General features: G+C 45.2%; 5 protein-coding genes and 5 non-coding genes across 20 annotated transcripts in view; 8 read left to right on the top strand and 2 right to left on the bottom strand.

Annotated features, from left to right (window-relative positions):
• micu3a (mitochondrial calcium uptake family, member 3a) overlaps positions 1-10,764 on the top strand; it is a 48,308-nt gene extending 37,544 nt beyond the window's left edge. For 3 of the 5 annotated variants that reach the window (XM_064926710.1, XM_064926709.1, XM_064926706.1), the window contains 5 exons: positions 831-1,002; positions 7,484-7,592; positions 7,839-7,996; positions 8,799-8,863; positions 9,450-10,764. In XM_064926710.1, coding sequence (XP_064782782.1) covers positions 831-1,002; positions 7,484-7,592; positions 7,839-7,996; positions 8,799-8,863; positions 9,450-9,456 — 511 coding nt within the window. In that variant the 3' untranslated portion in view covers positions 9,457-10,764. Of the gene's footprint in view, positions 1-830; positions 1,003-7,483; positions 7,593-7,674; positions 7,997-8,798; positions 8,868-9,449 lie in introns of those variants that run through there. The other 2 variants (XM_064926707.1, XM_064926708.1) reach the window with 2 other exon arrangements.
• A 1,358-nt stretch (positions 10,765-12,122) lies between these two features.
• On the top strand, positions 12,123-12,338 carry LOC135507271 (small nucleolar RNA U3). Its single transcript, XR_010450633.1, has one exon. It is a non-coding gene; the product is annotated as a small nucleolar RNA U3 (small nucleolar RNA).
• Positions 12,339-12,946: 608 nt separating this feature from the next.
• LOC135507270 (small nucleolar RNA U3) lies at positions 12,947-13,162 on the top strand. The gene has a single exon (XR_010450632.1). It is a non-coding gene; the product is annotated as a small nucleolar RNA U3 (small nucleolar RNA).
• Positions 13,163-14,588: 1,426 nt separating this feature from the next.
• Positions 14,589-14,804, top strand: LOC135507278 (small nucleolar RNA U3). The gene has a single exon (XR_010450640.1). It is a non-coding gene; the product is annotated as a small nucleolar RNA U3 (small nucleolar RNA).
• Positions 14,805-16,174: 1,370 nt separating this feature from the next.
• On the top strand, positions 16,175-16,390 carry LOC135507276 (small nucleolar RNA U3). The gene has a single exon (XR_010450638.1). It is a non-coding gene; the product is annotated as a small nucleolar RNA U3 (small nucleolar RNA).
• Positions 16,391-16,919: 529 nt separating this feature from the next.
• LOC135507277 (small nucleolar RNA U3) lies at positions 16,920-17,135 on the top strand. The gene has a single exon (XR_010450639.1). It is a non-coding gene; the product is annotated as a small nucleolar RNA U3 (small nucleolar RNA).
• Positions 17,136-17,726: 591 nt separating this feature from the next.
• On the top strand, positions 17,727-28,545 carry vps37a (VPS37A subunit of ESCRT-I). The gene is made up of 12 exons (XM_064926705.1): positions 17,727-18,210; positions 18,656-18,730; positions 19,031-19,148; positions 19,385-19,485; positions 19,794-19,995; positions 21,740-21,810; positions 25,738-25,865; positions 26,389-26,447; positions 26,918-26,986; positions 27,251-27,394; positions 27,832-27,940; positions 28,167-28,545. The coding sequence occupies exons 1-11, from the start codon at positions 18,101-18,103 to the stop codon at positions 27,910-27,912; spliced, it is 1,158 nt and encodes a 385-aa protein (XP_064782777.1). The 5' UTR covers positions 17,727-18,100; the 3' UTR covers positions 27,913-27,940; positions 28,167-28,545.
• Positions 28,546-28,713: 168 nt separating this feature from the next.
• mtmr7b (myotubularin related protein 7b) lies at positions 28,714-44,476 on the bottom strand. Of its 3 annotated transcripts, XM_064926703.1 has the most exons (15): positions 44,176-44,476; positions 43,411-43,533; positions 42,212-42,374; positions 38,644-38,801; positions 36,249-36,377; positions 35,813-35,947; positions 35,398-35,530; positions 35,088-35,197; positions 34,846-34,971; positions 34,553-34,602; positions 31,923-32,123; positions 31,549-31,683; positions 31,151-31,277; positions 30,639-30,790; positions 28,714-30,591 (listed from the first exon to the last, which is right to left on the bottom strand). In XM_064926703.1, the coding sequence occupies exons 1-15, from the start codon at positions 44,200-44,202 to the stop codon at positions 30,570-30,572; spliced, it is 1,791 nt and encodes a 596-aa protein (XP_064782775.1). In that variant the 5' UTR covers positions 44,203-44,476; the 3' UTR covers positions 28,714-30,569. The 3 variants fall into 3 exon arrangements, with proteins under 3 accessions (XP_064782775.1, XP_064782774.1, XP_064782776.1); XM_064926702.1 differs by having other exon boundaries at positions 28,714-30,790; positions 44,176-44,475; XM_064926704.1 differs by lacking the exon at positions 28,714-30,591 and having other exon boundaries at positions 30,657-30,790; positions 31,111-31,277; positions 44,176-44,475.
• A 15,531-nt stretch (positions 44,477-60,007) lies between these two features.
• On the top strand, positions 60,008-133,979 carry mtus1b (microtubule associated tumor suppressor 1b). Of its 5 annotated transcripts, none has more exons than XM_064926698.1 (15): positions 60,008-60,108; positions 71,650-73,580; positions 74,881-75,115; positions 86,712-86,942; positions 88,957-89,115; positions 94,393-94,500; positions 115,230-115,558; positions 121,700-121,766; positions 125,928-126,142; positions 127,073-127,178; positions 128,372-128,445; positions 128,633-128,728; positions 129,657-129,773; positions 130,663-130,760; positions 131,680-133,979. In XM_064926698.1, the coding sequence occupies exons 2-15, from the start codon at positions 71,994-71,996 to the stop codon at positions 131,894-131,896; spliced, it is 3,639 nt and encodes a 1,212-aa protein (XP_064782770.1). In that variant the 5' UTR covers positions 60,008-60,108; positions 71,650-71,993; the 3' UTR covers positions 131,897-133,979. The 5 variants fall into 5 exon arrangements, with proteins under 5 accessions (XP_064782770.1, XP_064782769.1, XP_064782771.1 ...); XM_064926697.1 differs by lacking the exon at positions 60,008-60,108 and adding an exon at positions 60,135-60,497; XM_064926699.1 differs by lacking the exon at positions 60,008-60,108 and adding an exon at positions 61,962-62,036.
• Positions 133,980-135,304: 1,325 nt separating this feature from the next.
• LOC135506570 (fibrinogen-like protein 1) lies at positions 135,305-142,514 on the bottom strand. The gene is made up of 10 exons (XM_064925910.1): positions 142,402-142,514; positions 141,813-141,981; positions 141,408-141,567; positions 140,835-140,929; positions 140,202-140,290; positions 139,450-139,618; positions 138,996-139,162; positions 138,833-138,937; positions 137,681-137,781; positions 135,305-135,464 (listed from the first exon to the last, which is right to left on the bottom strand). The coding sequence occupies exons 1-10, from the start codon at positions 142,459-142,461 to the stop codon at positions 135,305-135,307; spliced, it is 1,275 nt and encodes a 424-aa protein (XP_064781982.1). The 5' UTR covers positions 142,462-142,514.
• Between the last annotated feature and the right edge of the window lie 1,323 nt (positions 142,515-143,837).

The following is a 143,837-nucleotide window of genomic DNA, read 5'->3' as shown; positions in this document are numbered from 1 at the left end:
ATACTGCACTACCATAGACACGTACTACACTACCATAGACACGTACTGCACTACCATAGACACGTACTGCACTACCATAGGTACGTACTGCACTACCATAGGTACGCACTGCACTACCATAGGTACGCACTGCACTACCATAGGTACGCACTGCACTACCACAGACATATTGCACTACCATAGACACATACTGCACTACCATAGACATACTGCACTACCATAGACACGTATTGCACTACCATAGACACGTACTGCACTACCATAGACACGTACTGCACTACCATAGACACGTACTGCACTACCATAGGTACGTACTGCACTACCATAGGTACGCACTGCACTGCACTACCATAGGTACGCACTGCACTACCATAGGTACGTACTGCACTACCATAGACACGTACTGCACTACCACAGACATACTGCACTACCATAGACACATACTGCACTACCATAGGTACGCACTGCACTACCATAGGTACGCACTGCACTACCATAGGTACGTACTGCACTACCATAGACACGTACTGCACTACCACAGACATACTGCACTACCATAGACATACTGCACTACCATAGACATACTGCACTACCATAGGTACGTACTGCACTACCATAGGTACGCACTGCACTACCATAGGTACGCACTGCACTACCATAGGTACGTACTGCACTACCATAGGTACGCACTGCACTACCATAGGTACGTACTGCACTACCATAGACACGTACTGCACTACCACAGACATACTGCACTACCATAGACACATACTGCACTACCATAGACATGTACCTTCTCTCTGTCACTTGGTCCTCTCTCTCTCCCCCAGGTTCATGGATAACCTCCAGACAGAGGTTTTGGAGATAGAGTTCCTGACCTATTCTAAAGGCATGACCACCATCAGTGAGGAGGACTTTGCCCGCATCCTGCTGCGTTACACCAACGTAGAGAACATCAGCAGTTACCTGGACAACGTCCGCCAGAGCATCCCTGACGAGAAGGTAGAGGAACACACGCACACATGAGAAGGTAGAGGAACACACACACACATGAGAAGGTAGAGGAACACACACACATGAGAAGGTAGAGGAACACACACACACACATGAGAAGGTAGAGGAACACACACACACATGAGAAGGTAGAGGAACACACACACACACATGAGAAGGTAGAGGAACACACACACACACACATGAGAAGGTAGAGGAACACACACACACATGAGAAGGTAGAGGAACACACACACACACATGAGAAGGTAGAGGAACACACAAACATCAGAAGGTAGAGGAACACACACACACATGAGAAGGTAGAGGAACACACACACATGAGAAGGTAGAGGAACACACACACATGAGAAGGTAGAGGAACACACACACATGGGAAGGTAGAGGAACACACACACACATGAGAAGGTAGAGGAACACACACACATGAGAAGGTAGAGGAACACACACACACATGAGAAGGTAGAGGAACACACATGAGAAGGTAGAGGAACACACACATGAGAAGGTAGAGGAACACACATACACATGAGAAGGAGGAGGAACACACACACACATGAGAAGGTAGAGGAACACACACATGAGAAGGTAGAGGAACACACACACATCAGAAGGTAGAGGAACACACACACACATGAGAAGGTAGAGGAACACACACACACACATGAGAAGGTAGAGGAACACACACACATGAGAAGGTAGAGGAACACACACACATGAGAAGGTAGAGGAACACACACACACATGAGAAGGTAGAGGTACACACACACATGAGAAGGTAGAGGAACACACACACACATGAGAAGGTAGAGGAACACACAAACATCAGAAGGTAGAGGAACACACACACATGATAAGGTAGAGGAACACACACACATGAGAAGGTAGACTACATCTAGAACCTTGAACCATAGCATGACACGACTGTGGTCAAGCACTCTATCCTCTACTTTCCCCTCCCTCCCTCCCTGAGAAGGTAGAGGAACACAAACACACACACATGAGAAGGTAGAGGAACACACACACACATGAGAAGGTAGAGGAACACACACACACACACATGAGAAGGTAGAGGAACACACACACATCAGAAGGTAGAGGAACACACACACACATGAGAAGGTAGAGGAACACACACACACACATGAGAAGGTAGAGGAACACACACACACACACATGAGAAGGTAGAGGAACACACACACATCAGAAGGTAGAGGAACACACACACACATGAGAAGGTAGAGGAACACACACACATGAGAAGGTAGAGGAACACACACACATGAGAAAGTAGAGGAACACACACACATGGGAAGGTAGAGGAACACACACACACATGAGAAGGTAGAGGAACACACACACATGAGAAGGTAGAGGAACACACACACACATGAGAAGGTAGAGGAACACACATGAGAAGGTAGAGGAACACACACATGAGAAGGTAGAGGAACACACATACACATGAGAAGGAGGAGGAACACACACACACATGAGAAGGTAGAGGAACACACACATGAGAAGGTAGAGGAACACACACACATCAGAAGGTAGAGGAACACACACACACATGAGAAGGTAGAGGAACACACACACACACACATGAGAAGGTAGAGGAACACACACACATGAGAAGGTATAGGAACACACACACATGAGAAGGTAGAGGAACACACACACACATGAGAAGGTAGAGGAACACACAAACATCAGAAGGTAGAGGAACACACACACACATGAGAAGGTAGAGGAACACACACACACACAAACACATGAGAAGGTAGAGGAACACACACACATGAGAAGGTAGAGGAACACACACACATGAGAAGGTAGAGGAACACACACACACATGAGAAGGTAGAGGTACACACACACATGAGAAGGTAGAGGAACACACACACACATGAGAAGGTAGAGGAACACACAAACATCAGAAGGTAGAGGAACACACACACATGATAAGGTAGAGGAACACACACACATGAGAAGGTAGACTACATCTAGAACCTTGAACCATAGCATGACACGACTGTGGTCAAGCACTCCATCCTCTACTTTCCCCTCCCTCCCTCCCTCCTCCTTCTCTTCCTCCCGCCCTCTCCTACTCTTCCTCCCTCTCTCCCTCTCCCCCTCTCTCTCCTTCTCTTCCTCCCTCTCTCCCTCTCTCTCCCTCTTCTACTTCCACATTTCACAAAGTGTCTCTGGGTAGGAATGTTGAACTACGATCAATATAACCTTTTAGCTCATAATGAGTGAGGTTATTGGGCCAGGTGGGGTCCTGATCCTAGATCAGAACTTCTACTCTGAGATTCTTTGAGGAAACAGGCCCTGTACTGGTCTGTCTCTCTCTTTCTTCCACAACCCACACTTTCTGTTCACCTCCCTTTACTCTCTCACTCCTTTAACCTCCTCGGTGTCTCTCCCATCACCCCACTCCCCCTCTCAGCCCTTCCTGCCCCACCTGACCCCCTGACCCCTATTCCCCCCTCCTACCCTCTGTATTTGTGTTCCCACCTTGTCATGGTCCTCCGGGCACTGTGTCTTCTTCTCTCTACACCTGAACGCACCACTGGCCCATCAGTTAGATCAACTAGAGATAGTGAATCCGTTACATCTGACACTTACACCTGACAGCCAGTTGTAAGGACCAGTGTAATGTGACGGGCCAACACCTGAAGGCCAGTTGTAATCTGATGGGCCAACACCTGGAGGCCAGTTGTAAGGACCAGTGTAATGTGACGGGCCAACACCTGAAGGCCAGTTGTAAGGACCAGTGTAATCTGACGGGCCAACACCTGAAGGTCAGTTGTAAGGACCAGTGTAATCTGACGGGCCAACACCTGACAGCCAGTTGTAAGGACCAGTGTAATCTGACGGGCCAACACCTGACAGCCAGTTGTAAGGACCAGTGTAATCTGACGGGCCAACACCTGAAGGCAAGTTGTAAGGACCAGTGTAATCTGACGGGCCAACACCTGACAGCCAGTTGTAAGGACCAGTGTAATCTGACGGGCCAACACCTGAAGGCCAGTTGTAAGGACCAGTGTAATCTGACGGGCCAACACCTGAAGGTCAGTTGTAAGGACCAGTGTAATCTGACGGGCCAATACCTGAAGGCCAGTTGTAAGGACCAGTGTAATCTGACGGGCCAACACCTGAAGGCCAGTTGTAAGGACCAGTGTAATCTGACGGGCCAACACCTGAAGGCCAGTTGTAAGGACCAGTGTAATCTGACGGGCCAGCTCTGACTCACTCACTGACTGACTGACTGGCTCTCAATGGCACTGACCCCATTGCCCTACTCCTAGGTGTGATAACTGTTGATTGATCGACAAGCCAGTGTGTTGTGCTCTGTGTCATATACAAAGTCTTTGAGTTATCTGGCTCTCGCTAGCTAACGCTTTGTTGTGTTCATGTAGAGTTGGAGTTGGATCCAGTGTAAAGTGACGTTTTTAAGTAAAGTGTGTATACTGGCACTTTCTGCTCCTACATTTTTTTTTCTCTGATCGATTGTTATTATATTTTGCAACACTTTCCGTCCCTTAATGGCAAATCAATGTGTGTAATGTACAGTAGAGCCTTGATCTGCATGAACAGCACGTTGTGAATCTATCGGTTTGGATACGCATCAACACGCCCCACAGCCAAGACGGATTTTCTGCCTACACTGCACTTTGCTTCGAAAACTTCCCAAGTTATTTAACCAACCGTAGGCTGCATGAAGATGGACAATGAAGTTCTGCAGTGTTTTGTTCTCGTGTTCATGCAACATTCTTCTTGTGTTTTATCTTTCCACGCTCTGGAAGAGACAACAGGTTTGTCCCTATTCCCTAATGATGAGACCAATCATCTTCTTAGCACGTCCTGTCTGCTCTGCCTCACTGTTGTCTTGAGTCATTTTGAACGGACCCCTGGTTCTTCACCCACCCACCCACGCCTGATCAAATCAAATCAAATGGTATTTAAGCAGGTGTCGACCTTACCGTGAAATGCTTACTTACCAACAATACCGTTTTGAGAAGATAGTGTTAAGAACATTTTGAAATAATTAATCAACTAAAGCAAAAAAAAAAAAAGTAACACAATAAAAATGATAATAATGAGGTCATATACAGGAGGTACCGGTACAGAGTCAATGTGCCGGGGTACAGGTTAGTCCAGGTCATTTGTACATGTAGGTAGGGTTAAAGTGACTTTGCATAGATGATTAACACTGAGTAGCAGCAGTGTAGAAACAAAGTCCGGGTGTGTATTTGATGAATTGTTTAGCAGTCTTATGGCTTAGGGGTAGAAGCTGATACATACCTAAACACCATGTCAAAATATTTACAAGTCAGCTCAGTCAATTAGCCCACTCAAGATGAGTTTCTCATTCTGTTGGTGGGTCGTACAGTTTTAACTGAGGAAATTAGTGGACCTGCATCTTATAGGTCTACTTCTAATGCAGGTGTTTTCCTGAATACGCCTCGTTAGGTAACCCACTCAGTTCTACAAGTCCACTGTCAGCCAGGCATTCTGCCGTACTCATCCATTCATCAGAAGTCTCAGTAAGAAACGTGGACGCCCGTTGCTTTGCGGTGTCGTACATGTAGACATCCATTAGTTAGCGGTGGTCGTTCCATTGAGCTAGCAGGCTGGAGCCCAAGGTTCCACAGGAGGTGAAGGCATGCTCCAGTGACCACCAATAGTCTTTTCTAGATTACTCTATGGCCCAGTCTGTCTGTAGGTATCACTGGGGTGGCTGACTCCTGTCTGTTTGTATGGAGGCTATCGGGTTCACAGGGCATCAAAGGAGAACCAGGCAGGTAAGGGCCACTCGCCCGGAATGGCTTTGTTGACCGCGCAGACAGATACACACTGGCACACAGACTCTGTTTGTCTAAGGCATTTTCCACATCGTTACATATCTCCCACTTTAAGTTCCAACAGGTCCTAGTTAGTCAGACGGTTAAACACTTCCCTGTCTGTCCACACACACTGTGCTGATTTAGAGAGCATTGTTCGCTACTGGTCTGTGTTTGCTAGCCTCAGCAGCAGGCTACCTGTGTTAGCTAACTGGTTTTGTGAAGGAGTTTACTTGTGGAGGTTTAACCTCAGCAGCAGGCTACCTGTGTTAGCTAACTGGTTTTGTGAAGGAGATTACATGGGGAGGTTTAACCTCAGCCAAGGGTGTTTAAAATGAGGAAACTTGGGGAAAAGGAAGAAGGAAGTTCCACAGGTCGGGCTTGTAGAGAACCCCCACCAGGATGTTTCCATAGCAAAATTGTGTATGTGAAATAGACTGGTGTTGGTCACCACTTCAGAATGCCTCTCTGTGTTGTCATCACTAGGCCACGTTTACAGTCTCTCATCCCAGTGGAGGCTGCTGAGGGGAGAACGGCTCTAAATAATGTCTGGAACGGAGCAAATGGAATGGCATCAAACACCTAGAAACCATGGAAACCATATGTTTGATACCATTCCACTGATTCTTCTCCAGTCATTACCACGAGGCTGTCCTCCCCAATTAAGGTGTGACCAGCCTCCTGCGTCTCATACCTTTCTTTTATTCTTTGTTTTAGTGTGATGCAGACCTACAGACAGACTATTGGTGGTCACTAGAGCACGCCTTCACCTCTTGTGGAACCTTGGGCTCCAGCCATCAAAGCCAATAGCTCTGCTAGATCAATGGAACGACCACCACAAACTAATATAGGTCTTCTTTAATTACCCCTTTTTCTCCCAAATTTCCTGGTATCCAATTGGTAGTTACAGTCTTGTCGCATCGCTGCAACTCCCGTACGGAGTCGGGAGAGGCGAAGGTCGAGAGCCGTGCGTACTCCCTGAAACACAACACAGCCGCACTGCTTCTTGACACAACGCCCGCTTAACCCGGAAGCCAGCCACACCAATGTGTCGGGGAAACACTGTACACCTGGCGACCTGGTCAGCGTGCACTGCGCCTGGCCCGCCACAGGAGTCGCTAGTGCGCGATGGGACAAGAACATCCCTGCCGGGCCAAACCCTCCCCTAACCCGATGACGCTGGGCCAATTGCGTGCCGCCCCATGACTCTTCTGGTTGATTTTCAAGGATGAAATCCTAGAAAGCCTTGTGTTGTGAAACTTGTGAAACCTGTGAACCTCTATTTTTGCAGTGGCGCTGCACAGATGATCAGCTCTCACAACGTCTGCAGAAGGAACCACTCAGGAAAGACATTCATAGCTGATACACAAACGTATTAAATGTGTAGCATGGTTGTGTCATTCCCAGGCCTAGTCCCTACAGTCAAAGGGGTCAAAGTTGCATGGGTCAAAGGTCACATGATCATACCATCGTCACCAATTTGACCATCATCACCAATGGGTTTGAGCTTGAAGCATCCCACCTATTCCGAGAACTGCAAGAGCTGTCTGTCACTCTGTGTCCGTTAAAGATTGCTCTGTGTGTCACACTTATATGGGATCCCCTGTCTTTTTACTTCACAGGGCATCACCTTCGATGAGTTCCGCTCCTTCTTCCAATTCCTCAACAACCTGGAGGACTTTGCCATCGCCATGCAGATGTACAACTTTGCCAGTCGCTCCATTGGCCAAGGTATAAGCCTCCATTTTAGGATTTCATATCTGTGGAGATATTTCCCTTTCGCTCAATAGTCTCTTGTGAATAATGGCTGTAGGTTACTTTTCTCCTCCGTCTTGTTCTCTTTTTTGTATCCCCCTCTCTTCCTGTCTCTCCCATCTGTATCTTGTCTCTGTCTTCCTCTATTGCTTTCCCACCCCTTCTCCCTCTCTCTCCCCTCTATATATCCCCCACCCTGCTCTCTCTCTCTCTCTCTCTCAGATGAGTTTGGGCGGGCTGTGTACGTGGCCACGGGCCTGAAGCTGACACGTCACCTGGTCCACACCATCTTCAAGATCTTTGACGTGGACCACGACGACCAGCTGAGCTACAAGGAGTTCATCGGCATTATGAAGGACCGGCTGCACCGCGGAGGGAGGGTAGGGACAGAGAGAGGGGGGAGGACTGAGGTAGAGAGAAAGGGGAAGGGAGAATTTGAGTGAGAGAGAGGGGGTGGTGGGAGGGAAAGGCGAGAGAAGAAAGATGGATAGAGAGAGGGAGAGAGAGAAGGATGAAGAGAGAGAGAGGGGGGGTGGAGGAGAGGTATGAAGAGTGAGAGATAGGGAGAAAGTGAGAATGATCTAGTTTGGTTTTCCATCACTAGAAATTTGACATGCTCTCATTTTATTTTATGTTACACTTGGACAATGTAATTTGATTCTAGCTTTTGACTGTTAACTTTAGTCGACAGCCATAAAAGTGGTGACAGTTTTAAGATCTTTATCTAGAGCAAATCTAGTTACACAGTTATATGGAGGTCTGTAGTGTTGTAAATGACTACCTTCCCTGCACTTCCAAAGTATTTTACTGCCCCCTAGTGGTATGTGAAGTTAAACAGTTACAATTGTCATCATGTCTAGGGCCCAGAGTTTTTCCTAGTCAGATAAGGCATGTGGTCAGAGAAAACTCCTAGGCCCTACACATGACAGTTGCATAATCAGGAAATAGGTATGAATTAATTCTAATACTACGCCAATCAATCGCCCTTGAACGAGTCCTACGTTGATGTCCTATGCATGGGGTCTTGAGTCTGAAATATTACTGTTCAATTTCTCTTGGCCTCGTCGTCCTGGCTTCCCTTTTGACTAACAGCATCCCAATACCCCTTCCTTCTATCTCCTCTCTCCTTATCGCTTTTCCCACCCTATCTGTTTCTTCCACTCTGCTGCTCACAAACCCCAGGGCTACAAAACCGCAGAGCGATTCACTTCCTTCAAGTCCTGTATGAAGAAGGAGCTAGCTGGCAGCTAAGTATTACCCACAATCCACTCATCTCTTATCTCATCTATGACCTATAACCTCTGACCTAATCAAATCTGATTTTCATTTGATTTATAACCTCTGACCTCTTCTCAATGGATCTGCGAACCGCAGCTCTGTCTGTCTCGATGACCTATAACCTCTGACCTATTCTCAATGGACCTGCGAAACGCAGCTCTGTCTGTCTCGATGACCTATGACCTCTGACCTATTCCCTTTATACTTAAAAGATCTGGATAGATTGACACAATATCACTTTAAGACCAATCAAGTCCTTTCAGATCACCTACAGAAGCATATCAGGACTATGGTCCATCTATGCAAGTATCCAATGATAATAACTTAAAATACCCTACAATCTCTTCCAGTATTGTTACAAGAAATATAGTCTGGCCCCAGATCTGTTCGTGCTGCCTTGACAACTAACACCAAACAATGACCATAGGAGTTGGAAAGACAGCATAAAACAGATCTGGGACCAGGCTATAAGAAATAAGCACAGTCCTGTGTATTAGTCTATATCCTGCATCCCGGCTAAATTCCCTGTTTAATGGTACCATTGTCATTGTTTACCAGGTGAACAGGAAACAACATGCCTCCTTCCCCATCTGCCTGCGTGCCGAGGCCAGGAAACAGGTCCGCCAACTCTAGAGGAGGTTCCAGGCTAGGGTTTAAAGAAGGAGGAAGAGGATGATGAGAAGAGGAAGAGGAGGATGAAGATGAGGAGGAAGATGAGGAGAATAGGATGATGAAGGTGGGGATGAAGACAAGGAAAAGAGATGGAGGGGGACAGGAGGTGAAGGATTCAATGAACAATCTGCAGGGGAACATTGTGGTTTTAAGTCTACGTTCTCAGCCACCAGCCCCTCCACTAGCATGCAGAGAAGCTGACGTTTTGCAACAGACATGTCATTGGTTTCAGTTCTCCAGTTTATCCAATCGTGGATCAATTCCGCAATCCATTTTCCTCCCATTGCAAGTAGGCCAGTGATGTATAGCCTACATTACTGCTCCTAGTATTTAAGCAGTACTCACCAAACATTTGAAAAGCACAGAAAAATGACAGGTTTGTAATATAATAATATATAATCATGGTCAAATAAAGACTGTGACTTACATTACAGTAAGAGCCTGCATGGTCAAGTGTAGTATCTGTATCAAATGCCTTTACCAGTGAAAGGTATGGGAGAAGGAAGAGAATCTGAAATCTTAATGTCTTAATCCTGTATTTTTCTAGTCATGTTTTTTCCCAGTTTACACAGGCCTACTTGCATATATTCAGCAGCAGGTTTGGTCATCTGACTAGATAATAAAGATCAATACATAGCCTACAAATGCAATGAATTCTACAATGAAGCAATAGTAGTATGTTTTTGAAATGCTTGCAATTGATGATCTTCCAAATGAGAGAGAGAAAGAGAGAGCAAGATCATGATATTCCTTTAAGACTCCTTGTCTTCTGTCTGTTGTGTGTGTTACGCTTGTAATGATTAGGCGGGGAAGAGGTCTAACTTTTTTTCATGTGTGCCTTGTTTTCTACATGTCTTCCTGTCAAAACGAATTCCATTCCAGCAACAAATTTCGTTGAAAATGTACCTTTTCGGAAAGCAAATTGCTGACCTGCCCTCCTCCCAGTGTACTGTGAAACCTAGGTTTCCTTGATTCACTATGTAATTGACCAACATTTCACCTCAATTGGTAATGATAATATTTATTTATTGAATTATTAATCTGTTTGTAATATAAATCTACCGAACAGCAATATTATGAGCAGACGTTTTGATTTTAAGTTTTGACCAGTAAGTAAGCATGATAGTGATTTAATTTTGTTCAAGGATTCAAGGTGTATCTCTGTATTTAGTTTGAATATTAAATAACTTAAATGGTTTGACTTAACTGGTTTATAGTTACTCTGCGTATTTGCATTATATTAGACGCTATTGAACATATAAAAACATTTCTAGACCATTCCCTCAACCAAGCGGTGAAGTGTATTGTTGGTGTGAAAAGACCTTGACAGAATGCAAGTGAAAAGTGTGATGAATGCACGAATAAAGACTTTTGAATGAAACAGAGGCTGTTTAGCATAATAGCATACTGTATTTGTTTTTTTCAGCCAACAACATAGAATGGACATGCGCACGCGGGCATTTTTTCACCGCAAAAGTTGTATTATCAGCTGACATGCACCTGCGACATAAACGATATAACTTTATTTGGCAGCGCTGGGTAGCTACATTTTCAATCATCAAATTGTATGTTTTTTTTTAAAGACTGCAGTTTGTTTATTTTCATTTCATCAACTGAGCACTGCGAATGCTAGCTATGAGCTGCTGGCATCTGAATTGGGGAGGACGGGCTTGTGGTAGTAATTGAGCGGAGTGAGTGGACTCACACGGTTCCCATGGGGTTGCTGTCATTCAATTCGTCGTTCTAGATATTATTATGAGCGTCCTTAGCAGTTTCCTGTGGCTGCTGGTAAGTTCAGCGAAAAATTAGATGTAGCTGTTAGTTGGCTAGCTAACGCAAATTCCTTGCCTCTCACTGTGTCAGATAACGTAACTCAAGTTTTGCCAGGTTGACACATTAAAACGTATTTATATAATTACGGCCGTGACACCAGCTTGTGTAGCCAGCTACGTTTAACAATTCTTTAATGAATGCGTTTTTACTTATTTTATCATATCTTTACATTAATGTTATTGTGCTGTTATTTCGCAAAGCAGATCAATTTGTGGCGTAGCGCGCCATTCTTTTGAAAAGTGGAACTAGAAATGCGTTCTTATGATTTCGTCAGGACACTTCTCCCCAACGCACCAGTACGCTCATCAATCGATTCCACCATGTAAATATAATGTCTTCGAAACTTCTCGTGCAGATTTCACTATAATAACGCGAAAAAAATACACATATGTAAACACATTTTTCAATATGGTCATGTTTTAAATTTACAAAGAACAAGTACATCATTGTATAAAGTTGACCTCCAGCTCAGCTCTGCCGCCACAGTCAACAGTGCTTGTTACCAGCAATGTATTGTGGGTACTGACATTCACAGAATATTAATCCATTTTTAGATCTAATTATAGTATTTGGCGTACATTTTATCAAGAATATTGTGTGTCCAAGAACGAGTGTATATTTACCTCTGTAAATCTCGCAGACAATGACAATTTATATGAATTAAACCGTTAGTTGAAATGCTTGTCGCAACATAGACTTCCCTTGCTCGCCCACAGTTAAATTAAGACTATACTTTCAGGGATCATTTCTATAGTTCTTGACTTGAGAAATGTGTTTCTAAAGTGTTCGACTTCGCAACCCACGATGATGAGATGCGATATTCCCTTCTGAGCGCGAAGCGGGCTTTGAGTAATGATTCAGTTCATCTGCTTTCTGCCATTGATGACCGTTCTTTGCTTCCTTGTGGAGCATTGAGGGAGGGAATATGATCAGAGTGGTTAGTCTAATTATTGTTAAATGTCGAATGAATCGTAAGGTTTACACTATTACCAAACATCTGGATGGCAGTAATTATTTCATGAAAATAGTTCAACTGGGTTCAATGCTGTTAAATGTCAAATGTGGTAATGCTTTTTAAGCCTACCCGGACAAACCCTTCCCTAACCCGGACGAAGTTGAGCGCTTAGCACTTAGATAGCGTGCCTTAGACTGCTGCGCCACTCGGGAGCCCAAGGAAATATAAATAAGAAATGTATTACAAAGCAATCTCCATTCATCATACCAATCCAGTCAGAACTCAAATTGTTCAATTACATGTTATATCTAAATTATATTTTCTCTATTGTGGGCCACTGATGTTCTCAGCCAATAGCAGTCCCCTAAAAACTGCATCATTTCCCTCTGGCACCTCCCTCATCTGCCAAGTTCTATTTTGGGCAACTTGAACATGTATTTTGTGACATTTTCATGGGTATAACAACTGTTATAGCCCAATAAGCATGATTTCAGCCACGTGGTACTATATAGTGTGCTCTTTGTAGGTGGGAAACCGTTAGTGAGAATAACAGCTCCAACAGAGGCTACCCTCGCTCGCCCTCAATTTATTTAAGACTATACTTTCAGGGATCATTTCTATAGTTCTTGACTTGAGAAATGTGTTTCTAAAGTGTTCGACTTCGCAACCCACGATGATGAGATGCGATATTCCCTTCTGAGCGCGAAGCGGGCTTTGAGTAATGATTCAGTTCATCCGCTCTCTGCCATTGATGACCGTTCTTTGCTTCCTTGTGGAGCATTGAGGGAGGGAATATGATCAGAGTGGTTTGCTTTTCATATTGTTAATATTAACTTATTTGGTACATGGATTCTAGTTCAGGTAATTAAATAGTTTATCACCATTACACAACACAGTTGGTTTCAATACTGTTTAATGTTCCTGAAAGATTAGTGGAATCTGTGTGGGTAGCTGGACAGGTAGGATGACTGACAGTGAAGGTGAACAGGTGGTCACGTGTCAGGTGACAGGAATGGATGAGACTGAGGCAGGAATTCCTTTAACCATAAAGTGGTATATTCACTGAGTAGTCTGTGCTGCATCACAAAGGAAACAGATAACATGTATCCAATCAAATTCATAATCAAAGATCAAAATATCATTCATTATTAACATAATTTGGAATTCAACAGTCCAGTTCATTAAGTCAATAGTAATCATTGCGAGTCATTTAGGCTCGTAACTATTTATCATAAATCATGAAAGAATACAAACAGTGAATACAATACAATCTATAATCCCTATTATCAAAGTCAATCAGTTATAAACAATGACGTTTCTCATTTCACTACTTTCAATTGTCTTCATGTGTCCATATAATTAATTTCCATACACATGAACCATATCGATTGCATAATTGGCCTATGAGGATCCGTAGGGACGCGATATTCCCTTCTGAGCGCGAAGCGGGCTTTGAGTAATCATTGACAATTCACATTACACAATATGTTTGAAGCGTGCGCTCCAAGCCGCGCTCCACGGTGATGACTATAAACAATAACTGAATGGCCCACTCTCCTGATCGCGACAGATAATTCAGATGAAAGGTAAGAGTCGGTGGATTTATCGTGATTCATGGACGCACAGAACTTCTGGATCAGATGGTGTTAAGCACTGAGAAAGCAGCGAATAGATCAGGCGATGGCAATTTCCTCCTTTTATGGATTGTTGAATATGTCGGACATTTCCATTGGCGCCCCTGGCCCATTCTGAGTAAATGGTTATTGAACTAAAGTTTTATTCCACCATTAACTCCATGGGCAATACTTTTCACAGTTCCTGTTAGCCTTGCTATGACGTTGTATAGAGATATGTGATTTTAATCCAGTCAGAACTCTTACCTTTTCAATTACATTTGATTTCTAAAAATGTTTTTTTCTTGTATTTGCTCTACTGTAGGCCATTGACTTTTTCAGCCAATGCCAGTCCCATAAAAACTGCAACGACTACCTTCTGGCACCTCCCTCATTTGCAAAGTTCTATTGTGGAGCAACTTGAACATGTATTTTATGAATCTTTCTTGGGCATAAAACACGACAATAACGGATTCCTTATGTGACCTATTGATGAAAAGTAGCCCGATAAGCATGATTTCGGCCACATGGTACTATATAGTGTGCTCGTTGTACGTGGGAAACCGTTAGTGAGAATAACAGCTCCAACAGAGGCTACCCTCGCTCGCCCTCAATTTATTTAAGACTATACTTTCAGGGATCATTTCTATAGTTCTTGACTTGAGAAATGTGTTTCTAAAGTGTTCGACTTCGCAACCCACGATGATGAGATGCGATATTCCCTTCTGAGCGCGAAGCGGGCTTTGAGTAATGATTCAGTTCATCCGCTCTCTGCCATTGATGACCGTTCTTTGCTTCCTTGTGGAGCATTGAGGGAGGGAATATGATCAGAGTGGTTTGCTTTTCATATTGTTAATATTAACTTATTTGGTAAATCGATTCTAGTTCAGGTAATTAAATAGTTTATCACCATTACACAACACAGTTGGTTTCAATACTGTTTAATGTTCCTGAAAGATTAGTGGAATATGTGTGGGTAGCTGGACAGGTAGGATGACTTGACAGTGAAGGTGAACAGGTGGTCACGTGTCAGGTGACAGGAATGGATGAGACTAAAAATGTTTTTCTTTAACCATAAAGTGGTATATTCACTTTTTAGTCTGTGCTGCATCACAAAAAACAGATAACATGTATCCAATCAAATTCATAATCAAAGATCAAATCATATCATTCATTATTAACATTTTAGGGAATTCAACAGTCCAGTTCATTAAGTCAATAGTAATCATCCGGAGTCATTTAGGCTGAACTATTTATCATAAATCATGAAAGAATACAAACAGTGAATACAATACAATCTATAATCCCCGTTATCAAAGTCAATCAGTTAGCAACAATGACGTTTCTCATTTCACTCTTTCAATTGTCTTCATGTGTCCATATACTTAATTTTACACATGAACCATATCGATTGCATAATTGGCCTATGAGGATCCGTAGGGACGTAATCATTGACAATTCACATTACACAATATGTTTTGAAGCGTGCGACTTCGCAACCCGGTGATAACTATAAACAATAACTGAATGGCCCACTCTCCCGATCGCCACAGATAATTCAGATGAAAGGTAGTTCATCGGTGGATTTACGTGGATTCATGGACGCACAGAACTTCTGGATCAGATGGTGTTAAGAAAGAGAAAGCAGCGAGATCAGGCGATGGCAATTTCCTCCTTTTATGGAGTTGAGATCTGTCGGACATTTCCACCTGGCGCCCCTGGCCCAGCTGAGTAAATGGCAATGAACTAAAGGATTATTCCACCAACTCCATGGGCCTTTTCTACAGTTCCTGTTAGCCTTGCTATGACGTTGTATAGGAGATATGTGATTTTAATCCAGTCAGAACTCTTACCTTTTCAATTACATTTGATTTCTAAAAATGTTTTTTTCTTGTATTTGCTCTACTGTAGGCCATTGACTTTTTCAGCCAATGCCAGTACCATAAAAACTGCAACGACTACCTTCTGGCACCTCCCTCATTTGCAAAGTTCTATTGTGGAGCAATTTGAACATGTATTTTATGAATCTTTCTTGGGCATAAAACACGACAATAACGGATTCCTTATGTGACCTATTGATGAAAAGTAGCCCGATAAGCATGATTTCGGCCACATGGTACTATATAGTGTGCTCGTTGTACGTGGGAAACCGTTAGTGAGAATAACAGCTCCAACAGAGGCTACCCTCGCTCGCCCTCAATTTATTTAAGACTATACTTTCAGGGATCATTTCTATAGTTCTTGACTTGAGAAATGTGTTTCTAAAGTGTTCGACTTCGCAACCCACGATGATGAGATGCGATATTCCCTTCTGAGCGCGAAGCGGGCTTTGAGTAATGATTCAGTTCATCTGCTCTCTGCCATTGATGACCGTTCTTTGCTTCCTTGTGGAGCATTGAGGGAGGGAATATGATCAGAGTGGTTTGGTCTTTATATTGTTAATATTAACTTATTTGGTACATGGATTCTAGTTCAGGTTATTGAATAGTTTTATCACCATTACACAACACAGTTGGTTTCAATACTGTTTCATGTTCCTGTTAGCCTTGCTATGACGTTGTATGAGAGATATGTGATTTTAATCCAGTCAGAACTCTTACCTTTTCAATTACATTTGATTTCTAAAAATGTTTTTCTTGTATTTGCTCTACTGTAGGCCATTGACTTTTTCAGCCAATGCCAGTCCCATAAAAACTGCAATGACTACCTTCTGGCACCTCCCTCATTTGCAAAGTTCTATTGTGGAGCAACTTGAACATGTATTTTATGAATCTTTCTTGGGCATAAAACACGACAATAACGGATTCCTTATGTGACCTATTGATGAAAAGTAGCCCGATAAGCATGATTTCGGCCACATGGTACTATATAGTGTGCTCGTTGTACGTGGGAAACCGTTAGTGAGAATAACAGCTCCAACAGAGGCTACCCTCGCTCGCCCTCAACTTATTTAAGACTATACTTTCAGGGATCATTTCTATAGTTCTTGACTTGAGAAATGTGTTTCTAAAGTGTTCGACTTCGCAACCCACGATGATGAGATGCGATATTCCCTTCTGAGCGCGAAGCGGGCTTTGAGTAATGATTTAGTTCATCCGCTTTCTGCCATTGATGACCGTTCTTTGCTTCCTTGTGGAGCATAGAGGGAGGGAATATGATCAGAGTGGTTTGCTCTTCATATTGTTAATATTAACTTATTTGGTACATGGATGTTCATGTTATTAACTGGTTTCTCACCGTTACACAGAGTGGTTAGATTTAGTTTGTGTAAATCAAACAAGAATACTGATCATGACTGGTATGTGTGGACTACATGTAATGGCAATAGTAGGTGGTATCGTAACGTTTATGTGCCGGCTGTTATCATGGTATTTACTTTATCATTAGGCTTATATAAGAGTGAAAACATGCAATATATTCTTTCACCAGGTCATGATAAAGTAACGTTAATTTAATTAGAGGTGCAGTTCTTAAATCTTCTAGAATATTTTTTCCCATATTGCCCAATCGATGTTATTTGTAGTGACAGTAGAAACCATAGGAATGCTGTGGTACAAACTGTAAAACAAATGGTGACGTCATTGAAGTATGCGCATTGACCTCTCAACTCCTGATGCGGAGAATGTAAAAAAAAAACATTACAATTATGTTACATTTGTCACAACAGTATTGAGAACAATTTCATTCCTTTTAAACATATGTTTCAGTATAGTTAGTTATTTTCCCCAAAAAATACTTGTACATTTGCCTTCCTGGTTTCTTTGTGTACAGTGAGGTAGTACGCAAACTACTTAATCATGCTCGTACACAACGAGGGTTGTTGTCTTCCTATTATCCGTTTATGTGCTCGGTAGCTACTAAGCTTACCAAGAATGACAGTGCCAATTTTGGATAAATGCTTCAAGCGGAGAAATTGAATAGTTATTTTTTACGACCATCTAAGATATGCCATACCGAAAGTTATCGCTGTGCAAGTAGCTCGAAGGTACAGGCTAGCGAATATTGGCTACATCTCGACGGGGTTTTCTCCTTCCCTTGTCTCTCTCGTCTGTTCTTGTTGAGGCTGGATAGTGATTTATTCATTCATTAGCTAGCTAGTCATTAAGTTCAAGCTCGTGCCCAGCCAGAATAGGATGAACTGGCTTTTCCCCTCATCCAAGGGTTCCGGACCTCTCCCACCTCTTAATAGCTTGCAGCAACAAAGACAACGGCAGATCGAGTCTCTCAAAGCTGCCCACTCCAGGTAAATCAACATCAAGTACTATCAATGCTAACTAGCTAGTTATGGCTAATCCGTGGCTTGTCAGCCTTGATAGCTAGCTAAAGTATTTGCTACTATTTAAAGCGTTGTCACAAGGTGTAATTAGTGTGTATCGTGCGATGTCTAGCTAGCTAACGTTAGTGCCCCTATCGCAACCCCGACAGTTGATGGGACTAGATCAGATTAAAGTATTATATATTGTTTACAAGTAACATTAGAGAGAGGTGCCCCTCAGCGCTCTTCTAGATAGTCAGCCTAACTTTATAGGTGATATGAACAATATGTCTAATGTATACGTGTGTCACTATATTTTTCAATATTCTAGCTAGCTAAATACGTTTTGGATTGACGTGTCAAAGTATTGTGTGTAAGGTGGATAAACTGGTTTGTATCTAACGTTATATGTTTCGGTTTTCTTCTCCTACAGCTTAGCCGAGATCCAGAAAGATGTGGAGTACAGAATCCCTTTCACAGTCAACAACTCAACCATCAGCGTCAACATGTGAGTGAGCTGCACGTTTACAGAGTTAGCATTAACAGATGAATACATGTTTACGTTTTAGCATCAACAAATGAGCATGTTGTCCCCTCAGTGTCAACATGTGTGTAAACCCCAATAGCTCATCCTGCCATTGGTTTACAGTACAGCTGGGTTAATCTTCCATTTACTTGGCTATGTCTGACTTGTTGATTTATTTCTTGCAGGATCAATAGGACTCAAACCCTCAGAACTCATAGGCTACTATCACTTTCAATGACCTTTCTCCCCCCATCTCCCTCTTCTCTTCCTCGTCCTCTCCAGCTTGCTTCCGCCTCAGTTTCCCCAGGAGAAACCAGTAGTCAGTGTGTACCCTCCAGTAGGACATCACCTGGTAGACAGCAACAATGGCACCATGGTTACCAGCCCCCTCATTACCAATGTAAGTCCTTCTCAACTAGATATGTTATTTAGGTCTATGTCAACCATACAAGTGACAAGGGAAGCTAAATCTGTGGTGATCTGAATGGTAGCCATTTGATGTTTTTCTCTAGGTATTTATACTTGTTTTGTTACTAGTTCATTGTCTGTATAAGGGCAGGTGTTGACATGGATGCAAACATCTGGTATTCATGTGCTTGTCATGAAGCTAACAGGCCTATGTTAATTTGTTCTCAGTTTGGAATGCACTCAGACCTGGGCAAAGTCATCCAGAGTCTCCTGGATGAGTTCTGGAAGAGTCCACCGGTCCTGACGTCTGGCCCCACCGGCTTCCCTTAGTCAGTAACACACACACACATAACATGTCATCATGTAATCCTTTGTTGGCCGTTGAAGGCAAATTCTTTGGGTTGCGTGTAATACGCAATGAAAGGACGATCAAAAGGTGTACAAAGTCACATGAGACAGCCATAATAACTGCCATAGCTTTACAGTAAAGGATACAAGGAGGCAGAAAGACTAGCTCAGTGACTAGTGTCATTTAACTGAGTACAGTTTCTTCACAAAGGGAGCCCATTCTCATCAGCTTTCTGTTTCTGTTTCTCCCATCTTTCCTCCCTGCCATCTCTCTCTCTCTCTGGTGCAGTAACATGTACAAGCCGTCGGGGATGCCTCCCTACCCCACACAGAGCTTCCACTACGGGCTGCGCCCCGTGGGCCCCACCCTGCCCCCCATGCCCCACGCGGGTGTAGAGGGAGCTCACGGTCACTGCCCTCCCTGGGCAGCAGCCCCTGTCTACAGCCTCATCACCGACCTGCCTCTCCCCGTACCCACCGCAGACTCCCAGGTAAACGCACTACCACAGCTTCATTGAAGTGTTGTTTACCCAGTAGATATCTGGCTAATACTGACTCACATAATACCTAAATGTATAAGTTAAGGAGACTACTTGGCATGCAGTTTAGACACCCCAAGAGGTTTAATGTAGCAATGTTTCATCAGGACAGACAAATACCCACAGACTTGAGGTCGACCGATTAATCGGAATGGCCGATTTAATTAGGGCCGATTTCAAGTTTTCATAACAATCGGAAATCAGTATTTTTGGGCGCCGATTAAAAAAAATATATAAATAAAAATAATGTTGTTTTTTTATATACCATTATTTAACTAGGCAAGTCAGTTAAGAACACATTCTTATTTTCAATGACGGCCTAGGAACGGTGGGTTAACTGCCTTGTTCAGGGGCAGAACGACAGATTTTCACCTTGTCAGCTCGGGGGATTCAATCTTGCAACCTTACAGTTAACTAATCATACGCAATAACGACCTGCCTCTCTCTCGTTGCACTCCACAAGGAGACTGCCTGTTACACAAATGTAGTAAGCCAAGGTAAGTTGCTAGCTAGCATTAAACTTATCTTATAAAAAACAATCAATCATAACCACTAGTTAACTACACATGGTTGATGATATTACTAGATATTATCTAGCGTGTCCTGCGTTGCATATAATCTGACTGAGCATACAAGTATCTAAGTATCTGACTGAGCGGTGGTAGGCAGAAGCAGCATTTTCGTGCGTTTTGCCAGCAGCTCTTCGTTGTGCGTCAAGCATTGCGCTGTTTATGACTTCAAACCTATCAACTCTCGAGATGAGGCTGGTGTAACCGAAGTGAAATGGCTAGCTAGTTAGCGTGCGCTAATAGCGTTTCAAACGTCACTCGCTCTGAGCCTTCTAGCATTTGTTCCCCTTGCTCTGCATGGGTAACGCTGCTTCGATGGTGGCTGTTGTCGTTGTGTTGCTGGTTCGAGCCCAGGGAGTAGCGAGGAGAGGGACAGAAGCTATACTGTTATACTGGCAATACTAGGGTGCCTATATGAACATCCAATAGTCAAAGGTTAATGAAATACAAATGGTATAGAGGGAAATTGTCCTATAATTCCTATAATAAATACAACTTAAAACTTCTTACCTGGGAATATTGAAGACTCTTGTTAAAAGGAACCACCAGCTTTCATATGTTCTCATGTTCTGAGCAAGGAACTGAAACGTTAGCTTTCTTACATAGCGCATATTGCACTTTTACTTTCTTCTCCAACACTTTGTTTTTGCATTATTTAAACCAAATTGAACATGTTTCATTATTTACTTGAGGCTAAATTGATTTTATTGATGTATTATATTAAGTTAAAATAAGTGTTCATTCAGTATTGTTGTAATTGTCATTATTACAAATAAATAAATACAAATCGTCCGATTAATCTGTATCGGCTTTTTTGGTCCTCCAATAATCGGTATCGGTATCGGCGTTGAAAAATCATAATCGGTCGACCTCTACCACAGACTGACCTATTCTTCTAGTTAGAATCATTGGGGGCATCTATTATATTATACTTTATTTTCAAAACACCTCACCACCATTCTTAAGCACACAATACCTTAACAACTGTTGCCAGGCACTGAGGCCTGTCAGTCACCTGCGGACTAGAGCTTCTGTACTGGAGTACTGCTGTGATGGTCAAGTGCTTAGCTACTTGTTTTGTGTGTTGGTTAGCTACATAAGACGTGATATCACTCTGTCTGCAACAGGCTGGGTTGAACGGCCACATGTACAAGATGCCTGAGATTCCTGACACATTTCCTGAGCTGTCTGAAATGAGGTATGTGCATTCTGCCACTGGAGTTTAATACGTCAACCACGTTTTGGGCCGTTGAGTCCAAATGTAACGTATGAGGACAGGACTCAAAGAAACGTTTAGATATAATGATGTGTATATAGGTTTCAGTGGAGGCTGGTGGGAGGAGCTATAGGAGGACAGGCTCATTGTAATGGCTGGAATGCTATCAAACATATGGAAACCACATGTTTGACTTTGTTCCATGAATTCCATTTCATCCATTTCAATGAGCCAGTCCTCCTATACCTTGACAGCCAATGATCAATCAGGGATATTCCATCTTGTTTGGACAATAAAGTTATATTGTCTTCCAATTCTGAACCTTCACGTTTGGGTTCCAATCACTTAATCCCACATCAACCTAATATTAGCGCTTTCCTCTCTCTCCCATGTTTGTTAGTTATTTTTATTTTTACAGGGACAACGTTTCAGTAAAAGTGCCAGTTTAGCCAGCCGGCTAATTTTCAACCGCAGTCCCTGGGCAGGATATTAAAAGCAATGACAATATCAATACAGACAAACGATGAGAATTAAGCACATTCAGAGCAACATATGACAAGCAACACCTAGCATGCAGAAAGAGCAACATAGAACAAGCAACACGTAGCACGCAGACAGAGAAACATATAACAAGCAACAGGCAGACAGAGCAACAGAACAAGTAGCATGCAGACAGAGAAACATAGAATAAGCAACACGTAGCACACAGACAGAGGAACAGAACAAGTAGCATGCAGACAAAGAAACATAGAACAAGCAACACGTAGCACGCACACAGATAAACATATAACAAGCAACAGGCAGACAGAGCAACAGAACAAGTAGCATGCAGACAGAGAAACATAGAATAAGCAACACGTAGCATGCAGAAAGAGAAACATATAACAAGCAACACGTAGCACGCAGACAGAGAAATATATACCAAGCAACAAGCAGACAGAGCAACGATAGGACAAGCAAACATTTAGCACGCAGACAGAGAAACATAGAACAAGCAACACGTAGCACGCAGACAGAGAAACATAGAACAAGCAACATGTACCACGCAGACAGAGAACAGAACAAGTAGCATGCAGACAGAGAAACATAGAACAAGCAACACGTAGCACGCAGACAGAGAAATGTATTGACAAGCAACACGTAGCACGCAGACAGAGAAACAGAACAAGTAGCATGCAGACAGAGAAACATAGAACAAGCAACACAGTACGTAGACAGAGAAATGTATTAACAAGCAACACATAGCATGCGGACAAACAGAACAAGTAGCATGCAGGCAGAGAAAAATAGAACAATCACCACGTAGCACGCAGACAGAGACCTATAACAAACAACACGTAGCACGCAGACAAAGCAACATAGGACAAGCAACACGTAGCACGCAGACAAAGCAACATAGGACAAGCAACACGTAGCACGCAGACAGAGAAACATAGAACAAGCAACACGTAGCACGCAGACAAAGCAACATAGGACAAGCAACACGTAGCACGCAGACAAAGCAACATAGGACAAGCAACACGTAGCACGCAGACAAAGCAACATAGGACAAGCAACACGTAGCACGCAGGCAGAAAAACATATGACAAGCAACACGTAGCACACAGGCAGAGAAACATATAACAAACAACACGTAGCACGCAGACAAAGCAACATAGGACAAGCAACACGTAGCACGCAGACAAAGCAACATAGGACAAGCAACACGTAGCACGCAGACAGAAAAATGTATAACAAGCAACACGTAGCACGCAGACAGAGACCTATAACAAACAACACGTAGCACGCAGACAAAGCAACATAGGACAAGCAACACGTAGCACGCAGACAAAGCAACATAGGACAAGCAACACGTAGCACGCAGACAGAGAAACATAGAACAAGCAACACGTAGCACGCAGACAAAGCAACATAGGACAAGCAACACGTAGCACGCAGACAAAGCAACATAGGACAAGCAACACGTAGCACGCAGACAAAGCAACATAGGACAAGCAACACGTAGCACGCAGACAAAGCAACATAGGACAAGCAACACGTAGCACGCAGACAGAGAAACATAGGACAAGCAACACGTAGCACGCAGACAAAGCAACATAGGACAAGCAACAAAGTAGCACGCAGACAAAGCAACATAGGACAAGCAACACGTAGCACGCAGACAAAGCAACACATCACAGAAAGCAACTAAACAAAATATGTAAAAGCAACAGTGTTTCCACACCTCACAAGCTACAGACAACATGGAAAAGGCAATACAAAGATGGTGATTATGTTCACGTCTGATTGGCCTTTAGCCATGTCTTCATGTTTTTTGTGAAGGTGTGATCGGGTGGTGCAGTTGTTTGTGTCTGATGGCAGTGTATTCCAGACATGGGAAGCTCTCACAGAGAAAGTGGATTTACTAAAGGTGCTTTTCCTTATAGGAACTATACAGTCACCTCTCATGGCAGACCTTGTGGATCTGCTGCCATGGGTTTGGGTTTTCTGTTTAATAAAAGTACTGAGTGGAGGAGGAGCCAGGCCATTTAGGATCTTGAATACAAGACATGGATCAGTTCATTGCACAAGATTTTCCCAACTCAGGAGCTCATGCTTTTTTTGTTGTTGTTGAATTTTACCCCATTTTTCTCCCCAATTTCGTGGTATCCAATTGTTTAGTAGCTACTATCTTGTCTCATCGCTACAACTCCCATACGGGCTCGGGAGAGACGAAGGTTGAAAGTCATGCGTCCTCCGATACGGGCTCAATACGGGCTCGGGAGAGACGAAGGTTGAAAGTCATGTGTCCTCCGATACGGGCTCAGGAGACACAAAGGTTGAAAGTCATGTGTCCTCCAATACACAACCCAACCAAGCCACACTGCTTCTTAACACAGCGCGGATCCAACCCGGAGGCCAGCCGGAGGAAACACCGTGCACCTGGTTAGCGTGCAATGCCCCCGGCCCGCCACAGGAGTCGCTGGTGCGCGATGAGTCAAGGATATCCCTACCGACCAAGCCCTCCCTAACCCGGACGACGCTGGGCCAATTGTGCGTCGCCCCACGGACCTCCCGGTCGCGGCCGGTTGCGACGGTGCCTGGGCGCGAACCCAGAGTCTCTGGTGGCACAGCTGGCGCTGCAGTACAACGCCCTTAACCACTGCGCCACCCGGGAGGCTGAGCTCATGCTTTTTGAGGATGTAACAGTGATCATGGCTATTCGGCTTCCTATCAAGCACTTTGAGAGCCTGTTTGTAGACAGACTGAATAGGTTTTAATGTTGTACATCAAGCTTGGGCCCAACTAGTCAAGCAGTATGTTAAGTGGGGGAGTATCATAGATTTGAAGTACAGTTTTGCTACCTCCGTAGTCAAACAATTTCGCATGAATCGCGAATTCGCTAAGTTGAATTTGGTTATTTGAGTTACCTTGTTCACCTACTTTTTATAAGAGAGGTTGGAATCAAGTATGATGCCAAGGTACTTCAAATCAGATACCACCCGGAGCTTCTCCCCTGACACATAGACATCTGGCTCAGTAGCATCTGTTGCCCTCTTTGTGAAGAACATGCAGACTTTTTTTTCCCACATTGAGATGCAAACATGAGTCACTGAGCCACTTTGTCACCTGGACCATTACAGTAGTGAGTTCTTGTGTAGCTTGTTGTTTGCTCTTTGCATGCACATATAGCACTGTATCATCTGCATACATTTGAACTTCAGACCCAGTACAGGCAGATCATTAATTTACAGGCTGAACAGGAGGGGCCCTAGTATTGACCCTTGGGGCACTCCCACATCATAGCTGAGAGTGGGCGACAGCTCATTGCTCACTCTGACACACTGGGTTCTGCCTTCAAGGTATGATTTCATCCATCTGTCCCACCATATCCCTCTCTGACTGACTGCCTGTGTGTGTTGTCCCCAGTGTATCCCAGCTGAAGGACATGAGTGAGCAGGAGGACGTGCTGCTGGAGTTGTTTGTGTGTCTGCCCCAGCTCAAACAGGTCACCACTGACAAGGAGGAGCTGGTCAACAGCATTGTGGACATGGCCAGTGAGTCTCCCTACACACTAGTGGTGGTTGCTAAACTTGACTGGGCAGTGGGTGACACTGTATAGCCAAAGCCCACCATGTACACACAAACAAATGCTAGAGCAAGGACCATGGTTATTATGAGCTTCCAGTCATGCTAATGCTAGTTAGCAATGGCGCCAGAAATAACCTACAACTCCCTTCATACTGCACACAGAGACATAACATTTTTATCCATGAGTTCATCTGACTCAGTAAGGAGATGAAGCGCTTCTACTATCCCAGGAGCCCAAAATCACAAACTATCCCCAGAGAGCCCAAAATCACAAACGGTCCCCAGAGAGCCCAAATAGAAAGCCCAAAAGCTCAAACTGTCCCGAGAGAGACACTTTTGGTGTCAAGCTCATAATCGCTATGGTTACACAGATCCTCAGTCAGTTCATATGGGCAGGTAGTGAAATGAGTGTGTGCTAGAAAGTGGTGAAGCTGAGATCAATGCTACCCTGGGACACACACTGACATGTCTTGGTAATCTCTCTCCCAGAGAAGAACCTGCAGCTGGAACCTCAGCTGGAGGGGACGAGACAAGAAATGCTGTTCAAGGTGAGAATTTGTAAAAAAAAATATATATATTTAACCTTTATTTAACTAGGCAAGTCAGTTAAGAACAAATTCTAATTTACAATGACGGCCTACCGGGGGACAGTGGGTTTAACTGCCTTCTTCAGGGGCAGAACGTCATGTTTACCTTGTCAGCTCGGGGATTCGATCTAGCAACCTTTTGGTTACTGGCCCAGCGCTCCAACCACTAGGCTATCTGCTGTTGAATAATACACATTCACTGGCTAATGAATGCAGAAGGTCTGTCTGTCAATATACGTTAGCAATCACACTCTACCTGTATGAATGTCTCATGACAACTGTCAGTTTGTTACTAATGTTATAGCTGATACCACCATGCACCATTGAGCCAAGTTGAAATGTTGGTCGAGATCAGTCCTACTGCTATAGACTGCTATAGATGGTATATTGTGTTGTGAGCGCTAGTTGTTTCTTACTTGTTGTGTTGACAGTACGAGCAGCTAACCCAGAACAAATCGGCCTTTGAGACCAAGATGCAGAGACAGCATGACATCAGTGAGGTGAGGTGTTCCCTGCACCAAACACACACGTGATGATCAAGTTTTCTAACCTCAAAAGTACATCAATGTTGTCCATGACCCAGGCAATGAGTTGTTTTATTCGCTGCTCATCTTGTCCATGTTTTTGGGGTTGAAACATGTACAGATTATTCACAACACAACTGATGTTGTAGGGTGTGGATTTGGCTTGACGTCTGAGTCCATTTTGAGGTTTGAAAACCCCCCAAAAAACGTGTCATTCTATGAACTTGTGTTGTTCTCCAGAGCTGCAGTCTGAGTGCCCTGCAGGCTCGTCTGAAGGTGGCAGCCCACCAGGCGGAGGAGGAGTCAGAGGAGACGGCCGAGAGCTTCCTGGAGGGCAAGACGGACATCGACGACTTCCTGGCCAACTTCATGGAGAAGAGGACGGTAAACTGAACTATCAAAAAGTCAAGTCAACAAGCTGACATGAAGTAATGAAAGACTGATACCAGCACACTACAGAATTCCACCTCAGATGTATTTTTCAACATTTCAACACGTCTGTGTTGTCAAAACAATATCAGCATTTTATATTGTGGGGATGGATATGTCTGTCTTTCATCAGTCACTGAACTAGCAGAGTTAGAAGGATCATAACATAGTCCACGAAGAGAGAGCCGGGAAGCATTGAGCTGTTGTGTAGACAGTATTTACACTCTGTATAAACATCTCTGTGGTAATATGAACAAGGTGAACTGCAACAAGTCAACAACCAGGAAATGGGATTCTATGTAAATACTGTCTATTACACAGTAGTCAATGTTTGATTTCATATTTGGACGTGTGTGTGTGTGTGTGTGTGTGTGTGTGTTCTCGCTGTACAGCTCTGCCACAGCAGAAGGGCCAAAGAGGAGAAGCTGCAACAGTCCATCAACACACACGGACAGTTCCCCAGCAGCCACTGAGCCCCTTCCCCTCACACGTTTATAAAAGGTAAACACACTAACGCCACTCTGTTGGATGAAGTACACACTGTACGAAGGGTTTATGTAATCTGACCTTAAAGGGGCAATCTGAGATTCAAACAACTACAAAGCTTTTTTTTTTGGTAAACAACTGGAGAAGTGTAACCTCTCAAATTCATAGATGTAAGGAATGACTATACTTGAGAGCAATGATGGGTTTAACAATGTTACATTTTTGTCTTACTTGATCATAGGCTACATTTCTTTTCTTCTCAAGTATGGAGATGTATCTACCAGCAACACACCCCTAAAGAGAGGAGAAGCACATCTTGGTGTTGATAGAGGCTAAGAAGCAACCATTGTGGTATGAATTGTAATCCTGAACTAGGCTTTTGAACTCATTTCAGTATACAGTTTCCAGTGATGATGATGATGATGGTATGACTTGTCTCGTACATACATACCTACTTGAATTTGGATGATGAGTTTGCTAATGCTGCTGAACACCCAACTACAACTGATACTGTATTTAAATAATGTTAATAATAGGCTTTATTATAATCAGACACCTTGTACTATGTTATTTAATTTCTTTCGGTTAATAAACCATTCAGAACATTTGTTTACTAAGAATTCCTGATTATTCTTTTTTTTCTAACATTAACATCTGACCTGTGTGTGTGTGTGTGTGTGTGTGTGTACTGCATTTTAGTGTGACTGAAATGCACAGTCATGTTCATTAACCTCATGTACACTATCCCGTTCTGTAAAATGCGTTTTAAACCAGCACATCACATGTAGTTTCCCTTTGACAGTGAACAGTTTATTTCAGGTCATTTACAACAACATATACAGTAAACACTAAATACAACAGTGGAAAGGAGATCCATTGGATTCAGCCATGTTTTCCCAGGTTGACCATACAAGTGGTTTCTCAACAGTTTAATACTTAACCTGGTCCCAGATCTGTTTGTGCTCTTACCAACTCCATTGCTCATTGTCAAGCCATGACCATTCCATAGACTGGTTGGTTGTTTAGCAACAAAACCGACACGTGCGCAACTATGGGGCAAAACGGACGTGGTTGGCTTAGATTGTTGACAACATGTAAACTATATTTAGTCTCCAATGTTTATTGAAACATAAATAAAGTTCCACAATGACTATTTGTCTCTCAAATACATTGTTACAGTTGTTGGTTAGCTAGCTAGCAAATGCTAGCCATATTAGCATAGATCAAAACAAGACATGGTATCAAGAACCAGATGAAACGAGCCACCTGTGATCCCCCCACATGGCAGTTTGTCATTGTTGCTAGTGATCTGTCCATCCAGAACCATAACAACACGGCTTTCTGCCCCTTTGAAGCGCACGCACATCTTTTCGTGCTGTTGTCTGCTAACCCGTCTGTAGGCCGTTGGCACGAGGACAGAAACAGAATGGCACACAGGCTAGCTAATGCTACCTATCACAAAGAGATTTGAGGTCCAATATCCACACCCACATCCCATTCAGATTGAACCAATGTGTTGGCCATGCATTCTAAGTGGTGCGCTCGTGTTGATATTGGAACGTTTCTAATGTGTCCTAAGTGTTCATACTACAGCGCTAGTGACTGCACTCGTATACACAGTTAAATATACACAGCAATGGGAATAACCATCTGGAAAGGTGACCGCAGTTCAATGGGCTTTCCAAAGGAAAGAGTGTCTCTCCATTCATTACTAATAAGCAGCAACGTTCACTTCATTTCAAGACCAAATAAAAGCCTAGTCATGGCAACGCGGACATTTCTGTTCATCCAGGCTAGTTGAGAAGTGCGGTGTTTCTTCATTTGTGTGAGAAGGCAGGTTATTGGAACGAGACAGTAAACATAACTAGACTGGGTGGTGATAAATGTACCAAGAACATGTGCCGTGTTTGACAGTGTTATCTGGGTCGTGTTCATAAGTGCCGAACGTAGTGAAACGTTCAATGGTTTTCTGATTTTTTTTTTAGCCTCCTGATCACGACAATGATATACCACTGGGAAACATTGTAGCCTCTATGCTTGTTCAGACTTCAGAATGGACAAATAGATTTCGGAGGGGTAGTCCTACTTGGTGCGACCAATGTAATGCATTGGTCTGAAGGAAAGTACAAACAAATGTACATTGTTTTTTTCCTGTTTTAAAATGTAGTACAGTAGTACATTGTAACTCAACATAATAACTTAAGACAAAATATTGCACACCAGTATTTTGCCTTTGCTGTAAACGTTTGGTCCTGGAATATTTTTGTTCACATTTTACACTAGTATGGGGTTCAAACATCCACTACGGCTGCCCAGTGTTACCACAATACCCGGCAGGTGCTCATGTTGTGCACCGATACTAACTACACAGAAAACAAAACAAAAGAATCACAAGTAAAATCCAGTCCAATTGGCCCCGTCAAAACAGAGACCTCTGTGATATTCAATTGTCAATGCAAAGTGCCTTCGTCAACAAGGCAACCCACCTCCGACAAGCCCCTCATTGATCGCCATTTTCACTCAGGCCGTGCAGTAGACGGCCTCGTCGGGGTCCTTGTTGTCGTCGCCGCCGCTGGAGGAGCGGCTGCTGAGGTCGGCCACGCCCGATTCCATGTCGCTGCAAGCCGAGGAGAGGTCGTCGGAGTCAGGGCCAGGACCCTTGGGGGGCCCCAAGGGCAGGGTCATAGCCGAGCCCGGGGGCCCCCCCTGGGAGGGAGAATAGCCCTGAGGGGGGCTAGTGAAGTGGCCATCTCCAGTGGGAGGAGCCAGTCCGCCTGGCCTGCATTCTTCCTCACACACTTTGCTGATCTTCCTCTGACCCGCATTACCCTTAGTTTGATCTGCTTTTGTCAGGACTGCAATCCTCTGGAAGATGGACAGATGAAAAAATGAAAAGACAAGTGTTACTGGTAAGTCTGGGATAGAATATGAATGAATCACTATGTCTATAGACTACTAGCAGACTACTGTACATGTAACAGAAACCCTCCTGTTGAACGCCCCTCTGAGACACATTTTCTTTGACTTGATGGTGTTTGCCCCCTCCCCTGTAAAAACCCAACGATATAGTTGTTAAAACAGCATAAACTAGTTAATAGTCATTAATAATGATACATTGATAAACTTGTAAATTGGCCTTAAAGAGCAGCGTTCATTGGGAGCGTTACGCGAGCGTGTCTGTATGCCTTGTTTGGTGCCCGGTTGGGCCGTCCCTCCCGGTGCTACCTCCTGGTGATTGGTCAGCTCCTCCTCCAGCTGCTGAGTCTCCTCCCTGACGGCTGTCAGTAAGTCGGTGGGCGTCTGGCGTGGGGGAGAGCTCTTCTCCACACGGTTATACATGCCCTTCCACATCCTTGGAGACAAGATACACTGTACTACAACTATTGAACAAACACTCTGGATCTAAACCGTAATACAACTATTGAACAAACCCTCCAGATCTAAACTGTACTACAAAGTAAAGTGCTTTCTACAACAGGCTTCCATCTGATGGGTTTTAACCCACAACCCTTCATCTCAGATGTACCCAAAGACACAAAGTAAATAAAAACCATTCAGTGTCCCAGTCCTAGCTTTTTCACTCGTTTTCGCAGTGAGTCTACTGAGAGGGTGCAGTAACTCACTTGAAGCAGTAGGGGGTGGTGTTTGGCCGTAGCATCCCCTGAGTCTGGGTGTGGTCAGCCCTGTACAAGGGGTTGGCGTACTGTGCCCTGTCCTTCCACAGCTGGGGCCACAGGGAGTGAGTCCTCTCACGCAACCTGACCAACGTTGGAGAAAACCACACCAGATGTGATACATGAGAGGGGTTACAGTACAGAGGAGCTTTCTGTAAGAAAGGCAGAGACCTGCATGGAATGGGATTGTAGCGGCCTTATGAACCACAAGGTTGTTAGCCTGCTGAGCTAACACAAGAATTCACGCCTCAGGCAAGGTTATTCATGTAACACCAGCACGGTTCACTGAACTACCTCCGTCACATTGGCGCCCTCAGTCTCACCCCATGTCCCTCCGCTCCTTCTGGCTGTTGCCCAGGAAGTTGCCGTACTGGCAGGAGTAGACGTGTCTGTGCAGCTGAACCAGGAAGCGCTCGTTGAACTCAAAGGCACAGGGGAACTGCTCTGACAGCTGCCACACACACTCCAGGAACTGGTCTATCACCGGGGACACCTCCTTAGGATCACCTTCCAGGTGGTTGTACCTGCAGAGAAGGAAAGACTGTGGATTCAAACACTTTCATAAAGGGGTTTAAAGTGGCAATCAGCAGTAGAAACAATAACAAAGTGTTCTCCCTGCCTCTGGTTTGGGGAAAAGCTGAGGGATGTAACCCCTCTCAAATTCATAGACAGAGCTATGGATGCGAGGAATGACCGTCTTTGATAACAAAATTATAGTTTTAACCATGTTTGGAGGCTACATAGTGTTTGTTTACATTTTCTTTGTTTACAAACGTTGGAGAAAAAGAAGCTTACATTTTTTAAACTGCTGATTGCCCCTTTTAATCAGATTTAAAGAACTGTGAGGGAAGTGTTATGTATCGACTCAATGCTACTTTCTAATAACTAATTAGAAAGGTTCATGCATGTGACTGACTGATTGTGTATGGAGGAATCCTCACTATCACTGTTCCTCAACTTGGCAGTATGCACAGAATATTGCTATGGGAACAACCGAGGTATCGCAGAGACAGAGAGCCTCGTGAGGTATTGCTCAGCTCAATCACTGGTAGTGATGAATTAATTATGCTAAATCATGCAAATATAACTTGTCTGTGTATAGCCGTTTATTAGACAGCAGCTGGGACCCCCCCATCTGATAGACCTGACGGTGTGCAGTTTCTGATGGAGCAGAGCTTCTGATAGACCTGATGCAGAGACCTGAACGGTGTGCAGAGCTTCTGATAGACCTGAACGGTGTGCAGAGTTTCTGATAGACCTGAACGGTGTGCAGAGTTTCTGATAGACCTGAACGGTGTGCAGAGCTTCTGATAGACCTGAACGGTGTGCAGGTTTCTGATAGACCGGTGTGAACGGTGTAGAGCGGTGTGCAGAGTTTCTGATAGACCTGAACGGTGTGCAGAGTTTCTGATAGACCTGAACGGTGTGCAGAGTTTCTGATAGACCTGAACGGTGTGCCTGATAGACCTGAACGGTGTGCAGAGCTAGACCTGACGGTGTGCAGACCTAGACCTGAACGGTGTGCAGAGCTAGACCTCGGTGTGATAGACCTGAACGGTGTGCAGAGCTTCTGATAGACCTGAACGGTGTGCAGAGCTTCTGATAGACCTGAACGGTGTGCAGAGCTTCTGATAGACCTGAACGGTGTGCAGAGTTTCTGATAGACCTGAACGGTGTGCAGAGTTTCTGATAGACCTGAACGGTGTGCAGAGCTCGGTGTGCAGAGTTTCTGATAGACCTGACGGTGTGCAGAGACCTGATAGACCTGAACGGTGTGCAGAGCTTCTGATAGACCTGAACGGTGTGCAGAGCTCCTGATAGACCTGAACGGTGTGCAGAGCTTCAAATAGACCTGAACGGTGTGCAGGTGTGCAGAGCTTAGACCTGACGGTGTGCAGACCTGATAGACCTGAACGGTGTGCAGAGCTTCTGATAGACCTGAACGGTGTAGACCTGAACGGTGTGCAGAGCTTCTGATAGACCTGCTTAGACCTGACGGTGTGCTGATAGACCTGAACGGTGTGCAGAGCTTCTGATAGACCTGAACGGTGTGCAGAGCTTCTGATAGACCTGAACGGTGTGCAGAGCTTCTGATAGACCTGAACGGTGTGCAGAGCTTCTGATAGACCTGAACGGTGTGCAGAGCTTCTCTGATAGACCTGGTGTGCAGAGCTTCTGATAGACCTGAACGGTGTGCAGAGCTTCTGATAGACCTGAACGGTGTGCAGAGCTTCTGATAGACCTGAACGGTGTGCAGAGCTTCTGATAGACCTGAACGGTGTGCAGAGCTTCTGATAGACCTGAACGGTGTGCAGAGCTTCTGATAGACCTGAACGGTGTGCAGAGCTTCTGATAGACCTGAACGGTGTGCAGAGTGTTGTAACCTCTCCAGCTTGCTGATAATAAAGAGGGATTCATTTTAAGATCGGCTTCAGGTGTCCCTGGTGTTGAATTTCCACCACAGAACAAATAGGTCATCCTGGGGCGTTGTCGTAGCAATTTTATACCCCACTGGTTAAACAGTAATGCCTCTTGGCAACTGTATCAAGGTCAGGTGCCTTTTTAATCTAGCCAATGACTTCAGCTGATAAGAGAACATGCACAGACTGGAGTGGAACACCTCAAAGATGTGGAATAGCTCTACTTCACCAATCCTAACTGACACCCGAGACGGACAGTCGCTGCTAAAGCGGCTGAATTTCACAGGGGTTATGATCTGACCTGAGCGCAGCACACATGGCGGGAACACGTGGCGAGAGGCTCTGACAGCGCTGGCGGCGGACACGGTTCGTAGGTCGGACATGCTGTATGTTGTCTGTGACAAATGCACTTCTCCTTCTGATGAAGGACTCTACTCGAGAAGGTAAAATGCATGGCACTGCAGGGACCTTCATTCTACCAAACGGTAGAGTTAGGAGTTGGGTTCTTAGACAAATGTGTGGGACGGACTGACCTGTGTGAAAACTTGTGACCGAACGACACCCAGTCCCTCTCGATTAGCAGCTGAAAGATAGAAGACAGGAAGAAGAGATGAAGTCTTTCTTTCACCCGACGGGCCAGTTTCCCAGACCAAGACCATGTCTCGTCCTGGACTAGAGCACATACTTCATGGAGACGCCGCGGTCCGGACAACTGGCCCCACGTGTGCTAACTATATCTCTGGATTGGATCACAGTAGAAGAGGCTCTGTACGTGCCATGACGTAGACTGTAGATAGTGTGTGATGAACGGAAGCTAAAGCCTTACCATGAGTCCCTTTATAGTCCTGTAGTAAGGCTCCAGGAGAACACTGGCTACAGAGCAGGCCTGGGCCGTCCTGTCCCAACCGTCCGAACAGTGGACCACCACACTGATACCCTCCTCCGCAACCGCCTACACACACATCGCAGTATGACATTATTGAAATTTATACCCATTGTGTGTGTGTGTGTGTGTGTGTGTGTGTGTGTGTGTGTGTGTGCTCGCGCGCCCTGCCCAGTGCGTATCACCTTGGCGATGAAGACGCCTGCGTCCAGCACGGCTTTGATATGCTTCAGCCAACCGGAGCTCTCCAGCCCCCACAGAAAGTCGCCCATGGAGGGAGTCTTGAGCTCACCCACTATAGGGTCAACACAGGAAGAGAGGTCAGTCATGCATACACACATACAATGTGGGACATTCACAAGCCAACCCAAAGGAATGCATGAACCTGAAAACTATGTGCGTGAACTGAGTAGGACTAGTACCGGGTCAGACCCCCCCTGACTGACGTTCAGTAGAACGTCGGCAATGGTTGGAAGGGAAAGAGGAACTCATTACCGTCAATGATCTTCTGCTGGCTGTTCCTCATCACGTGGATGTTCTCGATGCCGATGAACTGCAGTTTGATGTTGGCGTAGTGGTCCTCGTTCTCATAGCCTTTTCCAGCCGCCCGGTTGGCCATCGCATTCAACTGGAGAGAGATGATCATCATTATAACACAATACAGTCAAATACGTACTGTTGACGACATCATTACATGTTACATTTTAGTCTATGAACAGACGCTCTTATCCAGAGCGACTTACAGGAGCCATTAGGGTTAAGTGTCTCGCTCAAGGGCACATCAACAGACTTTTCACCTAGTTGGCTTCACACCAGTGGCCTTTCGGTTGCTGGACCAACGCTCTTGACCTCTAGGTTACAGTATATCAACACTTCCTGACCCCAGGGTCTATCTATGGTGACCTCTGACCTTTGGCCTGGTGTCCACCACGTAGATGTAGTCGCTGCCCGGGTTGGACTTCATGATGGCCTCCAGCATTTGTTCATCCTCCTGGGAGCGAGCGCTGAAGCCGGACAGGGGCTGACTACAGCGGCAGATAGCAGCCTGGGAGAAGAAGGGGTCAGACGCTGACGTGACTGGTGATGACATCCAGCTCAGATTTTAACACTACTCATACAGGGCTAGTATCCTGCGTGTTTCTTGGCATGCCAAGCGAAAGACCACATTTAAACAGTCATGGAAGTCATTTGACATTTTTAAACAGAAAACACAATATTCCGACCCGTGACTGGTTCAGGTATAAGAATTAAACATGACGAATCACCTAAATGAAAGAAACATAAAACAACTGTTCTCCAGAGTCAACCCACACCATTGACCCAGATAGTATGCCCCATCCACTCACTAGGGTATCCTGGTGGAAGTACGTCAGGACAGGTAAACGCCCTCGGCTCCGGAACTTAGAGCTCCCCACGATGACTGGAGGTGTGGCCGACTTTGGCACAAACAGCTCTGATGGGTACGTATCACACACCTGCAGGCAGAGAGAGAAAGTCTTTCGAAGAGGAGGACTATACTACTAACCAGTGGTTGGAACAGGTTCACAGAACAGAAAACCGGAAAAGAGCAAAAAATGTCAAGGAACAGAAACAGAACCTAGAACAAAAATGAACCCAACTGTTCCCGGAACAGAACCGGTTAATAATGTTCGTCTACGTTTCCAGGCATTTTTTTTATTTCTAGTCCCACACCAAAACGCCTATGCAAAGCCCTTACTCTGTCACTGAAACGTAGTGTCTGCCTACAAACTGAAAATCTTTGCCTGTGCGTGTGCTTGTTTGGCTCACTCCACCCTACAAAGCATAGGCTACTGTATTGACGTTACAAGCTTGATTCAGAAGATGGGGAGAGAGATTTTTAATTGGCTAGAGAAGAATGGATGAACTTTTTCAATGCTGATAATTTAGGGTTAGTTATCACGTGTCACGTTGGACTTATTAACTGCAACATAGTAAGATGTTTATAATTCTGGTGCCGCTCTGCACACACAAGCTTGTTAGCTAGCTAGCTCAAAGAACATTCAAAGTTCCTCCATAGAAGCTGCTCCTCCTAGGTATAATTCTGTGGATAATTCAGATAATGCAAGTCATAACTTAGCTTCAAGCTGCCTCCTCCTCAACCCTCTCTCCCCACCCACAAAATTTCAGTAGCATGTTGCGCCATAGGCTACACTTGTCTGTCCATCATGCATGTAAACAACTAGCTTGCCTGCTCTATCCACACTGATTGACAAAGTAATTTTATGAGCTAACTGTTAAAAACGGTTGATTTCACAGGTTAAAAAAGGAACACAAAGGAACGATATAAACTGGTTCTTTATTTGGCTTGGAACCGGTTCAGAACTTTATTTTGCTGGCCGGAACAGATGAATAAACAAAACAAAATGTATTCTGTTCAGAACGAAACGATTGGAAGATGATTTCAGTTCCAACCCCTGCTACTAACCCAATAGTCAATATCAGACCCAGACTGAACAAACCCAGTAGTCAACATCAGATCAGGACTATAACTACCTCAATACTCTATCAAAACCAGAAAAATCAACAGAGGACTGTACTAACCCTGTACTAACCATCTGATTAGGACTATAGTGGTTAAAATCAGAGGAGGACTGTACTAACCCTGTACTAACCATCTGATTAGGACTATAGTGGTTAAAATCAGAGGAGGACTGTACTAACCCTGTACTAACCATCTGATTAGGACTATAGTGGTTAAAATCAGAGGAGGACTGTACTAACCCTGCACTAACCATCTGATTAGGACTATAGTGGTTAAAATCAGAGGAGGACTGTACTAACCCTGCACTAACCATCTGATTAGGACTATAGTGGTTAAAATCAGAGGAGGACTGTACTAACCCTGCACTAACCATCTGATTAGGACTATAGTGGTTAAAATCAGAGGAGGACTGTACTAACCCTGTACTAACCATCTGATTAGGACTATAGTGGTTAAAATCAGAGGAGGACTGTACTAACCCTGTACTAACCATCTGATTAGGACTATAGTGGTTAAAATCAGAGGAGGACTGTACTAACCCTGCACTAACCATCTGATTAGGACTATAGTGGTTAAAATCAGAAGAGGACTGTACTAACCCTGTACTAACCATCTGATTAGGACTATAGTGGTTAAAATCAGAGGAGGACTGTACTAACCCTGCACTAACCATCTGATTAGGACTATAGTGGTTAAAATCAGAGGAGGACTGTACTAACCCTGTGCTCACTATCTGATTAGGACTATAGTGGTTAAAATCAGAGGAGGACTGTACTAACCCTGTGCTCACTATCTGATTAGGACTATAGTGGTTAAAATCAGAAGAGGACTGTACTAACCCTGTACTAACCATCTGATTAGGACTATAGTGGTTAAAATCAGAGGAGGACTGTACTAACCCTGTGCTCACTATCTGATTAGGACTATAGTGGTTAAAAGAGAGGACTGTACTAACCCTGGACTATAGTGGTTAAAATCAGAGGAGGACTAACCCTGTGCTAACCATCTGATTAGGACTATAGTGGTTAAAATCAGAGGAGGACTGTACTAACCCTGTACTAACCATCTGATTAGGACTATAGTGGTTAAAATCAGAGGAGGACTGTACTAACCCTGTGCTCACTATCTGATTAGGACTATAGTGGTTAAAATCAGAGGAGGACTGTACTAACCCTGTACTCACCATCTGATTAGGACTATAGTGGTTAAAACCAGAAGAGGACTGTAATACTACTAACCCTGTACTCGCTGTTGGCTGGCGTGCTGACCCAGAGGTTGTTGGGCACGCCCATGCGTCTGTAGTCCGCCTGCAGGTCTAGGAAACTCCAGGACTCCTCCCTCTCTTCCTTGTTGGAGTTGGGATTGATGGACAAGCAGTAGAGCTCGCTATATTTCTCTGGGCAAAACAGATAGAAACAAATGATCATATTTGATCATGAATCATGTTAAAATCATCTAAAATCATTTTGGGATCGTATTGAAGGACAAGCAGTAGAGCTCACAGTAAATCTCTGGTGGACAACAGTGAAACAATACAGCAGTCTATCATATGATCATACGATGATTCATATTAATTTAACCACGACACAATAAATGATTCAGATTCATTTAACCACGACACAATAAATGATACAGATTCATTTAACCACTATACAATAAATGATACAGATTCATTTAACCACTATACAATAAATGATAGATTCATTTAACCACGACACAATAAATGATTCAGATTCATTTAACCACGACACAATAAATGATAGATTCATTTAACCACGACACAATAAATGATGATTCAGATTCATTTAACCACGACACAATAAATGATTCAGATTCATTTAACCACTATACAATAAATGTGTTTGGCGGCCTGGGCTGTTTCAGTAAAGTTTAACTGAAGTCACAGAAACAGGTCACTGCCATCCACATCCATTGAACAAGTGAGTCATTCAAACAGAAGGACAGAAACCCATTTCATCAACTTTACTATCCCACTGGGGAAAGGTTTACTTGAAGTACCGCAGACATAGACAACAAACAGCTGTTACTGCTGTTACTAGACCACTGGTCCAACTAACCCTCCCCTCATGCCCATAACCTTTGAGAGGCGACCCTAACCCTGAAAACGTACAGTACACCCTCCTGAACACACTAAGCCCAGGGTCATGGTCAGCAGGGCAAACTGATCCAAGAGCATCCTGACCGCTGCACTCTTCTGTACCAATCTACAGTCTCTGCTGTTAAAACAACAATTCAGGTAGTATGTTTTTTTATTTTACCAGGTAAGTTGACTGAGAAGAACAGCAACGACCTGGGGGATAATTACAGGGGATGAATGAGCCAATTGGAAGCTGGGAATGTTTAGGTGGCCATGATGGTATTTTTTAATATTTTTTTAACCTTTATTTAACTAGGCAAGTCAGTTAAGAACAAATTCTTATTTTCAATGACGGCCTATGAACAGTGGGTTGTTCAGGAGCAGAACGACAGACCTGGTCAGCTCAGGGATTCAATCTTGCAACCTTTCAGTTACTAGTCCAACGCTCTAACCACTAGACTACCTGCTGCCCCAGGTAGCATGAGGGCCAGATTGGGAATTTAGCCATGACACTTATCATACGATAAGTGCCATGGGATCTTTAGTGACCATAGAGTAAGGACACCCGTTTAACGTCCCATCCAAAAGACAGCACCATAACCAGGTCAATGTCCCTGGGGCTTTGGGATAAAATATGTTTTTTATATATACAGTGCATTCGAAAAGTATTCAGACCCCTTGACTTTTTCCATATTTTGTTACGTTACAGCCTTATTCTAAAATCTATTCAATTGTATTTTTCCCTCATCAATCTACACACAATACTCCATAATGACAAAGCAAAAACAGGTTTTTAGAAATGTTTGCATATGTATTAAAAATAATAAACTGAAATATCACATTTACATAAGTATACAGACCATTTACTCAGTACTTTGTTGAAGCACCTTTGGCAGCGATTACAGCCTCGAGTCTTCTTGGGTATGACGCTATAAGCTTGGCAAAACTGTATTTGGGGAGTTTCTCCCATTCTTCACTGCAGATCCTCTCAAGCTTTGTCAGGTTGGATGGGGAGCATCGCTGCACAGCTATTTTACGGTCTTTCCAGAGATGTTTGATCGGGTTCAAGTCTGGGCTCTGGCTGGGCCACTCAAGGATATTTACAGACTTGTCCCGAAGCTACTCCTGCATTGTTTTGGCTTTGTGCTTAGGGCCCTGTTGGAAGGTGAACCTTCAGCCCAGCCTGAGGTCCTGAGCGCTCTGGAGAAGGTTTTCATCAAGGATCTTTCTGTACTTTGCTCCATTCATCATTCCCTCAATCCTGACTAGTCTCCCAGTCCCTGCCGCTGAAAAACATCCCCACAGCATGATGCTGCCACCACCATGCTTCACGGTAGGGATGGTGCCAGGTTTCCTCCAGACGTGACGCTTGGTATTCAGGCCAAAGAGTTCAATATTGGTCTCATCAGACCAGAGAATCTTGTTTCTGAAGGTCAGAGTCCTTTAGATGCCTTTTGGCAAACTCTGAAGGGCTGTCAAGTGCCTTTTACTGAGGAGTGGCTTCCAGTGGCTTGGTTTCATCAGACCAGAGAATCTTGTTTATCATGGTTTATGAGTCTTTAGGTGCCTTTTGGCAAACTCCAAGCAGGCTGTAATGTGACTTTTACTGAGAAGCGACTTCTGTCTGCCCACTCTACCGTTAAGGTCTGATTGGTGGAGTGCTGTAGAGATGGTTGTCCTTCTGGAAGGTTCTCCCATCTCCACAGAGGAACTCTGGAGCTCTGTCAGAGTGACCATCGGGTTCTTGTTGACCTCCCTGACCAAGGCCATTCTCCCCGGATTGCTCAGTTTGGCCAGGTGGTCAGCTCGGAGAGTCTTGGTGGTTCCAAACTTCCATTTTTAGAATGATGGAGGCCACTGTCTTCTTTTTGGTACCCTTCCCCAGACCTCATGGCTTGGTTTTGATCTGACATGCACTGTCAACTGTGGGACCTTATATAGACAGGTGTATGCTTTTCGAAATCATGTCCAATCAATTGAATTTACCACAACCTGTTTCCGCTTTGTCATTATGGGGTATTGGGTGTAGATTGATGAAGGAAAAAATAATTTAATCCATTTTAGAATATGGCTGTAACGTAACAAACTGTGGAAAAAGTCAAGGGGTCTGAATACTTTCCGAATGCACTGTGTATATAGGGACACAACTCTTTGAACTGGAATGGAACAAGGAGGTACTGCCAGGAATATACCACCTGGCCACTGCTGGTTTGCCTCTGAAGTTAAGCAGGGTTGGTCCTAGATGGGAGACCAGATGCTGCTAGAAGTTGTATTGGAGGGCCAGTAGGAGGCACTTTTTCCTCTGGTAAAATTAATAATAAAATAAAAAATATGTATATATAGTAGGAGGCACTTTTTCCTATATATATAGGAGAGAGAAAAAAAAATATATATATATAGGAAAAAGTGCCTCCTACTAATATATATATATTTTATTATTTTTTACCAGAGGAAAAAGTGCCTCCTACTATATATAGATTTTTTTTTACCAGAGGAAAAAGTGCCTCCTACTGGCACTCCAATACAACTTCTAGCAGCATCTGGTCTCCCATCTAGGACCAACCCTAATTAACTTCAGAGGCAAACCAGCAGTGGCCAGGTGGTATATTCCCGGCAGTACCTCCTTGTTCCATTCCAGTTCAAAGAGTTGTGTCCCTACTGAACAGGACCCAGGTAAATGGGTTCTGAAAGGTGATAGTCTCTCTCACCTGGGCGAGAGAGGCGTGCAAGCGAGGCCTGGACATCCATGGCGTCCCTCTCCTGGGGGATGAGCAGCTGAACCACCTGGAAGTTCTTAGTGTGGACGACCAGGTGGCTTCCTGAGGGGGTGGTTGGCGGCCGCTCCACACTGGCCACCATGCTGTGGAGCACCTGTCAATGACAACCGAGAACTCTCACAGACGGTCCCCATTCACTCCCCTTGGCAACAACTAACCCTTTGACGTTTGCAGATCTGTAAGGGGATGGCAATATGGTGGAAGCTCTACCACTATACTGCTGATACCTATCCAGATCCCTCAGATATGCAAATATCGAAGGGTTAGGGCCAATGGTAAGGGGGCCGGCTGTCACAGTGGCATCTATTGCTAAGTTGAAAATATAACAATTCTGGAAGTGGAAGGGTAGGCAAGTTTTATTTATTTATTTTTTAACTTTTCACTCAGATTACTCAACCACAGCAGTCGTCTGTCAATAATGGACAGCAGACATTACTACATAAGTATTCGTTTAGTGTTATGATAAGCAATGCATTTAATAACTGACAAATTACATTTTTACTAAACTATCATTTTTATGGGGATAAGAGAACACGTTGCAGTTTTAAAGCCAATTTCCTGCATTTCTACACTTTGTTGGTATGGGGCTGGGAAGAAAATGTGCTATTTTATAGCTCATCATGCTTTTGTTCACATTATGAGGCTGAGAATTTGTTTTTTAGTTTTAAAGCTAATTTCCTGCTATTCTACACATTTTTTCACGAGGCTGAGAGACAATTTAGAAGATTTTAAAGCTGATTTCCCGTAATTTAACCAATGTTGCTATCATATGCTATCTGGGGGCCCACGACCTCCAGGGGGGCCCCAACCATCTGTGCCTGTTCTGGAATCCGGCCCTGGGAAAAGGGTTCTACTCCTGTTCACTTCAGAAGGCCTAAATACACCGACAAATCTCACATCATGTGTATGAAGGAGATATCCATCTATTGGATGAGGTCCATTGACTTGAGGTGAGTCTCCAAAGTGCCGGAGCAAATCAATACTATCTTTCTGAGAAGGCAGGAAGAAAGCCACACACAGGGGAGATAGGGGGAGTTGTGTCAGAAGAGTGTCAGGCCAGACGACTTGTGATAGGTCTCGTGTCAGAATGGGGTCTGTTGAAACAACTGGTATCACTTCCTAGTTCCTACCCAAGTCTCTCTGCGTGTCTCTGGGTTGTTCTCCACGAAGATGGTGTGTGTGGCGGAGAGGTACAGCGTTCCCACCATGGCTTTCCTAGGGGCCATACGGTCAATCAGGCGGACATTCTCCACCTATAGGGCCACAGACACAAAAACACACACACACAAGTATAAATGGGGTCAACACGGAATGTAATCATATCTATAGGCTACAATGTACTGAATGTGTGTGATTGACTGTATTGGTGGAGGCATATCTTCTCATAAAAACAAGGTTATTATAGAACTCAATGTTTACACATGTTGTCGTTGTAGATATGAATGTCTGAGATTCTGGAATGTTATAACTGTTTAATAGAAGTAACCTACCGCAGGATTCTGTAACAATGTGTCCTTATTGAGGCCTATTGCCCTTATGCTAGAATCCACAGCGGAGAAATGCCCGCGGCAGACTAGAATAAACATCAAGAAGCCAGGACAAGAATGAAACGGATTGTGCAAATTCTAATGTCAAGATTTACAGGCATGCCATCATATGAGCTATGTTTTTGAGTGTTCATTTTTGCAACGGTTTAACCAGGAAAATACATTGCGGAGAGTATAATTGTTATATTTTCAGGAACCCTGAATGTTGGAGACATGAGAAAGGGGATGTCACGAATCAGCAACGTTGTCTCATCTTTAGAAGACGCAGCTGAAATGCGGTTTCATTTAGGAACAGGATTAACTAAACTCAAAGAATAGGATGGAAATTAAAATATAGGGTTGGTTTACCTTTGGCGTTCGGATGTGCTCCATCATGGACCTCTTCGATCAAAATGGTGCGTGTAGAAATAATCCGAGGTCCTGGTTTTGTGTTTTAAAAATATAGGATCTTGGCTCAGCACAAAAATCGTGCACAATTCATATTCTCTGTGCGTTGGATATTAGATGGGGCGCCTCGCAAGTATGCCATAGTTCCCCCTATCCTATTCTGTACAATAGGAGAATCACCCTGCACCCACTCGGGTACGGATGGGTGATTATGACAACACGGTCGTTACTAGTTACCCCAGCCACAAACTCATAAACCCCGCCTATTTCTACAATTTATATTCTTAAAATGTTATTTTAAACTTGAACTTAACCGTAACTTTAACCACGCTGCTAACATTATGCCTAACCCTAACCTTGAATGAAGACCAAAATTCTCATTTTTGTTTTCATACATTTTTATGATATAACTTTGTGGGTGTGCTATCTAGTGGAAACACAACCACATGGATCTTATTGGCAAGTATTGGCCGTATTCGAGAGCATCAAAATGACTGCAGGCGACTGCGGATTGAACTATCTACAAATCACGTTCCATCATAAATAATGACTCACTACTAATTGTAAGATCATTCAGTCAAATTTTACCCATGATACACTGCGATTTTGATCCTCTCGAACACGGCCATTTACTTCCCACCGGCGCCTGCGCACATCACTGAGCGATGAGCCGGTGGAGTTCAGACAGCGATCAGTGCTATACGAGATCTTTGGGACGATCCTACCCTAAATCCTAACCTTACCCTAACCATTTTAAATGTAAACTTCGGAAGGCGATGAGCTCATATCCCAGGGCGATTAAAACATTTAAAAATAAAGTCTTCTAAAGAATACATTTACATTTTGAGACGAATGGCCCAATTTAAATGTATGAGTGTATTTTGCTGTTTAGCCTCGTTAATCTTTATAGTTAGGTTACTCTAATATTAGCCTGTGTGTGTGTACATGTGTACGTGTGCATGCCTACGTGTGTACATGTGTGTTTGGCCATGACCTGCTTCTGCTTTCAGGTTGATTGTTTACGTGCTTTCAGACATTGTGGGAGAAATACATGCTTTCATGTGGAAGTGGAAGAAGTCACACCCAGAGTCGGCCATGAGTACTACAAATTCAGATAGCTGGCTAGACTAATTTACTAATCTAAAAATTATGGGACTCCCAATCACGGCCGGTTGTGATACAGCCTGGAATCAAACCAGGATCTGTGATGACGCTCTGAGAACCGCTGCGCCACTCGGGACTTTCAATGACCGACTTAACAGGGGAAAACCTGCTGCGGCACAACAGTGTATTCCACTGTTCTAACTCAACAGTAAATTGAGTTCCTAATTATTGTTTATTTGTTTTTGTCGGAAGAGGAGGAGGAGGAGGGCACTAGCGGCCGGGGGCCCTGCGGTTTATGTCGCTTATGCCTGGAGCCCACCCACACCCAGTATGTGTTACAGAAAACGTTATTAGAATGTAAACCTGCTTAGAAACAAAGTCAGAAACAAAGTTATGACATGGAACTTCAACCTATTATGCCATTTCAGCCTGTGATCGGTTGGAATTTTGGAGGAATTGGGGAAATTGTATGATTAGATTAGGTATATATTTTTAAATTTGAGTGGTTCACAAAATAAGAATGTGTGCCAATGACTAGAGAGCATTTCTACCTATTCCAAGAATCTGATAAAGATGCACAATTTCTCCAACGGTTAGATCCATGAAATATACATGTTTGTACGATGGTTAAGCCTGTAACCCTTCAATTGCAATTCAAAGATAATTCTCAAATAGAATAGTTCAACATTTCTATTATTTCACCTTTTTATTTTAATGGGGAAGCCATGCTTGTATTATCTGTAATCCAGTCAACTCTGTACTGTATTCTGACCAATGACGCTGATTTGACACGGACTGTATTTGCCCACTAGATGGCAGCCAAGATTGAGAAATGACCTCTGCCTGCAGCATAGCATACCGCATACCACCACCATAAGAGGCTGCTGCACCAACTTTTCAGTTCAATATGCCCGGTTTTATCAACTTTTTCTTATGACTGTAGGACGTCACCAACTAATATATATATAATCCTGCGTTTTCATCTGAATTGCGCGAAGGTTAAAATGGTTACAATGACGCCATAGTCTGCACAGGTGAATAGTGCAGAGAACGGATTGCATGACTTTGGCATTTCTCTGGCCTCTGTCTTGTCGTGGAGTCTCTGGTAAGTTTTGCCCTTTTGACTAACGTGCTGTTGTAGCGTTCAGTTGTAAACAAAACTCGTTATTTGCTAACAAATGTTAGGAAATGTTTTGTTTTCAGTGCCAAACTAATATAAATGTTCGTGGGCTAATGTGTGTTTATTACTGTGTAACTTGGTTCAAGTCCATCTATCATGGTTTGTCTTGAAAAGGAGACACTTTCTTGGAGCCACTGTGTATGTAGCCGACAGTTAGTTAGTTCAGTCTGAGGCTGTGTGGCAGCCCATTGTCCTAAAGAGCTGAGTAGAAACAGATATGGGTTGGGTTAAGTAAACTTGCTCAATAAAAATACAGCATTGAATGTGTTTTGTTAATGTGCACGAGTAACCCAGTTGTGTGTGTGTGTGTGTGTGTGTGTGTGTGTGTGTGTGTGTGTGTGTGTGTGTGTGTGTGTGTGAGAGAGAGAGAGGACAAGCAGCTACACAGTCTAGTTGTACACCTCTGTTCAGCAGTCTACACCTGTTGGTGGTATCCCTTTTGTCATCATTAGTGAATGAAAGTATTCAAGTGATTTCATGCCCCACTCTTTGATCACAAGATGTCAAACACTCACCTAACTAAACCGTGAAATGTCAAGGGCATAATGGTTTTGAGTTAAACACTACATCTGGATGATCCTACTATATAGCCTTAGATAATCTACGCCTGTCAGGAGATCTACAATACAATATGCTGCCAGTGGCAATGAATAGATTATTGACTTACAGTATACAAAAGTAATTAAGTAAGCCTTGTCTGAGCCAGAAGGGCCCTAGACTCCAGCCCCTATCTCCTCCTGTTTCAGTAGCATGAGGCAGCTTGATGTACAAGTACACCCTCTGGACAGGACACTAGTCTAGCTCCTGTTTCAGTAGCATGAGGCAGCTTGATGTACAAGTACACCCTCTGGACAGGACACTAGTCTAGCTCCTGTTTCAGTAGCATGAGGCAGCTTGATGTACAAGTACACCCTCTGGACAGGACACTAGTCTAGCTCCTGTTTCAGTAGCATGAGGCAGCTTGATGTACAAGTACACCCTCTGGACAGGACACTAGTCCAGCTCCTGTATCAGTAGCATGAGGCAGCTTGATGTACAAGTACACCTTCGACAGGACACTAGTCCAGCTTGATGTAGATTAGTGTTTGGAGCCAGGGTATTCAAAAGCTCTATGTTCACATTGAACCTTCTAACCTTTTACCTGAACATTCACTATGTACAGTCAGTACCTTTCCTTTGTGCATTGACATACTGTAGGTGTGTTATGCCAAGCCAGGGTTTATCCCAAGGTCAATACATGGTCAGTTTGTCATGACTGGGCATTCCTGCCATAACGGCATCATCTTCTGGGCTGCTGAGACAAGAATTACATCATGACATAATGTCCATGCCATCGCATCACACCGATGGCTTGGACTAGGTGTGTGTGTGGTAGAGCTCTTGGCTGCCACTGCGGCAATGTCTCCTCTTGGCACTGCATGCTGGACTATAGGGTGAACCTGGAGGTTACAGTAAATACTCTCTCACTGCAGTGGAGAAAGGGCAGGCTGTCTGTGATGAACAAGCCTTCTGTTTGACTACCTGAGTGAAGGGGATGACAGGGAGAAAGAGGGTGATGGGGTAGACATACTCTGTACATATGGGTAGTTGCCATTTGGCCAAAACGAAAGTGGAAGAGTTTTTTTTTCTAAAGTTAAATAAACCAACTCAGCAAAAAATGAAACGTCCTCCCACTGTCAACTGCGTTTATTTTCAGCAAACTTAACATGTGTAAATATTTGTATGAACATAACAAGATTCAGCAACTGAGACATAAACTGAACAAGTTCAACAGACATGTGACGAATAGAAATGGAATAATGTGTCCCTGGACAAAGGGGGGTAAAATCAAAAGCAGTCAGTATCTGGTGTGGCCACCAGCTGCATTAAGTACTGCAGTGCATCTCCTCCTCAGGGACTGCACCAGATTTGCCAGTCTTTGCTGTGAGATGTTATCCCACTCTTCCACCAAGACACCTGCAAGTTCCTGGACAATTCTGGGTGGAATGGTCCTAGCCCTCACCCTCCGATCCAACAGGTCCCAGACGTGCTCAATATGATTGAGATCCGGGCTCTTCACTGACCATGGTAGAACACTGACATTCCTGTCTTGCAGTAAATCACACACAGAACGAGCAGTATGGCTGGTGGCATTGTCATGCTGGAGGGTCATGTCAGGATGAGCCTTCAGGAAGGGTCCCACATGAGGGAGGATGTCTTCCCTGTAATGCACAGCGTTGAGATTGTCTGCAATGACAACAAGCTCAGTCCCATGATGCTGTGACACACCGCCTCAGACCATGACGGACCCTCCACCTCCAAATCAATCCCGCTCCAGAGTACAGGCCTTGGTGTAATTCTCCTTCCTTCGACGATAAACGCGAATCTGACCATCACCCCTGGTGAGACAAAACCGCGACACATCAGTGAAGAGCACTTTTTGCCAGTCCTGCCTTACAACAGGCCTACAAGCCCTCAGTCCAGCCTCTCCCAGCCTATTGCGGACAGTCTGAGCACTGATGGAGGGATTGTGTGTTCCTGGTGTAACTCGGGCAGTTGATGTTACCATACTGTACCTGTCCCGCAGGTGTGATGTTCAGATGTACCAATCCTGTGCAGGTGTTGTTACACGTGGTCAGCCACTGCGATGACGATCAGCTGTCCGTCCTGTCTCCCTGTAGCGCTGTCTTAGGCATCTCACAGTACGGATATTGCAATTATTTGCCCTGGCCACATCCGCAGTCTTCATGCCTCCTTGCAGCATGCCTAAGACACGTTCACACAGATGAGCAGGGACCCTGGGCATCTTTCTTTTTGTGTTTTTCAGAGTCAGTAGAAATGCCTCTTTTTAGTGTCCTAAGTTTTCATATCTGTGACCTTAATTGCCCACCTTCTTTAAGCTGTTAGTGTCTTAACGACCGTTCCACAGGTGCATGTTCATTTATTGATTATGGTTCATTGAAACAGTGTTTAAACTCTTTACAATGAAGATCTGTGAAGTTATTTGGATTTTTACGAATGATCTTTGAGACAGGGTCCTGAAAAAGGGACATGGTCTAAATGTTCTGCCACCTCCGACTACCATTTTCTGCATTAGAGCCTTGAATTTGTCTTCTGATGTGATGTCATAATCTATGGTAATATAGGGCTAAAGGTTTCATGATTCTCAAATAGACAAGACAATTATTTGACTTATTATTCGTTACTTATGTTTTCAAATCGGTATTCATAGTCTGGAAATTCTTTTGAAAAACACAGTTTACTTGTGTAATGATAGGAACCAAGTGTCTCCCGATTCTCATTTTGAGGAACATTCAAGTCATTTGACAAACATTTAGATTGTGTATATTATGATGATGTTATGCTCATGCTTAACAATAATTTTTACATTTTGTTCAAGACATCACCTTTTTTCCCTTCACCCCATAGGACAGTATGTCACCCCATAGGACAGTATGTCACCCCATAGGACAGTATGTCACCCCATAGGACAGTATGTCACCCCATAGGACAGTATGTCACCCCATAGGACAGTATGTCACCCCATAGGACAGTATGTCACCCCATAGGACAGTATGTCACCCCATAGGACAGTATGTCACCCCATAGGACAGTATGTCACCCCATAGGACAGTATGTCACCCCATAGGACAGTATGTCACCCCATAGGACAGTATGTCACCCCATAGGACAGTATGTCACCCCATAGGACAGTATGTCACCCCATAGGACAGTATGTCACCCCATAGGACAGTATGTCACCCCATAGGACAGTATGTCACCCCATAGGACAGTTTGTCACCCCATAGGACAGTTTGTCACCCCATAGGACAGTATGTCACCCCATAGGACAGTATGTCACCCCATAGGACAGTATGTCACCCCATAGGACAGTATGTCACCCCATAGGACAGTATGTCACCCCATAGGACAATACACAACAGGAAGTCAAATTTAACATTCAACATAATTAATGACACTTTCAGAAGGTTTCTGACCACTGTGAAATGTAACTTCTACATATAAGTAATAGATCATTAAAGAATTAAAAATGTACTCATTCCAACTGAAGGACCTCTCGTCCTGTATTGTTATTTTTCGTCACTACCTCCCCGAGTCGGAGTGGGTAATTTGCCCGCCCGCTTCCTTCCTGGATGTGGTAGCTGTTTCTTAGGCTCCCTCCCTGGAATCTAACCCAGATTCCCTATCGCCATGGTAGGCACAGAAAGTACCATTGAAAGTTGATAGGGCAGACATTAAAATTAGACGTCACCAGTCAAAGTTATATAGTCACCAAAAGCGTTTGTGGTGCCCGAGAGTACCCTGCATGGGTCTGAATAAGTGCACGCATCCCCAAAGGTCAGCACCCGTTGACGTTTATTAGCTCTATAACTGCTGCAGTCATCCAAGTAACGTTTGAGCAATCAAAGGAACCGTGACTGATTTAATGACCCATTTGACGTTTCACTTTACCGGCTGTGTGTACTAAGACTTGCACGGCTTAATCTTTGAGACAAGACTGACAGGATGACTCAGGTAGACCCCCACAACATGGAGGTGTAGCTGGCCAAGCAGTGAGGCGCAGTCCTCTAGTGATGGAGGAGACCCAAGCACACCCGTGTGGACCCAGTGGGAGGCCCCGAAGCCGTGAGAGCCGAGGAACCGCTCAGGAGTGTTCTGCTGGAGTTGTTTATATATGTGTGTGTGTGTGTGTGTGAGTGAATGTCTAAGCTGTTACCCCAGGGGGCTAGTTACCATATCTGTTTCTACTCAGCTCCTAAGGACAACAGACCACCACACAGCCTCAGACTGAACTAACTGTCGGCTACATACACAGTGGCTCCAAGAAAGTGTCTCCTTTTCAAGACAAGCCATGATAGATGGACTTGAACCAAGTTACACAGTAATAAACACACATTAGCCCATGAACATTTCTGTTAGTTTGGCACTGAAAACAAAACATTTCCTAACATTTGTTAACAGATAACAGACTTGTTTTCAATTGATTGCTGCTAAGGTTGATGGCTCAATCCTGACGCACTTTTGAAGATCAGACCGCTCGAACTATATTTGACGAGACTCCTCGTTGTTCATTTACGTTTTCCTGTTGTCTCTCTGGTATGACGTGCTCAGACTTTTAGAAGTTAATCTGGATGAAAACACTGACACCATGTTTCCGATAGTAACAGTCAGAGTCCCGTCCTTAACCATAGGGTGGGAACTTTCCTCGACTGTTTACATGTGTGTCTTATGCATTGCATTTTAATCAACTGTCAAGACTGCAACAAGCAAGGCCAACATAGCCACTCCTTATTCAAACTCATCCAACTTTGCCTGGGCTTGTTGAGTTATGCAATAGCCATTTCTGATTGATGGCATCATTGTATCTTAAGAGGTCTTACCAGCCATTCAATTCTTTATTTATCCTGGAATTTAGCTATAATTTGAAACATTTATAACAGGATGTAAAGAGTTAAACTGCTAAATCTAGTTACATTTTTCATTAATGGAGGCCAAGCCTCTCCCATTGTTACAGTATTTACTGTTTTACTCTTAAAAGTCATAGATCAAGTTGTCTTACCCACTGTACCAAAACAGCCAGCAACCTGTGATTCTAGTTTAAAATTAAAAAAATTTACATTTATGTTTGTAATTTTTGGTCTAATTTCTCTTGACTATTTCCTGACCCTAAGCATTGAGACAGGGGAGTTATAGTTTACTAGCAGTAGTATAGATTAGAGCTCTCTATAGATATGATGTATTAGCTGCTTGTCCTGTTTTAGTGCTACCATTTAGGGAGTTATCACTCTTCCTTCTCACACTCTACTGTCTGTGTTGACTCCCATCCCCTCACTCTGGTCTATTTTGGGTCCGTAACCCGTCAGGCATTCTAAGCAGCCACCCAAGCCGCGTAGGCTATGCCAGGTGGAGAACGCTGCATCGTTGGATGTTTGTGGCGAGGAATTGCACCAGGGTCACTCAAAATGAATGGTCCCTCAGTGTTTCCCCTGTATGCATTTAGCAGAAACACACCGCAGCTGATAAATCGAAGCCGCCACTGCAACAAAATAAATATTTATATATATAGATAGATAGATAGTGCCTTTGGAATGTATTCAGACCCCTTTATTTTACAGCCATATTCTAAAATTGATTAAAAATTGATTAAAAATCCAGAAAATCACATTGTAGGATTTCTAATTAATATATTTGCATATTATGGTGGAAAATAAGTATAGGTGCCTTTTTGCAAACTCGTAGTGGGCTGTCAAGTGCCTTTTTACTGAGGAGTGGCTTCTTTCTGGCCACTCTACCATAAAGGCCTGATTGGTGGAGTGCTGCAGAGATGGTTGTCCTTCTGGAAGGTTCTCCCATCTCCACAGAGTAACTCAAGAGCTCTATCAGAGTGACCATCGGGTTCTTGTTCACCTCCCTGACCAAGGCCCTTCTCCCCTAATTGCTCAGGTTGCCCGGGCAGCCAGCTCTAGGAAGAGTCTTTGTGGTTCCAAACTTCTTCCTTTTAAGAATGATGGAAGCCACTGTGTTCTTGGGGACCTTCAATGCTGCAGAAATGTCTTGGTACCCTTCCCCAGATCTGTGCCTCGACACAATCCTGTCTCTGAGCTCAATGAACAATTCCTTCGACCTCATGGCTTGGTTTTTGCTCTGGCATGCACTGTCAACTGAGGGACCTTATATAGACAGGTGTGTGCCTTTCAAAATCATGTCCAATCAATATAATTTACCACAAGAGGACTCCAATCAAGTTGTAGAAACCTCTCAAGGATGATCAATGCAAACAGGATGCAACTGAGCTCAATTTCGAGTCTTATAGCAAAGGGTCTGAATACTTATGTATATTTTTTGTTGTTTTTAATACATATCGAAAAAACTATTTTCGCTTTGTCATCATGCAGTATTGTGTGTAGATTGCTGAGGAAATTGTTTTAGTTAATCCAATTTAGATAAAGGCTGTAACGTAAAAAGTCAAGGGGTCTGAATACTTTCCGTTGGTGCTGTATATTTAGATATAGATATATATATAGATGTGTGCCCCAGGAAACCCCTATTCCCTGCCCCACTAACTCTGCCACCATTGCTGAAAGAAATCCTAGGGGAAACACTGGCACTCGCATTTTGTAGTACATTCCAAATAGTCCAGCTGTTTGTTTACCTACACCTGAGTTTAGTTCCATTACGTTTAGGCTGGAGGGGCACAAAATGGCAACCGTCTTTCTTTGTCCGCTTCCTCTGGGTTCAGTCTCACTGGCAGGTTAACGGCGTCTCATAACCTGATACGGTGCAGTCACGTTAGGTGGGTCCGGTGTAGACCCAACATGCCTGTTAGGGTGGTATGCTGCGTCTCTCTGACTCCCTCGCTCACTGGCAGAGCACTGAGACATCCGATATAGCTGCTCACATAGTTCGGTCATGTTTCACTCACACAAAGACTGTAATTTTATTCCGATCTCCAAACTAAACTTGAATACTACTTAGTATACAGTGATGTGTTGGCTAGGCAGGTAAGACGAAATACTGGTGCACTTTCAGCGGGCAAACGGTGTGGAACTTTGCAGATAGAAATGTCATGGATAGAGTTGATGTGATATAAACGCAACACGTAAAGTGTTTGTCCCATGTTTCATGAGCTGAAATAAAGTATCCCCAAAATGTTCCATTACGCACAAGAAGCTTATTTCTCTAAAATGTTGTTCTCAAATTTGTTTACATCCCTGTTAGTGAGCATTTCACCTTTGCCAATATATTTCATCTACCTGACAGGTGTGGCATATCGAGAAGTTGATTAAACATGATGATTACGCAGGTGCACTTTGCGCTGGGGACAATAAAATAAAATGTGCAGTTTTGTCACAACACAATGCCACAGATGTCTCAATTTTTGAGGGAGCGTGGAATTGACATGCTGACTGCAGGCATGTTCACCAGAGCGGTTGCCACCTCCAACTTCCTTTTAGAGAATTTGGCAGTCCGTCCAACCGGCCTCTCAACCACAGACCAGGTGTAACCTCGCCAGCCCAGGACCTCCACATCCTGCTTCTTCACCTGCGGTATCATCTGAGACCAGCCACCCGGACAGCTGATGAAACTGGGAAGCATTTCTGTCTGTAATAAAACCCTTTTGTGGGGAAAAGCTCATTCTGATTGGCTGTGCCCAAACCCAGTCATGTCTAATCCATAGATTCGGGCCTGATATTCATTTCAATTGACTGATTTCCGTATATAAACTGTAACTCGTTGAAATTGTTGCATATTTTTATTCAGTATTACATGCCAGAGAGGCATGAATGTCCTTCGTACTGTATTTCTATCTAAACGTTCCACGACGTTGTGGTCTGTTGAGGGGGAGATGGACTGTTATGACCCACCTGCGAGCTATTTGTTTAGTCTGATAGTCTGCCTCGGTTGAAGCTAACAGCTGAGCTATGTGAGGACTCTGAATGACTCCAGAGGGAATAGATGGCACAGCCTCCCCAGGCGGTCTGGAATACCCCCTCTAACCACTAGGCCTAATGCTTGCTGGGTGGCTTGTCGAGCACTTAGCTTAAATGTTTACACCCACCACATAATTGAGAATGTGGTCTAATGGCTCAGTGTGGTTGGTGGTGAATGGTAGATGTTGCATTTGTGTTGTCTAAATACCTACTTAAAATACCATTGTCTACCTTTTCACCATATAGCCTTATTATATGCCTCAGTCAGACCCCTTCCCTTTTCCACTTTTTGTACATTACAGCCTTGTACTAAAATTGATATAAATTACTTTTTTTTACCTCATGACAAATCAAAACAGGTTTTTTAATTTTTTTTTTGAAAAATTATACAAAATAATAAACAGAAATACCTTATTTGCATATGTATTCAGACCCTTTGCTATGGGATGTGAAATGGAGGTCAGATGCATCCTGTTTCAATTGATCATCCTTAAGATGTTTCTACAACTTGATTGGAGTCCATTTGTGGTAAATTATATTGATTGGACATGCTTGTGAAAGGTACACACCTGTCTATATAAGGTCCCTCATTTGACAGTGCATGTCAGAGCAAAAACCAAGCCACAAGGTCGAAGGCATAGATCTGGGGAAGGGTTCCAACACATTTCTGCAGCATTGAAGGTCCCCAAGAACACAGTGGCCTCCATCATTCTTAAATGGAAGAAGTTTAGAACCACCAAGACACTTCCTAGAGCTGGCCGCCCGGCCAAACTGAGCAATCAGGGGAGAATAGGCTTGGTCAGGAAGGTGGCCAGGAACCCGATGGTCACTCTGACAGAGCTCCAGAAGTACAACCATCTCTGCAGCACTCCACCAATCAGGCCTTTATGGTAGAGTGGCCAGGTGGAAGCCACTCCTCAGTAAAATGCACTTGACAGCCCTTCAGAGTTTGCCAAAAGGCATCTAAAGGACTCTGACCTTCAGAAACAAGATTCTCTGGTCTGATGAGACCAATATTGAACTCTTTGGCCTAAATGCCAAGCGTCACGTCTGGAGGAAACCTGGCATCATCCCTACGGTGCAGAATGGTGGGTGTAGCATCATGCTGTGGGGATGTTTTTCAGCAGCAGGTACTGGGAGACTAGTCAGGATCGAGGGAAAGATGACCGGAGCAAAGCACAGAGAGATCCTTGATAGAAACCGGCTCCAGAGCACTCAGGACCTCAGACTGGGGAAAAGGTTCACCTTCCAACAGGACAACGACCCTAAGCACACAGCCAAGATGACACAGGGTTGGCTTTGGGACAAGTCTATGAATATCCATGAATGGTCCAGCCAGAGCCCGGACTTGAACCCGATCAAACATCTCTATAGAGACCTGAAAATAGCTGTGCAGCGACGCTCCCCATCCAACCTGAAAGAGCTTGAGAGGATCTGCAGAGAAGAATGGGAGAAACTCCCCAAATACAGTTTTGCCAAGCTTGTAGCGTCATATCCAAGAGGACTCAAGGTTGTAATCACTGCCAAAGGTGCTTCAACAAAGTACTGAGTAAATGGTCTGTATACGTATGTAAATGTGATATTTCAGTTTATTATTTTTAATACATATGCGAACATTTCTAAAAACCTGTTTTTGCTTTGTCATTATGTGTTATTTTTGGGTAGATTTAATGAGAAGAGAAAAAAACAATTTCATGAATTTTAGAATAAGGCTGTAACGTAACAAAATATGGAAAAAGTCAAGGGGTCTGAATAGTTTCTGAATGCACTGTATGTTACAAGTCTCTAAATAGTTACAGAATACTGACCTATTTCTTCCGTTTAGCTCCTGGGGGAGCAAGGGGCCTCCCAGGTCTAAATAATGGTTCTGGGTCTTTAGGTCAGCCGGGCTGAGGGCCCCTTAGTCCCCAAAGAGGTCCTGAGCTCTGGTGGCCTGACAGGGGCAGCCTGGGAAAAATGTGTTCCCTTGTCGAGGAGGGTAAGTGCCGGCTGAGTGGTCCATGATAAGTTGACTGTGTGTGGTCCTCGTATTGAAATATATATTTCAAACAAGATTAGGCAGATTTAAGTAGCTGGCTGTGATGTTTTGCAGTCCCAATTTCAAATACATGATGTATTTAATTTGTGTGCTCCTGTTTAGTACATTTAGTCTACCACATCCCAAGTCATTGCTTTCATCCAAACATTTAGTCCACCAGTGGTTATTTATACTGGTCTTCACTTGATGTACTTGTCCTGTTGACCAGCCCATAGACCCTGTCTTGTTGACCAGCCCATAAGACCCTGTCCTGTTGACCAGCCCATAGACCCTGTCTTGTTGACCAGCCCATAAGACCCTGTCTTGTTGACCAGCCCATAAGACCCTGTCCTGTTGACCAGCCCATAAGACCCTGTCCTGTTGACCAGCCCATAAGACCCTGTCCTGTTGACCAGCCCATAAGACCCTGTCCTGTTGACCAGCCCATAAGACCCTGTCCTGTTGACCAGCCCATAGACCCTGTCCTGTTGACCAGCCCATAAGACCCTGTCCTGTTGACCAGCCCATAAGACCCTGTCCTGTTGACCAGCCCATAAGACCCTGTCTTGTTGACCAGCCCATAAGACCCTGTCTTGTTGACCAGCCCATAAGACCCTGTCCTGTTGACCAGCCCATAAGACCCTGTCCTGTTGACCAGCCCATGTATGAGAGGAGCCAGGAGAGATAAAGGACTAAATCTGTGTGTTATCAGTAACAGCTGGCTCCATGTAGCGCGCACACACACACACACACACACACACACACACACACTGTCGGTGTAAAGACACTTATCACTCTTAACTGTGTTCTCAGTCAGACAAGGATTGATTAGAACTTGTATTTTGAGTCTGGTCAACACTGGAATGTTGCAAATGGTTTCTGTTCTGGAACTTTCTGTGCTAGAACTATTTTAGTTACAGAGAAATGTTGTCAATCAAAGATGCAACGATGGGGAGAGTTCTCAAAGAACTGTGTGAAGTTATTGATGACAAGGAAGTTCATGTCATTTTCACTAGGTTACAAGGAGACACCAACATACAAACACGCCCTAGCTCTCTCTGCCTGTCATTTCCATGGCCAAGTGAAAGGTTATATGAGGGTTTGCACGCCACCAGGAAGCCAGGCTCTCATCCCGGGGAGAAACATTTCCTCAACGTTCATATCACACCAAACAAACATCACCTCAACCTTTCTTCATACGCCTAAACAGTATAGTTACTCTAATCCCCTCGTGTGTGTTTTCCCTCTGATCCTGTGATTCCACAGCCTTTAACTCTGACCTGAGCTTCACCATAAGAAATGCTGCTTGGCTTTGAATTCTTCAGCATCCTTTTTAATTTAACCAAAAGAGATCGGATTATTTTCGACAACGCTATAACATGCCTGGACTTGGAGAAAATGTATCTGAAAGTAGTGATTATGGTTTGGTTTTTTGCAGTTGCTTTCAGAGGCTATGTTTTTATATATTGACTCGTTATTTAATCACATAAGTCATGGAATGATTGGTTGATGATGCCATTCTCCACATAAATATGACAGTTTTCAGGCCTTAGACGTTTCCATCCATTGATCTTTGTGTGAGTGAATTTAAACCACTTGGTCTGTAGCTGCTGCCTGCTTCCCCCTGAACGACATGTTGGCTAATTCCCTTCCCACCACTATGTGCTTATTGAAGTGGAAAAGTTCTGGAAAGATTTTCAGTTCTAAGCTGCAACATGTGTGGCGGATGTTGGATGTCCGAACTTCGCTCTTGTCAAGCATCTAGTGTTTGTTCATTCCAGACTTAGTTAGATACAGTAGGGTGAAGGAGACCTATTGGGAGAACCCAAAATCTCTCTTTCTTCCTTTAGCTATCCCCCTCTCGTTCTCTCTTTCTATCTCCCTTTCGTGTAAAGTCTCTACATTTTCTCCCTGTGGGAAGAATGAGTGTTGGGTGTGTGTTGCTCTTTGCTCGGACAAATCTGCATGGGCTCTGCTTATTTACATTGTCTCCTTCCTTTTGTGTTCTGTGTGTGTTATGCAATCGATTTGCCATTTCAATGGCATCCAATTCCCAGAGACTGTTTTCATTTGAAATGTTGGTGTGATCCAGATATGCAGCAAGGACATTAACAGTGTGTGTGTGTTCTCATAAGATACCATGGAAAAATTCATTTCTGAAGTTATCAAGTGAGTCCGTCATCATGGAGATGTTTTCCTGAATACAGAGTTGTCTCTGTCTTCTTTTGGAGAGAGAGTCTTCCTTTCCTCCTGTCATCTTCATATCGCCATGGCGTTCTGATGGTTTCACTCAGCCTGCCAGCGCTGGTTAGGGCAGTGGACATGTCTGTCTGGTCTGGTCTTACACTATTCCTCTGATTTTTAAGTAGCGTTAGCGTAGGCCGAAGATGCAGTTGCTGTAATATTTAACTATTGTTGTTGATCATAAGTCACAGTCTTACTGTGTTGATCCTCCTGTATTTATTCTGTATTTGTCCACATGCTGGAGTTCATGACCTCTGTGTGCTGGGTTTGGGTTCAGAGGTCAGATATCTAAGGTAGCTCCCCTGTTAGAAGTGTGTGTGTCATCAGTATAGGCGTTATCCTGAGTGACCTGTGTGTGTGGGCGCATGCATGTGTGCATAAAATTAGCAGTCGTGCATGGATGACCTTTGTCATTAATCTCTCTATTTACACGGGACTAGCTGGTCAGTAGCCCTGTGTATCGGCATGTCACACATTATAATCTATTTACACGGGACTAGCTGGTCAGCAGCCCTGTGTATCGGCATGTCACATATTGTAATTGTCTGCTGTACTTTCCCTCCGGAACCTGGCTCTACTTTTCTGCTGCAGCAAATAAGGGTGGGAGACTTTGGCTGCTAAGCAACAGCGAATTCTGATTTGGCTTGCTGGGAAAAGTCCCCTCCCACTTGGGGGGGGGGGCAGCAATCTGACCAGGTTACCTGCTCTCACACACACACACACACACACACACACACATGCATTCCTTTCCAACAGTGTCAACAGAACTGAACTCTCCCCTCCCACTCTAAGTTAGACCTTGAACATGCCTGGCTGTGTGTGTTTTAGGAGGAGGCGTGTGTATGTGTGGGTGCGCACTGGAAGTGTGTGTCGTGAAGAGAGTTGAGGAGAGCTGCTGCTGGCATGAGGTGCTCATGGTAAGGGGGGGAAACACATTCCATGGCTGCCTTACACACACACACACACACACTACTCGTCCCCGTCTCTCTCTCTCTCTGAGAAGCTTTGGGGTTAGTTACTGCAGTACTGCTCAGCTTCAGAGCTGAAGGGGAGGGGTGGTTCTCCCTCTCTCTCTGAACCTCGTCAGTCTGAGTAGAACACTGATAGTATCGGACACAGCGGGGACAACTCTCCCACCACATTAACTGTGCAGCAGCGTGTGTGTTCGTTCGTGTGTTCGTGTGTGTGGTAGCGCTAAAGGGAGAGGGCTAAGTGTGTTCCAGGAAAAAGGAGGAGTGTGTAAAAGGAGAAGCAGCACCATTCTGGCTGTGTTTTCTCTCAGTGTACAGAGGGGCTGGATGTCTGGGTAAGTTATGGCTGGAGCAGCAGTACTTTGTATGATGGAGTTTGTGTGTGAAGGGGATGTAGATAACATGTAAAGATAACTTTGCCTTGACTCTGGGGCATGTTTCAACCTGGGTATTTGAATAGTATGTTGGAACTGAAACAAGTTGGTCAGTATGTTATTGCTAATTCGACATTTCCATAATTACCTATGTTCCAGTACATTTGACATTTTAGTCATTTAGCAGACACTCCTATCCAGTGCCTTGCTCAAGGGCACATCGACAGATGTTTCACCCAGTCATCTTGGGGATTTGAACTAGCGATCTTTCGGCTACTGGCATGCTCTTAAATGCTCTTAACCGCTAGGCTACCTGACGCCAGTACTGTTGTTGTAGTTAGCTATACTGTAGTAAGATATCACTTAATATTGACTTTCTTGTACATAGGAATAATGTGCTTTATTAGCATGTCACCATAAGACTGACTATCAGTTGTTTTTAACCACCTGACTGAGCATCAGTTGTTTTTAATCAGCCTGCCGAGGGGCATGGATTCCATCAGCATGTTTGATAAATTGTATAAAGTTGTGGTCCGGTCCATATATTAGCTATGAGCTCTGTACTGTAGTGATCTGCTCTGTAGCTATCTGGTTTGGCAGCTATCCAGCACCTCTCTCTGACGTTATTAAGAGACTAGATTGATGTGTGTGTGTGTGTGTGTGTGTGGGGCCGGGACACGCGTCACTGTTACACAGCACAAGGCCATATACACCGGGTCAACACACTTGTTAATGATGTCGCCAGGGGAAAACAGTGTGACGTGCGCACACACACCCCTTAACAGTCAGATAGTGTCGCATTCACACAGACACACTCCAAATACGGTCTACCTCTTAAAACAGTGTTAGATTTCACACACACAGCCTGTAGTTGCATTTGTTTCTTTCCGATCCCACAGATACAGCGCTGTTTGTATTCTGTTAGTGCACCATTCTCCTGAAACGTCTCGTCCTTGGTCTGTGAGTGACTAAGCACGCTGCTCATTCCTATGGCAACCATTTTTGTTCCGACAGCGTTCTCAGCTAGACCGAGGTGCTGTCCGGGGAATCTAAAGACACAGGATTATGAAGTATCTGACTGCTACATGCCTTGGTGTCGTCTGACTTCCTGATTAGAAAGAGCCTGTTGATACCATACAGATAGTATCTAATCATTGTATTGTTACCACAGTCCTAGGGCAGGCAAGATCGATGGCTGTGAGACGCATTAACGATGAATTGACATGATTACCGGCATGTCAGTAATTAACAAGCTCAGGGTGAGTTTTAGTTCAGGCAGGCAGTGGAGCTGCAGAGGGGGGTGTCAATGCAGGGCTTCGAGGTACGGTCTGATATCAGTAGTCATGGTGTGGTGTCATACAGCAGAAACCAAAGGCCCGACCAAGATGTTTTCCCATGAAGATAAGGTATGTATTTCATATAGATCTGCTGTACTGTAGAGGGGGGTGTCATACAGCAGAAACCAAAGGCCCGACCAAGATGTTTTCTCATGAAGATAAGGTGTGTATTTAAGATCTGCTGTACTGTGCTCTTCTCGGCAAGTAATCAACACGTTGGGTCATTTTTGTTCCGTTTCTGATTTGTTTAAATTATGGGACAGTACAGGTGTTGTGACCAAGCATATGTCACGATTTCTAAGACTGTTGTGAAGTCTGGTAACATTGACGTAAATCAGCCTACAGGAAAGATAAATGCTGACAACTATTGATTGTCCCCATGCACCTTTACTAGGAACGTTGACATCTATGGAAAGTCTAAGCGAAAAAATATGAATGGCTTATCCATGAAGTGGTTTAAATCGGAGAACGGACCATGCGTTGTAATTAATATATGAATGAATACCCCAATACAAAGGAGCTTAGCAGTCTTAGTAGCTTCCGACAGGACGTGCTGTAATATGCTGTGGCTGGAACTGACCAGTGTGACGGGGATTATAGCCCAGGGAATAGCCACTCACAGGGAGGTGACCCAACCTGCTGCTGATCCTACAGTAAGTCTGCTCCATTACTCCGGCTGATGCTGTTTCCACCAGACGCAAAAGAGGAGAGGGAGGAAGAGGGGCAAGGGGTGGGTGAGGAAGAGAGGGTGGCGGTGGGGGGAGGAAGAGAGTGAGAGTAAGAGGGAGGGAGAGAGTGGGCGAGGTAGAGATAGTTGTCCGGCCCCCAGCAGGGAAAGAACATTCCCAACCTCCACTTCTGGAACAGCTGTACCCCGAAGCCCTGACTGAGTGACTGACTGCGCTCACTGACGGTTAGTGCAAGTGGGGACGCTGTGGAACAAGCTTTAGGGCTGGTACTTATCTCCAGTCAGATTAGTGACGGTGAAAGCAAGGTGTCTTTAGCCTTACAAGTGCATGACAACCAACCGGGTAAAGAGGAAACCTAGACTAATCTTCCTGGAATGAGAGGCAGGTTTTCTGTTGAGTCTGTGGAGAGGCATAACGAGAGAGAGAGAGGCAGGTTTTCTGTGGAGTCTGTGGAGAGGCATAACGAGAGAGAGGCAGGTTTTCTGTGGAGTCTGTGGAGAGGCATAACGAGAGAGAGGCAGGTTTTCTGTGGAGTCTGTGGAGAGGCATAACGAGAGAGAGAGAGGCAGGTTTTCTGTGGAGTCTGTGGAGAGGCATAACGAGAGAGAGAGGCAGGTTTTCTGTGGAGTCTGTGGAGAGGCATAACGAGAGAGAGAGAGGCAGGTTTTCTGTGGAGTCTGTGGAGAGGCATAACGAGAGAGAGAGGCAGGTTTTCTGTTGTCTGTGGAGAGGCATAACGAGAGAGAGAGGGGCAGGTTTTCTGTGGAGTCTGTGGAGAGGCATAACGAGAGAGAGAGAGGCAGGTTTTCTGTGGAGTCTGTGGAGAGGCATAACGAGAGAGAGAGGCAGTTTTTCTGTTGTCTGTGGAGAGGCATAACGAGAGAGAGAGGCAGGTTTTCTGTGGAGTCTGTGGAGAGGCATAGGTTTTCTGTTGAGTCTGTGGAGAGGCATAAGAGAGAGAGGCAGGTTTTCTGTTGAGTCTGTGGAGAGGCATAACGAGAGAGAGAGGCAGGTTTTCTGTTGAGTCTGTGGAGAGGCATAACGAGAGAGAGAGGCAGGTTTTCTTTTCTGTGGAGAGGCATAACGAGAGAGAGAGGCAGGAGTCTGTGGAGAGGCATAACGAGAGAGAGAGGCAGGTTTTCTGTGGAGTCTGTGGAGAGACATAACGAGAGAGAGAGAGAGGCAGGTTTTCTGTGGAGTCTGTGGAGAGGCATAACGAGAGAGAGAGAGGCAGGTTTTCTGTTGTCTGTGGAGAGGCATAACGAGAGAGAGAGGCAGGTTTTCTGTGGAGTCTGTGGAGAGGCATAACGAGAGAGAGAGGCAGGTTTTCTGTTGTCTGTGGAGAGGCATAACGAGAGAGAGGCAGGTTTTCTGTTGAGTCTGTGGAGAGGCATAACGAGAGAGAGAGGCAGGTTTTCTGTGGAGTCTGTGGAGAGACATAACGAGAGAGAGAGAGAGGCAGGTTTTCTGTGGAGTCTGTGGAGAGGCATAACGAGAGAGAGAGGCAGGTTTTCTGTTGTCTGTGGAGAGGCATAACGAGAGAGAGAGGCAGGTTTTCTGTGGAGTCTGTGGAGAGGCATAACGAGAGAGAGAGAGGCAGGTTTTCTGTGGAGTCTGTGGAGAGGCATAACGAGAGAGAGGCAGGTTTTCTGTGGAGTCTGTGGAGAGGCATAACGAGAGAGAGGCAGGTTTTCTGTTGTCTGTGGAGAGGCATAACGAGAGAGAGAGAGAGGCAGGTTTTCTGTGGAGTCTGTGGAGAGGCATAACGAGAGAGAGGCAGGTTTTCTGTTGAGTCTGTGGAGAGGCATAACGAGAGAGAGAGGCAGGTTTTCTGTTGAGTCTGTGGAGAGGCATAACGAGAGAGAGAGGCAGGTTTTCTGTGGAGTCTGTGGAGAGGCATAACGAGAGAGAGAGGCAGGTTTTCTGTTGAGTCTGTGGAGAGGCATAACGAGAGAGAGAGGCAGGTTTTCTGTGGAGTCTGTGGAGAGGCATAACGAGAGAGAGAGGCATGTTTTCTGTGGAGTCTGTGGAGAGGCATAACGAGAGAGAGGCAGGTTCATAATAGAAGTTTTGATATTTTTCTGTATTTGTTTACTAATGATTTACTTTCACCTCTTTATTTTGTTTTCATTCCATGATCTTCAAAGGACGTTATGCAATAGATAAGCTTAGATGCTGAAGTAACTGCCAAAGTTTGAGTCTCGGCTCCAACAGGAAGTGTTGTTGTTTGGTCTGATTGCGTATTGTCCAGGAGCATTGGGAGGTAGGCTGTATCATATGATTTGGACCTATACTGTGTAACGTTAGCCTGTGTTAGTCTAATATTGATCTGTAACTTTAGCCTGTGTTATAGTCTATTATTGATGGAGGTCAATTGACCAGTCTTTGGTATAGACATTGATTAAATCTGTGTGTGGAGCATCAAGATCGTCAAGTGTGCTGGAGTTGGTTTTCAATGTACTCCGTTATTGCCATTTGACCAATAGTCAAATTAAACTAATCACGTTAAAGGTTACTTCCTGGTTAGTGAATTCTTGCTCCACTCTAATACCAGTTGTGGATAAAGTGTAAAATGTACATGATTACACTGCAGGAGCCAGGCAGGAAGACCGTGTGTGGCCCACAGTCTCATCTCTCTCTGGGTATCTTAGTTCCTTGTTCCGGATGAGTGGTCATCCATCAGCAGCTCTGCTGTGGTCCGGAACAGGGTGAAATGAGAGAGACTTGCACTTCCCCCACTATCAACATGTTCTAATGGGTAGTTTTTAAAACCCTCACTCTCAATCCCTTACCAAACATTGTGTGTGTGTGTGTGTGTGTGCGCGGTAACTCAGATAGTGTCTATTTTTGATACCCAATCTCCTATTGACACTTAAAGATGACCTTTTAGCTTGTTGCTGATGCTACCTCTGCTAAGTCTTTCGTGTTGATGCTACCTCTGCTAAGTCTGTCGTGTTGATGCTACCTCTGCTAAGTCTGTCGTGTTGATGCTACCTCTGCTAAGTCTGTCGTGTTGATGCTACCTCTGCTAAGTCTCATGTTGATGCTACCTCTGCTGACTTAGCAGTGGTAGCATCAACACGACAGACTTAGCAGAGGTAGCATCAACACGACAGACTTAGCAGAGGTATCATCAACACGACAGTCTGTCGTGTTGGCTTGCGTACCTTTCTAGTTTCCTTCCCTCGTTAGGTTATGAGTTATAGGCTAATAGTTCAGTGGTGCCTCTTTTTAAACCTCTGAATCTCTCAACTTCCCCTCCACCTCTCCATCCCCTCCCTCTCTTTATAGTACTTGACAGGCCTGCACTAAAGCATGCCAGGGTCTCTCTCCCCCTCCACCTCTCCATCCCCTCCCTCTCTTTATAGTACTCGACAGGCCTGCACTAAAGCGTGCCAGGGTCTCTCTCCCCCTCCAACAATCGCCAGGCGTGTACAGTTACCCATAATCCCCTGGGGGACAAAGACCTAAGAGCGTAACATGAACAGACACCAACTCTTAGATGTGGGGAGGGCAGCTCTAACTGAAGCCCAGAATGTCAGTCAGAGTCCCACATGGCACACTATTCCCTAAGTGCACTACTTTTGACCGGGACTCATAGGATTACCCATAGGACTCTGGTCAAAAGTAGTGTACTATAGAGGGAATAGGGTACTGTTTGGGACTTGGACTCCGTTCAAGAGCCTTTTGACCAAACGTGCCACTCGCTGTGTCCTTAATTCAAATGATCATGTATAGGCCAGTGTGTAGAGATGGATGTCATTGGAGTGTGGGTGTTGCTCTTACTAAATGGAGTTGATCCAGTGATATGTGAGGATCTATAGGATTGCACATTGTTAGAGGGCTGTAGTCTCTTTCTAAGCGGGCCACTCTACTTGAACTAGGTGGGTCTTTCACACTATGGTGCCAACTCTAACCGTGCACTTTTAGTGTGGTTGGGATGGTAGTCTGTTAAGTATGCTTGCTCAAGTTTATACCCCCGGGGGCCTCATTTATAAATGTTGTGTGTGCACAAAATATGCCCCAAAACATGCATACACCAAGTAGGCATTTATAAAAAACTGAACTTGACGTGAGATTGCTTATCCTCCCGCAAACTTTAGACCATGCTTATGCACAGTTTGTAGAGGTATATTTGCAATACAAAACTTTAACAAAAGTAACCTAGTAGCCTTGTACATGAATATATGATGAATTATTCACAACAAAAAAACAGGTAGCTAAATATAATAACAATGCAATTAATGGCTGTTAGTGAGATGAAAGAGAATCGATTTATTTTATCTTTGCATTCTGAAATACTTTGAAATCTGTCATTTCCATGACCATTGCAGAATAAATTCCTCATCTTTTCTGACTGATGGTTTCAATACTCGCGAAGTAGCCTATAGGCCAACAACAAGTTAGGACAGGCTACCATTCGTTTCTTTTAATTGGACTCACATCACAGTAGTAAATAGAAAAGCTACCGGTATGTTTAAGTATTTTGCCCAATGCGAGCTAATCCGAAGTGCTAGAACAGACGGTTCACCTCTCCATTGATGTTTGTAGACTCCGTCTGAATAGCCTACTGTGACGTAAAATTCATCGAGTTGCTTAGGCATTTCATTTACAAACACAATATATATATCATAACCATTGCAGAATAAATTCATCACCTTTTCTGACCATGAAGTAGCCGTACAACAAATGACCATGCGCATCTCTAATTTAATTGGGCCTATTAGATATTCTAATTGAACGTTTTTGTTCCATGCGTCCGAAAGGGAGCGCGGTTTATAACAAACAGGTGAACACAGTTGATCTTTTGCATTGAAGTGTGTAGACTACCACTGTAAGTAGGCCTACTGTAGTTTAAAAAAAAATCTGAGTAAACCAATATTTCAGAATTTGTGAGCAGTGCAGCATATTTAGGTTCTGAGAAAGTAAATGCAAAACATTTATTGATTTCAAACGATCTGTTTCCAGGTCAAAAATAATGAGCATTTTTTCCCCTGTTTTTAGAAACGGCCAGAAGGCTTACAGCAAATGTCTTGGCCTAATTCCAATACTTCCAAAGTATACAGCAAAAAGGGCGTTATTGTCACCATACAAGGTGAATGATGGGCATTATTCCGGCGGAGTTTAAAAGCTCGTTTAAACGATGGTACAGTATTACGACAGGTCTGTTATATAACGGGAAACATGTGTAAATATTTCGTTTTTTAAAATTGCATTTTTGTATATTTTTTTACAATTACAATTGTCTTAAACCACCACCGCATTTCAAAACTGTCAAACATGTCAGTTGGATGGATGGTTGGTTTGGCTGGCTAGCTAATTAGCAGCTGGCTAGCTGGATGCTCTGAGTTCAAGGTTGAGCAGAGAAGCCTATAGCAAGAGCCAAAAGAGGACATCTGAGATGAGAGGACGAGCGCAGATGCTCGGGAGTACGACAAGGTTACTTTGGACAATTTTCGACGTACAGTGAGCATAGCTACCCGGCTACAGAGACCAGTCATCATTGCTCCGGGTCCAGACCTCTGACCTGGTCCCTGACCAAGGCTCCTGAGTCTTTTACCTGGCTGTGACCGACTGATGCTCCCTCCCTCCACACAGACATGTATCACACCATGTCACATGATTCATTTCTTTACTTAATTATTGTTTATTTATTCACATCAGCTCTTAGCTGACAATGTTGTACACCTTGACGATAAACTAAACCTTAATGTAGCATTCATGAAGCCTTCAAATCACTCTTGTCATAGGAAACACACAATTCTCTTGACATTACACCTCAGCTCTAACAACCCTTTAACACCCCCTGTATGGCAGAGCTGTACAATGCTACAGTGGTACCTCCCTCACTCTCAGGTGACCTGTTCTGTATTGAGGTAAATACCAAAGGGCAGTGGCTCTATATTGGACTCTGTCTCAGGTGTACCAGCTCACCTGTCAGCTAGCGTTCCCACAACTGCAGAGGGCTAATGCATGTTTGATAAGGCCAGTGTGATACACACACACACACACTCAGGTCTGCAGTCGCCCGCCCAGCCCTAACTCATGCATTAGCAATGAGACAGGGTCACACTCCATGGCACGGGGATGAGTCCCCACAACATCAGTAACACAACTCAGAACAGCAGAGGGAAGAGTCCCCACAGCACCAGTAATACAACTCAGAACAGCAGAGGGAAGAGTCCCCACAGCACCAGTAACACAACCCAGAACAGCAGAGGGAAGAGTCCCCACAGCACCAGTAACACAACTCAGAACAGCAGAGGGAAGAGTCCCCTCAGCACCAGTAACACAACTCAGAACAGCAGAGGGAAGAGTCACCATTAACTGAACTCAGAACAGCAGAGGGAAGAGTCACCATTAACTGAACTCAGAACAGCAGAGGGAAGAGTCACCATTAACTGAACTCAGAACAGCAGAGGGAAGAGTCACCATTAACTGAACTCAGAACAGCAGAGGGAAGAGTCCCCACAGCACCAGTAACACAACTCAGAACAGCAGAGGGAAGAGTCCCCACAGCACCAGTAACACAACCCAGAACAGCAGAGGGAAGAGTCCCCACAGCACCAGTAACACAACTCAGAACAGCAGAGGGAAGAGTCCCCTCAGCACCAGTAACACAACTCAGAACAGCAGAGGGAAGAGTCCCCACAGCACCAGTAACACAACTCAGAACAGCAGAGGGAAGAGTCCCCACAGCACCAGTAACACAACTCAGAACAGCAGAGGGAAGAGGATGTATGGTTAGACATGATCACTGACTGGATAACAATGCAGTGACTGCAGTCTTCACTTACTGCTACCTGCGTCCCACACATCAGATTAACCGTGATGGCATGACATCAAAGTGATGGCCTTTAGAATAACCTATTAGCCTGCTGAATGAAGTGGTTAATGCCATCACTGTGCATTTGAATGGCTTCCTGAATCTTATTTATTCAACCTATATTCATCCAGGCAAGTCGGTTAAAGATGCGCTATGCAGAAATCGCTCCGCCATTTCCTGGTTGCTAAAATTCCCAAATTTGCCTAATTTCAATTCATGTGACAAATAAATGAAGTGTAATGTACAGTCTTTGTACCATCTAAACCGCTGTGAAATATATTTTCTATAACCAAAAATATTGTATTTTCAGTTGTTTTGAAACTGGTGTACAGAAGTAAAAGACTAAATTTAAATCCAGGAAGCATAGACATAGCGCACATAGAACACGTCTAACGCTTCTTAGACTTTGATGTGAATGACCAATCTATAAATTGTATTTCTATGTGAATTTGGCCAGGCCGCCCAAAAAGTTTTACATATTGCAGCTTTAAGAACTAATTATCACTTACCATGACAACCTGACAAGTATTGGGTTGGTTGATGATTTTTGAGTGTGCAGTAGGTTGTTGTTGGAGTGAATAGGTGTAGAGTTTTATCGAGAACACGCTAGGTAAGGCAGTACTATCGGTTACTCTCACTGTTGTCTAGGTGTAGTAGTGAGCTCATAGTCTCCATAGGCTTTCTGTTGTCACTGGGCCATTCATTGGTGAAGCACTGTCCTGGATATGAAAATTAAACTGATCCTTATTATAGCCCCTCTCTTTCTCACTCTGACCCAGATTAACACACACACACTGACAGGCAGGTGGGAGTCTTTGAGCCTTTATACCACAAGATATCTATCTTAGTTTGTGGATATGGAGCTGCAGATTGTTCCTCGTTTAGACCAAGGTCTCGCATCGTGTTCCCAGAGGACTGCTAGGTAAATGGAGTTTCCTCTCTCTCTCGCTCCCTCGCTCTCTCTCTCGCTCTCTCTCTCTCTCTCTCTCTCTGGAACCCGCTGCATATCTGTTGTTTACTTGGAAAAAGCGAAGTGACTCCATCTGGTGTTTTCAGTATCTCAGCAAGCGAACACTTTCCACTTCATTGTTATCATGTGCACAAGATCTGGGATATGTTCATTCAACAAGTGTTTCTCATTGGACAAGTTCAGGCCGTCCTGCCATGTTTCAGTCCGCCTTCTGATGTTTGGTGCCTAATGAATGCCACCCTGATCTTTTCTGTTTCTCCACTTAGTTCAGTTTAGTCTCTGCATTCACCCTCGTACTGTAGAGTTGTGGGCCTCTGGCTCGTCCCAAACGCCACTATAGCAGTTTTCCCCAACTCCAGTCCTCCAGTACCCTAAACAGCACACATTTTAGTTGTAGTCCCCCAGACAAACTCACCTGATTCAACTCATTTTGAGGGCTGGATGATTAGTTGACAAGTTGAATCAGATGTGGTTGGCCGGAGCTACAGCAGAAATGTGTCCTGTTGAGGGCACTGGAGTAGGGAAACACTCCCCTACACCACGACCTTTGACCATAGCCCTATGGGGCCTGCTCAAAAGTAGTGCACTAAAAGGGGAATAGGGTGCAATTGGGATGCACCCTACTGTAGGTCTATGGCCTTTCTAACATTGCTTAAACTTCAACAGAGCTATTGTTTGTAGCGTTTCAATACTACAGAGACCAACTTGCGTCTTTCCCCTTGGTTATGAGTATCAAAGCCAGTGTCATTAACTACGGACAACATTTCATCCTAAGATGGTTGACCTCATTGGTTTAAATGGCAACAGATTCTTAACGCCATATTAATGACTTTTAGTGGAAACTAGGACGGCTTTCTGCGTATTGTAATGCCACCTACTGTATGAACGGCAGGGTATCAGTTGTTTGAGAATCCTTCCAAGAGAAAAAGTTTTGGAATTTGTGATTCAAGCATTACATGAGTTTCCACATGATAACTAATTAGGTTATGTTGGTACACTGTGTGCTTTTGTTGAAATGTTTTGTGTTGTGGTGCATTTTTTTTGTGGTGTAATATCCAGTTTAATCACTTCCTACGTCTGACCAACAGAGGGCAGCAGAGGTCTCGCTGTCTCTGTCTTTCTGTCTATCTTTCTGTCTGTTTTCTGTTTTCTGTCTGTTTCTCTGTCTTTCTGTCTCTGTTTTATGATACTGTTATGTTAATATCGTAGACACTGTCCAATAAAGTATTTTCAACATAATAACTGTGATGTGATGTTGATGCCTGTGTTTCCTTGTCGTTGTGTTTTCCAGAGGTTTTCAGAGGAGAGGCTCTGAAGAGTATGGACTCCACTCCATTGACTGAACTAAAGGGTCAGTTGAAGGGGCCTTAGAATGGGACCACTCCTCACTTCCTCACTTGTCCAAAAGTGCACTTCAATATCTACCTCTCAGTGACTCCTAGGCCTATAGGGACTGCTGACTACTTATCACTGGTATTGCGCTGATCTGAGTCAGCTTTAAACACCTTGCTCAGTAGACGTCTGCCCACATAGGTAACCAGTTGTAAGCATGGAGTTCTCCGTTGTTTGACCTTGTTTTGAGGTCTTCAGCAGTTAGCAACATCAGCTTTCCCCACGCACTCTCGGAGACCAGAGATGAGTGTGTCTCAGCCCGGGGAACGCGTCCCCGTCGGGGGCATGAATGGCTCCGGAATGAGGCTCCCCCTCCTCTGCACCGGCGACCAAAATGGCAATGCTTTCCCTGTCTCCTCTTCCTCCTCCTCTTCCTCCCCAGACTCCCTGCAGAGTCTGAGCAGCCTGGACGTCGACATGGAATGCGTTATGTCGACCCAAATCAAAATGGCCGCTGTCTCACCCGCTGCTGAACTGCCTCAGACTGAGTTCTCTGAATCCAACGACAACTCTGTGTCCGTCTACCTGGACGCTGATGAGGACTCCTGGAACGACAACCTGACCCTTGCCATGAGCATTGCTGGGATACGGGAGCATAGCAACGGTAGCCAAGGCGATCTCCATGACAACGTTAACAGTGTGGCGAGCAACAGCGGTGGGAGAAGGGACTCTTCCCCGGACTCTGCGGCCACGGAGATCCCAGGTGACGAGGATGATGTTGAAGATGATGAGGAAGGGTTTTTCCTGTCGGTGAGCTCGGACATGGTGATGAGGAGAATCAGCCTGATCGACTCGGAGCGGCGCCCCTGCAGCGGGGTGTCCATCCTGGAGGACTCGGACACGGCCTCCCCCTCCACCACGGCTCCCATCCAGGCTCCACTCTCCGCCCCATTGCCTGACCTCTGTAAGGGCCTTGAGGGGAGAAAGAGTCCTCATGCTGGGACCATCACCATGGAACTCCAGAACCTCCAGACTGGGGCTAGCAGCTCACCGGGTCTGCCCGATAGAGAGGCACTTCAGGTGGGGGTGGATCTGCCCGAGGAGGCCTGCACTCTGGATGTTCTCCCCATGGTGGAGGCAGTGGACACCGAGCCTATTGTGGCACTAGAGGTTCTTCTCAGTGAGATTATAGTGTCTCCAGATTCTGAAGGCTTCACTGTAGTCTCCCAGACCTCCACCTCAGTACAAGTCTCCAAGGGTGTGGATTTGGCAGTGTCCCCCTTTACCGTTCCCCAGTCTCCAAACAAAGGGTCCAAAGGTGCGAGCCCCGCCTTCCACAAGACCAAGGAACACCCATGTGCAACTCGGGTCAAACCGAACGCCGCCATCGCCAAGACGGCGGTCATCACGACATCCAAACCTGGTAGGACCGACGTCAAGAGGTTCCCCAAACCCGACCTGAAGAACGTCAAGTCTAAGGTCATGTCCAGGCCCGCCTCTACAACCAGAACAGCTAATCAGACGCAAGGAAAAACTCCTCCGGCCAATGAAAAGAAAGCCCCAGACGGAGTCAAAAGGCAAAGGTCATCTTTGGATCAAACTAAAGTAGCTTCGCTGAAGCCGAGCCCCAAACCCAGACCCAATCAAAACACAGAGCCCAGAGTCTCTAACCAATCTGAGAAGAGGAGGAAGGGCACTTTAGTCAATGGCATTCGCTCCACCTCCAGCAGCTCTCTGGGTTCAGAGTTGGCTGTGGATGGGCACCGTTGGACGCCTGGGGAGGGTCTCCCAAATGGAGAAGAGGGTACTACAGGAGTGTGCACTACAGATGACACTACAGAGGGAGCAGGTGGTGAGACACCTGTAGAACAAAGGAGAAGAAATGGCACAGTAAGTAGCCCTGTGTGTGTGTGTGTGTGTGTGTGTGTGTGTGTGTGTGTGTGTGTGTGTGTGTGTGTGAGTGTGAGTGTGTGTGTGAGTGTGTGGAGGTTTTGTTCTATTACGGCCCTGTTTGTATAGTTTGGTCAAATCTTTCCTTACGTTCCTCCCTCTCTTTCTTGAAAGAATCACTGATCTGCATGTCACATGATATAACACCACACACCAGACTGCCCTCACCCAATTCAACTTGGCCAGATCAGTGATTTCCTCAAGAAGTTAGGAAAGATGTATTTTTAGTATCCACAACAGGGGCTGTTAGTGAACTGACTGAGATTTCCAGTCACCAGGAACATACTGTACTTTATCAGGATGATATGACGCATGTATAGAACAAGCCCAAGGCTGGTTAGATCTCTAAACGGTGGGAGCAGTGGTTTTAGGTGAGGGAGTGGCAGTGGTTTGTTGTTGGTATTTTTCCTTTTAAATCCATTGACAGGTTTCAACTCTTCCTGTGATTGTGAGTGGCGTGATTGAGTAGTTCCTCAGGCAAGTCTGGCTGCGAGCATGTCATCACATGATTTAACTATGTTGTTAGTCAGGCTTAAGTAATCCATGGCTAAAGGAGGGCTTTGGGTTTAAATGTCAACTGTATCATTCCCTGCAGTATAATGCTGAACATTGAACCCCAATCAGTGTTGGGGTTCTGTTGAATGACAGCATGAGTCAAATCCATTTTTTTGTGGAATGTCTTGACATCTGCGGGTGTGTGTGACACGTCGGTTGTTGAATGTTCCGCCACATTCTATTCTCAGTTTGAAACAGTCCTCAGAACAGATTTGTTTCTCAGACACTTCTCATATGAAGGCAAAAGCCATTTGTCAAACTGTTCTGAATAGCGTAAGAATAGTCTGAACATTTTATAGTAGTCAAGTCTTTTCTTTGAAAACTCGCCTGCAAACTCACTCCATATGTGCCCTGTGTTTACAGAAGACGGAAGAGGGAGGAAAGAGGGGGAGGAAAGAAAGAGGGAGGGAATAAAGAGGGAGAGAAACTGGTCCCAGCAGTGAATCCCAGAGGGAATGTAGTACAATAGCAACTTTTTTACCTCAGAGTTCCAGCCTACTCCTATTTCCTCTCTCGCTCTCTCTCTCTCTCCTCCCCCTCCTTCTCACTCCTCCTGCCTGTGTGCTTCTACTTCCACATTTCTGCCTACGACTCTGGAATGGCCAACACCATGGTCTCGGTGCGCAGCTCCGAGCTGGGCCCCATGGGCTGGGACGCGGTAACTAAACGACAGCTCTTTCTGCAGAAGGTCTCCTCCAAGCTGGGGCCCTCATCAGTCAGACAGCTGCCCCAGGTCAAGGGCAGGGGGGCCGGGGGAGCGAGCAACACCGGGGGACCCTCCCTGTCTCCCACTTCTCCAGCTCCAGTAGGAGGGAGTTTTGGCTCCAGGCTGCCCCCTCCGGCTCCTCCTACGACGGGGAAGGACGGCCAGACCACTGGGAGTGTGTCTCCACCGAGAGGACGACCAAGTCAGACAGCTGGTGACTACACACACACACACACACACATCTTTCTGTGTGTCAGCAACTTGATAAAGTGTATAAATGACAAAGTGTAGGAAATACATTGCTGTGTGTGTAGAGACTTGAAACTGTGTGTGAGAGAATGTGTGTGAATGAATGTGTGTGAGTGAATGTGTGTGAGTGAGGTGTAGTGGAATGTGAAAGGCATTCTCAGCTCTGCAGTGTCAGCCTGCTCATTTCCTGCTGCTGCTGCAGAGATGAGGGCACTTAAACACACACTCTGGTTTGGGTAAACAAGACACACTCGTACGCATCACACACACGCACGCTCCATACACACACACACACACAATCAATACAGATCAGAACAAGACAATTAGACAGAAACAAACACATGGAGCAACAGAGAGATTGTGTGTGTAGACGTGTTTAACCAGAAGTTCCCACAAGAATAGTAAACAAACAAAAATTTGACTAACTGCGGATATTTTGTTGGTCCCCACAAGGTCAAATGCTATTTCTATGGGGTTTAGGTTAGAATTAGTGTTAGAATTAGAGGTTGACTGATTAATCGGCATGGCTGATTTCAAGGTTTCATAACAATCGGTAATTGTCATTTTTGGACTCCGATTACTGCATATTTAGTTAAAAGAAATGAATGTTAGCAGGCAATATTAACTAGGGAAATGGACACTTCTCTTGCGTTCAGTGCAAGCAGAGTCAGGGTATATGCAGCAGTTTGGGCCGCCTGGCTCGTTGCGAACTGTGAAGACCATTTATTCCTAACAAAGACCGTCATTAATTTGCCAGAATTGTACATAATTATGACATAACAGTGAAGGTTGTGCAATGTAACAACAATATTTAGACTTATGGATGCCACCCGTTTGATAAAATACAGAACGGTCCCGTATTTCACTGAAAGAATAAACATTTTGTTTTCGAAATGAAAGTTTCCGGATTTGACCATATTAATGACCAAAGGCTCGTATTTCTGTGTGTTTACTATATTATAATTAAGTCTATGATTTGATAGAGCAGTCTGACTGAGCGGTGGTAGGCAGCAGCAGGCTCGTAAGCGTTCATTCAAACAGCACTTTACTGTGTTTGCGAGCAGCTCTTAGCAATGCTTGACGCACAGAGCTGTTTATGACTTCAAGCCTATCAACTCCCGAGATTAGGCTGGCAATACTAAAGTGCCTATAAGAAGATCCAATAGTCAAATGTATATGAAATACATATGGTATAGAGAGAAATAGTCCTATAATTCCTATAATAACTACAACACAAAACTTCTTAAATGGGAATATTGAAGACTTATGTTAAAAGGAACCACCAGCTTTCATATGCTGTCATGTTCTGACCAAGGAACTTAAACATTTTTCACATGCACATATTGCACTTTTACTTTCTTCTCCAACACTGTTTTTGCATTATTTCAACCAAATTGAACATGTTTCATTATTTATTTGAGACTTATTTGTGTATTATATTAAGTTAAAATAAGTGTTCATTCAGCATTGTTGAATGACTAATTGTCATTATTACAAATATATATAATTCGGCCGATTTTTAATCGGTATCGGCTTTTTTGGTCCTCCAATAATCGGTATCGGCGTTGAAAAATCAGAATCGGTCGACCTCCGGTTAGAATTCAGTTTAGTTTAGGGTTAGGAGCTATGGTTAGTTTTAGGGTTAGAAGCTATTGTTAGGTTTAGGGTTAAGGTACGGGTTAGGGGTTAAGGAAAATAGGATTTTGAATGGGTCTGAATTGTATGTCCCCCACAAGGTTAGCTGCGCAAGAGTGTGTGTGTCGATCTCCAGACTGTGTGTTTCTGCTTGGGTCTGTCTCAGTTCTGCGCAGTTACATAAGATAACTCTCTCTCTCTATTTTCATCTCTCTCTCTCTCTCTCTCTCTCATCATGTTCCCTCACCACATGTAACCTACTGCATCTTTTAAAAGCCATTTAAAATGGGAGACTGACTGACTGTGTGCTGTGCTTGTGACCATGCGTGTCTGCGGTCTAATTTTACTCTAACTTCCCTCTGTGTCCTCTCAGAGGAAGTCGAAAAGCATATGCAACCCTCTCGCTCTCTCCTTCTTCCTTCTTTCGGGTCCTCTCTTCCTTCTGCCAGAGTGGTTGGATCTAATGTTTGATTCTCTCAGTCCCCATACACACAAAAGGCTTTTCTTGTGTGAGGAAATTGAGACTACTACTATTAGCGTGACGTGGGTCATTGGGAGGAAGTCCCAAATGCCACCCTATTCCCTATATAGTGCACTGCTTTTGACAAAAGCCATATGAGCCCTGGTAAAAAGTAGTCCACTACATAGGGAATAGGGTGTCATTTGGGACGAGGTCTTAGTTACGCGAGACATCAACATGTTGTCTTCCATCTGGTCTTCAGACGTAGAAAATGCACGCCTTCCCTACGCACTTCTCAGTGTTTGGTAATCAGACACACCTTATTCAGTCATGTGACGCACTCTGCATCTTCATTCAACAGGGTTTTCACTACATGTGTCTTAAGCCATCCCTTTAAATACGGTGTATCTTTCATTTAAAATTCTGTTGACCGACTCACTAAAATATATGGAGAGAACAGGTTCAGAATATTAGGGATCAATGAAAGAAATCCATCTAAATTAATGCATTTTCATCTCTGTTTTACATTTACATTTTAGTCATTCAGCAGATGCTTTTATCCAGAGTGACTGACAGGAGCAATTAGGGTTACGTGCCTTGCTCAAGGGCACATCGGAGGATTTTTCATGTAGTCGGGACGGGGATTTGAACCAGCGACCTTTCGGTTAATGGCCCAACGCTCTTAATCCCTGGGCTACCTGCCACCCTGTTTTAGCACCAATTGGCAGATTGAAAAATAGTCTGATTTTGTCATTTATTTAGGGTTAAGAAAGTATTTGAGTCATAAAACAGGTTTGGAGAGCCTTTAATCAAAAATACTGTGGTTTGATTCATCCTGAAAATTGCCACCTTCAGTTTGTCAACCCATGGTAGTGTTGCAAGATTAGTGTCCATTCAATTCCAACAGGGAGAATAATGTACAATAGTAGGCTATACCCTCACCTATTGCCTGCACTAACCACCAGGTTGTAACTGTTACGGCTTGGGCTGCACTCCGCTCCATAACAGTTTAGTTAGTCTACGTGTAAAAACTCATTAGATCAACTGATGCTAATGATCCTCAGCAACCATACGGACGAGACGGCGTTTACAGAGGAGGCAAAGGAATGTAAAGGAAACAATGGAATGATCATATCAGCTAAACCACCTGAAGGGAACTAACAGTACATTGGCGGTGGAATATGTGTGGTTATTAGTCCTGCTGATGGTCGATACTGATAGTGGATCATATTTAACATGAAAGTCGGGGTGGCCAATAATTAAGACATTCGAGAGTAACCATCCCTCAAAGTTAAAATTCTGTACAATTAACATACGGAATAATGCCAAAGCATTTCATAAACTTTACTGTGGGAAAGTTGATTTGTTGATAATGCTTCAGGTTGCTGCCAAATGACCTTTTTAACGTTTGTCTCCAGCGACTATAATGTAAAATGGATCTAAAACAAGTCATTTATATTTACAATCCCCCGATCCAAACGGATGACTCATTTACCTAGCTCTTATCGATAGCTCTTATCAAGTTGTAAATGACAATGTATGGAGAATGGTGTTATTTCTGTCTGACAAAAGAAAGTAGAGTCTTTTTCCACTTGGAACGGGTAGTTAGACATTCATGGTTTCCTTACAGGTAAAGATGGTCAAATTATGAGGGAATTAAGTCGAGGTCAGAATACAGCATATCTGTAGACACGCCTCCTCCACACCTTCATTCATTATGAGGGAATTAAGGCGAGGTCAGAATACAGCATATCTGTAGACACGCCTCCTCCACACCTTCATTCATTATGAGGAAATTAAGGCGAGGTCAGAATACAGCATATCTGTAGACACGCCTCCTCCACACCTTCATTCATTATGAGGGAATTAAGGCGAGGTCAGAATACAGCATATCTGTAGACACGCCTCCTCCACACCTTCATTCATTATGAGGGAATTAAGGCGAGGTCAGAATACAGCATATCTGTAGACACGCCTCCTCCACACCTTCATTCATTATGAGGGAATTAAAAGGCGTGGTCAGAATACAGCATATCTGTAGACACGCCTCCTCCACACCTTCATTCATTTAGGGAATTAAGTCGAGGTCAGAATACAGCATATCTGTAGACACGCCTCCTCCACACCTTCATTCATTTAGGGAATTAAATCGAGGTCAGAATACAGCATATCTGTAGACACGCCTCCTCCACACCTTCATTCATTATGAGGGAATTAAGGCGAGGTCAGAATACAGCATATCTGTAGACACGCCTCCTCCACACCTTCATTCATTATGAGGGAATTAAGGCGTGGTCAGAATACAGCATATCTGTAGACACGCCTCCTCCACACCTTCATTCATTATGAGGGAATTAAGGCGAGGTCAGAATACAGCATATCTGTAGACACGCCTCCTCCACACCTTCATTCATTATGAGGGAATTAAGGCGAGGTCAGAATACAGCATATCTGTAGACACGCCTCCTCCACACCTTCATTCATTATGAGGGAATTAAGGCGAGGTCAGAATACAGCATATCTGTAGACACGCCTCCTCCACACCTTCATTCATTATGAGGAAATTAAGTTGAGGTCAGAATACAGCACATCTGTAGACACGCCTCCTCCACACCTTCATTCATTATGAGGGAATTAAGGCGAGGTCAGAATACAGCATATCTGTAGACACGCCTCCTCCACACCTTCATTCATTATGAGGGAATTAAGGCGAGGTCAGAATACAGCATATCTGTAGACACGCCTCCTCCACACCTTCATTCATTATGAGGGAATTAAGGCAAGGTCAGAATACAGCATATCTGTAGACACGCCTCCTCCACACCTTCATTCATTATGAGGGAATTAAGGCGAGGTCAGAATACAGCATATCTGTAGACACGCCTCCTCCACACCTTCATTCATTATGAGGGAATTAAGGCGAGGTCAGAATACAGCATATCTGTAGATACGCCTCCTCCACACCTTCATTCATTATGAGGGAATTAAGGCGAGGTCAGAATACAGCATATCTGTAGACACGCCTCCTCCACACCTTCATTCATTATGAGGGAATTAAGGAGAGGTCAGAATACAGCACATCTGTAGACACGCCTCCTCCACACCTTCATTCATTATGAGGGAATTAAGGCGAGGTCAGAATACAGCATATCTGTAGACACGCCTCCTCCACACCTTCATTCATTATGAGGGAATTAAGGCGAGGTCAGAATACAGCATATCTGTAGACACGCCTCCTCCACACCTTCATTCATTATGAGGAAATTAAGTTGAGGTCAGAATACAGCACATCTGTAGACACGCCTCCTCCACACCTTCATTCATTATGAGGGAATTAAGGCGAGGTCAGAATACAGCATATCTGTAGACACGCCTCCTCCACACCTTCATTCATTATGAGGGAATTAAGGCGAGGTCAGAATACAGCATATCTGTAGACACGCCTCCTCCACACCTTCATTCATTATGAGGGAATTAAGGCAAGGTCAGAATACAGCATATCTGTAGACACGCCTCCTCCACACCTTCATTCATTATGAGGGAATTAAGGCGAGGTCAGAATACAGCATATCTGTAGACACGCCTCCTCCACACCTTCATTCATTATGAGGGAATTAAGGCGAGGTCAGAATACAGCATATCTGTAGACACGCCTCCTCCACACCTTCATTCATTATGAGGGAATTAAGGCGAGGTCAGAATACAGCATATCTGCAGACACGCCTCTTCCACACCTTCATTCATTATGAGGGAATTAAGGCGAGGTCAGAATACAGCATATCTGTAGACACGCCTCCTCCACACCTTCATTCATTATGAGGGAATTAAGGCGAGGTCAGAATACAGCATATCTGCAGACACGCCTCCTCCACACCTTCATTCATTATGAGGGAATTAAGGCGAGGTCAGAATACAGCATATCTGTAGACACGCCTCCTCCACACCTTCATTCATTATGAGGGAATTAAGGCGAGGTCAGAATACAGCATATCTGTAGACACGCCTCCTCCACACCTTCATTCATTATGAGGGAATTAAGTCGAGGTCAGAATGAGGCATATCTGTAGACACGCCTCCTCCACACCTTCATTCATTATGAGGGAATTAAGTCGAGGTCAGAATGAGGCATATCTGTAGACACGCCTCCTCCACACCTTCATTCATTATGAGGGAATTAAGTCGAGGTCAGAATGAGGCATATCTGTAGACACACCACCTTCATTAATTCAAGCTCCAGACCCAATGAATAGCAGGTGAATAAAATGCTATTCTCATACTTAGGTTTAAGGTCAATATATGCATGGAGAGAAAAGTGCATAAAAAAAGGAATTGAGTTCCATTTACACACGTTTAACCCGAGTCGTGATTCTACCACAATAGCCTGTCTGTAATTTAACTATTTGTTTCCATAACCGCTAGGCTGCAGTGTGTGATATGGGACAGTTGGGATTCGGGGGCGGATTGGATCTGAGGGTGTGTGTGTGTGGAAGAATGAATCTATCAGAAAACCAGATCTGCGTCTTGTCAGAAAAGGTCAAATTCTGATCGGACAATAGTGTCCTTGTTTCTGAAAAACGGTGCCAAATTTGACCCCGAACTCTGGCCATGTTGAAAAGGCGTCTTTGAGAAGCACATTCAGAAACCTTCTCCACCCAAATAAGAGTTCAAAGGCTGTCTGTTACTCATTCACCATCATTTGTTTCAAATCCAATCAAATGTTATTGGTCACATATACGTGTTAAGCAGATGTTATTGTGGGTGTAGTGAAATGCTTGTGTTTCTAGCTCCGACAGTGCAGTAATATCTAACAAGTAATATCTAACAATTTCGCAACAATATACAAATCTAAGTAAAGGAATGGAAATAAGAATATATCAATATTTGGATGAGCAATGTCAGAGCAGCATAGACTAAAATACAGTATATATACAGTGTATGTACATATGAGATGAGTAATACAAAATATGTAAACATTATTAAAGTAACTAGTGTTCCATTTATGGCCAGTGATTTCAAGTCTATGTATATAGGCAGCAGCCTCTAATGTGCTAGTGATGGCTATTTAACAGTCTGATGGCCTTGAGATAGAAGCTGTTTTTCTTTCTCTCAGTCCCAGCTTTGATGCACCTGTACTGACCTCGCCTTCTGGATGATAACGGGGTGAACAGGCAGTGGCTCGGGTGGTTGTTGTCCTTGATGATCTTTTTGTCCTTCCTATGGCATCAGGTGCTGTAGTTGTCCTGGAGGGCAGGTAGTGAGCCCCTGGTGATGCGTTGGGCAGACCGCACCACCCCCTGGAGTACCCTGTGATGCAGGCGGTGCAGTTCAAATCAAACTTTATTTGTCACATGCGCCGAATACAAGTGTATGACTTACCATGGGGGGGGGGGCAGCAGGGTAGCCTAGTGGTTAAAGCATTGGACTAGCAACCGCAAGGTTGAAAGTTCAAACCCCCAAGCTGACAAGGTACAAATCTGTTGTTCTGCCCCTGAACAGGCAGTTAACCCACTGTTCCTAGGCCATCATTGAAAATAAGAATTTGTTCTTAACTGACTTGCCTAGTAAAATAAAGGTAAAATTAAAAAAAAACATGAAACACTTACTTACAAGCCCTTAACCAACAGTGCAGTTCAAGAGGAGTGAAGAAAATATTTACCAAATAAACAAAAAAATTGTTTTTTAAAGTAGAAAAAGTACAAATAAAAATAACACAATAACAGTAACAAGGCTATATACAGGAGGTACCGGTACCGAGTCAGTGAGCGGGGGTACAGGTTAGAGGTCATTTGTACATGTAGGTAGGGGTGAAGTGACTATGCATAGATAATAAACAGCGAGTAGCAGCGGGGTACAAAACAAATGGGGGGGTCAGTTTAAATAGTCTGGGTGGCCATTTGGTTAATTGTTCAGCAGTCTTATGGGTTGGGGTAGAAGCTGTTAAGGAGCCTTTTGGTCCTAGACTTGGCCCTCCGGTACCGCTTGCTGTTCGGTAGCAGAGAAAACAGTCTATGACTTGGGTGACTGGAGTCTCTAACAATTTTATGTGCTTTCCTCTGACACTGCCTATTATATAGGTCCTAGATTGCAGGAAGCTTGGCTCCAGTAATGTACTGGGCCGTTCGCACTAGCCTCTGTAGTGCCTTACGTTCAGATGCTGAGGAGTTGCCATACCAGGCGGTGACGCAACCGGTCAGGATACTCTCGATGGTGCAACTGTAGAATTTGAGGCTCTGGGGACCCATGCCAAATCTTTTCAGTCTCCTTAAGGGGAAAAGGTTTTGTCGTTCCCTCTTCACAACTGTCTTGGTGTGTTTGGACCATGATGGTTTGTTGGTGATGTGGACACCAAGGAACTTGAAACTCTCGACCCGCTCCACTACAGCCCCATCAATGTTCATGTGGGCCTGTTCAGCCCGCCTTTTCCTGTAGTCCACGATCAGCTCATTTGTCTTGCTCACATTGAGGGAGAGGTTGTTGTCCTGGCACCACACTGCCAGTTGGTTTGGTGTAAAAAATGTTGCAGTACCAGGCGGTGATACAGCCTGATGGTCTCAATTCTGTATCTGTAAAAGTTTGAGAGGGTTTTAGGTGCCAAGCCAAAAAGAAATCTGCCTCTTGAGTTTGAAGAGGCAATGTTGCCCTATCTTCACCACATTGTCTGTGTGATTGGACCATTTCAGTTTGTCAGTGATGAGTACGCCCAGGAACTTGAATCTTTCCACCTTCTCCACTGCGGTCCAGTCGATGTGGATATGGGGGTGTTCCCTCTGCTGTTTCCTGAAGTCCACGATCATCTCCTTTGTTTTGTTGATGTTGAGTGAGAGGTAATTTTCCTGGCACCACACTCCCAGAGCCCTCACCGGTCTCGTCGTTGTTGGTAATCAAGCCCACTACTGTTGTGTCGTCTCCAAACTTGATGATTGCGTAGAAGGCGTGCTTGGCCTAATGTGGTTACTGAGGCAACATGCTTGTGTTCATTTTTTACCTTGTGTGTTCACCTTGCGGTGAGTGTTTACAACAACTCCTAATGTTGCCTAGGTAACATAAACATGTATATGTGTATCTTCCTGAGACATTCAGGCAACCAACACACAGCCAGCTATAAGTTCTCAATTATACACAGAGGATACAAAAGATTAGGCTCTTTCCATGACAGACTGACCAGGTGAATACAGATGAAAGCTATGATCCCTTATTAATGTCACTTGTTAAATCCACTTCAATCAGTGTAGATGAAGAAGGATTTTAAAGCCTTGAAACATGGATTGTGTATGTGTGCCATTCGGAGGGTAAATGGGCAAGACACAATATTTAAGTGCCTTTGAACGGGTATGGTGGTTTGTGTCAAGAACTGCAGCGCTGCTGGGTTTTCACTCTCTAAAGTTTTCCTGTGAGTATTAAGAATGGTCCACCACCCAAAGGACATCCAGCCAACTTGACACAACTGTGGAAAGCTTAGGAGTCAACATGGGCCAGCATCTCTGTGGAACGCTTTCAACACCTTGTACTGTAGAGGACGAATCGAGGCTGTTCTGAGGGCAAAGGGGAGGGGTGCAACTCTATATTAGGAAGGTGTTCCTAGTGTTTGGTATACTGAGTGTATAATACAGAATGTATTTGCTGTCAAAGGGCTATTTTGGTGGTACTGCAGTAACTAACACTGTACACAGGAGGTCTATTCAGTCATGTTACTGTACTATCCAACAGCTTGAGCTAGACATTTCCTGTACACACAGATCCAGGACCAGCTTGCCCTGCTCCAGTCCTATCCCTGACCATCATGAGGGAAAATGTCAAACTGACCGCACAGTAGATCATTGTTATCCTACTACTAATCTCTACACAGCAGTGCTCTTCCTCTCTTTCCTGTCTCTGATGAGCAAAGCCTGTGACGAAACCCACAGGTCCACTCAGGGCGTTGTCCTGGATACACATGTACACATCCTTGAGTTTTAACACACAAACAACGTCTCTGCTATTGTCTCTCTCACACAGTCTCTGTCTCTCTCTCTCACACACACACACACACACACACACACACACACACACACACACACACACACACACAGGGCAGTGGTGTGAAAAAGGAAGAGCCATAGGGCCTTGGGGAGGTGTTCCTACTGATAGGGAAGCTTGTTTGATTATGTACTGGAAAAATGAAAAGGAAAGGAGGAGGGAGGAGGAGGTGGTGTTAGTTCCCACCAAGCCCTCCCCTAAGCTGGAGAACAGCCCAGGGGTTACCAGACCTGGGTCAAGTTAAACTACAGTATTTGGCTCCGTGGGTCATGGACAGACATTGTACCAGACATTGGTCAAATGAATATGTCAAAAAGTATTTGTGTTGTGCGTGTGATTCATCTTGTGTGGGCGCTAAATCCAAACGCAGCTCAAGTATCTGGAATAGCCTGTAAGATCCAGGGTTCTGTTCACTATCAGCTAGTAGAAACTATTTCAAACGGAGTGAAACAGGAAAGTACTTCATTAACTTGTACTGTAAGACTAAGAATTTAACCTTTTTAACCTTAACTAGTCACGTTGCCAAATGTGTTGTTACGTTGTGGCCCACTGAACATGACCCAGGTCTGAGGTGTAAGACTAGCCATGTATCCAGATAGTTCATATCATGTTATTATACAGTGCTGCTAGCGTCACTGCAGTTTATTCTGTTGAGGAGACGCGGCCCAGTCACTACATGGTGCTCTGTTACAGTATTCAGCAACACTACAGGAACACTATAGGAACATAACCCCTCCCTCTGTGAAAGACCAACCCTGTTCTATTTCAGAACCTTTGACTAGAGGTCACAAACCTCATTCACCTCACACTGGAGCCAAATCTCTGCACCCTAACGTGTGTGTGTGTGTGTGTGTGTGTGTGTGTGTGTGTGTGTGTGTGTGTGTGTGTGTGTGTGTGTGTGTGTGTGTGTGTGTGTGTGTGTGTGTGTGTGTGAAAGCTTGTCTAAAACTTGCTGATATGTCTGTATATATCCATCAATGTCACCCTACAGTATGTCCACGTACTTTGTGCTGATATGTGCTCTTCTCTATACGCCTCTGTATGTACTCAGTGCCAGAGGGGGTTTTCTCTCTCACTCCCCGTCTCTCTCCTATTCAACCTTTCTCTGCTAGCTCAGCTGTGTCACTAGATAAATAAATATGTATCTTCTAGTAGGGCATGCTTATACACACACACACACACACACACACACCCTGACTAGAGGTATATTCTGTGTTCTGCAGATGCTGAGGAAACCGTGATCTTAAAGGCAAAACTGATCCTAAATCAGCATTCTTATAAATACTGCCCCTGATCTTTGTATTGATACGATACTGATATCTTATGTTAGAATTTTCAGTGTACTGACATTTTGATATTATGGACATTGATTCATACTGATACAGACGTGAATACTTCTCCCAATACCTGAAACTGATGACCCCTGTTGGTCTTTTCCTACATTTCCCAGGTATCCCCAAGCCACGTGTCACAGACAGACCCTCTGGATTGCCTGCGCCTACTGTGGTGACCTCTAACCCAAAGCCATCCGTCAACCAGGGCTTAGGTGCTGCTCGCCCTTCGGCTGCCATCGCCGCCGCATCCAAACTGCCCGTGAAGAACCTACCCACAAGCCTTAGCTCCTCTTCTCTGGGCAGCGCCGCCAGCGAGAGTAATGGATCTTCAGCAGCCCCCAGCAAACGTGAGACTGAGTGTGTGTAAGACTGAGTGTGTGTGAGACTGTGTGCGTATTGAGTTATTCTTCCTACATTGCGGCACCACAGAAGGCCTTCACACAACACACTCAGTGTGCAAGCAGTGGTTTTCATTGGTGTGGTCTTCCTGTGCTGGTGATTCACATCCTCCTCTTGCCACTAGCACACACACACACACACACACGCTCTCTCGCTCTCGACAATTCCATGAGTCTCCCCTGCCATTTGACTCTGAAGAGAATGTCCATGTGAATCTGGCCCCTCATTTCAGTGGCATTCCTGCTTTCTCTATCGAGGTCAGAGTTCACATCTGCCCAGGCTCTGTGTGTGTGTGATCAGGGAGGCGGACAGGGTACTCTCCTGACCCACATATCCAGGGGGCTTTGTCTGGACGGCATCATAAACCTCTGGATTACATCTGGTCCTCCTCTCTATATCTACTGTAGCTGCTGGAGAGGTGGAGGAGGGTGGTGGTTGTGTGTTGAGGAAGATGGAGGTGTGAGTGGAGAAGGGTGAGGACTGACTCTTACTCACACACATTTATTTAACTCATTTCAGGGAGTAAATACTACTTTCCAGAAAGTCTCCATGCTTATTGTACAGTCCTGCTGTAGTCTGCTGTCAGGACTGATTTAATGTCCCTAGAGGTGTTATTCAGCTCCCCACAGTGTTGGCTTGCTACACTGAACCACTCAACACTGGATAATGTATAGTTGCCGTGTCTCACTTTATCAGGAAATCTATATTGAAATGAACACACAACACGTTGAACGTGTAGAGTTGAGTTTGAGAGTGAGGTTTTTATTACTATCTAATAGTTTCATGTGATAGCCCAGTATTCTATTGGTTTAATGTGATATGTCTGAACAATACTATCAACAGCATCACATGACCTCCCTGTGTGACTCGGTCTAAATGGGGATAGGTGGTCAATGGTTGTCTTTGTTCACTACAGTACAGCCACCACTCTGTTGAAGAGAAAGAAGAGGGGGTGGGGAGGAGGGGAAAGGGGGATGTTCAAGAGGGATGAAGACATGGATGAGACCTGCTGTAGGAATTCCTTTAGTGACAGGACAGTAGAGAAAAAAGAAATGCCTTCCTTCCTTCTCGCTCTTCTCGCTTCTTCTCGCTCTCCTCTCCATCGCTCTCATGCACTCTCTCACTCTTCACACATTCGCTCTCTCTCCACACTTTCACACGCTCTCACTCTCACTCACACTGCAATGACTCAGCGCCGAAGGTAGAAGACCTATGGCTACTGTTGGATGAGCAGGTTGTCATGGTGATCGGATGACGACCAAGATACTGTTGCTATGGCGTTGCGCCGCCTCTGTTTACAGAGGAACTAATCACACACACGCACACAGTGATCACGCAAATCAATCTACCATTGCGCCTTAACTACATCAACATGCTGGTTTCCCGTTGCTCTAATTGTGCTGCAGACGGCTGTCGCTAATGCAGATGATGTTGTTTATGCAGCGTTTTGAGACATTTGTAATCAGTAGTCTGATGATTGTAATCATGTAGATAATTAGGAGCAGAGATTATTCCCCTTTTTGGTAGGTAATCGGCGTTATGTGCATTTAGCTTAATGAGGGGAATTATGCCATGTAAACAGCGTATTGCTTTTCTTTCTTACGTTTGGGCTGTGAGAGGTTCGCTGTCTGCCCACACAGACTTATTCACAACGGAGACCATTTCAGTTTTGATACAGTACAACTATGATCTTTCAGTATTGACGTATGGAACGGCGTTTGGGTCTTTCCGTGTCTAAAAAGATACACGTCAAATAACACTATTCTATCATAGAATGTTGTGTGTGCTGGAGTTACACGTGCGAGCCAATCACCTTTCACTATTGAACAACTCAAACTAAACCCAATGTAGTTGAGTGAGGTTTGAATGAGTTTGAGTCTATTTCCAAGTGGTTAATAGACTATGTTTTTATGAGTTAATTCTAGTATTAGCCGTCATCATCCCTGTCTTTCTCTGTCCTAGTCCCAGCTCCAGTGGTGGGGGGCTGTAAGCCAGATGAGAGGCCCAGCCAGCCTACAGCTCCAGGGGGAACCCAGGGGTCGATTAAGGCCCCCACCACTACCAGGCCACTGGGGTTCCGAACCAGAGCCCCCTCACTACCAGGGAGAAGCACTGCAACAGGTGAACACACACACACACACACACACACAATACTTTCACATATCCTTGGTGTATGCTTACTTTCACTCACTAACCTTTTGATTTTGAAGCCCATCCCTTTAAGTCTGATGGTCTAAGCATAGTTAGCATTTAAACAGACGTGTCTAAGCATGCTCACCATCACCAGCCAGTTTCACTAATGAGTCCGTTTCCCTCTCTGTGATGTGTTTCTCTGGTCAGGATCAGATGGCCTGGTTTTATTTAACCCAGATGGTGATGTCTCCTCTGGTGCTTTTGATTTGCACACCACACCCTCCCCTTGACTTGAATATCTTTTAGCTAAAACATGGACATATTTGTGTTCAAATGGGTTGGTTTCTTCTGATTAGACCCAATGTGTTGTTCCAACAGAACCACATAGATTGGAATATTACCGAACCAGGATTGTATTTCCAACCAACCTCAGTCCCTGTGTGTGTCAATGATTATACAACGGGTGGGTCTAATCCTGAATGATGATTGGTTCATTTATACACTTTATCTCCACTATAATGTGTGTCAATGAATATAGCGCTCCCTTATATTGGTTAGATAGAATCTCTGTTTATTTCCGTGGCCCCTGGAAGTGCCCACAGGATATGAGTAATATTAGCTTGGGGTAGATGGAGTACAGTACATCTGCTGTAGTGACGTCTTGTTGCCATGGCAGCAGTGACCACTGACAGTTAATGGATACAGTAGTCGGTATGTTAGTTGATTTTTTTTCCTGTGGATTTCTGCTTGGTTGAAGTGTAAACATATATGAGGACCAATATTTTTTATTCCATTCTATCTAGGTCAGTCACACACACTCTCTTTCTCTCACACACACACTGTAATGACTCACCGCCGAGGTAGAACACTCAATTCCCACAAATATCTATTCCTTGTGTCCCACTATATTGTAAAATAACAAACCATATAAAGGGGGATACCTAGTCAGTTGCACAACTGAATGCCTTCAACTGAAATGTGTCTTCCGCATTTAATCCAATCCCTCTGAATCAGAGAGGTGCGGGGGACTGCCATAATTGACATCCACGTCTTCGGCCCCCGGGGAACAGCGGGTTAACTGCCTTGCTCAGGGGTAGAACGACAGATTTTTACCTTGTCAGCTCGGGGATTCAATCCAGCAACCTTTCGGTTACTGGCCCAACACTAGCCACTAGGCTACCTGCATATCAACAGACGAGCTGATTTGTGATTATCTAACTATATCTCATTTCTAAAATTATGTTTTAACATAATCGTTTTCCAACCCTGTGGCTCAAATGACCCATCATCCTCCGATTCCCATTGAGTAGGGCCCTGTTATTGATCTGGATATCCTCAATCGGATAGGATTGAATGCATAGAAATATAATTAATAGAACGGGAGTCCTCATTCAAGTCAATGATTCTTCTGTTCTATTCATTCTATTTCTATGGATTTAATCCTATCCAATAGAGGAAATCCAGATAACTTTTTGATAAGCTGGGTCCAGGTGATTATGAGGTGTTTATTTATCCACCCTCAGCTGGACCCTGTGGTAGGTGGAGACAGGGGCGTGTACCCTGTAGTGGTAGGTGGACACAGGGGCTTGTACCCTGTAGTGGTAGGTGGACACAGGGGAGTGTACCCTGTGGTGGTAGGTGGAGACAGGGGAGTGTACCCTGTAGTGGTAGGTGGAGACAGGGGAGTGTACCCTGTAGTGGTAGGTGGAGACAGGGGAGTGTACCCTGTGGTGGTAGGTGGAGACTGGCGTGTACCCTGTAGTGGTAGGTGGACACAGGGGCTTGTACCCTGTAGTGGTAGGTGGACACAGGGGCGTGTACCCTGTGGTGGTAGGTGGAGACAGGGGCGTGTACCCTGTAGTGGTAGGTGGACACAGGGGCTTGTACCCTGTAGTGGTAGGTGGACACAGGGGCTTGTACCCTGTAGTGGTAGGTGGACACAGGGGCTTGTACCCTGTAGTGGTAGGTGGACACAGGGGTGTGTACCCTGTTGTGGTAGGTGGACACAGGGGCTTGTACCCCGTAGTGGTAGGTTGACACAGGGGCTTGTACCCTGTGGTGGTAGGTGGACACAGGGGCTTGTACCCTGTGGTGGTAGGTGGACACAGGGGCTTGTACCCTGTGGTGGTAGGTGGACACAGGGGCTTGTACCCTGTGGTGGTAGGTGGACACAGGGGCTTGTACCCTGTGGTGGTAGGTGGACACAGGGGCTTGTACCCTGTAGTGGTAGGTGGACACAGGGGTGTGTACCCTGTGGTGGTAGGTGGACACAGGGGCTTGTACCCCGTAGTGGTAGGTTGACACAGGGGCTTGTACCCTGTGGTGGTAGGTGGACACAGGGGCTTGTACCCTGTGGTGGTAGGTGGACACAGGGGCTTGTACCCTGTGGTGGTAGGTGGACACAGGGGCTTGTACCCTGTGGTGGTAGGTTGGACATAGGGGCTTGTACCCTGTAGTGGTAGGTGGACACAGGGGTGTGTACCCTGTGGTGGTAGGTGGACACAGGGGCTTGTACCCTGTGGTGGTAGGTGGACACAGGGGCTTGTACCCTGTGGTGGTAGGTGGACACAGGGGCTTGTACCCTGTGGTGGTAGGTGGACACAGGGGCTTGTACCCTGTAGTGGTAGGTGGACACAGGGGCTTGTACCCTGTGGTGGTAGGTGGACACAGGGGCTTGTACCCTGTAGTGGTAGGTGGACACAGGGGCTTGTACCCTGTGGTGGTAGGTGGACACAGGGGATTATACCCTGTGGTGGTAGGTGGACACAGGGGCGTGTACCCTGTGGTAGGTGGACACAGGGGCTTATACTCTGTGGTGGTAGGTGGACACAGGGGCTTGTACCCTGTAGTGGTAGGTGGACACAGGGGCTTGTACCCTGTAGTGGTAGGTGGACACAGGGGCTTGTACCCTGTAGTGGTAGGTGGACACAGGGGCTTGTACCCTGTAGTGGTAGGTGGACACAGGGGCTTGTACCCTGTAGTGGTAGGTGGACACAGGGGCTTGTACCCTGTGGTAGGTGGACACAGGGGCTTGTACCCTGTAGTGGTAGGTGGACACAGGGGCTTGTACCCTGTGGTGGTAGGCGGACACAGGGGCTTGTACCCTGTAGTGGTAGGTGGACACAGGGGCTTGTACCCTGTAGTGGTAGGTGGACACAGGGGCTTGTACCCTGTAGTGGTAGGTGGACACAGGGGCTTGTACCCTGTAGTGGTAGGTGGACACAGGGGCTTGTACCCTGTGGTGGTAGGTGGACACAGGGGCTTGTACCCTGTAGTGGTAGGTGGACACAGGGGCTTGTACCCTGTAGTGGTAGGTGGACACAGGGGCTTGTACCCTGTAGTGGTAGGTGGACACAGGGGCTTGTACCCTGTAGTGGTAGGTGGACACAGGGGCTTGTACCCTGTAGTGGTAGGTGGACACAGGGGCTTGTACCCTGTGGTGGTAGGTGGACACAGGGGCTTGTACCCTGTGGTGGTAGGTGGACACAGGGGCTTGTACCCTGTGGTGGTAGGTGGACACAGGGGCTTGTACCCTGTGGTGGTAGGTGGACACAGGGGCTTGTACCCTGTAGTGGTAGGTGGACACAGGGGCTTGTACCCTGTAGTGGTAGGTGGACACAGGGGCGTGTACCCCGTAGTGGTAGGTGGACACAGGGGCTTGTACCCTGTAGTGGTAGGTGGACACAGGGGCTTGTACCCTGTAGTGGTAGGTGGACACAGGGGCTTGTACCCTGTGGTGGTAGGTGGACACAGGGGCTTGTACCCTGTGGTGGTAGGTGGACACAGGGGCTTGTACCCTGTAGTGGTAGGTGGACACAGGGGCTTGTACCCTGTAGTGGTAGGTGGACACAGGGGCGTGTACCCCGTAGTGGTAGGTGGACACAGGGGCTTGTACCCTGTAGTGGTAGGTGGACACAGGGGCTTGTACCCTGTAGTGGTAGGTGGACACAGGGGCTTGTACCCTGTGGTGGTAGGTGGACACAGGGGCTTGTACCCTGTAGTGGTAGGTGGACACAGGGGCTTGTACCCTGTGGTGGTAGGTTGGACATAGGGGCTTGTACCCTGTGGTGTTAGGTGGACACAGGGGCTTGTACCCTGTGGTGGTAGGTGGACACAGGCGCTTGTACCCTGTAGTGGTAGGTGGACACAGGGGCTTGTACCCTGTAGTGGTAGGTGGACACAGGGGCTTGTACCCTGTGGTGGTAGGTGGACACAGGGGCTTGTACCCTGTGGCAGGTGGACACAGGTGCTTGTACCCTGTAGTGGTAGGTGGACACAGGGGCTTGTACCCTGTGGTGGTAGGTGGACACAGGGGCTTGTACCCTGTGGTGGTAGGTGGACACAGGGGCTTGTACCCTGTGGTGGTAGGTGGACACAGGCGCTTGTACCCTGTGGTGGTAGGTGGACAGAGGGGCTTGTACCCTGTAGTGGTAGGTGGACACAGGGGCTTGTACCCTGTAGTGGTAGGTGGACACAGGGGCTTGTACCCTGTGGTGGTAGGTGGACACAGGGGCTTGTACCCTGTGGCAGGTGGACACCGTTGCTTATACCCTGTAGTGCTAGGTGGACACAGGGGCTTGTACCCTGTGGTGGTAGGTGGACACAGGGGCTTGTACCCTGTGGTGGTAGGTGGACACAGGGCGCTTGTACCCTGTGGTGGTAGGTGGACACAGGCGCTTGTACCCTGTGGTGGTTGGTGGACACAGGGGCGTGTACCCTGTGTTGGTAGGTGGACACAGGGGCTTGTCCCCTATGGTGGTAGGTGGACACAAGGGCTTGTACCCTGTAGTGGTAGGTGGACACAGGGGCTTGTACCCTGTAGTGGTAGGTGGACACAGGGGCTTGTACCCTGTAGTGGTAGGTGGACACAGGGGCTTGTACCCTGTAGTGGTAGGTGGACACAGGGGCTTGTGCCCTGTAGTGGTAGGTGGACACAGGGGCTTGTATCCCGTAGTGGTAGGTGGACACAGGGGCTTGTACCCCGTAGTGGTAGGTGGACACAGGGGCTTGTACCCCGTAGTGGTAGGTGGACACAGGGGCTTGTACCCCGTAGTGGTAGGTGGACACAGGGGCTTGTACCCTGTAGTGGTAGGTGGACACAGGGGCTAAATCTCTGCGCTCTCCTTTAAGACCCAAGCTCCACTACTACACAGATACTACTTCATAAAACCACACTAGCCCTATAACCTGGTAGTCTCTGCTACAAGGCTGCAGTTAGGTTTAGTCTGTCTGTTGATATGGTGTTTCACTATTTCTCCACCATAGGGCTGAAGACTCCAGCGGTGACCAGCCAGGTAGCAGGCAAGCAGGCCCAGAACCCCCTTCAGAGGGCCGGCTCGGCCAGATTCAACCGCCCCGCAGCTGCTGCCACAGGTAAGAGTTCTGTTTGAACGTTTTGGTGTTGGGTTTGGGTTTTGTGCCTGGGTTCCGTCTGCTAGTGTTTAGTGTTTTTCTACATAACGGTTAGGTGTGCTTAGAAGGCACGAGAACCAAGGATCTTGAAGTATATTTAAACAATAAGGCCCAAGGGGGTGTTGTATATGGCCAATATACCACGGTGGAGTGCCTGGACACCGCCCTTTGCCATGGTATGTTGGCCGTATATCACAAACCCCTGATGTGCCTTATTGCTGTTATAAACTGGTTATCAACATAATTAGAACAGTAAAAATAACTGTTTTATCATATCCGTTGTATACGGTCTTATATACAACGGCTGTCAACCAATCAGCAGTCAGGGCTCGAACCACTCAGTTTATAATTTAGTGTAGTGTCTCTGAAAAAAAGACCTGAGGGCAGTATGATTCTCACCCATACAGGTGTCATGGTTATTGTTGAATTGTGAGCAAACCTCCACACACCAGTTATACTTCAGCACCCACACCAAAGGAGAGTGTAGGCCCCCAGTTACCATGGTAGCGCTCCAGCGTCATCACACACTGGATTTGTGTAAAACTAGACTTGGAACATTCCCGGCCTCAACCGTTTAGGGTTTTCAACCTTGCATTTTCCTTAAATGTCAGAAGGATCCATGACAGCTTATTTAGAAAAATATTTGTGTCCGAATGGCCTCAATATACAGTATGAAAGTGATGCGTCATTTTCCAGGAAGTAGCCTTGAAGTTTTTTTACTTTCGTTTTTGAAGTTTTGTAAGCTTTTAAAATGGTCTTCAATGGGCAAAAATGGAGCGCAGTGTTCTTCAGTGCAAAGACTTTATTACAGGCATCTGGCAGAAGTAAATTAATCCACAAACACAGCTTTAATTGTATATACAGTACCGGTCAAAGGTTTGGACACACCTACTCATTCAAGGGTTTTTCTTTATTTGTACTAGTTTATACATTGTAGAATAAAAATGAAGACATCAAAACGATGAAATTACACATGGAATTATGTAGTAACCAAAAATGTTTTAAACAAATGTATTTTAGAGTCTTCAAAGTAGCCTCACTATGCCTTGATGACAGCTTTGCACACTCTTGGCATTCTCTCAACCAGCTTCACCTGGAATGCAGTTGCAATAGTTTTGAAGGAGTTTCCACATGTTGAGCACTTGTTGGCTGCTTCTCCTTCACTCTGTGGTCTAACTCATCCCTAACCATCTCAATTAGTTTGAGGTTGGATGATTATGGAGGCCAGGTCATCTGATGCAGCACTCCATCACTCTCCTTCTTGGTCAAATAGCCCTTACACAGCCTGGAGGTGTGTTAGGTCAATGTCCTGTTGAAAAACAAATGATAGTCCCACTAAGTGCAAACCAGATGGGATGGTGTATCGCTGCAGAATGCTGTGGTAGCCACGCTGGTTGTGTGCCTTGAATTCTAAATAAATCACAGACAGTGTCACCAGCAAAGCACCATCACACCTCCTCCTTCATGCTTCATGGTGGGAACCACACATGCAGAGATAACCCATTCACCTACTCTGCATCTCAGAAAGACATGGCAGTTGGAACCAAAAATCTCCCATTTGGACTCATCAGACCAAAGGACAGATTTCTTCCAGTCTAATGTCCATTGCTCATGTTTCTCGGTCCAAGCAAGTCTCTTCTTATTATTGGTGTCTTTTAGTAGTGGTTTCATTCTGGCAATTTGATCTTGAAGGCCTGACTCACACAGTCTCCTCTGAACAGTTGATGTTGAGATGTGTCTGTTACTTGAACTCTGTGAAGCATTTATTTGGGCTGCAATTTCAGAGGCTGGTAACTGTAATGAACTTATCCTCTGCAGCACAGGTAACTCTGGGTCTTCCTTTCCTGTGGCGGTCCTCATGAGAGGCAGTTTCATAATAGCGCTTGATGGTTTTTGCGACTGTACTTGAAGAAAACGTCAAAGTTCTTGACATTTTCCGCATTGACGGACCTTCATGTCTTAAAAGTGAGGATGGACTGTTGTTTCCCTTTGCTTATCTGAGCTGTTCTTCCCATAATACGGACTTGGTCTTTTACCAAACAGGGCTATCTTATGTATACCACCCCTACCTTGTCACCACACAACTGATTGGCTCAAACGCATTAAGAAGGAAAGAAATTCTACAAATGAACTTTTAACAAGGTACACCTGTTAATTGAAACGCATTCCAGGTGACTACCTCATGAAGCTGGTTGAGAGAATGCCAAGCGTGTGCAAAGCTGTCAACAAGGCAAAGGGTGGCTACCTTGAAGAATCTCAAGTATAGAATATATATATTTTGTTTAAACTCTACAGGACCGGTGTGTCCCCCACGGGATGGTTAAGCTAATGTAATTAGCATGAGGTTATAAGTTACATGAACATTTCCCAGGACAGACATATCTGATATGGGCAGAAAGCTTTAAATTCTTGTTAATCTAACTTCACTGTCCAATTTACAGTAGCTATTACAGTGAAATAATACCATGCTATTGTTTGAGGAGAGTTCACAATTATGAACTTGAAAATGTATTAATGAACCATTTGGGCAGTCTTGAACAGATATGTAATGGTTCATTGGATCAGTCTAAAACTTTGCACATACACTGCTGCCATCTAGTGGCCAAAGTATGAATTAAACCTGGGCTGGAATAATACATTATGGCCTTTATCTTGCATTTCAAATATGATGGTTAAAAAAAAATTCACGCATGTTTTTTTTCTTTGTATTATCTTTTACCAGATCTAGTGCGTTGTTGTTCTACATTCATTTCACATTTCCACAAACTTCAAAGTGTTTCCTTTCAAATGGTATCAAGAAAATGCTTGCTTCAGGTCCTGAGCTACAAGCTGTTAGATTTGGGTTTGTCATTTTAGGGGCAAATTTAAATAAAGGGATGGATCCTTAAGAGGTTTTTTAACACTTGGTTGGTAACTACATGATTCCATATGTGTTATTTCATAGTTTTGATGACTTCACTATTATTCTACAATGTATAAAATAGTCAAAATAAAGAAAAACCCTGGAATGAGTAGGTGTTTCCAATCTTTTGACTGGTACTGTATATATCTTAAGTTACCTAGTTTTCATGAATTTGATGATATAATCAAGAAAGCACATTCAAAAGATTAGGGGACAGGATCAGGAAGTATGACGTAGGACGATATCACTTAAACGTTGTATCAGTGCACTTCCCTTAACCAGTGTTGTCAAAAGTGTTGCAATGTTGTTACATCACAGATGGCTGACTGAATAATTCTAGCTCAATATACAGTATAATCGGAAAGTGTTTTCATAACTATGAACTAACTTTTCACCTCATTTCATTTCACTGAAGTTTTAAGCAGTGGTGTGAAGTACTTTTAAGTAAAAAAAACTTGTATTACATAAGATTTTTTTTGGTACCTGTACTTTATGGTTAACATTTTTGAAAACTATTACTTTTACTTCACTACATTTCTAAAGAAAATAATGTACTTTTTACTCCATGCAGTTTCCCTGACACCCAAAAGTACTTGTTACATTTTGAATGCTTAGCAGGACAGGAAAATAGTCCAATTCACACACTTATCAAGAGAACATCCCTGGTGATCCCTAATACCTGATCTGGCGGATTCACTAAACACAAATGCTTTGTTTGTAAATTGTGTTGGAGTGTTGGACTATGCCCCTGGCTATCCTTAAAGAGAAAAATATTAAACGTTTTACTTTTGATACTTAAGTACATTTGAGCAATTACATTTACATTTGATTCTTAAGTATATTTAAAACCAAATGCATTTAGACTTTTCCTCAAGTAGTATTTTACTGGTTGACTTTCACTTTTACTTGAGGCATTTTCTATTAATGTATATTTACTTTTACTCAAGAATTGGATACTTTTTCCACCACTGGTTTTAAGTCACTGTGTTTAGTTCAAAGGTTTTCTATTTAAAACACATTTATGGACTTCTGTAGCCTAATTGGGGAGATAAGAGGGAGAAAATTATAAATAGAAGAATGTAAAAACGTGTTAGCGATTTGGAAAGCATTCCCATGTGTGTGTGGGTCATTAGGAGCGTTTGGGTTGTGCGTTCTGGCTGACTAGCTCGGAGCTCACAAGCTCGTGACAAGGGTAAACAATCACACAAAGAATGGTGTCCCGAACACTTCCTGTCATTAAAGGGTTACAGGGGACTGATGGAAATCTCTTGGAGTGAAACTAGGCTAAACTGTTGCCTCTGTCACACACACACCCTGTGTGCGTGCATGGTTAAACAGCGCTGTTGTAAACAGGCTTGTCACAGATGCCGGCCGGTCACGTCAACAGTGCCCTGGCGTCGCTACAAATACTTCTTACCTTTGACTGCATTGTTGTGGACATGTGCTCTAATGTGGCGATTCCCATCTGTTAACTGGCAGGTTGGCACCTTGTGGTGAGTCAGGAGGAGAATAGGGCAGTCGTTTGAGTCCAATGTAATGTGTTGACACTAGGGCCATTCGTCCTGCGATCTCTACTGTTGGCAGCGATTGCTGATCCCAAATCAGTCTTTAGAAAAGCATAAAGTACAGTGTTTTTAGTTAACATTTTTAGGCCATCTCACAGAGGCTTTGAATTATGGATGTGTTCCTGGAGGCCTGGTCAAGCATGGGTCTGTGGTTATTCCCCTCCCCCAGCCTGGGCTGGTCTTGATTGGGCTAGGCCTCGGCGCCTGGCTGCCTCTCTGCTGCGGTTGCGTCAGGAACTCCCATTGGGGGTTTGTGGGGAGCCACCAGTTGCAGACATGCTGTCACCCCCGTCGGCATACCACACACACACACACTCACACACACAGTATTGCACACATAAACAGTATACACACACACACACACACACACACACACACACACAAAACAATGGCTTTACAGGACAGCGGTTACAATGGCTGTTGAAGCTGTCTGGCAAGATGCCTGTTTTCAGTTTTCTTTTAACAGACAGACTTTATTCATTTTGTTGCCCCCTGCCTAAGTTTAGATATTGGATCAGTGCAGCGCTGCTATGGGACTATTTATACTTCAGGCCTGAGTTGTACTTGAGTTGTATTGCCTTGTAGCTCAGGACATATTTCCCAAGTGGGGCTCTTACATGAAGTGACCACTTGGAGATTCTTCGAGTCTCATTTGTCAAACTAAAATATTGTTTTTGTTCGTTCTGTCACATTGTTGGATACAGGACCATGCATTTCAGGGGTGTCATTTTAGTGAAACTTAGGGTATGGCAAAGTGACAAGGAGCTTATTTTACTGCCTTCCTCTCCGAGGCATCTGCATGGTCCTAAAGTCAGACTGCTCAGAGGTGGCACCACAGGTCCCAGAGTGGAGTGGTACGTAGTTGTTCCTGATCTGGTAGCCTAACCAGGTGAAACTCTGGACCTTTTACAGGTTGACGTGATTCATGTGTTGTAAAATGGATTCATATGTGCTATGATGGGTCCTTTTACAGTGTGATGTGACTAATATGTTGTAAAAAGGATTCATATGGGCTATGATGGGCCCTTTTACAGTGTGATGTGATTAATATGTTGTAAAAAGGATTCATATGGGCTATGATGGGTCCTTTTACAGTGTGATGTGACTAATATGTTGTAAAAAGGATTCATATGGGCTATGATGGGACCTTTTACAGTGTGATGTGATTAATATGTTGTAAAAAGGATTCATATGGGCTATGATGGGACCTTTTACAGTGTGATGTGATTAATATGTTGTAAAAAGGATTCATATGGGCTATGATGGGACCTTTTACAGTGTGATGTGATTTCATGTGTTGTAAAAAGGATTCATATGGGCTATGATGGGACCTTTTACAGTGTGATGTGATTAATATGTTGTAAAAAGGATTCATATGGGCTATGATGGGTCCTTTTACAGTGTGATGTGATTAATATGTTGTAAAAAGGATTCATATGGGCTATGATGGGACCTTTTACAGTGTGATGTGATTCATGTGTTGTAAAAAGGATTCATATGGGCTATGATGGGACCTTTTACAGTGTGATGTGATTAATATGTTGTAAAAAGGATTCATATGGGCTATGATGGGACCTTTTACAGTGTGATGTGATTAATATGTTGTAAAAAGGATTCATATGGGCTATGATGGGACCTATTTGATTCATATGGGCTATGATGGGACCTTTTACAGTGTGATGTGATTAATATGTTGTAAAAAGGATTCATATGGGCTATGATGGGTCCTTTTACAGTGTGTTGATTAATATGTTGTATTTAATATGTTGTAAAAAGGATTCATATGGGCTTGAACAGTGTGATGTGATTAATATGTTGTAAAAAGGATTCATATGGGCTATGATGGGTCCTTTTACAGGTTGACGTGATTAATATGTTGTAAAAAGGATTCATATAGGACCAGAGTATTTCTAATCAGGTCACAGGGTTTTAAAACATTCCTGGAAAACTCCTGGCCTCGAGGAGGAGGATAAACCCTGTCAAGCTTCAGCAACTTTGTGCTTATGAATTATATGTAAAAGCAGAACACTGTTGGTTTCCTGTACACCGACACGCAACATGATTGGACAATAAAACTCACAAGGCTGAACTTGCTTTATGCAGGTTGTGTATAGTCTGCGCTATGCAACTGTAGGCCTAATTACAAACCAGTCTGAGTGTCAACTACTGTGTTTATTGATTCATTCCACTTAATCATTTTGGATTGGAAAAGGTCTAGATAGCCTAGTCAGACCAAATTTTAATATAAACCAAATTTGGTCCCATAAATACACAATGTTACCGCTTCGTCTACCCTGGTCAGAGGAACAGGGTGCATAGTAGGCTACACGACGCTGCTGTTATTGTTAGTGGCCTAGTCTACAGACTGAAAAGGTCTCATTTCCATGCAATACAGCATGTCAGATGGCTGGTGTTTAGGCTGCTACATTGATGTAAGAGTTTTTGCTTGTGTGGGAAGTGATGTGTTATCACGCTTGCTAAATACCAGAGGAAAGTAGAGAGAGCCCCTTGAGCTTTGTGCGCTGTGCTCGGCCCGTGCGACCTGCGATTTCTGTGAATCTGATTGGTTGAGCTCTGTAGCTGAACTCCGATATGAAGGACAAAGACATTCTGTGCGTTGAGTTCGACAAATCATGAGGCAAATGGGTCTAAAAAACAGCACTTTGCTATTAAACTCTACCCGGACAAACATATAAATGCAACATGTTGTTTTGGTCCCATGAGCTGAAATAAGATGCCAGAAATGTTCCATATGCACAAAAGCAAAGCTTATCTCTCTCCGATTTTTTTTGCACAAATGTGTTTTACGTCCCTGTTTGTGAGCATTTCTCCTTTGCCAAGATAATCCATCCACCTGACAGTTGTGGCATATCAAGAAGATGATTTAAAAAGCATGATCATTACACAGGTGCACCTTGTGCTGGGGGACAATAAAAGACCACTCTAAAATGTGCAGTTTTGTCTCACAACCCAATGCCACAGATGTCTCAAGTTTTTAGGGAGCATACAATCGGCATGCTGACTGCAGGAATGTCCACCAGAGCAGATAATTGAATGTTAAATTCTCTACCATGAGCCTCCTCCAACGTCGTTTTAGAGAATATGGCAGTACATCCACCCGGACTAAAAACTGCAGACCATGTGTAACCACGCGTGTTGCGTTTATATTTTTGTTCAGTATAGATCAAAAGTGGCACTGACTTTTTTTCACCCCCAAAAAAGTTACTAAAACTAAATGCTGACTTGCAACAGAGACCCTGAGACCACTAATACCGCTAAACCGAATTAGCCTTTTAAAAGGAATTGGAAGGATTTTAGCACCCATTTCAATTGTTGGTGTTGAGCTCGGGTATGGTCATACCCAACTGCCGTCTATCTCGCACCTCTCTCTCTCTCTTTCCATCTCTCACTCACTCACACAGATTTTCTCTCTGGAGTGACCTTGTCCCTGTAAACCACGGCTGCCTCAGAGGAGAGGAGGGGGATGTGGAGGGGAGAGGGGTGTTACAAACCCATTAACTAGCCTACTAATATTGTTGCATTGGTTAAATCTAGGGGTCTTTGGCCTCGTTACATGGTCTGTAACCTGACTCATTATGTCTAGGGGTCTTAGTTACATAGTTACATGGTCTGTAACCTGACTCATTATGTCTAGGGGTCTTAGTTACACGGTCTGTAACCTGACTCATTATGTCTAGGGGTCTTAGTTACATGGTCTGTAACCTGAATGAATGTGTGCATTTGTGAGAAATCAGCATATGCACCTCAATGTTGAATGTCCTGTGCCCAGGGAGAGAGCAACCTTACCTTGGTCCAGGGCCAGCTCTGTCTCTCTTGACCGCTGGGTCGGCCAGTCCAAGCAAATGATTATTTCTTCAGATGGTGCTGAAACTTAAATATGTACAAAACAATCAAATCAAATCAAATTTTATTTGTCACATACACATGGTTAGCAGATGTTAATGCGAGTGTAGCAAAATGCTTGTTGTAGCGAAATGCTACGTGTAGCGAAGGCCTTCCCAAACTAAAGACTAACGAAAGCCCTCAAACAAAACAAGTTGGTTCCCCAAGCTGCCACTGTGACATCACCTTAATTGTCAGTACCTGATGTGCTTATCAAGCCTTGGCTCAGCACCTAGACCTGGTTGCTGCCCTCTGGTGGTGGAGTGTGGAAGTGTATCCTGGAGAGTGTGTTTGTCTATGTCCTAACACTAACCTTCCCCACCACATCATAACAGGGGGAAGAGTAGGAAGTGCCATCATGTGACTGACACCCCCTGACTCACATTTGATCATATGCCCCAATCACTACCCCACCCTCCAATGTGCTCCAATGCGTATCTTGTCATTATTGATTAGGTGTTGTTGGGACATCACTATCTATTAGCATGAATTAAATTCATAAACCCCCAACAGAATGTCAGTCGCATTGAATCCCAGCCATCTCTATGGTCCAGTGTTTATCTGTGCCTCATCATCCATATACCCCCTGTGGTGTGTATTCCACGCTGATTCTCCAGACAGTGAAGAGAGCAGCTGAAGGATGGAAATGGACAGCCATTCACAGGCTGCCTGTACAGCCACCCTGTAGAACAGTGTCACTCATCAGTATTCTGAGGCGTGTGTGTTTGTTTTATGTGTGACAAATGCATCCATTTCACAGACGCCACCCTCCCAGTGAATAGGCTTAACACAGCACCTGCCACAGAGGGAGAGATGGAGATAGAAGGAATAGAAAGAGAGAGAGAGGAGTGATGGGAGAGGGGTGGGGCCTCCTGCTTTCAAGGATCCACATTTTTCTTCTCTCCTTTATCTCTGCTCTCCCATCAGTTGGAACCTCGGTATGAACCATCTGCATCCTCCCACCTTCTCTTCTCCTTTTCTTCCCTCCATCCGTCCGTTCATCCTCCCCCTCACATGTTCACCCTGGGAGTGAAGGAGAGCGAGATGTTATTCTCATGTCCCTCCCACTTGCCGCTCTGCGCACACTCCTCCCTCCTCCCTCCCTCCCTCCTTCCCTCCATCCCTAGCAGCATCTCTCTGTGTGTTTTCTTCACAGTACTATTGAAAGAACCAATGTGAGATACACAGAGATGCCGAGGCTGAGCTTTGTCTAACCGTGTGTTTGTGTGAAAGAGAACCTCTAACGCGTATTGGTCCCAAATGCTGCAGTGTGTGTTTGTTGCAGTGTGTGTGTCTGTGTCCGCGGCTGTGTGTGTGTGAGGCATCACTAGTGGACATTGCATACTACCGCTGATCCTCTGAAGAAGAGATTATCTTCATCATCATCGTCAGTGTTTCTGCCTACATTTGTTCCTTTCTCTCTGAGGATCCTACTACAGACTAGACCTGGACTATCTCTCCATACTGTTACTGCCTCTACTGCAGGTGGCAGAAAAACAATGCTATTTTTGGCGCCATTTTCTCTTGTTTTCCATTGGCTGGGGGTACAGCTCGAGTGTTATTTTTTCCCCCTACACTCCCGCACTCATTCACAGCTCCTGTAGCTCTCTCTCTCGCTATCTGGGAGTGGTGTAGCTCTCTCTCGCTATCTGAGTGGTGTAGCTCTCTCTCTCCCTCTATCTGGGAGTGGTGCAGCTCTCTCTCTCCCTATCTGGGAGTGGTGCAGCTCTCTCTATCCCTCTATCTGGGAGTGGTGCAGCTCTCTCTCTCCCTCTATCTGGGTGTGGTGCAGCTCTCTTTCTCCCTCTATCTGGGTGTGGTGCAGCTCTCTTTCTCCCTCTATCTGGGTGTGGTGCAGCTCTCTCTCCCTCTATCTGGGTGTGGTGCAGCTCTCTCTCCCTCTATCTGGGTGTGGTGCAGCTCTCTCTCCCTCTATCTGGGTGTGGTGCAGCTCTCTCTCCCTCTATCTGGGTGTGGTGCAGCTCTCTCTCCCTCTATCTGGGAGTTGTGCAGCTCTCTCTCCCTCTATCTGGGAGTGGTGCAGCTCTCTCTCTCCCTCTATCTGGGTGTGGTGCAGCTCTCTTTCTCCCTCTATCTGGGTGTGGTGCAGCTCTCTTTCTCCCTCTATCTGGGTGTGGTGCAGCTCTCTCTCTCCCTCTATCTGGGTGTGGTGTCGCTCTCTCTCCCTCTATCTGGGTGTGGTGCAGCTCTCTCTCCCTCTATCTGGGTGTGGTGCAGCTCTCTCTCCCTCTATCTGGGTGTGGTGCAGCTCTCTCTCCCTCTATCTGGGAGTGGTGTAGCTCTCTCTCCCTCTATCTGCGAGTGGTGTAGCTCTCTCTCCCTCTATCTGTGAGTGGTGTAGCTGCTCTTTTGGACTTGTTTTTGTTGGGAGTCTTTTTCTCTTGTTCCCTCCTTTTCTTCACCTGTACTGAAGGAGTATCTACCCTAGAGACCAACCTAGTCTGGAGGAGTATCTACCTAGAGACTAACCTAGTCTGGAGGAGGGTCTACCCTAGAGACCAACCTAATCTGGAGGAGGATCTACCCTAGAGACCAACCTAGTCTGGAGGAGGATCTACCCTAGAGACCAACCTAGTCTGGAGGAGTATCTACCTAGAGACCAACCTAGTCTGGAGGAGTATCTACCCTAGAGACCAACCTAGTCTGGAGGAGGATCTACCCTAGAGACCAACCTAGTCTGGAGGAGGATCTACCCTAGAGACCAACCTAGTCTGGAGGAGTATCTACCCTAGAGACTAACCTAGTCTGGAGGAGTATCTACCCAAGAGACTAACCTAGTCTGGAGGAGTATCTACCCTAGAGACTAACCTTGTCTGGAGGAGTATCTACCTAGAGACTAACCTAGTCTGGAGGAGTATCTACCTAGAGACCAACCTAGTCTGGAGGAGGATCTACCTAGAGACCAACCTAGTCTGGAGGAGTATCTACCTAGAGACCAACCTAGTCTGGAGGACTATCTACCTTGAGACTAACCTAGTCTGGAGGAGTATCTACCTAGCGACTAACCTAGTCTGGAGGAGTATCTACCTAGAGACCAACCTAGTCTGGAGGAGGATCTACCTAGAGACTAACCTAGTCTGGAGGAGTATCTACCCTAGAGACCAACCTAGTCTGGAGGAGTATCTACCTAGAGACTAACCTAGTCTGGAGGAGTATCTACCTAGAGACCAACCTAGTCTGGAGGAGGATCTACCTAGAGACCAACCTAGTCTGGAGGAGTATCTTCCTAGAGACCAACCTAGTCTGGAGGACTATCTACCTTGAGACTAACCTAGTCTGGAGGAGTATCTACCTAGCGACTAACCTAGTCTAGAGGAGTATCTACCTAGAGACCAACCTAGTCTGGAGGAGTATCTACCTAGAGACCAACCTAGTCTGGAGGAGGATCTACCTAGAGACTAACCTAGTCTGGAGGAGTATCTACCCTAGAGACCAACCTAGTCTGGAGGAGTATCTACCCTAGAGACTAACCTAGTCTGGAGGAGTATCTACCCTAGAGACCAACCTAGTCTGGAGGAGTATCTACCCTAGAGACTAACCTAGTCTGGAGGAGTATCTACCTAGAGACCAACCTAGTCTGGAGGAGTATCTACCTAGAGACTAACCTAGTCTGGAGGAGTATCTACCCTAGAGACCAACCTAGTCTGGAGGAGTATCTACCTAGAGACCAACCTAGTCTGGAGGAGGGTCTACCCTAGAGACCAACCTAGTCTGGAGGAGTATCTACCCTAGAGACTAACCTAGTCTGGAGGAGTATCTACCCTAGAGACTAACCTAGTCTGGAGGAGTATCTACCCTAGAGACTAACCTAGTCTGGAGGAGTATCTACCCTAGAGACCAACCTAGTCTGGAGGAGTATCTATCTAGAGACTAAAGACTAGAGACAGTGGATTGTTCCCTCCTTTTTTCTTTGCTTCTATACCAGAGGAATCTCTCACCAGAGACATGTTATGGTCTCCTAGACTCTCTCTGTCTAACTTCCATGTGAAGTTGACAGCCAAAGGATTGTTCCGGAATCTCCAACTCCTCTCGGGATGCAAGAAGACCACGGTGGTGTTCCATGCAGGTCTGAGACACACACACACACACACACACACACACCTCATCACTCCATCCATCGTACCCTTCCTCCGTTGTCTTATCTCCCACGTTCCCTATTTCTACCCCCGTGCCGCGGCAGCCATTGTTGCCTTGCAGTCCTTCTTTACCAAAGGGGTTAACTCACTATTGTGTATAGCCGCCATGTCTACGAATTAGATGCCACTCTCTATGAGTCTGTGTCTGTGTGTGTGTTTTCTACACTAGTGGCTCCACCGTAGCGTGGTGGTGAATAGCCGGCAAGGCAGAGGGCTTCTTCTAACCGTGAAGCCCAGAGGGCCTTGACTCCCATGGTACCCAGACACACAGCCTCACCTGGCTCCTAGTAGCCTGACCATCGTTCTGTCATTAAACCACTATGTTAAGACTGTCTGGAACAGGCCTTGTCTTTGTGTTCTGTGTCATTGTATCTATTATGAAGCAGTACTATGGGCTGGCATGCTGGTTTTGTGTCAATCACAAGCTTGACTCCTCCATCTATCTGTTTCAAATGATTATACATCTATTTACTGAGTCATTTTTTCTTGCTATTTAGTCTTTGGCATTTTGTCTGTTGAAACCTGTACTTTAGCCTGACCTGCTGTTTTTGTATTCAAACTAGACTGCACATATCTGGCTGCGTTCTATTTCTGTTATTAAATGGTTATATCTATACCGGCTAGAATAATACTAGTTGCCAAGCAGTGAAATAGTGTGTAATAGTAAAACCGTAATATGACGTGTTGTTTTGTATCCAAGCTCAGGCTGCACGTGTCTGTCTGAGGGCGGCCTCCATCTTAGTGGTTTAGAGACCCACTTCTCTGCTGTGAGAGAAATGTAGGTTACAGCAGGCTTTAGTCGCTGCCTGCTCTGCGGCAAGGTTGCCCATTCGTGCAAGAGCTAATCTCAATGTTTTTTCAGCGTTCGCCTGATGAGGGAATTATCTGGTGGAATGAGGACAGAATATTCCAAAGGAGGGACCAGGGAGAGATGTTCCCTTTCTGGAATCTGTCTGGTGTACTGGAGAGAGTAGTGGTATTTTGGGAGCGATAAGGTTATACATTCTCAGTCTAAAGGAATGTTTATATTCTCTAATGAATTCAGCCAGCCATGCCTTCTGGTTCTCAGATTTATGTGATGAACAGATATCAAATCTATGTTATTTTTATACCAGGCAACCTGTTTTAGGGATGTAGGCTAATTTAAAACAGGTTGGTAAGCATTTCTGTACAGGCATACTGCTGGGCAGACCCAATCAGTGGAGCACTATAAGGACCCCCAGTTCAGTGTTGCTAGGCACACATGTGCTAATGACACCCCATGTTCTCTCACTCACTCCACACACCGACCACAGGAGGTTAGGTGCACCTTAATTGGGGAGGACGGGCTTGTGGTAACGGCTGGTGCCAAATAGGTGGAATGGTATCAAATACATCAAACACGTGGTTTGATGCCGTTCCGTTGTCTCCGTTCCAGCCATTATTATGAGCCGTCCTCCCCTCAGCAGCCTCCGCTGACGTCGATATTTCTCCATGTGTTGCCATGGATACAGCCGGGTCGGGAGTGCAGTCGCCTCGTTAGGCGAGCGACACGGTCTACGAGGCCCCAGTTATTGCAGTTAATGAACTTTGACTGGACTGCGGTTGGGCCAGGGGTCCTTCTAGATTTTCTATGAGTCTGTAGCCGTGTCACTGTGGATGTGTTCACTTGCGCCTGGATCTCAACTGACACCCTGTTCCCAATATAGGGCCCTGGTCAGAAACAGTACACTATATGGGGTACAGGGTGGTATATGAGAAGTTCTGGACCTTATTGGGGGCTTGGTTTATTTACAATGTGTCTTACACTTCAGTTTCTAATCATACTTATTTTCCATAGTCACCTCAAGGTTGTCAGAGATAACGTCTAATACTGAGACAAGAGCCGATAAAAAAGATGTTCTGTGAAGCCCATTGTAGGCCAGGCGAGCACACAGACTCTCGCCCTCCTGCCTGTGGCCCAGCAAGCTTTTACATGGGTGTATCCAATGCTGCTGACGCCACATCTTTTAAGTAATGTACATCAAAATCCTCATTTGACAAATCTGCTGCAGATGCAGTTTGCGGATTAGTGCCGTCAGATTCGCACTTTTCATTTTTCCAGATTTGATGTTTCATCTGAGCACAGCAGGGGGTGTCTTTAATCCCACCCAGATTAAGACTATGGGCTACTGTGTGTGTGTGTGTGTGTGTGCACAAGTGATGGGCACTGTTTACTGCCTCTGGCTGGCACATCAAACCCTTTTTGAAACGTATTCCCAACCGAACTGAAACCATGTTGGTGTTTGAGGCTACTGTAGTTTGCCAGAATGTAGAGTGAGAGTTGGACAGAGAGCCAATCCCTCATCAACTCTACAGTATTAATTACACTCTCCTGACTGCTGCTCCAATGGGCTGGGTGGCAAAAATGCAACCCACTTCATATGAGGGATTAAGACTGGATTACTGTGTGTGTGTGTGTGTGTGTGTGTGTGTGTGTGTGTGTGTGTGTGTGTGTGTGTGTGTGTGTGTGTGTGTGTGTGTGTGTGTGTGTGTGTGTGTGTGTGTGTGTGTTGGGGGCGGTAGCTTTTCCACCCAGATCAGACTTTCACAGCGCTGAGCTGTGTTTGTGTGTGTGCAGGGGGGTCATAATTTTGGCTATAGCTTTTGCACACTGCTCAATGCTGTGAAAGGCTGATCTGGGTGGAAAAGCTACTGCCCCCAACACACACACACACACACACACACACACACAGTAATCCAGTCTTAATCCATCCTATGAAGTGGGTTGTATTTTAATTTGCCAGCCCATTGGAGCAGCAGTCAGGAGAGTGTAATTAATACTGTAGAGTTGATGAGGGATTGGCTCTCTGTCCAACTCTCACTCTACATTCTGGCAAACTACAGTAGCTTCAAACAACAACATGGTTTCAGTTCGGTTGGGAACACGTTTCAAAAGAGTTTGATTTACTCAGATGACAGATCTCACACACACACACACACACATACACACAGCCACACACACACACACACACACACACAGCCACACACGCCATCCTCAACTAAAAGTCACCCTCTCCGCTCGTCTTCTTCCTCCTCTCATCCAGCCCCTCATCTCTCCCTTTTAGTAGCACCTCTTAACGTCTCCTCTAGACACTGATCCAAGATCAGTTTAGTGTTTCTCCCCATGATAGTCATGACTTGTGGAGGAAAAGCTGATCCTAGATCTGTGCCCAAGCCCAACTTCTATCCAGATACTTTTTTTCCCCTTACTTGTAAAATATGTTCCAAATGGCACCACCTTCCCTATATAGCGCACTGGTTAAAAGTAGTGCACTAAATAGGGAGTAGGGTGCCATTTGGGATGCACATAATATCCCACTGCATGCTAAGTGGCTAACTGACTGACATCTCTCTCACAGACTGGGCCCTGAACCTCTATCAGCCTGCATGGCAGATCCCAGGTACACTCTGCAAAATGTCTGCTTGACTCTTTTTCCCTCCAGAAAGGAGAACGGAGAAAAAATAAGCAAGAGACATTTTGTAAAAGGTGACGCTATGTTGCTGAATATGATGGAAATAGCCATATCTGAAGCTCCTCCCAGTAAACAGAAATACTACTGGCAAACATGTTATATAATAGTGGTCTATATATTGGTCCAGTGACATCCGCCTCTTAGGCAGATCAGATAAACCTCCATGACCTTTGTTTTGGTTCTCTTTAGGAGTTTCCGCCCTCATTGAAGTAAACCGAGATGATTGTCATAAATTACAGTTGTTTATGCTTCTGAATGAAGACTATTCATGTGGGGTGGGTGTGTGTGTGTGTGTGTGTGTGTGTGTGTGTGTGTGTGTGTGTGTGTGTGTGTGTGTGTGTGTGTGTGTGTGTGTGTGTGCGTGCCTACTGGGAGGATGTTTTGGTTTCCCCTCCCTGGTGTGTTAAAAGAGATTTAGCGATTAGCAGTCACCCACAGGATGCCCCTGTGTGTGGGGGTGTGGTGTTGTCGTTTGGGTGCTGTGGTAGGCTGTGAAAACACAGGATGCCCCTGTGTGTGGGGGTGTGGTGTTGTCGTTTGGGTGCTGTGGTAGGCTGTGAAAACACAGGATGCCCCTGTGTGTGGGGGGGGGTGTGGTGTTGTCGTGGTTGTGAAAACACAGGGTGGGGGTGTGGTGTGTCGTTTGGGTGCTGTGGTAGGCTGTGAAAACACAGGATGCCCCTGTGTGTGGGGGTGTGGTGTTGTCGTTTGGGTGCTGTGGTAGGCTGTGAAAACACAGGATGCCCCTGTGTGTGGGGGTGTGGTGTTGTCGTTTGGGTGCTGTGGTAGGCTGTGAAAACACAGGATGCCCCTGTGTGTGGGGGTGTGGTGTTGTCGTTTGGGTGCTGTGGTAGGCTGTGAAAACACAGGATGCCCCTGTGTGTGGGGGTGTGGTGTTGTCGTTTGGGTGCTGTGGTAGGCTGTGAAAACACAGGATGCCCCTGTGTGTGGGGGTGTGGTGTTGTCGTTTGGGTGCTGTGGACTGTGAAAACACAGGATGCCCCTGTGTGTGGGGGTGTGGTGTTGTCGTTTGGGTGCTGTGGTAGGCTGTGAAAACACAGGATGCCCCTGTGTGTGGGGGTGTGGTGTTGTCGTTTGGGTGCTGTGGTAGGCTGTGAAAACACAGGATGCCCCTGTGTGTGTGTGTTGTGTTGGGTGCTGTGGTAGGCTGTGAAAACACAGGATGCCCCTGTGTGTGGGGGTGTGGTGTTGTCGATGAAAACACAGGATGCCCCTCTATGGGGGTGTGGTGTTGTCGTGGGTGCTGTGGTAGGCTGTGAAAACACAGGATGCCCCTGTGTGTGTGGGGTTTGGGTGCTGTGGACTGTGAAAACACAGGATGCCCCATTGGGGGTGAAGAGGCAGACACACTGACAGGCAGACACACTGACAGAGTGCTAATTACCCACTAACACACACACACACACACACGTTTCATACTCCAGCATGTTCCACCACTGTCTGTCCAGGTGTCCCTATGCACACACACACTGTTGCATTGAATTTAGAAACAGAAAATGCATGACAAGAAAATATTTATAACCCAAATGGCAGATTAGTGTCAAACTGTTAATAAATGGCTGTTGACTAATAGGATAATGCAATGTAATTGTTGAGATTGGGTGATTAGTAAGGATTGTTTGTATGTTGTGTTTGTGCTGTGTAGCCAGGATGCCCCTGTGTTATTGTAGGCTGTGAAAACACAGGATGATGGACCGTTTGAGCTCCATGCTGGACATTATTCTAGAACTAGACGTTGAAATCTGTGAGTTTGAGCTCCATGCTGGTTCCCAGGGTGTGGGGTTGTCGACCACAATGCCATTAGAAGAGGCAGACACACTGACAGAGTGCTAATTACCCACTAACACACACACACACACACGTTTCATACTCCAGCATGTTCCACCACTGTCTGTCCAGGTGTCCATATGCACACACACACTGTTGCATTGAGTTTGATGACAAGAAAATATTTATCCAAATGCTGGTTTATTGACTAATAGATAATGCTAGACAGATGGAGTTTTTGAGCTCCATGCTGGTTATTGTAGACGGATTGAGTTTGAGCTCCACAGTTATTGTAGAGCTAGACAGATGAGCTCCATGCCGGTTATTGTAAAGCTAGAGTGATGGTGTTTGAGCTCCATGCTGGTTATTGTAGAGCTAGACAGATGGAGTTTGAGCTCCATGCTGGTTATTGTAGAGCTAGACAGATGGAGTTTGAGCTCCATGCTGGTTATTGTAGAGCTAGACAGATGGAGTTTGAGCTCCATGCTGGTTATTGTAGAGCTAGACAGATGGAGTTTGAGCTCCATGCTGGTTATTGTAGAGCTAGACAGATGGAGTTTGAGCTCCATGCTGGTTATTGTAGAGACAGATGATGTTTGAGCTCCATGCTGGTTATTGTAGAGCTAGACAGATGGAGTTTGAGCTCCATGCTGGTTATTGTAGAGCTAGACAGATGGAGTTTGAGCTCCATGCTGGTTATTGTAGAGCTAGACAGATGGAGTTTGAGCTCCATGCTGGTTATTGTAGAGCTAGAGGGATGGTGTAGGCTTGGGTTGATACAGTAGATCAAAACCTCATACAGTACAGTGTGTGTGCATGTTTTTGTTCCAGCCCTGTCTAAACTGAGGTCTAAGATTGAAGACCATGATTAGTTGATTATTAGACTCAGATGTGTTAGTGGTGGGCTGAGCAACCTGCTGACACTGTATCCCTCTAGCACCAGGACTGCCCATCAAGGTGACACATGAAGCCTGTTTCTATGACTGAGGGGTTATTGACAGTGTGGTGGCCATAAGGGGGCAGTATCACAGTGTTTAACCCTCTTAGGGAGAAGGTCACAGCTCAGCTGGTGTGGTGATGGGACTCCCATAGTGTTATAGCACTCTGCCTCTCATTGAGTTGACTGTGTCAGGTGGACATCTTTATATGCAAACACTATTAAAGAGAGCTTTACTAACACCATTTATATGTGATAGCTTTAGGGAAAGATAGAGATGGTTGATCTGGCATTATAGATATGATGATCAACATGAAGTATCAGGGAGAACTCTATTGACAGTCTGCTGTCGGGTCAAGAGCTGTGGCCAGTTTTCCCTCCTAATAAAACACGGCATGCAGCTTCAGTCAGCCATGAAATCTCCATGGTCCACTTTGCTCTGAGACGGCAAAATACATAGGAGAGGGATGGAGGGAGAGGAGAAGAGAAGAGATGGCAAAATGAGGGAGGGAAAGAGGGATGAAAGGGAGGGGGATAGATGGATGGAGGGGGAGAGGGATGAAATAAAGGGAAGGCGAGAGAAAGGGAGGGGGAGAGAAAGGGAGAGGGAGAAATGGACAGAGAAAGGGAGGGGGAGAGAAAGGGAGGGGGAGAGAAAGGGAGGGACAGAGAAAGGGAGGGGGAGAGAAAGGGAGAGGGAGAAATGGACAGAGAAAGGGAGGGGGAGAAATGGACAGAGAAAGGGAGGGGGAGAGAAAGGGAGAGGGAGAAATGGACAGAGAAAGGGAGGGGGAGAGAAAGGGAGGGGGAGAAATGGACAGAGAAAGGGAGGGGGAGAGAAAGGGAGAGGGAGAAATGGACAGAGAAAGGGAGGGGGAGAAATGGACAGAGAAAGGGAGGGAGAGAGAAAGGGAGGGGGAGAAATGGACAGAGAAAAGGGGGGGAGGAGAGAGAAAGGGAGGGGAGAAATGGACAGAGGGGGAGGGGGGAAATGGAGAGAAAGGGAGGGGGGGAGAAATGGACAGAGAAAGGGAGGGGGAGAAATGGAAGAAAGGGAGGGGGGAGAAATGGACAGAGAAAGGGAGGGGGAGAAATGGACAGAGAAAGGGAGGGGGAGAAATGGACAGAGAAAGGGAGGGGGAGAAATGGACAGAGAAAGGGAGGGGGAGAAATGGACAGAGAAAGGGAGGGGGAGAAATGGACAGAGAAAGGGAGGGGGAGAGAAAGGGAGGGGGAGAAATGGACAGAGGGAGGGGGAAGGGAGGGGGAGAAATGGACAGAGAAAGGGAGGGGGAGAGAAAGGGAGGGGGAGAAATGGACAGAGAAAGGGAGGGGGAGAAATGGACAGAGAAAGGGAGGGGGAGAAATGGACAGAGAAAGGGAGGGGGAGAAATGGACAGAGAAAGGGAGGGGGAGAAATGGACAGAGAAAGGGAGGGACAGAGAAAGGGAGGGGGAGAAATGGACAGAGAAAGGGAGAGGGAGAAATGGACAGAAAGGGAGGGGGAGAGAAAGGGAGGGGGAGAAATGGACAGAGAAAGGGAGGGGGAGAGAAAGGGAGGGAGGAGAAATGGACAGAGAAAGGGAGGGGGAGAAATGGGGAGAGAAAGGGAGGGGGTGAGAAAGGGAGGGGGAGAGATGGACAGAGAAAGGGAGGGAGTGGATGGTTTTGTCTCCTAACTGCACTGTTGCTTGATGCTAATGCACTCCTAATGGATCCTTGGATTCTACCTCGGGCCCATCATTACAGAGCTATCCCAGCATGCACTGCTGCACTGTTTCTTAGCTCCACTGGGGTTTCAGTCGGTGTCTGCTCAGAGACCTTTAGGCGTATCCTCCTGCATGCTCGTGTGTATGTTGTGTTTCTATGTTGTGGAGAGTGGAATGCGAGAGACCATGCTAAACGTCCTGGCCAGCACACTCAACCGACCTTGCTCTCTTTCAGTGGACAAGAACAAGGCTCGGGGGGCGCCGTTGGCGAGGACCCTCTCCCAGACCAGCACCACTACTCAGGTAGGAGGACCCAGCCAACCCCAGCCACCCCAACCAGACCTGGTCCCAGTCCCTGCCGTCCCTCTCCCAGTCCAGGGACCAGCGGTCTCGGCATCCCGCCCGGCCCGGGCTCTAGTGGAGGCTAAGCCGGCCACGGTGGCCCAGTACCGTGCCCAGTGTGAGAAGAAGACCCAGAGCCTTCAGCAGCTCCGACGGCTCCTGGAGCAGGGCAACCGTCGGATAGAGGCCCTGGCTACCGTGGTGCAGCACCTCTTCACCGAGGTAACACGGGAATATGTCTGGGTTTTACTGCACCTTGGTGTGCTGTTCTGTCACTTCACCCCTACCTACATGTACAAATGACCTGGACTAACCTGAACCCGCGCACATCGACTTGGTACCGGTACCCCCTGTATACAGCCTCGTAATTGTTATTATTATTTGTTTTTGTTTTTTTAGTAAATATTTTCTTAAGAAAATAGAGTTAACTGGATTATTTGTTAATGAAGGGCTTGTAAGTAAGCATTTCACGGTAAGGTAACACCTGTTGTATTCGGCGCATGTGACATAAAATGTGATTTTGTTTTGTTTGTTCTAGTTAGGTGCTTGGTGAGCTAAAAGGAATGTCCTCGGTCTATTTTAGTAACTATGGCCTTGTTGTTATAGAGGGCAGAGAACCAGATCTGTCCTCTGTGTGTGTTTGAGTAGTGCCATGGATATTATTCATGTAGCAATATAGATATAGTGGGTGTTGGTTGACTTGCAGAGCTTCTGTTTACATGACTGAGGAGGAGGAGGCAGGAAGGACCGTAAATCTCACCACACCCACTCACCATTTAGGGTCCATGGCTGTCATCTAATACACAGGACCTTTCCATCAAGAAATATGTATTGATGAGTGGGTGTCAACGGTATGCTGTGGTTGGCTGAATGTGGATGGCTGCATGCATGAAGTATCTGCTGTCTTCTGTTGTCCACTGCTAAAACAAGCAGTTCAAGCTGTGTGTGTGTGTGTGTGTGTGTGTGTGTGTGTGTGTGTGTGTGTGTGTGTGTGTGTGTGTGTGTGTGTGTGTGTGTGTGTGTGTGTGTGTGTGTGTGACTGCCACCAGTCAAAAGCAGCCTCTCTCTCAATCATAACACTGGTGACACTGCTATCCCCTATCAATATCCTACAAAATCCCATCCATATCTTATATAGTGTCCATCTATACGTGGCTTTGGCTTTCTTAGACAAGGATCCTGTTGAACCAAACTGAGTTCCTGGTTCATGTCTTTTGAGGGTGTGTTCTATCAGTGTTTTAAGTCAGCGATTGGTCCAGCCAGGCGAGTGGGTGTGGCTTGTGTGGATAATACCGCCTGTCACTCACAGAATCCCGGACTTGAATAGGCTGCTGTGTAAATATTTGCAGAGATCTTTACCCTCCTCTGTCTTCAGGAAGAACGTTTGGAAATGAATTATAGACCCGAATCTACTAACACAGAGAGGGAATGAGGTTTTACTACTCTGTAAATCCTTTCATGACAGGCATTTCCACATGAATCTTTGTCATACTTTTAATTATTCTGGTACGGTAGGAACATGTTTGGAATAGCAGTGATAATCTGCTCCAGGCGCTGAAATCCCTGGGCGTTTATAAAGTATACTGGCTCACCTTGCTTTAACAGTTTTATGAGGGCATAGTGAACTTTTCAAATTCTTCATATGTATGACAACTGGCTAGGGAATGTGCAGCTCACAACCTTTTCCCCCAGATTCTCTCTTTCTCTCTCCGTTTCTCTCTCTCCCTCTCTTTCATTCTCTCTCTCTCATTCTCTCTACCATGTCCTAAAGCTGATTTGGTCCTTAGTTTCTCCTCACACTTACAACATGACAGCCAGTCCCAGTTGTATCTGATATGCTACCCCACATCTGGTATGAATGAAAACAGTGATGTTACAGTTCATGTGTTTAGAGGAGGGGGGGTAGGGAGGGAATGAGGGAGGCAAAGATAGATACATGGAGATGGAGGGAAGGGTGGTCTACAGCCTTGTGATGTGATGTTGACCACGCCTACCGTCTGCTGACCCTACCTGACCAGAGGTGTTACACACACTGAGCTTCACATTAACACACACCGTCTGTCTGTCTCTCTGCCTGAGTGGTGTGATAGAACAGTCTATCTGTCTGTCTGAGTGGTGTGACAGAACAGTCTATCTGTCTGTCTGAGTGGTGTGACAGTGATGGGAGAGAACACAGTCCATCTCCTGTAAACCTGGTTTCATCTCCTAGAGAAAAGAACAACCATGTGGTTTCACCTTCCACAACATTCACTCCTCCACAGGTGCTGTTGTGTGACAGACTGTGAACTGAGCGGTCATTTAGATAGTAGAAAATCATCTCCACGATGCTGTTCTGAATCCGACCACGTTGGTTTCTTTATCAAGTTAAGGAAATCATTGGTTGTGTCAAGTACTGTATCAAGTCAAGGGATTCCTGCTTCCGTCCGGTTGGTTTCCTTTTCCACTTTCTAACCAAACACCCCTCTGTGGAGAAGACGGACAGCTCTGGAATGCTTTTCTGGCTTTCTATTGATTAAAGAGATGGATTGAAGGGGAGACGGGGGAGGGAGAGAAATGGAGGAGGGACTGGGGGGAGAGAGGGACTAATGCACCAGCTGCAGTTTCAAGCCTCTCTGCAGGCGGGGAGAGAAGGGTAAAGGGGTGGGTCTGTTGGGTTCCACCACATCACCTGTGAGCTGTACATCTGGGGGTATCAATAACCCCGCCCCCTAGCTTCGAGCCTTACCGTAATCCTCCTGATAGAGGGAGAAGAGGTTCCTATCTGAGGAACAGCAATGAGCTGTCTGAATGTAGTAGAGGTTGTCAAGCCAACTAAACACGAGAGCAAACATAAAACTCTCTAACAGAGTAGTAATACTGATGAGTGATTTAGTACAATTATATTTAAAATGTCCCCTAGATAAACCCAGGTCGCATTCATAAGGGCACATAGTAGTGAAACGTTTGGGGGGAAAAAACCTAAAGCGTTGTTACAGTCCCTACCCGTTTCAGTATGTTTTCTCCCATTTGGTGCCTGAACACACCCATGATGAACACACCCATGAACACACCCATGATCTGGTGCCATCAGTTATTTTAGATTAGACTACGTGGATTTCTCCTGGTGTACATGCTGTGTTGACTTTTAGTGCAATAGTGTGGATGACCATGAAGGAGGGATGAATCCTCTGGGCTGTAAACGAGTGGAGATTAGCCCTCCTGTCTCATCTCTCCATCTGAGTACATTTCCGTCGGAGGGAAGATTTCCTGGATAGCGTCTGGCTAGCTAGGAGGATATTTAGAGAGTCTTGGCAGTGAAATATCTCTTCACTTATAGCATTATAAGCCTTCTATTGACTCTGCAGTGCCAGACTCTCTATTTGTGTGAGTCTAATCTAAAAGGAGAATGCCAGTGCTGTCTTGGCCTGCAGAGACCACTTGAAAGCGCCACGTAGAAGATTCTACAGCGCAAACCAAGCCAGAAATGGAATGGATTAGCCAGCTTTGACGTGAAGGACACGAGTCAAAGGTGGCATAAAAAACAGTTGATTAGGTCGAATAGGACTCCGCTATACCACAGCAGTTTGAGCATCTGGTTAGACTGTAAACTCTCCTTCCAGACCCACATCAAACATCTCCAATCCAAAGTTAAATCTAGAATTGGCTTCTTATTTCACAACAAAGCATTCTTCACTCAGGCTGCCAAACATACCCTTGTAAAACTGACCATCCTACCAATCCTCGACTTCGGCGATGTCATTTACAAAATAGCCTCCAACACCCTACTCCAATAAATTGGATACAGTCTATCACAGTGGCATCCGTTTTGTCACCAAAGCCCCATATACTACCCACCATTGCAACCTGTACGCTCTCATTGGCTGGCCCTCGCTTCATACTCGTCGCCAAACCCACTGGCTCCATGTCATCTACAAGACCCTGCTAGGTAAAGTCCCCCCTTATCTCAGCTCGCTGGTCACCATAGCATCACCCATCTGCAGCACGCACTCCAGCAGGTATATCTCTCTCGTCACCCCCAAATTCTTTCTTTGGCCGCCTCTCCTTCCAGTTCTCTGCTGCCAATAACTGGAACAAACTACAAAAATCTCTGAAACTGGAAACCCTTATCTCCCTCACTAGCTTTAAGCACCAACTGTCAGAGCAGCTCACAGATTACTGCACCTGTACATAGCCCACCTATAATTTTGCCCAAACAACTACCTCTCCCCCTACTGTATTTATTTATTGATTTAGCTCCTTTGCACCCCATTATTTTTATTTCTACTTTGCACATTCTTCCACTGCAAATCTACCATTCCAGTGTTTTACTTGCTATATTGTATTTACTTTGCCACTATGGCCTTTTTTGCCTTTACCTCCCTTATCTCACCTCATTTGCTCACATCGTATATAGACTTGTTTATACTGTATTATTGACTGTATGTTTGTTTTGCTCCATGTGTAACTCTGTGTCCTTGTATGTGTCGAACTGCTTTGCTTTATCTTGGCCAGGTCGCAATTGTAAATGAGAACTTGTTCTCAACTTGCCTACCTGGTTAAATAAAGGAGAAATAAAATAAAACCTCTCCACTGTAACTATGTAGCAGGCTAGCTAATAGGCAATGGCCAAGCTCGCTTTGATTCCCTATACGTCATGTCTTTGAAAAGTAGAATCTAGTGAGTGTTGTTCGTGCTGCTAATGTTTCTGAATGGATAAGCCCCACAGACACATGTACTGTACAACCACTGGCTCTTTTAAAGGTTAAAGGAACCAGAGAGGCTTGACCACGCAGCCCCCGAGGCCCAGAGCAGAGGGCCTTAGCCCAGCCTGACCTCACGCTCATCTAGCCCTCTCCCTCCACCTCCCCCAGACCCCCAGCTCCAGGCCCTGTCTCTAGGGGAAATATATCTGGGCTGGAGCTTGGCCAAGGGCGGCTGGGTTGGAGGTGGGGAGGTACTGCTAGGCAGGGCTTGATGTGCTGAGTACTCCTTGGAGTGGGAGGGAGAGGGAGGGAGGTTTATTTGATGTAGACAGACCAGTTTCCTGAGCGAGCGAGAGAGTGGAGTGGTAGAGGTGGTTGGAGAGGGGGAGGTCCTGACCAGGCACATTGTAGTCGAGCTCCTAGATGTAGCACTTGGCCCTTCAGCAGCCCAGGGGGAATAACATGGGATCCTCTGGCAGCAAAGCCTGCCTGAAGACTCCTCCACATACCAGAAAGAAAGGCAAGGTGTGTTTGTTTTCTCTCTCTTCTTTTCTCTCTCTTCTTTTCTCTCTTCTTTTCTCTCTCTTCTTTTCTCTCTCTTCTTTTCTCTCTTTCTTTCTCGCTCCGTTTGCTTTATTTTTGTTGTTGTTTTTGTTTTGCGCATCTGTTGGCGGGCCGTTTGGCCTCTATCTATCTGTTCCCTTACAGCTGACCGATTGGATTCATGACTATAAAGTATGTGTGTGTGTTCATCATGCCATGTGTCAAATAGAGACGGTTATGAAGTGATCGTTGTGTCTCTGTTTTAAAGAGTGTGGACATTTATTATAGCACCGTCTCTGTTTGACCATTTTAGAGAAGTGTGTATGTGTGTGTGTGTGTGTGTGTGTGTGATTAGTGCAGGGTGTAGCCTCCCATCCTTTCAGGATGTTGAGACAATGTTGATATGTATGAGAGTGTAAGTCCGTAAGAATGATCAAGTTCATGAAAGAATTTGTGTACGTGACGTCTGAGAGGAAGCGTGTGTGTTTTAGACTCAAACGATCTACTTATTAATGCGTAGGCCTGTCAGGGGAGTTTTCATAGCACGTGTTCCCTGTTTCTAAGATGCCCAATGTCACTTCTAAGTCACCCTAAAAGTCGTCTCTCCACAGTATGATAACGGCGTGATATGGATACAGTGTCGTAAGGAAAACAGTTTCTGATGTCGAGACAGCTGCTGAAAACGCTAGCCTGGTTCCCAAATCCGTTTGTGCTGTCTCGTCAACTCCTACGGCATCCTAGAAGATGGCAGATGGCGCTAACAGATCTGGGACCAGGCTATGAAAATGCAGCTCTCAGAAATATGCTGTCTCTGTAGCCTACCCAGCGGGCTAATGTAGGTTGTAGTAGGTTGTTAGAAGTTACAGCATTCCTCGACACGCCTATAGGAATATGTTATTAGGTCACCATACTGACGCCTTTAATTTTTCGAAGTCTAAGAAGCTATTGTTGCCAAGGAATGATGTTGTGGAAAGATGACAGTCAGTCGAGTCATAATGTCTGACGTCAAACGATTGTCTGGTTCCACTTGAAACGAAAGTCTCACATAGTTTAGGAATAGTTTTTCCATTGACTTAATAACTAATGGTCTCTCTGTCTCTCTCTCTCTCTCTCTCTTCCTCCCCCCCCTCCCCAACAGCGTGAAGAGACATTGAAGCTGAAGAAAGGACTGTCCCTGGAGCTTTCTACCCTGCGCGATGAGCTCAGTAAGAAAAAAAACACCTCAAGCATGTCTACCCCTCTACCTCATGTCTACCTCATGTCTACCCCTCTACCTCATGTCTACCTCATGTCTACCTCATGTCTACCTCATGTCTACCTCATGTCTACCCCTCTACCTCATGTCTACCCCTCTACCTCATGTCTACCCCTCTACCTCATGTCTACCCCTCTACCTCATGTCTACACCTCTACCTCATGTCTACCCCTCTGCCTCATGTCTACTCCTCTACCTCATGTCTACCCCTCTACCTCATGTCTACTCCTCTACCTCATGTCTACCCCTCTACCTCATGTCTACCCCTCTACCTCATGTCTACCCCTCTACCTCATGTCTACCCCTCTACCTCTTACATATGCACGTTTATCAGCACATCGGTTGCTCAAGGAAGAGCAAGTGTTTGTCTGAAGCAGAAAATCTGTAAATAAGAAAATGATCATCGAAAACATTTAATCTGACAATTGTCTCGTTTTGAGTGAAGCCAACAAGTTATTTTTTGTTTTTTTACAACACTCAATGTGAATGAACCTTCCTTCTATTTCATTCTCATTGCCCTAACCTGTTGGCTTATCATTAAGGCCTTATCAGGTCGTCAACTGCCTTCCAAAGCTCTGTGTGCTGGCCAACTCTCTGCCTCTGTGTAGACATTATTAGCCCCCACCCCCTAGGCATGCTGTATTTGGGAGGCGTGAATGCAAGCCTCGGCATGTTTTGCAATAATGTGTGTGCCTGTGTGTACACCTGTTAGCATGCAAGTACGTGTGTTTCCGCGTGTCAGGGAAATGCATTGAACTGACGTTATTGGTAGCCCGTGCAGCGGTCATAAAGCCTTCATAATTACAGTCTCCTTTGTCCAAGGTCTTCCTTCAAGCAGGACATAACGTCTTCCCTCCAAGCATTCACCAACAGTAGTTAGTGGTAGTCTCTCTGCAGCATCATCTCTGTTTACCCTTACGGAGACATGCTACATCACTGTCGTGACAGGACAATAGTCTTAACATAATGGGTTTGAGTGCTGTGAAACTGCTTGTCCGGGAAGGGGGTTGTTCTCTTTAGGAGGAAATGTTCAGACTCTAATTCTGGAGAAACGTCTGGTTGTTGTAGAGCAGGGATCAGCAACTAGATCACACTGCGGGACGATTTCTTTCTTGAGGAGATGGTCAGGGGGCCAGAGCATAATTACAAATACTTTGTAGACTGCAGATATAATATTTGACTAAAACACAATCATTTCAAACCTTGCTTACATTTGGATACAATCACATATATCTGTTATGCGTGGGGTATCCTTATGAACAAAATAAAAATCACTTGGAGCTGATTTGCTGGTGTTTCTAGTCGCTCTTTAATTTTTTTTTACATGGGGGGCCAAATAAAATAATCTGCGGGACAGATTTTGTTGTAGTGTAATCTGACATTTTGACAACATTTCGATCCATGTTTCCCCAGAATTTCAAATACTTCCAATTCTAAAAAAAATGCATCCTTCCTCCCTTCAAGATGATCCCTGATCTGACACGACTGGATAGGTCAATAACATGTGATAGAATCCATGCTTACAGCTATCCATTTTTCCTAGTGGTGATCATTTCAAACCAGGCGAGAAGGTGTTTGTGAACATGTTGAAACACTCATTGTTGTGGATGTGTTTCATACATTACAAGGCATTCCATTCGGTTCTGTTCCGCCAATGACATCAGAGTGGCGTTCCAGAGGAATGGACTTGTTCAGTTCTGTTCCTTCGACTTGGCCCAGACCCCAGATGTTGTAATGTGTTACGAAAGGGAGAGGAAACGTGCACCGTTTCACTTTACCCAAGTGCCCCCATGACCGTCTCAAACGTCCTGCCAGACCTCGTCAATCCTCACCAACTGTGCAAGATGCCTTAGAGGCATCTGGTTGGAATGCCTGTACAATGTGGTTCTGATGAACAACACCAACGGCCGTCTGCTGTCAGGGATGTGGAGAGCTAGAAAGACCCCTTCTCTTTTAAACAGACAGGCACACACTCTCACATGCATGATAGACACACACACACAACACACCGACTACAATTCTGTCGTTTTATTCCTTCACACACTTTTCTCTCACACACGTTTATACAAACAATACTTTTACCACACAGTGAAAACCATTCTGTCTCAACACACACACTCGTGTAAGCCCGGACACACCCTTTAACTGCCCTACCAAGCTCTCTCCCCCTAAAAGCAAACACGTGCATAGATGCACTTTCTTTCCCACCGAACCTCAGCGGAAAATGTATCGACTACCATCTGTTTGATGAGCGGGGGCTTTGGTGTGCTTGTTGAACCTTGACCCCTGTTTTTACACATGACTGTGGAATGTATGAATCTCACTCTCACCACCTCCTTCAAAACTCTGTCTGTTAACGTCAGACTTTGAGAAGTGCTAACAAGTCTCTCTGCTATGTCTACTGTATGTTTGACCAGCAGAACCTGTGTCAATACGTTTCTCTTCAAGCTCGTGAAAGAACGTTGTCAGTCTGACTTCCAGGGATTTTATTTGTCTTTCCGACAGTTTTGCAGTTAACAGTTCTAGGCTCTTTATAATAAGCGGATAATGGTCACAGTTAAAATTTGGCGATTTGAGTTAGTGATATTTCAGGTTTGGCATTGAAGCCCGTTATCTACTTTTCCGAAGTCTGATGAACTAATGGATACCATTTTGTATGTCTCTGCTGGTTAGCGTTGGCTTGTGAAACACTCTCCAACTTCCTTCGTACTGGACACAGATACATAGAAATGGTATCCACGAGTTCATGTTAATCTGGGGAAGTAGATAAAGGGGATTCATTGTTAAAATCCTGAACTATCCCTTTAAATCTGATCCTAGATCAATTTTATCTTGAGCTGATAATGGCTACAGTAACAGGCTTGATTAAATCCTGATCCTAGATCTGCCCCTAGATACACATTCTTTCCAGCTTCCTTGTTCCTTCTTGACCCATGATGTCGTGTTATGAAATAATTTGTGGGGGGGGGGGGCAGCGCTGATGTCATAATTCGGGGGCCACATGCCAGTCACACCTGCCCCTAATCCACACACACACACATACCCTGTCTGTTAGTTACCCCATAATAAAGACAGGACCTGTCTGTTAACGGGCTCACAGCTGCCGGCCTTTATGACAACATCGCCGTGGCAACAGGCCTCAGAGTTAATCCCACAGGGGAGGATATGAGGAAATGTCAACTGTCCAGGCTGCTCTGTGGAAATCTGCTATTATCATTACATATATGGGTCTATCATTACATATGTATTAAAATATAGTCCTGTCATTAGATGTCGATTAAGTAGGTTATAGCCTACTAGACCCAAATGAATTCTACTCCTGGTTGGGCAAAACAATTATGTTCAATGGAGATCTGCTGTTGAAGAGGCGTTTTAATTCAGGGCCTGGTTTAATGGGTCCTGGAATCTGGCCCTTAGTTTTCAGCGGACATGTAAAGTGTTGTGTGAAAGGGTGCATATGATTCTGATCAGGATTAGAGGTTGGGGTTGGATTGCGCAATGTTGGAACAGTCGTGCATTTTTCCAGTGCGTCGTCAGATGTTCAAATCCAATTGGTGTTTATGCAACGCTGTTACAAAAACACCAATTGGCCGTTAGATGTTATTCCAACGCTGTCGCCCTCTTATTACAGTGAAGTCATTATTTATCATAGAGCCTCATTCTGGGTAATTGTGTTTTGAAAGTGAATTCTAAAATACAAAGTGACAATGACATGGTCTCTCTCTTTCGCCATCTCTCCCTCCTCTCCATCCCTCCCTCTCTCCCCTCCTCCCCCTCCCTCCCTCCCTCCCTCCCTCCCCCCCCCTCCCTCCCCCTCCCTCCCTCCCTCTCTCCCCCTCCTCTCCCTCCCTCCCCCTCCCCCCTCCCCCTCCCTCCCTCCCTCCCCTCTCCCTCCCTCCCTCTCTCCCCCCTCTCCATCCCTCCCTCCTCCCCTCCTCCCCCTCCCTCCCCCTCCCTCCCCCTCCCTCCCTCCCTCCCTCTCCCCCTCCTCTCCCTCCCTCCCTCTCTCCCCTCCTCTCCCTCCCTCCCTCTCTCCTCCCCCCCCCTCCCTCTCTCTCCCCCTCCTCCCCCTCCCTCCCTCCCTCCCTCCTCCCCCTCCCTCCCTCTCCAGTCTCCTCGTCCCAGTGCTGTGAGCGGCTGCAGAAGGAGAAGGAGGAGGTGCGGGTGTCTCTGGAGGTGGTGGTGCGGAGGGTCCAGAGGGATCACCAGGCTGAGCTGACCGGCCTGGAGGAGAGGCTCAAGGCCTTCTACCAGGCAGAGTGGGACAAGGTGCACCAGGCCTATCAGGAGGAGGCAGACAAATGCCGCGCCCTCATGGAGCAGCAGGTCAGTGGTCGAGGCGGTGACCGGGCTTGTGGTGACCGGGCTCTGAAATGTTCAACTTGTTGAACGGGGCACGTGTTTAACTCCAACCTGTTAGCAAGTCGGAGTTTCCTAGTTCCGACTAGCATGTGAACACAGCATTCGAGCACTTCTGAAACACTCCACTGGCTCTCAACCGCACCACACACAGCGCCCCAACTCCTAAACGCTTCCCGAGATTTACGACCGTTGCCATGGTTATTACTCCCTGATGTCATCAGCGGTAGAACGGGGCGGCATGGATGAATATGAATTGGCATGTAGTATTACTTCCTGAGTCCTCTATGGCCTACATCTAACTGGTAATTCAATTAGCGATAAATCATCCACATCAGCTTGTTCCAAATCAGATACTTTTTAGCACACCTACTCCCACACGCAAAACACACACTCAGACTCCTGCACACACACTCACACAACGCTGCTGCCCCATGTATATATAGACACAAAACACACACCTCATACACACGCAGACTCCTGCACATACACACACACAACGCTGCTGCCCCACGTATATAGAGACATAAAACACTTCCCGTTTCTGTTATGTTGCTTTCACACTGTATTTAAATACTGGATTCTCCACATAGTTCATTCTATTATTTCTCATTTGAACTGCCCTGTTAGGAGCAGGTGACACCAGCGTTTCACGGCACCCTCTAGAACACCTGATAAACTGTGTACGCAACCAATAACCTTTGATTTGAAATGTGTCATAATAGCGGGGGGGAATATTAGTAGTATGAATTGGAAGTATAAAGAGGAAACCTTGGACTATTGAGATTCACCCCGTAACTGATGCTCAGCTTGTAATGGTGTACTTGTGTTACTGAGAGGAGCCCATGGAATTAGAATGGTCAATCAAATCCATTTTCTTCTTCTTCTCTCTGTCAGCTGGAGGAGATGAGGAGCAGACAGGAGACTCTGAGGAGAAACTCTGAGGCCAGCCACGCTCAGCAGATGGACACGCTCAGACTGACCCACGACACCGCTGTCCAAGGTGAGGACACACAACCACACACCTTCACAGAACTCATTGAAATTCATCCCTCTATTCTTCTGTCCTAAAATGCATGTTTCAACCTATCTACCCACCCATCCATCAATCCACCCTTCAATCCATCCATCAATCCATCCACCCATCCATACACCCATCAATCTACCCATGCACCTATCAATCCATCAATCCATCCACCCAGCAATCCATTAATCAATCTATCCATCAATCACTCAATCCACCCATCAATCCATCCATCCACCCATCAATCAATCCATCCACCCACCCACCCATCAATCCACCCATCCATCAATCCATCCACCCATCCATCCACCCATCAATCCATCCATCCACCCATCAATCAATCCATCCACCCACCCACCCATCAATCCACCCATCCATCAATCCATCCACCCATCCATCCACCCATCAATCTATCCATACACCCATCAATCTATCCATCCACCCATCCATCCACCCATCAATCAATCCATCCACCCATCAATCAATCCATCCATCCACCCATCAATCAATCCATCCACCCATCAATCAATCCATCCACCCACCCACCCATCAATCCATCCATCCACCCATCAATCAATCCATCCATCCACCCATCAATCAATCCATCCACCCATCAATCAATCCATCCACCCACCCACCCATCAATCCATCCATCCACCCATCAATCAATCCATCCATCCACCCATCAATCCATCCACCCACCCATCAATCCATCCATCCACCCATCCATCCATCCATCCATCAATCCACCCACCCATCCATCAATTCATCAATCCATCCATCCACCCATCAATCTATCCATCCACCCATCAATCTATCCATCCACCTATCAATCCACCCATCAATCCACCATCTTCAATCCACCCATCAATCCTTCCATTAACCCATCAATCCATCCACCCATCAATCTATCCATCCACCCATCAATCCACCATCCTTCAATCCACCATCCTTCAATCCACCATCCTTCCCTCCACCCATCAATCCTTCCATACACCCATCCATCCATCCACCCACCAATCCATCCATCCATCCACCCATCAATCTATCCATCTCAGGCATCCACACACTTGGTTGGTTTTCACATGAGAAAGGATTACTCCAAAGTGTTTTAATTGGTGAATAAGTGACTAGTTTTCCTCCATTGACTCAGTGTGTGTGTTGTTTTGCAGAGCTCAGGAAAACTCTGGAACAGGACTTGGAGAACCTGGACAAAACACTAAAGGAAACGGAGGCCACTCTCACTGTAAGATCCATGTTCCCTGTACCTCCCTCCCTGCCTTACCAACACGTTTACCCAATACAGATACTACTATCTTCTGTATGTCTTATATAGACTCAGTATCAGGGAGGAACACTGTTGTAGCGTTGACTTAACTCTCTCTCTCTCTCTCAACCACTTTCTCTCTCTCTCTCTCTCACACCCACAACAGGAGAAAATCCAGGACCTCACGTTGGAGAACGAGGCGCTGAGCGAGAAGCTGCGAGCGGAGGAGGAGAGGAGGAGGATTCTGGCAGAGAAGAACCAGGTAAAGGGAATATGATGGCACCCTATGTAGTGGCCTAATTATGCCCAGAGCCCCATGGACACAGGAAGGTGCTGAAGAATGCTATTGTTCTGGTACACTGTGTACCTCAGTCAACAATACTACTGCTGTGAGACAGATTCCCAGTTTACTGCTTCTTTTTTGTTGTTATTGGGCCTTATGTTCTTTATACTGGTGGAATACTGCCCCCTGTTGGTTGCTAATGGACATAAAGTACTGGTCATTGTGTCCGTTTCTGGGATGGCAGTGTTTGGGGATTTATCCACAGTGACTCATGCATATTTAGTTTCATTTGAGAATCAAACCCACCACTCTGGTACTGCAATCATCCATCTTAAAGTGGGTTATTGAAAGACTGTTGTTTGTCTGGAACAACAGTTTGTAGGGGATAGAAGAGGTTAGGAATAGGACTCTGGTTTGTGAATGAAATTCTCTCTCTCTCTCTCTCTTCCCCCATTTTTCTCTCTTCCCCTCCTTCTCTCACCCTCTCTCTTCTCTCTCTCTCCCCCCCCCCATTTTTCTCTCTTCCCCTCCTTCTCTCACCCTCTCTCTCTTCCTCTCTCTCTCTCTTCCCCCCATTTTTCTCTCTTCCCCTCCTTCTCTCACCCTCTCTCTCTTCCTCTCTCTCTCTTCCCCCATTTTTCTCTCTTCCCCTCCTTCTCTCACCCTCTCTCTTCCTCTCTCTCTCTTCCCCCATTTTTCTCTTCCCCTCCTTCTCTCACCATCTCTCTTCTCTCTCTCTCTCTTCCCCCTTTTTTTTTCTCTCTTCCCCCCCTTCTCTCACCCTCTCTTTCTTCCTCTCTCTCTCTCTTCCCCCCCATTTTTCTCTCTCTCTTCTCTCTCGCTTCTCTCTCTCTTCTCTCTCTCCTCTCTCTCTTCTCTCTCTCTCTCTTCCTCTCTCTCCCTATAGAAGGACTCCCATGTGTTGTATCTGGGACAGGAGCTGGAGAGTCTTAAGGTGGTTCTGGAGATAAAGACCAAACAGCTTCATCAACAGGACAAGAAACTCATGCAGATGGACAAGCTGGTGAGGACGTACGCATACATGTCGATGAAAACGCGCCTACACACACACACACACACATGCATGCCCTGAGCTTGCCCCGGTGTATGTTCGCTGTTGTCTTCGCTAGCTCTCTCTGTACATCACTGAAAGGGTGCGCCATCTTATGTCATCCCTTATAAGACACACACATTCATGTGAAGGCGGAGTGTTTTAGTAAGGGTTTGTTTTGCCGTTCAAGCTCGTGATAGATTGTCTTCAGCCTTGGGAGTCACCACATAAAGAGTCATTTCGCTGCAAAACAAAACTGCATAAATACCCCACGAATATTGAGTCATGATTGGAAAGATTGAGTCTGCCTCACCGCAAGCTTCAGAGCAACCTAGTAAAACAAATACCTTTGTCTCAAAGTGCTGATTAGAGTCCTGAGGCCTGCACACTGAGATCATCCACAGCTATTGGGACATTCTGGTACCCAGAAGTTTATTGTGCATAAATAAAAGCTGAAAACAACACACAACCATTTGTGTATCAAGCCATCATCAGTGTTAAATGGTGAACACAGACACCAGCCTTCAATTAGAGATTCATTGCATATGTCACGTGATCGAGTGAGCAAATCGCTGTGTTGCATTAGTGGAAACCAAGACTCTTCCCAGGAGAATTAACGTGGATGGTTAAGAGAATTAGATTAAGGTTAGGAAAGAGGTTAGCTAAAATGCTAAAATTGTCCCAGACACGATTCAAACATAGGCCTGCCCTGAGAACAGTCTTTGTTTCCATTAATGCGATGCTGCGAGCAAATCTATAAATGCTAACAAGTACATAGTATCATGGCATGATTCAAGTACAGGAGCGGAGAGAGAAATATCTCATTTTAACTTTTCCATTTGTGTTGTCTGTCTGGCGCCAGATGGAGAGCAACGTGAAGCTGGAGGAGCGTCTGAACAAAGTCCAGCAGGAGAACGAAGACTACAGGGCCCGCATGGACAAACACACCGCACTCTCCAAGTACGTACTGCAGAGAGGAGTGACTCATCTCTCTCCAGAATCCTCATCTTCACCATTTGTTCTTCCAGCAGGGTTTCTAGCATGCAGAATGTAGTTATAAGAATATGTGTGTTCCTATGTGTCCGTTTCTCTGTGTTGCTGTAATAGATGCTGTTCAGTGAACCACCTTCGCTTTGTGTGCGTCTTCCTCTCTCTCCTCTGTGTGTATCTTCCCTCTCTGACATCTCTCTCCTCTGTGTGTATCTTCCCTCTCTCTCCTCTCTGTGTGTATCTTCCCTCTCTGACATCTCTCTCCTCTGTGTGTATCTTCCCTCTCTCTCCTCTCTGTGTGTATCTTCTCTCTCTCACATCTCTCTCCTCTCGGTCCTCTCTCTCCTCTTCTCCATGTGTGTATCTTCTCTCTCTCACATCTCTCTCCTCTCTGTCCTCTCTCTCCTCTTCTCCATGTGTGTATCTTCTCTCTCTCACATCTCTCTCCTCTCTGTCCTCTCTCTCCTCTTCTCCATGTGTGTATCTTCTCTCTCTCACATCTCTCTCCTCTCTGTCCTCTCTCTCCTCTTCTCCATGTGTGTATCTTCTCTCTCTCACATCTCTGTCCTCTCTCTCCTCTCCTCTCTGTGTGTATCTTCCCTCTCTGACCTCTCTCTCCTCTCCTCTCTGTGTGTATCTTCCCTCTCTGACCTCTCTCTCCTCTTCTCTCTGTGTGTATCTTCCCTCTCTGACCTCTCTCTCCTCTTCTCTCTGTGTGTATCTCTCCTCTCTGTCCTCTCTCTCCTCTCCTCTCTGTGTGTATCTCTCCTCTCTGTCCTCTCTCTCCTCTCCTCTCTGTGTGTATCTTCCCTCTCTGACCTCTCTCTCCTCTTCTCTCTGTGTGTATCTTCCCTCTCTGACCTCTCTCTCCTCTCTGTGTCTCCTGCAGGCAGTTGTCCAGTGAGCAGGCCATGCTGCAGCAGACCCTGCAGAAGGAGTCCAAGGTCAACAAGCGTCTCTCCATGGAGAATGAGGAGCTGCTGTGGAAGCTGCACAACGGAGACCTGGCCAGCCCCCGCCGCCTCTCGCCCTCCTCGCCCTTCCACTCGCCCGGCAACTCGGCTTCCTTCCCCACCGCCGCAGCCCCACTCTCGCCCAGCAGATAACCCAAACTGGATTCCAAGGGGAGAGAGAGAAAGAGAGTGTGTGTGTGGGGAGAGTGTGTGAGTGTTTGTGTGGATACCCCGTCCAACACACCCTAGAGACAACCCCCCTCTACAGTCCCTTACCTCCTACCCCCCAGATCACCAACCCCAGCCTCTCAAGGAGACAAAGCTATTCCAAATGTGGATGGACTACTTCATATGATGACGCTGCAGTATTGGCTTCTGCCCACAATGACTTGTACAGACGTTTTCTTTGCTCCCAGAAAGAGAAGACAATGTTGCACAGATGCACTTACTTAAAGCGTGGGACAATTCTGCCTTCGTTCTTTTTTGCCTGATTTCTCTCACTTTTTTTCCCCTCAACAGAGAGAAAGAACAGGCAACTTAAACCTCAGGGTTTGTACATAGCTTCTCAGCTCGTTTTGATTCTCCTTCTTTTATTTGTGCATCATGTTCCCCGCTCCCCAAATAAAGTTTGTGCGAAAAACCTTGAATGTCGTTTTGAAAATGTTAAAATGGTATAGGCCAGAGACGGAAGTGGAAGTGAGACATCGCATTCCCTTTTTTTCTGGTTCATATACAGTCAATGAAAAAAAAATCTATGGTAAATGGCCTGAGTGGGGCATCTTCATTTATCCGCCATCTTTGGTATAGACATTTAGGGTGACTTATTGAAGAGCAGAGCTTTATCCAACAAGCTTTTGACCCGTTGTATAAACAGTCTCTATCTGGGCGCGGATATTCAGTTAAAGTGAACTTTAATCCCAACCCTTCATATCTCTACCGCAGTAGCGTGCCGTGGTTCTGGGGCCTGGGCCTTCAGTGAAGTCCTACACAGTCCCACCCGAATTAATCCACCTCTTATTACCATCATTATGATGCCATGGCTCTAGACACTATACATTGAGACAGAAACGCAGTATAACCAGGCTTTGCGTCACCTTGAAATTGACATTTTTATTCAGAGAATTGCAGGGGAAGAGTACAATACCTTTTCATTGTGCAGCTTCGTTGCCCTGCGCGCTTGTTCGTTGAGCTGTAGATCCACTCGGGTGTCCCCAAAAGTTGTCAAAAGCACCATTGTTTGTAAGTGCCCAGCCGTACTTTGGTGTCTTGTTGCTGCCTTGGTTAGACAACTCAGGTTTGCAAAGCCAGTGTGGCTCTAAACACCAAATCGATCACTTGCAAATAATAGGCATTCCCAGCAGTACAGTTTGCAGTGCTTCTCGGAGTCTGTCTTTGTAGTGTCGGCTTTGTAGCGTCGGCGTCTACCTCTCCTGACAATGTCTAACTTTTCTTGAAAAGTTTGTCTTGAGAATGGCGTTATAATTATATCCTCGACCAAATCGATATCTTCTCCTTCCGCCATTGTGGGTTGAAAAAACAGCTTAGTAGTAATTTCAGTTTCCTAGTTCTGAGACCTGCCCATATAGGACCTGCCTCTCAATATTGGTAATCCAATCAAAAGACGTGCAGGTACTACGCCTGCTAGCTGGCTCCTGTGTAACACTGGAACCAGCCAGCAGGCGTACAATAGCCAACTCTAAAGCTGATTGGTTGACACACAATTTTAATTTCCATTCATTTTAAGCTACAAGCGCCCGCACTGTTGATTCTGAAGGCCTGAGGGCAGATTTTAGACCCCTGGCAACACATGATGGCTGAATATGATTGGATAAAATATCTAACATAAAGACCAGCCCTCCAAATCTCAACCTGGGGCTGGAAGCAGTGCAACCAAGAGGAACGCTATGAAATGAAGAGTGTAACTCTTACTCTGGGGAATAATTTAATACATATTTGTGGGAAAATATATATATTTTTTAAATATTCTGATGATGTTTAGGCCAGCAGAGAAGGCCTTGCTGGCCCTGACGGCCCACCACTGCTCTACCGTAATAAAAGTGTGGAATGTATTTACCCATCTGTGCTTTATCGCTCAGAAGGTTCCCAATCCAAAACTCCACAACTTTGTGTTGAGCCAATGTTCTCTCAAACCTCTCCACGTCTCCAAGAATGCCTCAAACTGACCATCATTTTGTTTCATTTTAAAAGGTAAATAAACAAACGATTTAAAAAAAAATATCTATGTCAATGTTATATTCATTATCCCTCTATAAATACATAATTAAATAGTGGATATGATTAGGGACATATAGGTATTTGTATAATGTGATACATTGGAAGAGATTGGTTATACACACAAGTCCTTTACCTGTCAAAATGATTGACCGCTATGTCGAAGCAGAGTGTGTGTGTGTGTGTGTGTGTGTGTGTGTGTGTGTGCGCGCATGCTCAATCCTGTTGTTGTGCAGTAGTACCTCGAGAAAGGAATCCACCCTGGAGGGCACAGATCACCCATTTAACACCTATCTCAGTGGCCTCAAATCTCCTCCACGACCACTCTACTGTGCTTTAACATGGAAGTAATACACTCTCTTTTCACTTGTGAGGTTTTGGTGCTCTGTCTGTCTCTCTGTAATGTACTACTGGTTTGTTTGCACCCACTATTCAGTCATGTCTAGTGTCTGTTATCTCTGGCTGCAGTATTAACAGGTAGAAACTAGTGAATGTTTTAAGGGTTGGCTTAAAACACAGGGGGGGAAATGGGCGTGTTCCAGGTTTCTTTAGTGCAGTGGATCTGTGCAGTAGATTAGATCTCACAATGTCTGGAGAACTGTTTGTCTGAGGAAGCCCATTTATGTGATAGAGCAGTCTCTTTTGAGATTGGAACGTGCCCAGCGAGAACGACCTGGAACGTGCCCAGTCTGGTTGCAAGTGAGAACTCTGGGGGGGGGGAAATATAGGCAATATTTCTGTTAAAGTAAGAGTTGATCATAGTTAAGATTTTATTAAAATTGAGTGGAAAGTACACAATTGTACACACATTGTACCATTATTTATAAAAGAAAACATGTAAAAATCGGCCAGTCACATTCACGTTGTTATTTTTAACAGTGAAAGACATGCTCCGGGAACATTGGCGACTAAGAAAGTATGTTTTAAACCTCCTGCTTTGGGCTGGATGTGTAGATCACCTGCATATGGGCTAGCAGCAGGTGGCCGAGCAAGTTAAAACGTTGGGCAAATAACCAAAAGGTTGCCAGTTGGAATGGACAACAACCGCTCCTCTGGCACCCAATGTGGCAGCCCCCCACACCTCTCTGATTCAAAGGGGTTGGGTTAAATGCTGAAATATATTTTTGGTCTGCAATTGACGATGAAAATAAATGTAATCCTTTAATAATCTATGTGCAGAATTACTGTTTTACCTCAATTAGCATCAAGACTGTTATGATTGGATGTTCTCTGTGATGTAACACGGTAACAAGGTAAATTAACACCACCTTCAGCCTATCCTAATTGAGGCAAAACCCTTAACAGGATCGATGTCGTCTGGCGTTCTGGTCAGTTGGACTTCAGATGGACGTCGGAGGCCCGGATCATCATGACTACGGATTTGATTGAATACCACCAGCCGTGCCAGGTGTACCAGACAACCCCGTCATCCAGCACCGCTTGGTACGGCCCGTTGTAGTAGTGACCGTTCAAGTTGCCAGACTCACACCTGGTGGAGAGATGCAGAATCTCAGAAGGTCGCGTTCCAGTGCTTGGACATTGCCAGATCTTACAACTCCTGGATAAATATTTTACCAGCTAACCATATATGTTATAGCAATCTATCAGTCAATAACACTGTCGATGGTGCGCAACCATTGGTTGATTTGTTTTGGTTGTGTTTCAGATTATGTTGTGCCCAATAGAAAAGGGCAAATAATGTATTGTCATTTTAGAGTCACTTTTAATGTAAATAAGAATATATTTCTCAACAATTCTACATTAATGCTACCATGATTAAGAATAATTGTGAATGAATCGTGAATAATGATTAGTGAGAAAGATAGAGGCATATCATACCCCTGAAAACATGCTAGCGTCCCATGTTATTGGTAATGGTGAGAGGCTAGCATGTTTTGGGGGCATGATCTTTGTGCATCTATAACTTTCTCACTTGTCATTATTCACGACTCATTCATGATTATCCGTAAACAATGCGGAAAACAACCAAAAGAAACTGCAAATGTGTAATCACAAGCGTGATGTAGTCATTACGGGATAGGAATATGGGACCAAATACTAAACTTGACTAAATTGTATACACTATAAGTGAATTTGTCCAAGTATTTATGACACTTTCAAATGGGGGTGCATTCATTTCTAAATTGTAAAACGGGTGTAACTTTATACTGTATCATACAAAACATTATCTCTCAAAAATGCTGGCGTATTGAGCCAAATTAAAAGTGTTACCTTCTCTGTCCAAATAAATAATTAGGGGAGTCGGGAGTGTATGTGGAAAATAAATGTGTGTGTCACAACTCTGTTGTTGAGAGGTTACTGAATCTCCACAGTAATGCAGAAGGTCAATACTCTGTTGTTCAGAGGTTACTGAATCTCCACAGTAATGCAGAAGGCCAATACAGTAATGCAGAAGGCCAATACTCTGTCAGAGGTTACTGAATCTCCACAGTAAGCAGAAGGCCAATACTCTGTTCAGAGGTTACTGAATCTCCACAGTAATGCAGAAGGCCAATACTCTCACAGTAATGAGAGGTTACTGAATCTCCACAGTAATGCAGAAGGCCAATACTCTGTTACTGAAGAGGTTACAGAATCTCTGAATCTCCACAGTAATGCAGAAGGCCAATACTCTGTTCAGAGGTTAGTAATGCAGAAGGTCAATACTCTGTTGTTCAGAGGTTACTGAATCTCCACAGTAATGCAGAAGGTCAATACTCTGTTCAGAGGTTACTGAATCTCCACAGTAATGCAGAAGGTAATGTTCAGAGGTTACTGAATCTCCACAGTAATGCAGAAGGCCAATACTCTGTTCAGAGGTTACTGAATCTCCACAGTAATGCAGAAGGCCAATACTCTGTTCAGAGGTTACTGAATCTCCACAGTAATGCAGAAGGCCAATACTCTGTTGAGAGGTTACTGAATCTCCACAGTAATGCAGAAGGTCAATACTCTGTTCAGAGGTTACTGAATCTCCACAGTAATGCAGAAGGCAATAGAGAGGTTACTGAATCTCCACAGTAATAGGCCAATACTCTGTTCAGAGGTTACTGAATCTCCACAGTAATGCAGAAGGTCAATACTCTGTTGTTCAGAGGTTACTGAATCTCCACAGTAATGCAGAAGGCCAATACTCTGTTGAGAGGTTACTGAATCTCCACAGTAATGCAGAAGGCCAATACTCTGTTGTTACTGAATCTCCACAGTAATGCAGAAGCCAAGGTTACTCTGTTGTGAGGTTACTGAATCTCCACAGTAATGCAGAAGGTCAATACTCAGAGGTTACTGAATCTCCACAGTAATGCAGAAGGTTACTGAATCTCCACAGTAATGCAGAAGGTCTGTTGAGTTACTGAATCTCCACAGTTTGAATCTCCACAGTAATGCAGAACTCTGTTGAGAGGTTACTGAACTCCACAGTAATGCAGAAGGCCAATACTCTGCCTGACATGCAGAAGGCCAATACTCTGTTGAGAGGTTACTGAATCTCCACAGTAATGCAGAAGGCCAATACTGTTGAGAGGTTACTGAATCTCCACAGTAATGCGTCCTCTGTTGGGTTACTGAATCTCCACAGTAATGCAGAAGGCCAATACTCTGTTGAGAGGTTACTGAATCTCCACAGTAATTCAATACTCTGTTCAGAGGTTACTCCCAGTCTGTTGAGAGGTTACTGAATCTCCACAGTAATCGGCCCCTACTGACTCTCCACAGTAATCCAGGTTACTGCCCACTGGGACGGGAGTGGGCTCTGGAGAGGTTCCCTGAATCTGCACAGTGTAACCCAGATGAAGCCTATACTGGTTCTGGAGGGGGAAGAGGAGTATTTTAGGGAGTACACTTTTTAAGTATTTAATGGGGAAATAAGTCAGTGATTTTTGAATATTTAACTATGTAAAATCACTGAACTATCCCCTTTAATCTAACACCTGATCTCAAATTTCAACTAATTGTAGTCTTCAATTTAGACCTCAAACAAATGCCTACATTGGTGTGCACACACTGCAGAAGTCCTGGGCCAGAATGCCCCACGCCAACAGTAAAAGGCACCACAACTGTAGGTAAGAGGCTGATGACCAGGAGTGAGAGACCAAGGTATGTAACATGCTTATACTGTAACACAGTCAGTGTTCTCCTAAACAGAGCACTGCTGAGATGTCTCTTTTTGAAAACTGCTGTGTACAAATATTGATCTTGTTCCACGATGGGCTAATATGAGAAGGTGAATGAAGAGGATTGCTGGTTTTCCCCAGGACCTTTTTGCTCAAGGACATTCAAATCACATTGTACTTGTCCCGTGCTTCGTAATCAACAGGTGTCGACCTAACAGTGAAATACTTACTCACGGGTCCTTCCCAACAATGCAGAGGGAAAGAAAATAAGAGAAAAGTAATAACACTTAATAATAAATGCACAATGAGTAACGATACCTTGGTACTGGTACCCCGTGTACATAGCCTAGTTGATGTGCAGGAGTACGAGGTAATTGAGGTAGATATGTACATATAGGTAGGGGTAAAGTGACTAGGTAACAGGATATATAATAAGAAGTAGCAGCAGCATATGTGATGAGTCAAAAGAGTTAGTGCAGATGGGGTTCAATGCAAATAATCTAGGCAGCTATTTGGTTAACTATTTAGCAGTCTTAAGGCTAGGGGATAGACGCTGTTCAGGGTCCTGTTGGTTCCAGACTTGGTGCATCGGTACCGCTTGCCGTGTGGTAGCAGAGAGAACAATCCATGACTTGGGTGGCTGGAGTGTTTATCATTTTTAGGGCCTTCCTCTGACACCGCCTGGTATAGAGGTCCTGGGTGGCAGGGAGCTCGGTCCAGTTATGGACTGGGCCATATGCACTACCCTCTGTAGCACCTTGTGGTCGAATGCAAAGCAGTTGCCGTACCAAGCAGTGATGCAGCCAGTTAAGATGCCCTCAATGGTGCAGCTGTAGAAATTTTTGAGGATCTGAGGGCCCGTGACAAATCAGCCTCAGCCTCCTGAGGTGGAAGAGGCATTGTCGTGCCTTCTGCAGGACTGTGTTGGTGTGTATGGACCATGTTAGTTCCTTAGCGATGTGGACACAGAGGAACTTGAAGCTCTCGACCCACTCCACTACAGCCCCGTCAATGTGGATGGGGGCGTCCTCAACCAACCATTTCCTGGCACCACACTGCCATGTCACTGACCTCCCTATAGGTCAGAGGTCTCAATCCTTGTCCCTGGAAAGCTACAATCCTGTAGGTTTTCACTGCAACCATAATCTAGCACACCTGATTCTAATAATCAGCTGGTTGATTAACCGAATCAGGTGAGTGACAACAGGGGTTGGAATGAAAACCTACAGGAAGGGAGCTCTCTAGGAACAGGGTTGGAGAGCCCTGCTATAGGCTGTCTCATCACCGTTGGTCATCGGGCCTACCACTGGTATGCCGTCAGTAAACTTAATGACGGTATTAGAGTTGTGCGCGGCAGCACACCCTGAGGGGCTCCCGTGTTGAGGATCAGTGTGGTGGATGTGATGTTGACAATCCTCACCACCTGGGGGCGGCCCAGCAGGAAGTCCAGGATCCAGTTGCAGAGGGAGATGTTCAGGCCCAGGGTCCTGAGATTGGTAATGAGCTTGGAGGGCACTATGGTAGTTGAACGCTGAGCTGTAGTCAATGAACAACATTCTCACATAGGCGTTCCTCTTATCCAGGTGGGAGAGGGCAGTGTGGAGTGCAATGGAGATTGCGTCATCTGTGGATCTGTTGGGGCGTTATGCAAATTGGAGTGGGTCCAGTGTGTTTGGGATGATGGTGTTGATGTGAGCTATGGCCAGCCTTTCAAAGCATTTCATTGCTACAGTTGTGAGTGCTACAGGGCAGTAGACATTTAGACAGGTTACCTTGGCCTCCTTGGGCACAGGAACTATAGTGGTTAACTATGCTCTGTATACTAGTCCTGGAAATCCCCAGTTTATACAGTATGAACGGAAGATTGGTTTGTTTTTTTGCGAACAAGGACTTATGTCAACAAAGAAAGGGAAGGGGGGCTGTTGGGTTAAAAAAGACAAAGGAAGGAGAGATACTACAAACGTTCTTGTTCTTTACATTCTATCAAGATCTCAACTGCCTTTTTTACAGTTTGAACAAGAGTAGACAAAATAGTGACACCCAATGTCATGGGAAAACCGTGTCTGTTCCGTGTGAAGAATGTTTGCTGTGAAGACTGTTGTGTTCACGTGTACCTTTTCATCATCAACTTTCATGTTTTTGTACTTGGCGAAGCGCTGGTTTCCGTCAAAGTCCTCCATGTTGATCTTTAGGTTGTAGTCGCCTAGAAAACAGAGTCAAATACAGGTCATAAAGAGCCAAAATGGCCACCATTTGTCACCCAGGTGGGTGAGACAGCAGTGGTGGTGGATGAGTTGAGTTGCTGTGGCCTCGTACAATGTAAAGCACTCGGGGCCATGATCAGACTTGAGATGAGTGAACTTAACAAGGACTTAAGTCAATAAAAGATTGACTTATGTCAACATTTTTGGACTTGGGTCCATTTTAAGTCAACTTATCTCAAGTTGGAAATTGGGCTCTTTAAGCTCTACTGTAGTTAAAAGCTCTATGTAATATAAAAGCAAGTCATTGTCATTATTAGGTACATTCCATGTGAATTTGGCCACATGCATTTAGATGTTTTTTCTAGCCAAGAGTTGTTACCTGACTAGGAAAACTCTGTGTCCTAGTTATAACCTGACTAAGGCCAGGAAAAACTCTGGGTCATATTACTATTACAGCCTGTTCCTAGGGGCCGGGAGTTTTTCCTGGTCAGATCAAGTGGTGGAGAAAAGCTCTTGGCCCTAGTTGTAGGTTTTCCTCTTCACCTTGAGAGGTGAGGTAGTGTAGGGGGTCGTTCCCTAGCCAGAACTCTCCGTCTGACTCGCTGTCTCCAAAACCATGCTTATACTCCACCCACGCTCTGTAGAGGGAGGGAGACACACCCACATGCACGTGATGCTAAACCTGAAACCAACGAGATTCCACGCCAGCGGGAGCGGAAAATGTTTTAGTATCTCAGATTGTTTTGGCAATTCTCACAAAAATGTAATTGGGAGGAAGGATGTTTGAGTTATACCATTAAAAGTACCAAAGTGCCCACTCTGGAAATATGATGTACTTGTAGGGTATATTGTTCCAAACAATGTCTTTAACATTTGTTTGAAATCAAAAAAAAATGTTTTGAGATATTCATATTTATAGTGTTGAATAAATGAATGTGAATGTGTAAGTCAGAGTCTGGACATATTCCATCAGTTAGATCACATTATAAAGAGTATGATGACACCATGATGTTGTCTGTATCTGGTACGGTTCACAGGTCATAAGGTCTTACAGGAGACGTGTAGGTCTTAAATGTAGCCACTTTAGGCCCTTTTATCACATGTTTTCTTTCTTACCTGTCGAAGGACTCCGTTCCATCCTTTCTCCTCTGGACGACAGTCCAGCCTCCTCCATCACTCATGTCACAGAACACCATGAAGGAGGAGGGAGCCTGGTCCGGTCTGATCATATACAGGCCACTAACGGAGTTCCCATCCTTAAAGATCTCAGCACAGTCTAACACACAGAGGACATGGTTACAGTGCTTGCACACCAAATGGCACCCAATCCATTCCTTATACAGCGCATTATCTTTCACTATTTATGTCTGTTTTAAAAACTAAATTGAATTGCTAATCAAACATGAATCACACAAAAAAACTACATCCAGTTCAGTAAAAAGACATTCCATTCATTCTATGTTCTACCCATAGAATTCCACATTAACAAAAGGAGCTATGGGGTTCTACCCCCTGCCTGACCTTTGTACTGGCCCCCAGTCTGGAGGTGTGTCTGGTGGATCTGGGGCAGCTTCTGGGCCTGGCTGAGGTGAAGCCCCTGGATGTAGCGGTGCTGGTCGTTGATCACCCTCACCAGGTCCTCCATCTCAGCCTGCAGACGCCCCACCATCTCCCCACACTGCACTGGGGCCTAGTGGACAGGACGGACAGGGGGAGAGGGGGACCCTGTTCACTCTCTCAGGCTATACAACTCATTTAACAAAACCGTTTTTCAAAAAGTCATCAGAATGATCCTTTCTATCACAGTTTTCAAGATAAAGGAACAAGTTTGTCCATTTTATGTGTTATCCTACAAATGCTAATCTCAGTACATTAAACAATAACATAAATACAGAAACCTGTTATGATGTAATCTGATATGAACTACATTTGGACGCAGAGACAGATGATGCATGCACACACAGACACACACACAAACATACATGCAGGTGCATGCAGAATACACCAAAATGGCACATAAAATGTCATCATCACAATGTATGTGGGTGTTAAGGAAGTAGAATTCGGCACAATATGAACCAATGCCAATCAAAATGTAAATAAATCTTACCGAGTGGCATTCCGTGAGGAACAAGAGCCCCAAAACTACTATGGTGGACGCTCCTGCCATGGCGTGTGAGCGATGTTCAACCACCAGTGTTACTGACGCTCTGTTCACCCTACCCTCTGACAACCCACCGTGGAAGACACTGGCTTGCATCCCAAATGGCACCTGGTCAGTAGTAGTACACTATATAGGGAATAGGGTTCCATTTGGGACGCAGGACACCAATGTCTAAACATCGGAGTCAGCACGAGTGTTCTGCTGTACTTTGAAAAATGGCTAGTGACTTCCCACCATAGTCTGGCCATTGACCTTCTGATTAAACCTTGTTGTGTCTAGTGGTCTATTGCGTAGGAAGAGGGCTGCCTTTTGTAGTGTCTTCCCTCTATCTATCCTCCCTTCTCATAACCCAACTGGTGACACAATACCACCGTTTACTGGCGTCCTCTTAAACATGGCCCTTCCAACTCTTATTTGACTTGTAACTTTCCCTGCCTAAAGTCAACATTCCCCTTGTTTCATGTTTTAGCTCTAGTTTTGATTTACTTCTATTAATTCAATGGGTTTGATTCAGATCTTTTTTCATAATTACGCCATCATTGTAAATAAGAATTTGTTCTTAACTGATTTGCCTAGTTAAACAAAATACATGCACAAGGCTTTTCTTCCTCATACCAAAAAAAATACATATTAATATTTGGTGGAATGTGTTTTTAATAAATGTATCTGTCCATTCAGTCTTATTCATTATGAACTAAAAGGCTAAACTGATCTCAAATCAGCACTCTGGGACACTTTGTGGATACGGACCCAGGACGTCAAGCCAGTTCCACTGTTGTTGTTTTTTTCATACTTCCCCTCCAATCAGGGGCTGATTTAGACCTGGGACACCAGGTGGGCGCAATTAATTATCAGGTAGAACAGAACACCAGCAGGCTCTGGACCTTATAGGGTAAGATTTGAATACTGCTGGTTCACATGACAGCTAAGGTGAGCTGTAGTAAGGTGTGTTCAGAGGTGTGGCCTGAATGGTCTGATCGCTCCAGAGGTGAGGTGTGTTTACATGCTGATGTGATTCTGCCCAGAGGTATTTGTCTGATGTGACCAGGCCTCCAGGCAAGTATCTGAGGGAGAGCTGGCTGGTGTAGAGATGCCATGTATCCAACTCCAGCTACCTCCAATTGATGCTGGGTGACATACAGAAAGCCTGTTGATGCCGGTATTATTGACCCTGACGAGTAGAGGTCACAGGGAAACCCAGTGTGGGTGCCACAGAGCTAACAGACTGCCATCTTCAGCTCCAACATGGGCTTATTAGTGGACTCTTCAATGTTTCCTTAACTCTATCACAGGAAGAGAAGTGAAGCGAAGGAGGTGTTGGCTCAGTCATAAAGTTTTCGCCTTGTAAGCATTGGGTTGTCTACTTGTCCCAGCCATTGCTG

Source organism: Oncorhynchus masou, chromosome 20 (assembly GCF_036934945.1).
Source record: "Oncorhynchus masou masou isolate Uvic2021 chromosome 20, UVic_Omas_1.1, whole genome shotgun sequence".
Lineage (NCBI taxonomy): Eukaryota > Metazoa > Chordata > Actinopteri > Salmoniformes > Salmonidae > Oncorhynchus > Oncorhynchus masou.
This window is presented reverse-complemented; position numbering and strand designations above follow the sequence as displayed.

Coding starts and splice junctions, on each gene's coding strand:
- LOC135506570 (XM_064925910.1), bottom strand. CDS start 142,461: ATGGCAGGAGCGTCCACCATAGTAGTTTTGGGGCTCTTGTTCCTCACG. Junction 140,930..141,407: donor GGAACGGAGTCCTTCGACAG/GTAAGAAAGAAA, acceptor CTCCCTCTACAG/AGCGTGGGTGGAGTATAAGC. Junction 138,938..138,995: donor CCAACACAGTCCTGCAGAAG/GCACGACAATGC, acceptor ACGGGCCCTCAG/ATCCTCAAAAATTTCTACAG.
- mtus1b (XM_064926698.1), top strand. CDS start 71,994: ATGAGTGTGTCTCAGCCCGGGGAACGCGTCCCCGTCGGGGGCATGAAT. Junction 86,943..88,956: donor TTCAGCAGCCCCCAGCAAAC/GTGAGACTGAGT, acceptor TCTCTGTCCTAG/TCCCAGCTCCAGTGGTGGGG. Junction 94,501..115,229: donor CCCCGCAGCTGCTGCCACAG/GTAAGAGTTCTG, acceptor GCTCTCTTTCAG/TGGACAAGAACAAGGCTCGG.
- mtmr7b (XM_064926702.1), bottom strand. CDS start 44,202: ATGATGGAGCACATCCGAACGCCAAAG. Junction 35,948..36,248: donor ACTTCCACCAGGATACCCTA/GTGAGTGGATGG, acceptor TTCTTCTCCCAG/GCTGCTATCTGCCGCTGTAG. Junction 30,791..31,150: donor AGCTGACCAATCACCAGGAG/GTAGCACCGGGA, acceptor TCCATCTTCCAG/AGGATTGCAGTCCTGACAAA.
- vps37a (XM_064926705.1), top strand. CDS start 18,101: ATGAACTGGCTTTTCCCCTCATCCAAGGGTTCCGGACCTCTCCCACCT. Junction 18,731..19,030: donor TCAACCATCAGCGTCAACAT/GTGAGTGAGCTG, acceptor CGTCCTCTCCAG/CTTGCTTCCGCCTCAGTTTC. Junction 19,486..19,793: donor GGCCCCACCGGCTTCCCTTA/GTCAGTAACACA, acceptor TCTCTGGTGCAG/TAACATGTACAAGCCGTCGG.